The sequence below is a fragment of the Vipera ursinii genome (genome assembly GCF_947247035.1).
Source record: "Vipera ursinii genome assembly, chromosome: 6".
Lineage (NCBI taxonomy): Eukaryota > Metazoa > Chordata > Lepidosauria > Squamata > Viperidae > Vipera > Vipera ursinii.
This window is the reverse complement of record NC_139515.1, coordinates 19079926-19224104: the sequence shown is the minus strand read 5'-3', so window position 1 is coordinate 19224104 and position 144179 is coordinate 19079926. Positions and strand designations below refer to the sequence as shown.

The 144179-nt window shown below is 38.8% G+C and overlaps 5 protein-coding genes across 8 annotated transcripts; 3 read left to right on the top strand and 2 right to left on the bottom strand.

Annotated features, from left to right (window-relative positions):
- Nucleotides 1-7306: 7306 nt before the first annotated feature.
- On the top strand, nt 7307-17715 carry LOC310642472 (phospholipase A2 inhibitor and Ly6/PLAUR domain-containing protein-like; the record flags this gene model as incomplete). Its single annotated transcript, XM_083366195.1, has 5 exons — nt 7307-7355; nt 9063-9179; nt 11550-11705; nt 13228-13368; nt 17507-17715. The coding sequence occupies 5 exons, from the start codon at nt 7307-7309 to the stop codon at nt 17713-17715; spliced, it is 672 nt and encodes a 223-aa protein (XP_083222321.1).
- A 6033-nt stretch (nt 17716-23748) lies between these two features.
- On the top strand, nt 23749-52385 carry HDAC10 (histone deacetylase 10). Of its 2 annotated transcripts, XM_083365436.1 has the most exons (22): nt 23749-23849; nt 24387-24536; nt 25547-25761; nt 29084-29218; nt 31274-31370; nt 32363-32460; nt 32542-32646; nt 32723-32791; nt 33374-33500; nt 34058-34123; nt 35452-35511; nt 35613-35702; nt 38881-38987; nt 40171-40238; nt 41296-41575; nt 42525-42612; nt 45339-45424; nt 47252-47305; nt 47964-48045; nt 49111-49296; nt 50566-50725; nt 50881-52385. In XM_083365436.1, exons 3-22 carry the CDS (start codon nt 25697-25699, stop codon nt 50904-50906), a joined length of 2049 nt encoding a protein of 682 aa, XP_083221562.1. In that variant the 5' UTR covers nt 23749-23849; nt 24387-24536; nt 25547-25696; the 3' UTR covers nt 50907-52385. The 2 variants fall into 2 exon arrangements, with proteins under 2 accessions (XP_083221562.1, XP_083221563.1); XM_083365437.1 differs by lacking the exons at nt 50566-50725; nt 50881-52385 and having other exon boundaries at nt 47964-48049.
- A 2593-nt stretch (nt 52386-54978) lies between these two features.
- Nucleotides 54979-85973, top strand: TUBGCP6 (tubulin gamma complex component 6). Of its 2 annotated transcripts, none has more exons than XM_083365435.1 (26): nt 54979-55002; nt 58997-59826; nt 60425-60588; nt 61591-61801; nt 63296-63469; nt 65387-65508; nt 66949-67024; nt 67425-67534; nt 67908-67999; nt 68355-68494; nt 69883-70032; nt 70198-70279; nt 70366-70454; nt 70632-70747; nt 71969-72107; nt 72195-72311; nt 73164-74409; nt 75126-75178; nt 76125-76317; nt 77603-77771; nt 78329-78470; nt 78710-78904; nt 79089-79221; nt 79469-79682; nt 81078-81277; nt 82653-85973. In XM_083365435.1, the coding sequence occupies exons 2-26, from the start codon at nt 59077-59079 to the stop codon at nt 82742-82744; spliced, it is 5169 nt and encodes a 1722-aa protein (XP_083221561.1). In that variant the 5' UTR covers nt 54979-55002; nt 58997-59076; the 3' UTR covers nt 82745-85973. The 2 variants fall into 2 exon arrangements, with proteins under 2 accessions (XP_083221561.1, XP_083221560.1); XM_083365434.1 differs by lacking the exon at nt 54979-55002 and adding an exon at nt 58603-58701.
- A 208-nt stretch (nt 85974-86181) lies between these two features.
- Nucleotides 86182-96945, bottom strand: SELENOO (selenoprotein O). The gene is made up of 9 exons (XM_083365446.1): nt 96370-96945; nt 94698-94901; nt 93974-94154; nt 93212-93342; nt 91587-91867; nt 91240-91390; nt 90139-90324; nt 89663-89819; nt 86182-89374 (listed from the first exon to the last, which is right to left on the bottom strand). The coding sequence occupies exons 1-9, from the start codon at nt 96906-96908 to the stop codon at nt 89177-89179; spliced, it is 2028 nt and encodes a 675-aa protein (XP_083221572.1). The 5' UTR covers nt 96909-96945; the 3' UTR covers nt 86182-89176.
- Nucleotides 96946-102279: 5334 nt separating this feature from the next.
- Nucleotides 102280-130981, bottom strand: TRABD (TraB domain containing). Of its 2 annotated transcripts, none has more exons than XM_083365556.1 (10): nt 130819-130981; nt 125149-125210; nt 123707-123785; nt 121754-121920; nt 121050-121190; nt 116427-116537; nt 114288-114427; nt 109580-109752; nt 108186-108312; nt 102280-105466 (listed from the first exon to the last, which is right to left on the bottom strand). In XM_083365556.1, exons 2-9 carry the CDS (start codon nt 125170-125172, stop codon nt 108197-108199), a joined length of 951 nt encoding a protein of 316 aa, XP_083221682.1. In that variant the 5' UTR covers nt 125173-125210; nt 130819-130981; the 3' UTR covers nt 102280-105466; nt 108186-108196. The 2 variants fall into 2 exon arrangements, with proteins under 2 accessions (XP_083221682.1, XP_083221681.1); XM_083365555.1 differs by having other exon boundaries at nt 108201-108312.
- Nucleotides 130982-144179: the final 13198 nt, after the last annotated feature.

Here is a 144179-nt window from a genome sequence, read left to right as displayed (position 1 = left end):
AAGGGCTATTAGTCTTGCTCTGGGATTTAGTCACACACAAATTAAGGCAAATATACATTTCCGGGATAATGTTGCAGGATCCAGTCTGAGTTAGTCACCCAGACTAAAGATGTAGCCTTTCAAACTTTTGGACTCATCCTGGAGCCCATCCTCAGGGAACTTCTCTCTCTCCAGAATGTGTGCACAGGGCTGACATTAACACCCCAATTAACAACTAAAAGCCACACCCAATATGCATAGAATAGCCCAGTTCACACATTCTAGAGAGAGAAAGAAGTTCCTGAAGGATGGGCTCCAGCACAATTCCAAAAGCTTGGAAGATTAAACCTCTAGTCCCGGTGACCGATTCAGATTACGGTAGATCATTTAGTCAAGACACTCCAACTCCAGTCCCTTTCAAGTATTTTATTACTGTTCTAAAAATAGAAAAGATTAATCAATTAGGATGTTTCTTTTAGATATCAACAGAGGGGGAAAAATATGTCTACTCCCATCAATTGCCGAGGGCAAAAGTATCATGCATTTTGAAAAGAATGCAAAAACATGGTGTAAAATTGCCTTCCCAGGTGTAATAAAATATATAAAATTCTATTTCTGCAGTTCACAATATAAAATGCAAATATTTTCCTGAGACACTTTAGCAATGTTTGACTATAAAAATGTGTTATTTCTTTAGCACATCAGAAATTACTACTGTATTCTGTGATATATTTTATATATATTATTTTATATTTATATATATTTTATATTAAACTTTCTTAAAAGATTTAGAAAACTTATACAGGGCCTTCTTTAGGCTTAGATAACTAGGTAGATGTATGTTGGAATGATAGGCAAGCATTCTAATATTTATGTAGAAACAAAAAGGCACCCGTAACATGATTTCTAGGAGTTACTTTTGTATAACCTTTCCTTCTCATGTCATTGTGTAAACCCTTTGGGGAATTATAGGATACAAATGTTTTAAATAAACAAAAAATTACTTGATCTTGAATATTTAAATGAAGGAAAGCTACACATATTTCTATCCTATTTGGTGTATAATTTCCCATGCAGTTATGGCTATATGAGCCATGGGGGAAGGGCATTTTAAAAAAAATCAAGATACTGATTGCAACCATTCAATGAAAGCTTGGCCCCTTTGTAACATGCATTAAATGAAAAATGTATTTTGAAAAAAGATTTTTTTTTCTCCCTTGGTCATATCGACCATCTTGATTCCAAAGACTCTTACAAGACAATATACTGTATCTTAAACCAACCGATTTCTGATAATCTTAGCAATTCTAGAACATATTAATGTTTAAAATGATCTTTTTTGTTCTTTTTGATCAAGTAGCTTTGCATTTTGTTTTGTTTTGTTTTTATTTTAAATCTTGAAACTTTGCTCTACTTAGTTTAATTCTTGAGCTTTCATATAACAGAATACATTTTTACAAAATAAACAGATGAATGAATACTTTTCATAGTGCCATGGGAAGATGATCATGGAAAACTGAAAGTAGGAGGATGAATGAACTGAAACAAAGTATCACATTTTGTACATATATATATATATATATATATGTATATATTTTATGGGGCAGGACCCACCTGCATTTTCTAGACCAGGGCTTTTCCACCTTTTCACCCATTGTACCGCAATATCCAAGTGCCACCAGTAACCTAGCAAGGTGTCAAAAACTTGATGACCAAAAACAAAAAGAAAAAAAAGTGATTAAGTACAGGTAATCCTCAACTTATAAAAGTTTGCTTGTTGTTGTTGTTAGTTGCGAAGTCGTGTCCGACCCATCGCGACCCTATGGACAACGTTCCTCCAGGCCTTCCTGTCCTCTACCATCTTCTGGAGTCCATTTAAGCTCACGCTTAAGGCTTCAGTGACTCCATCCAGCCACCTCATTCTCTGTCGTCCCCTTCTTCTATTGCCCTCAATCTTTCCCGGCATTAGGCTCTTCTCCAGTGAGTCCTTCCTTCTCATTAGGTGGCCAAAGTATTTTGCTTAGTGACTCTTTGCTTAGTGACTGTTTAAAGTTACAACGGCACTGAAAAAAGTGACATCACCATTTTTTCACACTTATGACCGTTTCAGCACTCCCAAGGTCATGTGATTTACATTCGGATGCTTGGCAACTGATTCATATTGATGATGGCTGCAGTGTCTCAAGGTCATGTGATCCCCTTGCAACCTTTTGACAAGCAAAGTCAATGAGGAAAGCAGATTCATGTAAGAACCTTTTATATCAGGGACGTTAAACTCAATTTCATTGATGGCCACATTAGCATTGTGATTACTGTCGGGGGGGGGGAATTTTCCTTCCTTCCTTTTTCCCTCTTTCCCTGCCTCCCTCCTTCTCATTCCCATCTCCTTCCTTCCTTCCTCCCTCCCTCCCTCCCTCCCTCCCTCCCCTCCCCTCCTTCTTTCCTTCCTTCTCATTCCCATCTCCTTCCTTCCTTTTTCCCTCCCTCCCTGCCTCCCTCGTCATTCCCATCACCTTCCTTCCTTCCTTCCTTCCTTCCTTCCTTCCTTCCTTCCTTCCTTCCTTCCTTCCTTCCTTCCCTGATCCTGGCACTTTTGCTGAGCCCTGACAGCTGATTGGTGCTTCTGCAGGGCTGTTAGGGCTCAGCAGAAGCGCCAGGAGCTGATCAGTGTTTCTTCAGGGCTCAGCAGAAGTGCCAGGATCAGTGCTGTGCTCCAGCTGATTGGCGCTTCTGGGAGGCTCAGCAGAAGTACCAGGATCAGCGCTGGGCTCCAGCTGATCGGCGCTTCTGCAGGGCTCAGCAGAAGGACCAGGATCAGTGCTGGGTTCCAGCTGATCAGCGATTCTGCGGGGCTCAGCAGAAATGCCAGGATCAGCACTGGGCTCCAGCTGATCGGTGTTTCTGTTGAGCCCAGACAATCCTGCAGCTCCAGCCATCTCTCACTCAGGATTGTGCGGTAATGTCACTGCTCCAAACAGATTTGGTGCACAATCTAGGTGTCCAGAAAAGGTGGCAGCTGTGATTAGGCAGATGTGGGTGGTGTGCCAATTGCACCCATACCTGGATCAGGAGCCCCTGCTCACAGTAACTCATACCATTGTTACCTCCAGATCAAACTACTGTAACACACTCTACATGGGACACTCCTTGAAGACCATTCAGAAACTCCAACTGGTGCAGAATGTGGTCTCATAGAGAGTAAATGGTGCCAGATATACAGCACACATAGCCTCACTTCTGCATGAGCTGCATTGGTTACTGGGATGTTTTCAGATGCAGTTCAAGATGTTGGAGGTTACTTATAAAGCTCTACATGGCTTGGGACCAGGGTACCTAAGAGAATGTCTTTTTTCAAGAGTGTCTACCTGTCCAATTATGTCAAGCAGAATGGGCATGCTGCAGATCCTGTCAGCCAAAGAATGTCGGCTGGTAGGGGGCAAAAAATGAACTACTTCTGCAGTGGCCCCTGCTCTATGGAACATCCTCCCTTCAGAAATCAAAATGGCTCCAACCCTGTTAGCTTTTCGTAAGGCCTTAAAAACCTGGCTATGTTCCTGAGCCTGGGTTGCTGAATGTGCCAAAGGCCCCATTTCCAGGCTATTTTGCTAATGGGCCAAATATCTTGCTTTTGTGTATTTTGAATTGGATGTTGTTGTTTTTAAATAAATTACTGGTTTTACTGTTTTTATTGTTTTAAAATGTTTTTTTTAAAAATTTTGTAATATTTTCTGAATAGTAAGTTGTCCAGAGTCATTGACTGAAATGGGCAGCCATAGCAATTGAACAAATAAATAATAATTATTTTCATTTAATTGAGTCTTGTATAGAAAAAAATAAAACACAAATTTAATTTATGAACAATAAACAAATGCTACAAAGAGATGCTGCCACCCTGAGGTTTAGGCAAGTCTGCAATGAATGGGAAAGTTGTTCATTTTCATTTAGTTGGATGCATATTGGAATTGGCTTACAGTTTCTTAAGAGCAGATGAAAAAGGGAAACGGAAAAAATACTTTAAAAAAAGATGACAGATTTATATGAACAATAAAAATATTGCTTTAATACTGCTTGCAAACAGGAAACATTACATGCCAGGCAAGCAAATTACCGAATATCTCTGTGTAATTCTGTTAAAGCAATTTGTGTCTTCACATTTACTTTGAAACTGATTGCCCAAGTACTAGGTTTAGATGGGAATGTAATTCTCACACTCTCAAATGCACCTAATTTTAAAAACTAAACTCTAGATCAGGGGTGTCAAACCCGCAGGCTGGATGAATCACGCCAAAACCTCACCCACCCCATTGTCGGCAATGGGGAAAAAGTCGTGATATGTCACGACACGTCACGTGACGCTGCGAGTTTGACACCCGTGCTCTAGAGAGACAAAAGCAAACCCAACCAAGTGCTACAATAGTAAAGTTGAGCCAGCTGTGCTTTACAGCTGGAAAAAATCACAGAGATAGCTATCTGTGGAGCAGTGTTGATTAATAACTAATGTTATTAGTAATTCTCATATTCTTGTTGGATATTTACTGCCAGATTGCAGGAGATTTTGCTTGTGATATTTTTTTTTTACTTCCAATGCCAGAATAATTTAGATGGCTTTTGGTGCATCACATCAAGCAGTACTATAACATTGCTTGGTCTGGCCCTGGCCATTGGTTTTGAGAAATATATTAAAATAAGTAAACAAAACCTTCATTTTGAAAGTTCCAGACAGGCAGCCAAACACAGTAACATGAAAAAGGTGTGGTCCAACCCTGATGAAAGACCATAGAGAGTGTTTAATTGAGAGGCTCACTTGCCTGAAAGGCCTGAATTCTTGACCATGGGCAAAGGAAGTGAAGAAAATGCCATCACTGGAGGAAAGACACGTTATGGTTTCAGAGGAAAGGCCCAGCTGGAATGTTGGGTGATGACAAGATTTCCTACTGAGGGAAAGAGGTGATATGTGGGTGGCAGTGATGACGTACGCTTGGAAAAATTGTTTTCATGTTCGTGTCAGTTTGAAAGGAAGTCAAAGTGACTCATTGTTCTTTACACCCAGATTTTCACATTTGCACTGAAATGCCTATGGCAAGATGACCACAATACCAATATTAAAGAACAGAGTCCTTATACAAATAGACCTCACTTTATGACTGCTCTGTTTAGCAATCATTACAAGTTATAGTGGTACTCAAAAATAACTTTACAACCAATCCTCACATTTATGACCTTTACAGTGTCCCCATGGTTATGAGATTGAGATTCAGGCACTTTGCAACCAGTATGACTTTACCACCATCACAGGGATCACCATTTGCATGCTTCACAACTGACTTCCAACAAGCAAAGTGAAGCGCAGGGGTGTCAAATTGGCAGCCCGTGGGCCGGATGTGTCACACACAGGCCATGCCCACCCCAGCTCCACAAAGGGGAAAAAATGTTGTGATACGTCACAATACGTCATGTGTCACAATCAAGTTTGGCACCCGTAGTGAAGGGAGAAGCCAGCAGTCAAATTGCAAGTTTGCTCATGTGATGTCTTGCTTAACAAAGACAGGTGATTCACTTAATGACTAGTGGAAGTGAGGCAAGTCTGTCATGTTCATGTGTCTTGCTTAATGACTATCACTTAGCAACAGAATTGCTGGTCCCAGTTGGCAAGGACTGCCTGTACTCATACGTAAGTAAAAAAAAAAGGAGTGATGTTTTGACCATATAATCAACGTTTTTACTTTATTTGATGTTAATCCCCAATGGAAATCCTTGCAGCAGCTCTTCATATTTAGGTATTTCTTTTGCAGACAATTGCACTTGATATTTGGCTATTGGAAAACAAAACTGGAATGAGTTTTATGTTAAGAAACATGCTTTTTTTACTTCTATTTCAGGCTAATTGTGGTTGAGCTTTATGTCTAAATCCAGACAAACTGACTATGGCCTTGACTATGGTTATCTTTAATTTAACCTAGGGTTTATGAATCTGATTTGTTTCAATAAAAGGCAGTAAATAACAGCTATAATGGTAGGATACAAATGTGACGCCACACTGCAATTGACAAAACAATAAGAAATTTGTAGGTCTTTTATTTCTTGAAACTCAGTTAGGATCATTACAGTATCAATAATTTATCATTACTTGTTATGCTAAATCCAAACATTGCTTTAATTATTGCTGGTACTACAAAATTTTGCTAGCATTAGGCTAAGACAAAAGGATACATCAGGGCAATGTACTAAACCAATCCAAACAGTATTTTAAACTGCTTTTGAATCCTGCAGTGTTGTTTTCTAAACAATGATACATAGCTTAGTGTGCTGTGTAATCACAGCCCAATGTAATTTATCCTACAAACCGTGGATCAGTACAGTGTGAAAACTAGAACTTGGTGTCCTTGCAGTTTGTTTTATGAAACACTATAGGCTTCCTCTGAAGAAAGACTGGTGAATCTGGAACTAGATATTCAAAGCATGGCGTTACGTGAGAACAAGCTCTAAGTGCCCCTGTTAAGTCATGTTACGTGATGTCTGGCTACCTGGAAGGCTTCTTGGGTGGACCTGCAGGAAGGGCACCCCTTTGCACAGGTTAAAATGTGACTAATTCATCTTTCCTTCCTTCCTCTCTCTTATTTTTCATTACTCTTCTATGGCTGCAAGCACACATCTTAAAACAGTAAAACCATAAAGACACATCCTAACTCTAATTAAGAACATAATAGGATTTAAACAGCATCCTGCCAAACAGATGGCAGGAAAAGCAGAGATATTAACAGCATGTTCCAGCAGCTTTCTGGAAGATGATTGCTGTATAATAGAGGCCAAATGGATTTTTTTTTGGCGGGGGGGGATGTTATTCTAGAGATGCAGTGGGGGAGGAGAAGACCTGCTTCCAAGATCCCAGCTCCTAAATTGAAAGTACTCAGCAGGATGTTACAAATGATAGGTTGAAAAAAGTCAGGATGGTGGGTGCAACAATGCAGTTGTGGTTATCAAATTGTCTCTTTTGCCTTCTTTGTACCTGCAGTACCCTCTTTTGAGTAGAATTCACAGTTCAAACAGAATTGAGGAAAAAGCTATCCCCATACTTTTGAGTCCTTCTCCTCTTGGACTTTAAAACCAGCACCTTAAACCTATCAGAAGCCAAAGCAGCTTTTGCAGTGTAGGTGATCTGGCTTGCATTGGTCAAGAGGTATGTCATTATTATGTAATTTCCTCTCCACTGTGACTTGAGGAGAAAGGATGCTTTGGGACACTCCTTCATTTGTAGTAATTGAAGGTATCCTTCCTAGCTAAAAAGCTGTCCACATAAGAAGTTTAGCCCAGTTCTAACCTAACAACAATGCAGGCTTTCCTCAGTTTTGGCCTCCTTTCAGCACTGATAGCCAGTGGTGAGTAGCTCCTTCTTTGGTGATGGTGGTATAAAATGGTGTGGGAAGAACAGGTGTAGTATCTTTCTATTGTCCCTTATAAAAGTACACAGCACAGATGCTTGAAAAGATTGACACAAAACAAGTTATTTCTTTCTTTTTCTATGGAGATCTGACTTTTTGGATTGGACAAGAGAATACCCAGCTGGTTTTATGTTCCTTGGTTTAGAATAAAGTGAAACCTCAAGTTAATGGACTAATTGGGTGGCGGGAATGTTCCTTATTCCTTAAAACCTAGTAAACTGAAAGGTGCATCATTGTAACAGTGCAAACGATGCAATTGAAGTAATTTAAACAATCTGGGAAATGACAGCATTACATAGATAATGTAAATAAATTTAAATCACTTTATTTGGGCCACTTATATAAGAATTTTATTGTGCAAATGAACAGAAGTTCTGGTCAATATCCGATTAATCAGTTTTTCACAATGGCAAATCATTTCTGAAAACCTTGTTAAGAAAATGCACAGGGACTTGTCCAGACAGTCTTCGAGAATCAAACAAGACTGAACAGGAAAAAAAATTACATGACATGTAAGTGTACAATTCTGCTGTTACGGTATTTGCTGGCTCTCAAAAATCGTCCTTTTTGGTCAGGCATTCTTTTTATTGAATGGCTAGGTTTTGACCTAATGCCTTGTTTTATCTGCTCTACCCTTTTCAGATTTTATTATTTCAGATATGATTTCTTACCGTTTGTAATTCATACTTGTTTTCAATCATCAAGCTGCCTTCAAGGAGTACATTAATATTAAAAAGCTCAGATTGGCATTTCTGTAGCTTCATCATTAACAAATAATTGTAAGTTTTTCATTTTCAAATCTCCTTCTGGCATCTCACTGAATAGCAGATTTATTTGTGCAAATTTGTCTGATCTATATAAGGTTCTGGGGATTTCACTTTCAAATTTGTTTGTATTATTTTTAGGAAAGAGTATGTATTGTGAAATGGCATAAGCATACAGATAATTCTTTGATGTAAACCAGAGAAATGTTTAACTAATGAGGCCAAGCTGGTTTATGAACAGGTTTATGAACAGGTTATGCATCCTGGCAGTCATGTGCTTCCATTTATCCCAGATTTCTGGCAAAAATCCAGAGTAGCATTGTAGAATAATTAGTTCATCTGTATGAAGTATGTGGGCTCATCTAATATTGCCCCAAATACAAACTTATGCATTCTACTTTTTTCACATGTCATATAAACAAATGGTTATCTTCATAGCTCGTTTTAGTTGTTGTTAGTTGCGAAGCTGTGTCTGACCCATCGTGACCTCATGGACAACGTTCCTCCAGGCCTTCCTGTCCTCTACCATCTTCTGGAGTCCATTTAAGCTCACACCTACTGTTTCAGTGACTCCATCCAGCCACCTCATTCTCTGTCGTCCCCTTCTTCTCTTGCCTTCAATCTTTCCCATCATTTGGTTAGAACCCTAAGGGGACATTTCAGACTTCAGAACTAACTAAATTTAATAATTTCTCTTCCAAAAATTATATATATATATATATATATATATATATATATATATATATATATATATATATATATATATAAAAGCCTTGACAAATACTTAAACATATATATATATATATATATATACACACACACACACACACACACACACACACACACACAAATGTCAATTTTTTCCAATTCTATTCTCCAGGTTTTGCTCTGAAATGTGAAGTTTGCATCAGTCAAGGTCACAACTGTTCCAGTAACATAGAATTATGTCCTCCAGAACATGATTCTTGTGGTATTATTGCATTTGAAAGTGTATTGGGTAAGTAACATTGGAAAGTAGGAATTATATGTTGATTTCAGAATATACATACCTTTTGTGTTCTTGAAAATTGATGAATAAACTTAAAAAGAGAACTTTCATGAAGAATTGCGTGTGGCTGCCTAATTTGGCACAACAAATGCCCATTGCCTGTTAGAAAAATGAATCCTATGAACAATAAAAGTTGTTTGCAAATGGAACCATCTTGAAAATGAAAAAACAGAGAAGCTGTGGGTATCCTTTCAAACAGAAGCCACACACCACTTGCCAGGGGATACATTCCTGCATGGAGAAGGGGGTTGGACTCAGTGATGGACCAGAATCAAACTGCAAAAGTTCAGCTGGCCAGCAGGCAAAACTTTAGCCATTTTCTTACCCTCTGGAGATAGTAGCCCTGTCCTACTGCATAACCCCTTCCCACCCTGATGCTATGAAACTACAAAGGGATGGGTATCCAGGAGGGTAAAGGTTTCCTTTTAAAGGTCTATAGTACTTTATTTGTCCTCTCATTTCACTTGTTTAAATAATTATTAAATTTATATGCCACATGACTCTGGACAATTTTGCATGCTTCAGTTATTCTGCAATTTACTTTATCAGTCAACTTGGCTGGAAAGTGAAGAATAGCAATAGAAATCATTTATAATAGTGTTTTAATATTTGTTTATTTATTAAACAAATTTATATAGCCACCCAGCTCTCTCTCTCTCTCTCTCACACACACACACACACACACTGACACTGGGCAGAAAACAATATTAAAAATCCACAACTTAAAATTCACAGTTTAAAGCCTTACCCCACAACCACTTGATTGGCTCCAAATGGGATTCCCAAGCCTCCTGATGAAATCGTGTCTCCAGGCCTTGCAGAAAAGCAGGGTGGGGGCCAATCTTATCTTTGGGAAATGATATTCCAAAATGGAGAGCCCCACAGAAGATGCCCTTTTCCTGGGTCCCACTAGGTGTACTTTATTAACAGTTGGGATCCACAACGTATCCTGCCTTCCTGCTCTGATGGGCCAGGTAAATGTAGTTGGGAAGAAGTAATCCATCAAAGTACCTGACCTAAAGTTTAAATTGTTGATACCGTCCAGCAGTGAGAAATCCTACAGGAGGGGAGTAATGTGTTGTGGGAACTCAAATGGAGGCCTTTTAATCTAGCTAACTATCACTAGGAGACTAGATGCAGCTTTAAACAGATCCCGCTCATAAATCAGATTAGACTAATTGAATCCCCTTTTATATGTGCATTATGGGGGTAGTCACAAGCATTTACAAAAGGGGTGAAGCTTGTGGCAACAATGCCAAAATATTGCTTTTAATCAGTGCTTTTTTTGTAAAAAAAAAAAAGTGCCAGAACTCACGCACAGCTCTGGCTCCAGTCGAAAACCGTTTACTGAGTGGGGGGGAACCGCTTTAGGGAGCTTTTGAGGTGCAGATTACGTGAGCAGTATCAGCTGATGGACGCCATTGCCGTGGCTTTTGAGAGGGCGCTTGTTCGGAGCCGGTATGTCTTCTGCCACCTCTGATGACACAGAGGCTTCCTCTGGAGCCAGAGTTACCAAGGCAGTGGTGGCACTGCTGCTTTGGGAGCACACCTGGTCCCTTGAAGAGATTTGCTCCAGGAGTCAGTCCTGTCCCTGGTGGCCAACACGGGGGTGAAGACAGGCAGCGGAGGTGGGGGGAGCCCCATGAATCAAGGCAGAGAAGAGGTTCTGCTTTCAGGGCCGTGGAAGTGTTTCTGGGTTGACCTTCGATGCCCCCAATTTCTCCGGGCAGCTTCCTTTCACCGAGTCAGAGCTTTATTAGTGCTGGCAGCTTAGAAGGAGTTGGTTCTTCCCTTCAAAAAAAGGTGCCAGAAGGCTGTTCCGTGCATTCTGTGACAAAAAAGCACTGCTTTTAATGAAAGTAGTAGGCTTCTGTGGATGCTCATGTCTTTAGTTCTCCAAGAAAAAATCCTGAGGAGAAAGAATGGCTAAAAATATAAGGGGCTGCTTATAAAACACACATTCCAAACCTGGGATGGCTACAGTGACCAGGCTTTGCCCACTGCTGCATCTCTGCCTGTATGGCCAATGGCAAACAGGCTACAAATATTATGAAACTGTGTCACGTTTGGTGTAATGATTCATGGGTGGAGGAGATTCTATCTCCAAATTATGACCACTGAACTAGTTAATGGTTGTGTGATGTACCAGTCACCAGTAAAGATCTCTTTCCTGGTTAGTGATTTTCAGGGTCAAATATGTTATCTGAACAGGGTGCTACTCTTTGTGTTTACTGTAATTTTAAATAGGTTTTGCCACTTTTAGTGTCAGCATATTCTCATTATCTGCTAGAAATGTTGAAATTATTTTCCGCCCTGCAGAAGAACTTCAGGCTCAGGGGATTATTAAAAGCTGTGTTCCATCAAGTGTCTGTGAAGATGGTTCTGCTCACATTAATCTGGGTAAAAAAGGAAGATCAAGGACCAGTGTTTTTTGCTGTAAGCACGATGCCTGCAATACAGATTTTCCAGTCAAATGTAGGTATCTATTCTGAGCTTTATTCCCTTGTGCTTTTGTACAAATGATTTCACTCAAGGAGCATTTAATAAAAGCAGAATGGCCAGGATTTTATATATATCCAGATAGCCTAATAAGAAGGAAAAAGTCAGCAATGAAGATTTAGACCTCCCACACTCTAGAAAGAATGGTCCTGATTCAAATTTGATTAAATATTTTTTTTAAAAAAAATGGGGAAATATATCATTTCCATATTATTCATTTTAAGCCCAAGTGATCAGCAGAGCCAGACACATGTTGTTGGCTTATACTTATAAACTTAAACTTAATTGTACACTTTGGGAAGGATCATTGCACAATCTTAAATCTGTAAGGTAAAGGTAAAGGTTCCCCCACACATGCGTGCTAGTCGTTTCCGACTCTAGGGGCCAGTGCTCATCTCTGTTTCAAAGCCGAAGAGCCAGCGCTTGTCTGAGGACGTCTCCGGGGTCATGTGGCCAGCATGACTAGATGCCAAAGGCGCACGGAATGCTATTACCTTCCCACCGTAGTGGTCCCTATTTTTCTACTTGCATTTTTATGTGCTTTTGAACTGCTAGGTTGGGAGAAGCTGGGACAAGTAACAGGAGTTCAATCTGTTACACGGCACTCGGGATTCGACCCGCCAAACTGCCAACCTTCTGATCGACAAGCTCAGCATCGTAACCCACTGAGCCACCGCGTCCCTATCTTAAATCTGTACTTAATTTAAAAAGTAAACTTTTTTCTCTCAAGGTGCCATGTCTTTCCCTTTCCATATTAGCAGATGGAGCAGAGGTATGAGATGTAAAATGTTTTAATCTGGAAATGGCTATTCCAACCTCTTTGGAAGAGTTCTGACAACATTGTTTTGAGTTGGAAACCCCTCTTCAGGGCTCCTGCCTTCCTAGCAAAGTTGGAACAAGGGAAGAGGAATATCAAAAGTGAAGTAAACAAAAGAGGGAAGAATTCCAAGGCCATTAAAAAGTTTCAGAAAATGCATTTCTTTTTCAAGAACATACTGAAAGCAGAGACAGCATAAAAAGGACATTAAAAATGACTCACAAGATATATATATAACAATACATAAATGGGTAATTTGCCTTGTGCACATTTATAACAATTCAGTGAACAGTCTAAAATGAAATAGCCTAAAGTTATCCATGTAAGCAGTCAAACAAATCCTTTATAAGAAGCATTCTTTCATTCACTGAGCTCAGTTCTTAGGGACAAGAAAATTGCTATAATAAACATAAGAATTATGATTGATGAGGAACATGAATATTAAAATGTTTAGTATGTTTACTGCTATTGTGAGTGGGGAAAAAGAGATCTTGAAAAGATAGAACAAGGTACAAAATTGTTTAATCTTCTGTAATATCCCATCAACTAACTAATAGAAACATGCATCCTGAGCCCAAAAAAGGAATCCCCCCCCAAAAAAATATTTAACCCATAGAGATGTCATTGTCTTATTTAATTATGCTGTTTGATATAGTTTCCACAATTTTTCTATTTATTCAGTGCCAGAATTAGATACCAAGGTCAATGGTCTTCAGTGTCCAGCCTGCTACGCTTCATTTCCTGATTCTTGTAAGGATGACACTGTTGATTGTGTTGGATCCGAGTCTCAGTGCATTGATTTGGCTGGATACATACATTTTGGTAATTCATTCAGCATTTTATATGGGTTCTTATGGGGTTTGATATTAGGCTGCATCTTAGAAAACCATTTAAATAAAATGTATACAGGATGGAGAACCTTATAGAAGGCATGGAAGATAGGAAAATAATAATTGATGTGTCTAATGAAACTCATCCAAATATTTATCATATGGCGATTTTATGCAGAAAGTTTTCAATTAAAGAGTTTATTGAATTTTACTAACTTTCCTCTGGCTATCTTTCCTATGTCAGTTAGCCACTATGGTCAACAGTATTAAAAGTCACCAAGAGATTTTGTTATTTTGTCTCTCTCTTAATGGAGAGTATCTATCAGGGCAACAATGCTGTCTCTGAGCAAAATCCATGTCTGAACCCAGATTGGTAATTATCTAGAAAAAATTTTCCAATAAGAATTCTTAAGGTTGCAGCAGCAACAGTCAGCTTCACTATTCATGTGATAATAAATATGAATTAATCTTTGTCAAACTCATCAGATGCAAAGGGATGTTGTGAAACTGGAAACTCTGATTGCCACAGTGTTAATCTCAGGAATCATTTGGCAGGACATAGTCCTTGAAGGTCCTTATATGCCAAGCCAAGGACAGGCCCAACAAGCCAATAATGGCATGGACTGATTCAGGTATTGTCAATTTCCTTGAAAGATTAGCAGTAAAACGTATTTGGAGACATATAATTAGAAGATGTATGAAACACCTTGGATGTTTTTTAAGTATATTGCCAAAAGGGACGTGAAATCCAACGTGAATCTAGGAAAGTTAGAAGTGAAGAACCACATCAGTAGCTCATGACATTGTGCAGGCATCTGCAATTTTAAGTTGGAATGCAGTCTTTAAGCCAGTGTTTCTCAACCCTGGCACTTGGAGATATATGGACTTTAGCTCCCAAAAGTCTCTGGCAAGTATGCTTTAAGTTTAAGCTGTTTACCTGGTATTTGGAATCTGAACTATGAACTATGCAAGATACTCATAGGAACACAGCAAGCAGAAACGAATGTTGTGCTCATCAGAGATACAGATGCATTGAGAACTTGTGCATTATGTGTGTTGTGAGGGAGGGGGCACATGGCTTTTTCTTGCATTAAGATCCAATAACATGAGCAAAGGAATGTTGCTGCCAGTCAAGTAAAATAGATGAGAAAGCTTTCAGCAGGTATGGAATGTACATTTATAAAGAAGAGGTCTTAGGTTTTTAAACAGTTGGGGCATTTCTTTCTTTCTATTTTTAAGTATTTTATATCTTTGAACTCTTGTCTTCTCAATATCTCAGTTTTTTCAGAGAGAAACTCGGCAGCATTTAGCTAACTTTGGCTTGTCTTGACAAGCTGAGCAGGATCACACATGGGTAGTACCTAGATTCAGAATATCCCAGGGTTATAAAATATATGGGAGAAGGATCAAACAATCTCAGAAGGCTATGGCAAACTGTTTCCATGATGTTGCCAGGAAAACTACATAAGACATTCCCCTGAAGTCAAACTTGAAAGAAACTTTCATTTGGACCTGTTGCAGTAGATGGCACTTTCATTTAACATGCCAGGGCTGCATTTCAAATATAGGGCAGGGAGTCAGTTTTTTAGAGTAGCTAAGTGTAGACATTGGCATGATGGATTAGAATGATAAGAGACCTTAATTTATATTTCTACTCAGTCTTAAAATTCACTGGTTTATTTTAACCAAAGACCATGTCTCAGCCTAACTTACCTGGGAAAATAAGATGGGAAAGGGAAAAATATTGACTCTACTTAAGACCCTGGGGAAAAGGCAAGATAAACTATGTTAGACGAATTGCCCGGCCTGTTTTGAGCTCTCCTGACCTGGCACTCTGCAATACCATGACACTCTAAACAATGTCAAGACTAAGCAATGCCAATTCTGAAGGAGGTGGCAGGCCTGATCTCGGAACCTTTAAACCATATTTTTTCAAAGATGCTGAAGCATTGGGAAACTACCAGAAATCTGGAAAGGAGTTGATGTAATTCCTATCTTCAAAAAAGGGGGAAAAATGAATCCAGAAAACTACAGACCAATCAGACTGACCTCAATACCTGGGAAGATTCTGGAAAAGATAATCAAACAACAAATCAGTGAACACCTAGAGGCAAACAAAGTCATTACTAAAAGCCAACATGGGTTTGTCAAAAACAGATTATGCCAGACAAATCTTATTGCATTCTTTGAACAAATGACAAAATTAGTGGACCAGAAGAATGCTGTGGATATAATTTACTTGGACTTCAATAAGTTTGATAAATTAGACCACAACCTACTACTTGCTAAGATAGAAAAATGTGGGTTACATACATCACCACCAGATGGATTCATAACTGGCTGACCAGGGCTTTTTTTGTCATAGAACGCCCAGAATGGAGTTCCGGCACGTTTTTTGGATGGAACCTTGTAGGGTAGGCAAGGTGGGTTGTATGACATGTGTGAGTTCCGGCACCCTTTTATTTTACAAAAAAATCACTGTGGCTGACCAACCACACGTAATGTGTACTTCTTCATGGAACTGTATCTATATGGAGGGAAGTATGCAATGGAGTATACAAGGCTCTGTCTTCGGCCCAGTACTCTTCAATATTTTCAACAACGATTTAAACAAGGAGATTAGAAGTGGGATTCATCAAATTTGCAGACAATATTAAATTGGCAGTGACAGCCAACACTCCTGAAGATAAGCTCAAGATACAGAAGAACCTTGACAGACTTGAATAGGGGGCCCTATCTAACAAAATGAAAATCAATGCTGGGAAAAGTAAGCTTCTACATTTAAGCAAGAAAAACCGAAAGCACAGGTATACAATAGGTTGTATCTGGCTCAATAGTAGTAACTATGAGAAGGGATCTTGGAGTCCTAGTGGACAATAACTTAAATATGAGCCAGCAGAGTGTTGCAGCTGTTCAAAAAGCAATCACAGTCCTAGGCTGCATTAACAGAGAGATAGAATCAAGATTACATGTAATGTTAATACCACTTTATAATGCCTTGGTAAGACCACACTTGTAATATTGCATCCAGTTTTGGTCGCCACCATATAAAAAAGATGTGGAGACACTAGACAGAGTGCAGAGAATAGCAACAAAGATGATTAGAGGACTGGAGGCTAAAACATATAAAGAATGGTTGCTGGAATTGGGTATGTCTAGTTTAATGAAAAGAAGGACTAGGAGTGATAGCATAGCAGTGTTCCAATACCTACCACAAGGAAGAGTGGGTCAGCCAGTTTTACAAAGCACTTGAAAGCAGAACAAGGAGCAAAGGATGGAAACCAATCAAGGAGAGAACCAACTTAGAAATGAAGGAGAAATTTCCTGGCAGTTAGAACCATCAGTGGAACAGCTTGCCTCCAGAAATTGTGGGTGCTCCAACACTAGAGTTTTTAAAGAAGAGATTGGACAATTGGTCTAAAATGGTATGAGGTTTTCTGCTTGAGCAGTGGGTTGAACTAGAAGACCTCCAAAGTCCCTTTCAAATCTGTTATTTTGTTAAACATCTTCTGATCATCCATTTCTGAGAGCACTTCAGATCAGTATTAGATGTGGAAGAAAAACCCATTTTTCTGCAACTATTCTGAACAGCCTGGCTATTTACTCCAAAATATGTCAGTGCCCGTCATAAGAGGTCCAAAATCTATGGGAGCAAAAGAGTTCCAACATTTTTTTTACTCTTTAGGCAAATGGCTGGCAAGTTTACAAATATGTTTTAGGCTCACTACTTCATTCAGCTAATTTATGGGAAATGTTATGAGTTTACAGAAGCAAAATGAATTAGCTGAGGCAATATAGTTGATACTGAGTGCTGACTCTGTTGTCTAAAAGGTTTTGTGCTATTGTCCTTCTTTATTACACTGCTTTCTGTTTATTAGGTTGCACAGGATTTGACTGTTGACTATCTTTAATTTAAAAGAAAGGATATGAATCATCCTATGAAAATACAAATTACAAATGCAGCAAATTGGTTTCTTCTGAAAAGGAAGGCCATCTACCTTAAGAGGAGTGGGTGTAGAGTACTGTATTATTATTATTTTTTTGGCCTTGAGGAAATTGATTGATGTGTATCTTTTGCCCCCTTGTGGTTAAATATGAAATTTATAATTTTTTGTCTTTCTAAACACCAGAAAACACATCTACAAAAGTTGCCATGAAGGGCTGCACTACCCATGCTGTCTGTGATGCTACCATTGGAGGTGCGGCAACATTTAGCCAGGCCAGTTCAACAATCACCAGCCTTGAATGCACGCCAGCCGTTAGCATGGCCAGCAGCTTTCCTGGACCAGTGAGACTCTGCTTTTTAGTCATGATGGGCTTCCTAAGGCTGCAGCTCTGATCCTAACAGGGCCAACTGTGTTTATGAGCAAATGATGCAGAGGCTAAACCAAAGATGTTAATCTTTGGGTCTCTGGTATCACTGCTGGAAAAATTCTGGACAAGCTGAGCATTAGCTTTTTGATGCATTAAGGCCTAATCCATTATCATGATGGTTGTTTACAGCTTATAGCATCTATTACGGAAAGCGGTTATTTAACCACCAGTTCTGATTTGAATTGTTATCATAGTCACAGCAGTTGGTGTAATACTGACGTATTGATGTGTTGGTCAAAGACTGAACTCATAGATCATCTCAAATTTGATATAGCATTTTTAGCCTTCTCATTCAATTTGATGGGAATGGAAAGGTCATGTTAAAAAACGATTGCCTATTTTTTCAAGCAAGGTTGAAAAATTGGAATCCTTGATCTTAATTCCCAAGCAGTTGAGAGAGCCCCATTCTGTACTGTACAATGATCTCCCAGGCAGTATGCAGTTTCCTAGCCCTCAGTAAAATCCCAAGAGAAAATGTAATATAACGAGTGAAGTCTCCAAAGCCTTTCTCAGCTCTGGACAAAGCAGGGACACTTAAAGGAATTTCATCTTGCTGTGATGAAATGGTTGAAGATTCTTCTACTGTAAGGTCCTTTCCCCTCTGACACTGACCCCATGTTATTTTACTGCTGCTGTACCTCCGTGATATTTCATAAACATCCTCATGGCTGCACCCTAGAATTGTAATGGATGACGGGAGAGACGTGTGAAAGGACCGTCTGACTGATGCAAGGAAATTGGCACTCCAGCTTCTTCCCTCCCACCCCTTTTGCTCCTTCCACCATATGTGTGTGTGTGGGAAGATACTAACCTTCTGGGTGCTCCTGAGTTACTCAGGGCAGGAGGAATATAAACCAAGGAACCTGAGGACTTTGACTTCAGATGGCAGTGGAACAATTCAAGAAAAGTGAGATGAGGCGAAGCAGAGGCTCTCCAAAGAAAATTTCCCTTCTTTGCTACTGTCCTTTTGAAGTATTTTGAGTAGAGCAGGAGCTGAGCTGAAAGTTAAGCTTTGCAAAGCTTTTGATGTTATAAGAACGGGTGGGGGCACTGATCTGAAGTCAATGGTGGTCCACATGTGGAAAGAACTGGGTGGGGGGAAGCTGAGAATGTTGTAGAAAAATAGATGCCTTTTTTCGACAGAAGAACAGATTTCAGTTCAGAATGAGTATAAAGTTTTCCCCTTTCAGACCAATGTTAGAATCTTTTCTGCGGCAAATGGGAATTTTGGAGAAAATTGAGTTGCTAGACGCTGAGGTGGTCTTATGGCTGTTGATACTAAGCCACAAACCCGCCTCTCCTCTATGTTCCCCTACTTATTGTAATAAATTAATATATATAGTAATTGTCATTAAACTAGGACAACCATTTGATTAAATGTTTGATTGAATTTGGCTTCTTTTTTATTCATTAAAGAATAAAATCAATGAAAAAAACAAAATACAAGAGATTGATTTATTTGTTTCTTAAGGTTAGAGGAAGATTTTATTTATTCTGCATGTACTTTACCATCTCTTTTTAAACCTTTGATCAATGCTTAGCTTCAAAGATGGGAATATTAATGATTTTCATTCTGTTTCACGTATATTACCTCTTCTTTGGTAACATTCAGGCAAAAGCTTTAACCTGAATGTCATGGGCTTTAGATACAGAATAGTTATAATTGGCATTTAGAAAACAAACACAAGGGATCTGATCCCAAAGTCTTGATGGGTCTTGATGTAAAATGTGTGACTGTTTTCAGTGGAATCATCAGAATTCATGCTTTTACTTGAAATGAAGGTAAAATGAACTCCAGGGCTGATTTAATTCCACATTGCAAAACCTCTGTCAGGACAAGGGCAGTATTCCTGCAATATAGATCTGGATCTATTTTCCGGATCCACCTAATTCAATTATCCAATTGTCTATCGATTAGAGATTACTATAGTTTCATTCATTTTAGCATTGGAATCATGGGTGCATCTAGAATCAAGATAGTGATCGTGATGGTGCAATCAAAACTCTGCGATCTAAAAAAAATGGCTGAAGTTTCAAGCACACCATTGTAGCTATCATCTTGATGTTTTTTTGCCATACACTCTGAGTGTACCCCACTTCTCAATAGTTAGAATTTTGTGAGTCACCAGTATTTAATCAATGTTGGTTTCCATAGAAGTAAGTCACTAAAACTTATGAAACAGGCTTTATTTATGCATGTACACAGTCTGGGAAAATGATATGGGTTCTATTGGATATACATATTCCACCAATGGGTCAGATACAGGTGAAAAACACTATCAAACTCTGTTTTCCATGACAGCCAACCAGTTGCCAATGAACTAGAGCAGGGATCCTCAAATTTGGCCCTTTTATGACTTCTGGACCTCAGCTCCCAGAATTCCTCAGCCAGGCAAGCTGGCTAAGTAATTCTGGGAGTTGAAGTCCACAAGTCATAAAAGGGCCAAGTTTGAAGACCCCTGAGCTAGAGAGAGAAACAAAAACAGAGACAGAAACCCATATGACTATTTTAACTTCTAAGTCTATATTTTTATTTTGTTAGTCCCAATAGTACATAAGCTTGAATAACGGTATTCTTGTAGAGATCCTTTTCTGAAGTCTTTCTCATATATTAATAATTTTATATTTTTATTCTTTAAAAACATTTCCAACTTAGATGTTTCTTGTTCTTTATACATTCTTGACCTACAAGCGCTACAATCACAATTGGGACCAGAATTTCCGTTGTTAAGTAAGGCAGTTAAGTGACTTTCAGCCATAAAGCTAACCTTTTTTGCAGGATTGTTGCACAGTTAAAATGGAGCCAGAGGTTTTTATCCCTTGGTCTAGGGCAGGGGTCTGCAAACTTGACAACTTGTAGACTTCAGCTCCCAAAATTCCTCAGACAGCATAGCTTGTAAATCAAGGATTACCAGATACTTGCTTCTTGTGAAGGGTGGTTCAGAGATAACTGATGTTCCAAGGCTTAAATGTTGAATGAATGAATGAACCTTTATTGTCAAAATACAACCTGTATACATAGAGATTGGCTGAGCCTCCCTTCATGCCCCCACCACCACAACTCACAGAGACAACAAACCCATCTTGTTACACCATGTGAGCTAATTGCACAACACACCGGCCTTGCAAATCAATCATGCATAAAGTTATTTCCCGTTCAACAGCCTGACAGCCCATGGATAGAAGCTGTTCTTCAGCCTGTTGGTATGGCTGGCTATACTCCTGTATCTCCTACCTGATTTTAGGAGAGTAAAGAGCTACCGACCAGGGTGTGAGTCGTCCCTGAGAATTTTCCTCATTCTTCCAAGGCAGCGAGCCCTGACGAGGTCATCCAGTGGTATCAGGGGACAGCCCACGATGTTTTGTGCTCTGCTCACCACTCTCTGTAATATCTTCCTATCCGCGGCTGTCAGACCAGCATACCAAACCACAATACAGTGCGAGAGGATGCTCTCTATAGTAGACCAGTAAAAGAAGGTCATTAGCTGTTGTTCTACCCTGTTCTTCTGCAAGACCCTGAGGAAGTGGAGTCTCTGTTGGGCCTTTCTGGCCACCTGGGTTGTATTGACTTTCTAGGTAAAATCTTCACAGAGGTAGACTCCCAGGAATTTAAAGGAGGAAACTCTCTCCACACAGCCCCCCTCCATGTAAAGTGGGGCAGGTTCCTCTCTTTTCCTCCGGACGTCTAGCACCATCTCTTTTGTCTTGCCGATGTTCAGGTGCAAGTTGTTGTTGAAACACCATAGGGATAGTTTTTGTACCTCCCCCCCTGTATGCTGTTTCATCTCCACCTGTAATAAGACCTACTATGGTGGTATCATCTGCGAACTTAATGATCACAGAGGATGGGTCAGACGGTACACAATCGTATGTGTACAGTGAGTACAGGTAGGGGCTAAGCACAATGAATCTTACCTGCAAAGGAGGGTGGAATGTTGGTGCATCTATTTTTACTGCAAAGGAACTTACTTTAAATGGAGCTCACATCCTGGTGACTACTTGGACATGTCCATGTAGGTTTCTTGGCTACAATTCCCCAGTGCTTTGTCAGCAGCTTCTAGCCATGTGGTTTTGGTATTCCAGATTAGCCTTCAGTTCCAGAATTTCTTGGTTACTCACCCTGGACTTGACAACACTAAGCTTTTTTTTTTAGCGAGAAAATTTTTGGATAAGTGCTACTATGCACGTATAAAGAACAAGAAACATCTAAGTTGGAAATGTTTTTAAAGAATGAAAATATAAATAAAATTATTAATCTACGAGAAAGACTTCAGAAATGGATCTCTGCAAAAATGCCGTTATTCACTGAAAGCTTATGCACTATTGTACATAGCTGGCTAAGGAATTCTGAGAGTTGAAGTCCATGAGTCATAAAAGAGCCAAGGTTGCTTACCCCTGGTCTAGGGCAGGGGTAGGCAACCTCGGCTCTTTTATGACTCATGGACTTCAACTCCCAGAATTCCTGAGCCAGCATGGCTGGCTGAGGAATTCTGGGAGTTGAAGTCCATGAGTCATAAAAGAGCCGAGGTTGCCCACCCCTGGTCTAGGGCATCCTTGTGGCTTCTTCTCCATACACATGTTGGTCTGCATAAGGACGCTCAGGGTGGCAGTACTCATACCGGACACTGTACGGCTGAAATATATCAGTCTCTTGAAAAGCAGCGTTCTCATGAGAACATGCTTAAATGATGCTAAATTATTGGGGGGTGATTAACTGAGAATAGGCACATATTTTAGATGGTGTTTTGAAATAAACAGCAACGTCCGAAGGAAACACAGGGGGCGTGATTTTTGAAACGCAATAGAAGATGACAGGAGCTGAGAAGGAACATAGCCGCCCGCTAGGCTTTATTGAAAACCGAGTCAGCGAAGAATGGGCTATATAGAAAACCCGGAATGGATTCTACAGGAAATTGGAATGCGCCTAAGACAGGGGTAGGCAACCTCGGCTCTTTTATGACTCGTGGACTTCAACTCCCAGAATTCCTGAGTCAGCATAGCTATGCTGACTCAGGAATTCTGGGAGTTGAAGTCCACAAGTCATAAAAGAGCCGAGGTTGCCTCGGCTATGCTGACTCAGGAATTCTGGGAGTTGAAGTCCACAAGTCATAAAAGAGCCGAGGTTGCCTACCCCTGGCCTAAGAAAAGAAAAGAAAATGGCTTAAGTATTTTTTTAAAAAAATTGTATTATTCGCAATGACTTTTTATCTATCTATCTATCTATCTATCTATCTATCTATCTATCTATCTATCTATCTATCTATCTATCTATCTATCTACCTACCTACCTACCTACCTACCTACCTATCTATCTATCTATCTATTTATTTATTTGGACTTATATGCCGCCCTATCTCCCGAAGGACTCAGGGCAATAAAATACAATAATACAAAAGTTAAAAAGAAATTAGATTAATAGCCCCAGTAGAATAAATTAAAATTAAGTTAAAAATTAAAAACATGATTAAAATCCCTGTCAGTCTAGGCCAGCCTGATGATGTTATTTAGTAATGAATCATATGCCATGCAACATTACTCTTGAGCCCACTTCCGCCCATGGAGCGAGCTAGCAGACTAAAGAATATTATGTGGCAGCACGCGCTTGTTTCCAGATTCGGTCCACGAGGCAGCCCAAACCTTATTTCAGGGGGTCTTCAAACTCAGCCCTTTTATGACTCATGGACTTCAACTCCCAGAATTCCTCAGCCACCATGCCTGGCTGAGGAATTCTGGGAGTTGAAGTCCATGAGTCATAAAAGGGCCGAGTTTGAAGACCCCTGCGCTTATTTCGATTGGAGTTAAAATGTATTTCCCATCCTTTCCCCCAATCTCTTCTGTGTACTACTATTGGCAAAAGAGTAGTCGGGTGGTCCAATCAGGGAGGGAAACGCTTAGAAAAGGGCGGGCATTTGTGTTTGTGGGTTGATATTCCCCGCCTTCTTTGCACGGCTTTTTCCCCCCCGATTGGTCCGGCTAAACATTCTGTGTACATATTCAAGCCAATAAGACGTTGCAAGACTGTCCTTCTCCTTCCTCCAAGCGCTTTGATTTTCCTCTCCCCGCGCGGAGTGGTGGAGTTTAGCGGAGGCTGCATTTCGGGTAGGAAAGTTTTTATTTAAATACCGTCCGAACATTTTTCCTGTAATATGTGGCTGGGTGGCTGCTACAGAAGTGAGGCTGCTAGGAGGTTAAAATTAAATTTGGAATAATATTGCAAAGAAGAGATTCTTTTGAGATCTTACTTGCTGACTCCGATCGCCCGATTTCAGACGTTTGGGAGTGACCGATTGTGTTTTCTTTGGGGAATTGAGAGAAATTGCTTTTTGCACGGGGTCAGAGGAATAGATTTTTTTTTAAAAAAATGGCTTTTGCACATTCTGAGCTTAAATCTTACTGGAGACATAGATCTCCCCCCTCCTCCTTTTTTTAATGTCACATTTTACACTTTTTTGAGGATAGTACACAAAATTTGCAACATTTTTCATTTTAGTGTTATTTAGACCAGTATTTTTCAACTCTCTGACAACTCTTTAAAAAAATTCCCCAGCCAGCTAGAGAATGGCATTTAAATGTCTTACAGCTGGATAGGAACATTCTCAGATTCAGTGTTTTGTTTTTTCCCCTCAAACTTGGCAGCTTCGAGATGGTCTATGCTGCCTGGGGGAATTCTGGGAGTTGAAGACCACAGCATGCTCAGAGTTTTATCTTACTCTTGCTAGATCCTTCAACACTGGGCTTTGATCCCGAAATTATTTTCCGCAGCAGGATTTTCTGGATTGCACCTAGGTAAGAGAGTCCTGAGTGTGATTAAGAGTGATGTTAAGAGCAGCATTGGGTGGTATTTCAAGAGACGGAGAAAATTGTTCTTCTGTGCTCATTCAAGTCTACAGAATTTGAGGATTAATGAATCTGAAATTAAGATCTTCCATTATTAAAGTGTGCTCACAGATTGCTGTAGCTTCAGGTGTCCGTGGATGAGTTCTGACTGTTTGCCATAGGACAGTCAATATGTAGAGAAGTAATTAATTCTAATTGTTGAGACCCAGATTCTGGACTCTGATCCCAGAAGGCATGTAGTGATTGCACCTTGGGCCGACCTTTTTCTCTTAGCTCAGTGTTTCTCAGCTTCAGCAACTTTTAAGATGTGTGGACTTCAACTCTCAGAATTCCACATTCAGTGTGAGAATAACTTCTAAATGTCTTCCAGCTGGATAGAAACATGCTCAAATTCAGTGTTTTTTCCAGCTTGGCAGTTTCAAGATGATCATACTAGCTGAGGAATTCTGAGAGTTGAAGTTCACACATCCTGAAGTTAGCACTCAGCAACTTTATTTAGTTACTTCCAGTTCAGAAACTTATGCAGTTATAGGGAAATATGGTTGTTTTAACCATGAACTATAGCAAAACAAACTAGAGCTGGAAACAGTGGTTTGATTTTGTCTTACTTTGGTAAACCATAGTTGAAACCATTTATCCTTGTCAAACTAACAATTATGAGTAGTTTGTATTTGAAAGAAGATGCTTTTAGTTTCCTCTTCTGGAATGGTCTTGAAGACTGGAAGAAGTTGTGCTCTGTCTGAAGCTTGAACAGGCTTGTTCACATTGTACTAAACTAAAGTTTAATGTTAAACTAAACCAGGAGGATGATTGCTCTGTTAAATTTGTGGGCTGTAGCATCACTTCAGACTTTTCTAAGCAAAAAAATAACAATTGATGTCTTGATTCTGCTGGTTCCCTTCCTGATTCATGTTTTGTTTCTTTAATAAACCACATACACTCTGCTTTTTTTGTAAAAGAAAAAGGTGCCGGAACTCACACATGTCATACATCCCGCCTTGCCTACCCTACAAGGTTCCATCCAAAAAAGGTGCCGGAACTCTGTTCTGAGCGTTCTATGACAAAAAAAGCCCTGCGCATACATCTGCATTGTGCCTTCAAACAAAGTCATGGCAGCTGGAACAGCCTTGGTTTATGATGGTGAAATGATCAATCATAAGCTACTATGGAAAGAGTAAGTACAGCTTGTTGTTGTTGTTTCAGTTAAGAAGAGAATTACAGATACAGATTGTCCTTGAGTTAAAACGGTAATTTGGACCAGGATTGCCTGGGGGGGGGGAAGCCCTGGCACAGGCTGTGCAGGAGTTGGGGAAAGAGGGTGCAGTGGATGCAGGTGTGTGTGTGAATGCAGCAAGGCCCAGGGAAGGAAGGCATAACACAGTGTGCCAGAAGAAGGGGAGGAGGTAGAAGGATTCCAACTTTATACTAATAATAATAATAATAAGTTGGAAGGGACCTTGGAGGTCATCTAGTCCAACCTCCTGCTAAGGCAGGAAACCCTATACCATTTCAGACAAGTGGCTGGCCAGTCTCTTCTTAAAAACTTCCAGTGTTGGAGCATTCACCACTTCTGGAGGCAGGTTGTTCCACTGGTTAGTTGTTCTAACTGTCAGGAAGTTTCTCCTTAGTTCTAGGTTGCTTCTCTCCTTGACTAGTTTCCATCCGTTGCTTCTTGTCCTGCTTTCAGGTGCTTTGGAGAATAGCTTGGCTCCCTCTTCTTTGTGGCAGCCTGTTAGATATAAATTGAAAATGATTTGGCAGACATTGGAGATTCTGTTATAATATCCTAACCACATTAAGATACATTCCAAGATTTCTAGCAATTTCTGTTTCCTGATTTTGACAGACTAACACAATCTTGGAAACCTGTCAGAGACCTTCTCTACTTCAGTTTATACCAATTAATATGAAATTGTTTTGTGTTTCTCAGACTTTCCACTTTCCCAACATTTATGTATTTGCTGCAGTTAAAAGGTAAAGGTAAAGGTTCCCCCACACATGCGTGCTAGTCGTTTCCGACTCTAGGGGCTGGTGCTCATCTCCATTTCAAAGCCGAAGAGCCAGCGCTTGTCCAAGGACGTATTCATGGTCATGTGGCCGGCATGACTAGACGCCAAAGGTGCACGGAACGCTGTTACCTTCCCACCGTAGTGGTCCCTATTTTTCTACTTGCATTTTTACGTGCTTTCGAACTGCTAGGTTGGCAGAAGCTGGGACGAGTAACAGGTGCTCACTCTGTTACGTGGCACTCGGGATTCGACCCACCAAACTGCCGATCTTCTGATCGACAAGCTCAGCGTCCTAACCCACTGAGCCACCGCGTCCCTTATTTGCTGCAGTTACATGAACATAAAAGAAAAGAATGGAACCTTTTGCATTCTTTTAAAGCATTTGAGACAAAATAATGGGAGAAAGTGGAATTTATGCTATTTTTGTTGGTTAAGTGTATGTGGTGATTTGAACACAGCCTATTTCCTCTGCATTTAAATAAGAGGCCCTGAGAAGCATTGACTGCCTGTCCTTGAAAAAAATAATAATAAAAAAATTCCTTAACTTGGGCTACAAGGACCCAGTCATGGTTTTACTTGGCAGGAATGCAGAAGGGACTTGTCACTGCCTCCTCCTGAGTTCTTTTTTTGACATCTCAGCTTAGCTTACGATTTCCTGGTGTTTGTCCTATCCAAATACAAACTAGATCATGTTTTTTTTCCTTAGCCTTGTAAATATCACTTTCTGAAGTAACATGGATAGGGGAAGTGAAGAATACCTAAGCTGAGGTCCTGCCACTCAGGTTTCTTCTGGGCGAGGGACACAATGATGCCTTTTCTGCTGTTAGACAAAGAATAATGTTTGATTCTGTTGGACAGAACTTAGACAGTTCTGAGACTTTTTCTCCAATAATAATTTTTAGGCACATTGATCAGTTAGCTATCAATTCCAGAGTTCCAGATTATTAGTGCATCTCACTGTGGTCCCCTCAGCTGTGTTCCAGGAAAGATGTAATAATGTACCTGTGGTTCTGAGGAAATGGAGACTTTCTCACCAGTGGTGGGATTCAAATATGTGAACAGCCGGTTCTCTGTGTGGATGCTGCTTCCGGAAGTCCATTCTGGGCCTGGGCAACAAAAAATTAGCTACCAGTTCTGCGGAACTGGTGCGAACTGCCTGAATCCCACCACTGCTTTCTAACATTTTTTTCTTTATCTATGCCAGGATCTAAAGACTGAAATTCTTTTTATAAATAGACTCGGTAAATCAGATCTCTCTTTCTTGATTTTTCTGCTAGCTAATAAAGATTCTATGCTGCAGCCTATAAGATTAGATCAAAGGGCAATATGGGAACATTATTGATTATAATCTGCTCTTGTTTTTTTGCTGATTGGTGTGGTTTCATGATTTATGTTTATTGCACCATCATAAAATTTTATTTGTTCAGCAACTATTGATAAGATTTTCTTGTGCTCTGTTTATGATGCATGTTATTGATGTACACACTCCTACTAAATATGCTTGTTCATTTTATGCTGTTTTTTGCTTCTCATCAACATTAACAAAGGAATTCTTAATTCCAACCAGATCTGACCCTGCTTAGCTTTCTTCAAGGTCAATTAGGTGCTGCCACCTAGTGTGATATCCTGTTGTTACAAGGACATTTGATCCTTATACAGTATGATGTTGACTTCCTTCCCTACAACCTGGAATTTTCTGCTCACCCAAATAAGTACTGGTACCTTGCTCCCTGCTTAGCTTTTTTTTTCTTTTTTTTGAGATCAGCCAGGCTGTCTAGATGATGCTAATATGCTGTGATGCAAGTACAGATTTTTTACATGCATGAAATGTACTAATGAGCAATAACGCTGTTTTCATTTATTCAATTTCTATAACTGCCCATATTAGTCAGTGGAGCATCATGATCAGAAACCTGCATCTTTTGCATGCTTGTGCATTGTTGCTGCATGTGCAAAAGGAGAGAGGCTTTGATGTTGATACATACAGCCTTGCTGTGGATATTACCGCATGCTTCAAAAAAGAAAATCTGGTCTTGATCTTGCCTTAGTCCATTGCAACCTCGGCTTTAAGATGTGTTGATATCATGGCTGGGGAATTCTGGGAGTTGAAGTCCACACATCTTCAGCTTGACAGGATTGAGGAACACTGGTCCATTGTTATCACAGAATCAGAGTTGGAAGGGACCTTGGAGGTCATTTAGTCCAATCCCCTGTCTAAGGAAGGAGTATCACGACAGATTTAATTGCCTTGCTCTTAACCAAAATAGAACTCTTAATGGGGGGCTCTTTTGCATCATTCAAACCCCCAGTTTTAAAGGGTTTTAGTTAATATCTGAGGTATTTCATTATCAGTACTGCAGTAAAGAACACATTCCTTCCTTTGCCAGTTTTTTTCTTTCTGGTAATGAAAAAAAAAATATCTTTCTTAGCTGCAACATAGATTTGTAATAATTTCATTGGGAACTTAAATCTTGGTCTCATTTTTAGCCCAAACTGTGATGTGGAGGTTCCTGAACGGCTTTCTTCCTGCTATGGCCGCCTTCAGCACTATAACCTGATTGAAAGATGCATTTCTGTCTCTGCCAGAGAAGGAACTGAGAGTGAAATCATGCTGATTCACAGGTACGCTCCTAGGGCAGCATCCCTCCACCTCAGCCAGTGTTGGAGAAATTATGAGGGGAAAATTCAGCGCCATGTTTCTTTTACACTTAACGGATATAATTTGTTTTCATAAAGTTCAAGACAAGTCCTAAACCCCCTAGAAAATAAATGGTCATTTGCACTGAAAAATACCCCAAATGTTCCACCCCAAATCTGGTAACAAAATAGCCTATGTTAAATGATACAGTTTTTAGTGCCCATGGCATCGTGTATATACAGGTAGTCAGGTACTGCCATAATGGAGCCTGCCCAATTTACAGCCCTTTTTGCCGCAGTCTTTAAGTAAACCAATGGTTCGCTATATGAGGGGTTTTGCCAAAAAGCAGAAGTGCTGGGCTTTGGCAAAAAGCTTGAAAAACTGCTCACGTGACTTTGAGATGCTGCAATCAACTGTGAATGCAGCCATGTTGCCAGGCACCCAAAAATTGTTCACATAAACTTTGAATTCAGATTGTAAGTCTCCTTTTTTCAAATTGGTCATCACTTTAAATGATTGCTAAGTGACTGGTTTAGCAGTTCACTGGATGGCCAAGAGATAAAATGACAAATGGGCTATTGGCTCAAATGTTGCCTGTAAAAACATTGCAAAGAGTTTTTTGCAGTCTTTCCGCCGGAGCTCCGGTTTCTCATTGGAAAAAAACTCCTTGGAAGAGGGAAAACATAAATAACTTATTTCTTTATCTCTCAGCATCTTCATTGCCAGCGTGCATAATTACTACAGAAAGCAACAATATCACAATTGAACCACGGTTTAAACACCGTGTGCATCTGTGTTGAGTTGGACCTTATGTACTAAGACTAAGAATTCGTCATATGGGTCACTGAGCTCATTATTCTGATAACTAGAAAAGTTCATTTGCTGGGCAAGCTGCAAAGAGATAACTTCCATTCAGAAGTAGATTCTGCTGAGATCCTAGAAGGAGTGCAGAATAGACCAACACAATGATATCAGGTCTGGAGGCTAAACCATATGATGAACAATTGAGGGAACTAGATATGTCTGGTCTAACAATGATATGATAGCAGTATTCCAGTACTTGAGGGGCTGTCAAAGAGGGAGTCAATTTATTCTCCAAAGTACCCGAGGTCAGGAAATTCATTAAAGAGAAATCCAACCAAGAACTAAGGCAAAATTTCCTTGACAGTGAAAACAATCAGTGGCACAGCTTGCCTCTGGAGGTTGTGGGTGCTCCATCATTGGAGTTTTCAAGAAGAGACTGGACACTATTTGTCTAGAATGATATGGGATCTCCTGCCATGGGCAAGGGGTTGAACTAGATACTAGAAGACTTCCAAGGTCCCTTCCAACCCTGTTATTCTAAGTTCTTCAGCTAACCTTGATTTCTGAATATTTAAATTACCCTTCCAATGAGTTTTCTCTTGGCTTTTAGGATCTCTCCCTGTTTCCCTTAGCGATGGCACCAGGCCATCTTCCCATCTCTAACTGCTCCCAACTTTTCCACTTTCCACAGTTTCTTAGCATCAGCACTGATGTAAATATAATTACACACTCAGATTAATCCACAAAAAATGGAAAAAGGGAATATTTGTTATAATAGAAAGGGGGATGGGTTCAAGGCTGGCATTCATTCTCTGTCTCTTAATCTTGAGAGATTTATTGTTGCCCTGAACTGAGCCATAGTAAGAAATGAAGCACCAGTAAGAAATGTTCTTTTGGATTACTAAGTTCAATGCCTCCTAGACTTAGTGTTCTAAACTTTAAAAAATCCATCCCAATGGTTTTGCATTTTACATGGCTGTTCCTGAAAAGAAAAATGGTCCCAATATAGTTTTGGCCTAGGGGCAAAATCAATAATCAGCCCAGTTTATATACATATTGGTTTAGCATTTTGTCTGAGATCTCAGTTGGCTTTCCATAGATGGCTGTCCTGTCACTTTATCTGCAACCAGATTCCTGATTACCAGAGTAATAGAGACAGCAGCATTTGAAACTGGCTCACACCCTATGTTGTCTCAATGGGTGACAGTGTGTTTCTTTTTCTTTTTCTTTTCCAGTATGGATTATGTGGAAATTGTGAAGAACACTGAGAAAATGGAAGAAGAAGCGCTCCAAAAAGTCTCTGCTGAATATGATGCTGTTTACTTTCATCCAGTATGGAGCGTAATCAGGAATTCTTCCTAGATACAATATTCCGTAACGATAAACCTTTTTCTCCAAATCCTGCTGTCCACTCAGTGTTGTGGGGCTGCTGTTCTTCAAAATTAAAGCATATTGTTCTTAACTCATGAATATTTCTAAAGGATCCAAGGACACCTTGCAGGGGATGGATCTCGCAAGGATCACATGGTTGCAGCTTTTGTTTTGACTTTTTAGTCTCCCTATGGAAGGCCTGAAAAGGATCTATTGCTTTTGCTACCGCCACTAAACCCTTTCCTGATTTAGAGATGCTTTTCTTTTTTCTCTATTTCTTAAAACCTCTACCCAAAATTATGTAACTAGAATAAGATCTTAACACCACAGTCATTTTGTTAATGTTGGAAGAAGGAACCAAATTTAGCCCTGTTAAATAACTTAAAATGGGTTTCCAATGGCCACCCTTAACTTTAAAATGTTTCTACAGGCTCACAGCTCTTACCTTCCCTGGAACTAAATATATGTTCATAAACCTATCCCTCTGACAGGTGGAGGTTTTCTTATGGCTAAGATTCTAAGCTTCCTCTAGACCAGGGGTAGACAACCTTGGCTCTTTTGTGACTCGTGGACTTCAACTCCCAGAATTCCTGAGCCAGCACGGCTCAGCTTGGAAACCTCTCCCTTTCCCCTCAGCATGGCTGGCTCAGGAATTCTGGGAGTTGAAGTCCACGAGTCATAAAAGAGCCAAGGTTGCCTACCCCTGCTCTAGAGCTATCCTTCCACCTCCCCAAATTCTTGTTTTCTTAGTTCTCCTATTGCTGGGAATATAAAGTGGGAGGTGGTGACTGCTGAGTGCTTCTTTGGATTACAGTTGTAATACCCAATGCCTGAATGAGTGGGGAAATTCAGTGTTGTAGAGTGCCAAGCTGTTCCCATCTCTCCAGCCTTCATTCATTCTTCTTGGAAAATGCAGTAGAGTCTTTGAATCATGAACTTGTTCTGTTCTTCAGACAACATATCGTTGTGCCAAACTGGCTGTGGGAGCAACACTGCAACTGGTAGATGCTGTGATGTCGGGAAAGACCCGTAATGGCTTGGCTCTAGTAAGGTAACCAAATTGAAATATTCTCTAGGTAAATGTTCTTTGGTACAATTTATGGTTAATTGACTCAATCATGCTTGTTTGCAGGCCTCCAGGTCATCATAGTCAAAAAAGTGCAGCCAATGGATTTTGTATCTTCAATAATGTTGCTATTGCAGCAAAATATGCTCAAAGAAAATACGGCCTGCAAAGGTGGAGTATATCTATTTAAAGTCACAAATTCTTGAAGATCTTACCTTTTAATGAACGTTGTGGTTGGTTCATGCAGAATCCTCATTGTTGACTGGGATGTGCATCATGGACAAGGAATTCAATACGCATTTGATGATGACCCAAGGTTTGTCAATCGCTTGTTCTTAGAGATGTTGCAACAAACTCAAAAACTGCATGAGTTTCAAAATGTTTACCAATGAACTTCAGTAGCAAACAGCAGGCCTTAAGATATTTTGATAGCTTGCACTACACAATTATGTCCTGTTGTTTTGGTTTTTAGGCAAATTGAATTAATTTTGCTATAACCTATCTTTTATTGTCTGTTTTTATAACATGGCTGTAAAACTCCCTTCGGTGTTGAACTAAAGTGATAGATGAGGTCTAATCCAAAGATAAATAAAGATGAAAACAACTGATTAAAAGTATACTTACCATTGTCAGGTACATTTACAAATTGGTTGGCACTCATACCAACACCCACATTTTTGCGGGAAGCTTAAGTTCAGCAGCATCTTAAAAACTATAACTACAAAATTAAGCTCTTTGAGAACACCCTGTATTTAGATCAGTTTACAGAAAACTAGATAGTAAAAATTCATAGATTTCAGGCTTAATTCAGCTGTTCTCTCCTGAAATAAGCACTGCTGCTTCTTTGCTTGTTCGGTGTTAGCAGCAACTTCATTAAATAGTACTTTGTTCTTGTTAGTATTCTCTATTTTTCCTGGCATCGGTTCGAACACCAGAAATTTTGGCCTTGGCTCAGTGAATCTAATTATGATGCGGTTGGTCAGGGGAAGGGAAGAGGATTCACCATAAATGTTCCTTGGAATCAGGTAAATATTGTTTAATAGCACCATAATACAAATAGATGTTAAGCTCTAGCAATCATGCATTTGATGCATTTTGTTTTTAATTCCCTACACATACCTTGCGTACATATTTGCGTCAGCTGAGAACTCATTTTGTAATTAGAATAGATTTGTATTCTTGTATACAGCAGAGGAATTATGCACAAGGAAGCATGATTTCTGATGGAGTACTGTAATTTTTATTTGTAGCAAGGACTTTTAAGAAAAATAACAAAGTTTTATCATTTTGGAAATATTAATGAGGGTTGCATTTGGGGCAAAAAAAAGTAAAATGCAGACTTTATATTGTCAACTGGAACCTAGCACAAATTTTAAAATGTCCATATAATTTTCCTTCCTGGGGATTTAGAAAACTGTTTGCTAAATACAATTTAGAATTTGTTGGAGAAGCACAATGCTCTCCAGAGATGATTTCCACTAAGATATTTGTGGCCTAACAGGCCTATATATAATGGCAGTTTGGGGTTCTTTGTTTTCTGTTTTAAAAGAATTGATATTTTATATTATGCTTGGCTTTGCAGGTTGGAATGGGAAATTCAGATTATTTGGCTGCATTTCTTCATGTTTTGCTTCCAATAGCTTTTGAGGTAACTTTTGAATTCTGGACCCTTCCCCCCCCCCAATTGCAGATGCTATTTAAAAGTAGAGTACAATAGTAAAATACTTTTGTGTACTATCAGAAATAATCTTCAGCTATTTAAAAGCAACAGTTTCTTTTTTAAAAAAATATGCTTAGGATTATCTACAGGAAGAAGGATCCAAAACCAAGACAGCAGCTGTACCACACTCCTGATTTTTTTGCTTCTGTTGGGAGCTCCCCAGTTTGTTGTTTTGCTGCAATTATCTCTGCATAACATGAGCTGCTAGTTGTTTGGATATTTTTTTTAGAAAAAAGAGACTATGAGCCCCTTCACAAATGAATGTTGTTGTACAATTGTGTGACAGAGCCAATTCTCTGACATCTCTGTAATGGTGTGAAAGGAATAGCTCCAGAGATACTACAGACAGTCGTTGACTTACAATCACAACCTTTAAGGAAGGAGGTTGTTCAGTGAGTTACACCTCATTTTTTATGTCCTGTTTTGCAAGGGCTGTTAAGTGAATCACATAATTGTTAAGCAAATACTGCTTCCCCATCGACTTCGCTTGTCAGTGGCAGGCTGAGCGCATTGAAAAAAGCGATCACATGACCCCAGGATACTGCAACTGTTGTAAATGCATGCTGGTTGCCAAATTTTGATCACATGACCATGGGGATGCTGCAATGGTCGTAGGGACATAAATTACAGTGAAAATTTTTCACTGTAACTTCAGTCACTAAATGAATGGTTGTAACTCAAGGATTGCCTGTAATGAGGATGCCCTTGATCTGTACTTTTCCCTCTCTTTTTGAGATCCATGGTTTTAAAATGAATGGAAAACCTATCAGCTCAAACTGATTGGATTGGGACTGAATTGGGAAAGAAACAAATGAGTAAGGGATTAAGAATGACAATGTGAGGTCTGAAAGACAGTTTTGGTTCTCCATATCCTACATTGGTCAACTGGAAGGAGTATCAGCATGCAAGTTCTTCCTAGCAAAAAAGCAGCAATGCAGGGAATCCTTGTTGGTTGCTTTTAGTCACCGTTTTTCAACTGTCTGGGGAATTCTGGGAATTCTGCAAATTTTAACGTAGCTGAGGTTGAGGAGCACTGCTCAAAGATTTTATGAAAAGTTGGAAAGGGAACAGTAGATCAAAGATCAAATCTTGGATTAATTTAAGAAAGTAGGTGGCTGGACGTGCCCTGAAAGGCTTGTTGGAGAATTGGAGAACCTGTGACCTTCCAGGTCTTGATGGACTATAACTCACAGCATCTTTATACTGTACACATTATTCTGCAGTATAAACTCTGTTGATTTTTTTTCCTACTGTAGTTTGATCCAGAACTTGTTTTGATTTCTGCTGGATATGATTCTGGAATAGGTGATCCAGAGGTAAGCTCTTTTCTAGATACTGTTTTTCCTTTCTCTTTTTTCATGAAAACAGGCAATGTTTTTTTTAAAAAAATCTTTATTTCTCTTTGTTTTGTTTTTAGGGGCAGATGAAAGCAACTCCAGAATGCTTTTCCCATCTTACTCATTTTCTAATGAATTTAGCTAAAGGAAAGTTGTGTGCAGTTTTAGAGGTATGGATTTTATTAAAATTTGATTTTCAGTTTAATAAATACTATCAACTTCTTGAGGTAATTACTGTTCAGATTTTTCTAGGATTATGAATATTCACATATTGACACAAATCTCAGATGCCCACTGGTCTATAAATACAGGTAGTCCTTGACTTATGACATATTGCTTAGCAACCATTCAAAGTTCCAATGGACCTACCTGAGGGGTACTTATAACCTGAAGTTGAAGTTCCAATGGCCTCCCTTCCCACTCGTCAGGTGACCTCACTTTGGGTACTTGTCAACCAGGCCATACAGGCCATTCCAGAGATCACAAAAACGTGTGAGGTTTTGAAATATTGAGATAATGCTATTATATCTTGCAGTTAAATCTTTCTTTATGAAATGAGTTTTTCTTATTTTGGGGTACTTTTTTCCTAATATTTTTTATTTATCTCCAAAGTTAGAATACAAAATCAGAAAAAGGGAAAAACAACAACAATAAAGACAAACAGTGCATCAAACAGAATATCAAACATACGTATAAAATATCCTCTCTCACTGAATACTGATAAATATGCTTCAGCAATAAAATTATTCACCCTCCCCCTTGGAAAGCAATTTATAACTTTATATTTGCAAAATTAGTATACAGTATAACTTTAAAAATATTACAAGTATAGAAATTATTAATCAACCAATTTATTTATTTTATATATTTTATTTTTATTCTTTACACACATATGTTAATTTTCCAAACAACATGCGAACTGTGTTCATGATTCATTAATACATATACAAATTTCACTCTTTGGTTCTTTTTTCCAACCATTTCTATCTATTATATATAAGAAAGCAATTAACAAGTAATTCTGACACAAAACTAAACTTTAAAGCTCTCTGTTAACAATCTGTTGTTGTTTTTAACTCACAGAAAGTCCACAAGCATCTTCTAATCTCCCATAAATGCATGCAACCATTGTCTCTGAACCTTCTAGGATCAAATACCATAGATTGATTTTTAATAGGAAAACAATTCCTTCCAGTTTATCATCTTTACCCGGGACACTGCAAACAAATACTTCATTCAATTTTGGTCATCATGATGTAGAAAAGATGTTGAGATTCTAGAAAGAATACAGAGAAGAGCAACAAAGATGATTAGGACTGGAAGCTAAAACATATAAGGAACGGTTGCTGGAATTGGGTATGTCTAGTTTAATGAAGAGAAGGATTAGGGGTGACATGATAACAGTCTTCCAATATCTCAGGGGCTTCCCCAAAGAAGAGGAAGTCAAGCTATTTTCCAAAGCGCCCAAAGGCAGGACAAGAAGCAATGGATGGAAACTAACCAAAAGAGAGAAGCAACCTAGAACTAAGGAGAAATTTCCTGACAGAACAATTAACCAGTGGAACAACCTGCCTCCAGAAGCTGTGAATGCTCCAACACTGGAAGTTTTTAAGAAGAGACTGGACAGCCATTTGTCTGAAATGATACAGGGTTTCCTGCCTGAGCAGGGGGTTGGACTAGGTGACCTCCAAGGTCCCTTCCAACTTTTTATTATTATTATTATTATTATTATTATTATTATTATTATTATTATTATTGTTATTATTGTTATTATTGTTATTATTGTTATTATTTACTTTTCTTTAAAATTATAAATGGGACCTGTCCAAACAATTGCTTCTCACGCCTCAAAAATGTAGGTCTTTATTGAAAATATTTCCATAACACTTGTTGTTCAGTAAATTTTCCAACAAATTGGAATGCAATGTCTCTTGGAAGCTGTCTTCTGTTGCATGTAGTAATAGGTAACATTCAAAATCCTTATTGTTATTTTGATTTTAATGTAGTCCAGATCTCCGTTATAGTCAAGCTTTCACAGCAGGGTGCAAAGTTTCTTTCTCAGGACAAAGAAAGTAAATGTTCCAGAGCAAAATAACCATAGAAGAAGCCTAAATAAGAATTCCCACAGCAGAGAATAAATGAAAAAGAAATAAAGGGGGAAAGTTCCCATCTTTTTAAGATTAAAAAATCCAAGGACATATCCAAAAATAAAATGTTCTTTTAAAAAAAGCTAGTAAAATACAATATCTGATGTAAGTCAAATCAAGTCACTTTTACTATGAAGAGGAAAACCCTCATAGTATAATGAAGAAAGTTCACGTTTGTAAACCAACAAGGGAGTGTAAGGCACATCAGCATTCAGCCAGGCTATTAACAATTATACTTCAAAGCTTCAAAAAGTGATACTAAAAACAGGTACATCTAAAAAAATACAGTGACAGGAAAACATGGAGACCCTATCCTCTGGCTGCTCTTAACTGGACTGGAATTTCTGTCGATAAGCAATGGCAATCATAAAACAAGTTGTCACATGACTCTGTTGCTTAGCAATTGCAGTTCTGGCACTTCTGGTTGCCATTGTTAAACAAATCCTGCGCCATTCTTAAGCCCAATGTTATGTGGTTGCCATTTGCCAACCTGCTGCCAGCTTCCCCATTGACTTTGTTTGTAGAAAGCCAGCAGTGAAGATTGCAAATTGTGATCATATAACTGCAGGAGGCTGTGCCGATCCCTAATTTCCTGAATCATGACCATGTGACTGCATGTCTCAAAGGTACTTTTTCAAGAGGCAACTAACTGGACTTTCCTGTTTTTCTTTGAAGACATTTTGCTTCTCATCCAAGAAGCTTCTTCAGCTCTGACTGGACGGTGAGGAATGGAAGGATTTATATTTTATAAATCCTTCCATTCCCCACCATCCAGTCAGAGCTGAAGAAGCTTCCTGGATGAGAAGCAAAAGTCCTCAAAGAAAATGAAGGAAGTCCAGTTGTCTCTTGAAAAAGCCCCTTTGGGACAACCATGACCTGGATGACTGAGAATCTCCATAGACATGTGACTGCATGAATGCTATGACAGCTGGAACATTGAACACTGGTTGTAAGTATCATTTGTTGAGTGCCATCATTAATTTGAACCATCACTGAACAAGTGGTCCTTAAGTGAAGGCCACCAGTATTTCCAATAGGTGATTGCACAGGTGCTTGGAGACCAGCATACGCTGGTGCCTTATGTATACCACTTGTTTTATTTTCTAATAATTCAACATTTGGATGTTGTTGTTTGCTTAATCTTTGCTTGGTATTTCATATGCTCCTTTATATTTTAAAACCATTTGTTGTTTTTATTTAGGGTGGATATCACTTAAGGTCACTCTCTGAATCAGTCTGCATGACTCTAAAAGCTTTGTTTGGAGATCCTTTACCTCCTTTGTCTGGTGAAATGATGCCATGTTTAAGGTACATACATGACTATGTCCATGTGTAATAATAACCATATAATAATCAGAAAGATAGATCTGTATTGACAAGTCATTATAAGGACAAAAGGCCAGTTCTAAACAAGACTGGGTGGGACAGTCTTACACTATTATTTCCAGTAAGGGGTTAGCAAAAAAGCCAAAATGGTGGTCATGCAATTGAAACCACTATCTGAACTTTTTTTTATTCCTTTTAGGCATGTCTGTACAAAGGATTCATCTATTTAGATCTTTTGAGTCAGGCAACAGTGCAAACACGAGCATGTACCTAGGTCCCAACCAGCACGCTTTAAACTTTCAGTGACAAAGACAGAAGCTTATATAAAACCCAAGTGTTACCCTAAAGAACGGGAACGTCTAGTGACCTTCACACTCTCTCTTGATAAATGGCCAAAAACGTAGGCAGTATTTGATGAGACCTCTGAAACTGGTGCAGGAGGCATCGATCCACAAGGGATTTAATTTTGCAGTGGATTACACCTCACTGTTTGGAGGTTTACTTAAAAAAGTAAAGGTTTCCCTGTCCAGTCGTGTCCGACTCTAGGGTGCAGTGCTGATCTCTGCTTCTTGGCTAAGGGAGCCAATGTTGTCCAAAGACATTTTCCATGGTCATGTGGCTAGCACGGCTATACTCCAAAAGCGCACAGTACACTGTTACCTTCTGCTGTTACCTGATAGTCGCATTTCCATGCTTTTGAACTGCTAGTTGGGCAGAAGGTGGGGCAGGAATTAAACCAAAAGTGTAGAATTACCATTCTTCTATGCCAATACTTCGAGTGCCTCTGTAGGTTTGCTTAATTGCCTACAGATATGCCAGTCTGTACATCCAAAAGAATCCCCAGTGCTTATATGAAACAAAGAATTTTTTCAACAATATAGGTAGATTTGAGCTTTTTTTTAAAAAAAAAGTCTAAATATTAGAAAAACACGGGAATTACAAAGAATGGTAGAAAAATTCCATATACTGCCAGATGGGATATTGAATATTGATATACCTAGGTTATTATGCTTTAATAATTTTATTTCATACAAGTTTATTTTATATACCCTGGCCTCGGGTTTTTTTGTGGCATATAACACACGCACAGATTCTTAGTATTGACAAATATATAGATTAAAACATATTTTTAAAGAGGATGTGTATCCCGTTTGATCTTTTTCAGTGCAAGGGAATCAATTCAGAATGTGAGAGCTGCACATAAGCCATATTGGAAGTGTTTGATATACGAAGGTAATGGCAGAAATCACCTTTTTTTCTGATATACTGATGCAGATCATGGAAAAAGTATTAAAATATTTCTGGATCTAGTTTACTGTCTGTCTTTTTCATAATTCACAGAAATCTTATCAAGTTTAAATATTCCAAAGCAAATCCTAAATAGGTTATCAAATTCCTATGCCATTTTAGAAGCAGTGTTAGAAACTTTGGCTAGATTTTAGCATCACTAGGTGATAAAAGTCATATAAATTGGCAATATATTGACTTAATTTATTCTCAAATTGTTAATTTAGTCAGTATAAATTAACAACTTGTCCTCAGTTATTTTTTCTTCTTTTTGAATTGTCAAATGAAAGAGTGAAGATATAAAGGATGTCAATGGCAAATTTACAATGGATAATTACGACAATATACTTGGTTGAAATAACTGGAGTTAAATTAATTTAAAAGAATATGAACTTAAGACTGTGTGCACTTAAAAATATCAACTAAAAGAAGTTTTTTGGGATGTGGGAGCATAAGCACAATGAGTTGCAATAAGGACATGATGCTTTAATAAGTCGATTCATTAATGGACCTACATCTTTTACCTTCTTGTAGCAGTTGGGAAAATCACAGCTGCTTTAATTATGTACTGTGCTCCCTCAACTCTGATACATTTTTTCCAACTCATTTTTAAAGTAGGCACAACCCATTTATCTGACTTGCAGATAACAGTATATAGCTCCAACAATAAGAGGATTGTTAAATGTTATACACTAGGCAACAACAATATCAAACTATCTATTTTTTATTGTTTTCTACTAAAAACAATAATGTTCAGATTTTGAACTAAATGAACCATTTCTGAGCTAAACGCTTCCCCCCCCCAAAAAAATCTGGTCAGAGATTTGAAAAGTGGCAATACCCAGACCCCAAGTATAACTAGCATAAACAACTTTCCGTAACTTTGCTAGAATTTGGAGAGTTGTAATCTGGAGAGTTGAGATCTGGAGGCTGCTGGCTTGAGGAAAACAAGCATAATTTGTCTTCACTATAAAGACAGGCTGTGTTCTGTTGTTGTTCCCAGATGTAAATCCAGTGCAAGATCTCAGTACCTGTCAAGCAGAGGAAGCTGAGCTTACACAGACCAATGTGGAACTCCTAAGTTCTCAAGAAGTCGGAAAGGGTGATATCAATGAAGTCATCAAAACAGATAGGTTTTTGGAGATGCATATGAAAAGTATTTTGTTTTTGAAACCCCTTATTAAAACAGCAGCAGCTATTGATGAGAGTGATACACATCTGCTCCCACCAACTGTTCACATTCCAAAAGGACTGGATGTGAAAGAGTTCAAAGCAACTCTCAGGTTAGCTATATTGGTCACCAGCTCAAAATAATGTGTATCATGGTACAACCAATATTTAGTATTCAGCTTTCAATGAAAAAGAATGCCCAGCCTCTCCAGTTCAAAGGATTGGTAGCCAAAGCGTGTCTGTGTAAAATACAGGTAGTCCCCAACTTACAAAAGTTCATTGAGTTACTGTTCAAAGTTACAGTGACACTGAAAAAAGTGACTTATGACCATTTTTCACACGTGAGACATTTGTAGCATCCTCATGGTCATGGGTTCAAAATTCGGATGCATGCAACTGGTTCATATTTATGACGGTCAGAGTGTCCAGGGGTTGTGTGATCAGCTTTTGACTCCTTCTGACAAGCAAAGTCAATGGGGAAGCCAGATTCACTTAACAACGTTATTAAGTTAACAAGTGCAATGATTCACTTAACAACTGTGGCAAGAAAGATCATAAAAAGAGGCAAAACTCCCTTAACAAATGTTTCACTTAGCAACATACATTTTGGGCTCAATTGTGGTCATACGTCGAGGACTACCTGTAGAAGTTCAAGTAGAAGTGGCCTGTGATTATTTGTTTATTTTGCAAAATTATATATCTGCCCAACTCACACTGAGGTGTTTCCGGGCGTCTTATAACATTTAAAAATCCCCCATATAAAAAAAAACCTCACCCTGCCTCACAGTAATACTCTGTTTATCCCAGAATTCCAAAGTCCTTCTTTATATCTTGCAAGAAGGAATTGCTATGGGATAATTAATGTTGCAATTAACAGAAAATCCTTCTGAATAATAGGGACATCATTTTTAGTGTACAGTACACAGAGTTATTTATAATCTGGGTGACTTTTATATATCCACTAAAAAGTCATAAATTCAAACCTCCGTATGTTGTTCAAGCAGTACAATTGTTCCAAATGTTCCATGGTATAACCATCATTCAAATATATGTATTTCACAGTGCATTTGATGTGAAATATATGAAAGAAGAGGCTCTGAGCTCACTCTTGAACATGCTGGCTGTCCTTAACAAAATCATTAAAAAGGAGGTAATGTCATTTGGCAAAACTGAGTTGATTTGATATGACATATTTTCTTCCAGTTGGTTTTGAGGAGAACTAAACATACTTTAGGGACGCGGTGGCTCAGTGGGTTAGGACGCTGAGCCTGTTGATCAGAAGGTTGGCAGTTTGGCGGGTCGAATCCCGAGTGCCGCGTAACAGAGTGAGCACCTGTTACTCATCCCAGCTTCTGCCAACCTAGCAGTTCGAAAGCACGTAAAAATGCAAGTAGAAAAATAGGGACCACTACGGTGGGAAGGTAACAGCGTTCCGTGCGCCTTTGGCGTCTAGTCATGCCAGCCAAATGACCACGGAGACGTCCTCGGACAAGCGCTAGCTCTTTGGCTTTGAAACGGAGATGAGTACCGGCCCCTAGAGTTGGAAACAACTAGCATGCGTGTGTAGGGGAACCTTTACCTTTACCTTTAAACATACTTTAAAATCCCACAGCCATCCCTACAAGGAAGTTGTACTTAAATCGAAGCTATGCCCTTTCTTTTTTGTCTATGAAGATTCTCAGGTATCCAGGATAGGTCCAGGTCATAGTATCAAGTGTGTTTTTTTGTTTTTGAAAAAAAAAAGCAACAGGACTGATTTTTTTTGAGGAAAAACAAGACATTTTGCTTCCTATCCTGGAAGCTTCATCATCTTGTATTGGATGCTCTAGGACAGGGGTAGGCAACCTTGGCTCTTTTATGACTCATGGACTTCAATTCCCAGAATTCCAGAGTCAGCATAGCTGATTCAGGAATTCTGGGAGTTGAAGTCCATGAGTCATAAAAGAGCCGAGGTTGCCTCCCCCTGCTCTAGGAGATGGAAGGATTAGCATATATTACCACCTTGGGCATCCTTCTGCAATGTAAATGCTAATGCTAATAACAAAAACACATTCCAATTAACTCAGTAAAGCTGATAACTGCGCGGAAAGAAGACTAACCTGGGTTACAGATATGTGAATATTTTTTTCTGAAAGCAGTAAATCACATCTTATGAATAAAGGTTAAACATTTTTGCTGGAACTGAAAAAGTTTCCTTGATGTCAAGCCAAACTGTGTGCATATATGTCCTCAAGTAACCACAGTCACAAAGAAGCAGGGTTGAGCAGGGGTTGGACTAGAAGACCTCCAAGGTCCCTTCCAACTCTTGTTATTTCATTCTAAACAACAGTGCAGATCTTGGCTTTTGTACTTAAGTTCCAAGATGGCATATAAATTCCAGAGCCAGCTGGGTGACTTTAGGTCAGTCACTCTCTCTCAGCCCAATTCACCTCACAGGTTGGAAAAAAATGTTGTTGGAAAATAAGAGGTGAAAGGAGTATTAAGTGTGTTCACTGCCTTGAGTTATTTTATAAAAACTATAAAGGCAGGATAAAATATCTAAAATTGTGGCATCATGATATGCATGTCATTATTTGTCTCCATCCTCCATATATACCTGTGGCTGTATGACTTGTGTACATGCCTGTACAAAATCATGTAAGAGTTTGAAGAGGCCCAGATAGGATGCAGTCCTTCTCTATGCCAAAGCAGACCATTTATTCATGCACAATCTTTGCTAGGATAAAAAATTACTGAGTAGAAAGCAACTTCTAGCCACCGTAAGTCAATCCTAATACTTTTGTAAATTAAATGACAATATTTCCCTCTTTGCACAGTTAATATGCTCAAATGAATAGTAGAGGGGTGCTCCCAAATTATTAGTATGTTTAACTAATTAGTTAATCAATTTTCTTTGTGCTAGCAACATGCTTTTTAGAATTGGAGTCCTTCTGTTTATACCTGGGGAAGCCTAAGCTTCTTTCTATTTGTCCCATATCAAAATGTTTTCTTAATACTGGTTGACTGAAAAAAGAATACAAATGTATCATGTAAATAGACTATGTACTGTACATTCCTATTTGGTGCATCGTTAAGATTTAACTGACTTTAATGAGGACCCAGATTGTTGGGGGCAATAAGCTGACTTTGTAATAATGCCGCTGGGGGGGGGGCCCTAATAAGCAGGCATATACATAGAATGAAGGCTATTGCTAAGCACATTGTGCTTTAGATTGTAAGCCGCCCTGAGTCTTCGGAGAAGGGTGGGATATAAATGGGATTAAAATAAAATAAATAAAATAAATTTAGGGGAAATATGTCATCCAGACACTGGTATTTGCTGGTAGCCCCTCAAATACAGATCCTTCACTGATTTTCTGATCTGGATTATTTACATCATTGGCATCCTTCAGTCTCGAGAGACTGTGGTATCGTGCTATGGAAAGAGGACCTAAAGCAGCATTTGGTGTGGCTAAAAAGGCCAATTTGAGAGTGGCAGTCCCTTCCACGCTGAGGACAGGTATAATCTGTCCCCTGTCCAGCCCCCAGATTTCGCTGGTTCTGGGACTGCCTCTTTGCCTCATCCTGCTGCACAAGTGTCTCTTCGAATTGGATTTACGTACTTACAACTGGATGTAATAATAGCCAAGTTATTCCTTTTGTGGCAGAACAGGAACATATCCAGATTTGAAAATATATGTGCTTTTAAATATCGAAGTATTTTGTTTGGATATAAATTTGACAATATTTGCAGAGACTTTATTTGTTCTTATAACTATACCAATCTAGACATTCATATATGATGAATTTATACATATAAGGCAATACATGTATAATCTTGACTGTAAGTAATATTACATAAAATAGTAACATTTTCATTATTATCATGTTATTTAGGTGATCAATGGGCTTGCAGTTTCATCTACACCTTCACTTTCTTCTGCCATTGCAGTAGCACATTGTAGGAACCTGAAGGTACAAAAGTAGGTACAAGATTGTTGTGCCTAATACTTTCTTGCACAGTTGTGTATTTAAAGGACAACGTAATAAATTACTATTCAAAAATGATTCAGAGATACTTTGAATGCCACTAAAGACAACACCTGTCTACTATTCATTAAAATAGGTAAAGGTAAAGGTTCCCCCGCACATGCGTGCTAGTCGTTTCCGACTCTAGGGGCCGGTGCTCATCTCCGTTTCAAAGCCGAAGAGCCAGCGCTTGTCCGAGGACGTCTCCGTGGTCATGTGGCCGGCATGACAAGATGCCCAAGGCGCACGGAACGCTGTTACCTTCCCACTGTAGTGGTCCCTATTTTTCTACTTGTATTTTTACGTGCTTTCGAACTGCTAGGTTGGCAGAAGCTGGGACGAGTAACAGGCGCTCACTCTGTTACGCAGCACTCGGGATTCGACCCGCCAAACTGCCGACCTTCTGATTGACAAGCTCAGCGTCCTAACCCACTGAGCCACCGCGTCCCTTTCATTAAAATAGTTGACTTTTTTTAGCCCTATGCATGAGCCTAAAAATTTTTTTTAGGAGTCATACTAACTTTAATTAGCCATCTTGTGCAAACCAAGCACATTTTTTTCAATGTAGTCCTTGGTGTTCTATGAACATTGTGGCTTTCTTGCAGACTTTTCTTTACCAAATAGATGTTAACTAGTTTGGCAGTGAAAAGTCTGCAAGAAAACCACCAAACTCAGAGAGCACCAAGGACCCCACAGAACTACAAATATTCTTTTATCAACACCTTTTCAAAGCACGCACAACTCTATATATTGTGCCTTTTCTGCATATGTGGTCCATACGCAGAGTGAGCAGTACTCATTTCTATATGAATAAACTCGCATTTAACATGGTGGAATTTATTTCTGATACAAAATTGCACTTTGTACTGCAAAAATTTGATCCATTTTAAAAATACTGTGAATGTATATGATAACGAAGATGCAACAGACTACAGAGTTGTGGAGGTAGAAAGGGACTAAATAGGTATACCTAGGGCAGGGGTCGGCAACCTCGGCTCTTTTATGACTCGCGGACTTCAACTCCCAGAATTCCTGAGCCAGCATAGCTGGCTCAGGAATTCTGGGAGTTGAAGTCCGCGAGTCATAAAAGAGCCGAGGTTGCCGACCCCTGACCTAGGGGATGGATGGGATATGGTAAAAAGCAGAGGTTTGCTGCTACTGAATGAATACAGAATATATTACTTTGATAGAAATAAATTAGATGGTATGTCCGTTGTTCATGATCCATAATATTATTTTATAGATTAGGAATTTTTTGCCATAGATGCTATAATCTTTAAATTGTCTTTTGTAGCTAGGATATTGTCAGAATTATACAGATAGATTTATAAAAGAGCTCTTTAATTTAGAGGTTTAGATTAGCAGTTCCTTAACCGAATTTTCAGGGTTTGTTAGTTATACTGCACATACATGGTTAATTTTGTTAAGACTGTCAGCTATGCCAGTTTGTTATGTAGTCCATTATCAGATTATCTTATATAGACTAAGGTACTTATCATAAAGTTTGCTCTAGTGATTAAGGCACCAGGCTAGTTCTAGTCACGCCTTAGGCCAGCCCCTCTCTCAGCCCAACATACCTCACAGGATTATTATTATAAGAAAAAGAAAGATGTATTTGGTAAATTTGCCACCTTGTTATTTATAAAAAATATTAAAGTAGGATATAAAATATATATATATATATATATATATATATATATATATATATATATATATATATATATATATATATATATATATATGCATAACAGATTGTAAATCTGAAATATTTTGTTTTGCAGAGTCCTGTGTGTATTTGTTGGTGACATGGACATGAAAATTGAGTTGGATAATGGGTAAGTCTCAGTATTACAACCAGTTTATTTAAATGTGCACAGCTGATTCTGAAAATGAAATTCTGTCAAGGTTAGTGGAGCTTCGTAATAAAAATATGAAACTTTGAATCTGGTTTTTTATCAGAATAATTTTACATCTAAAACACATATTTGATTATAGCAGTTCTTTACAGTTTGTATATAATGCTTTTTTCCCCAGATATGTGTACAGGTAGACCTTGACTTATGGCCACAATTTAGCCCAAAATTTCTGTTGTTAAGTGAAACATTTGTTAAATGAGTTTTGACCCATTTTATGACCTTTCTTGCCACAGTTGTTAAGTGAATCACTGCAGTTGTTAAGTTAGTAATACAGTTCTTAAGTGAATCTGGCTTTCCCATTGATTTTGCCTGTCCCAGGAGACTGCAACCATCATGGATATGAGACAGCTGCCAAGCATCTGAATTTTGATCACATGATCATGGGGCTGCTACACAGGTCATAAGTGTGAAAAATGATCATGTCACTTTTTTCAATGCCATTGTAACTTTGAACAGTGACTAAATGAATTGTTGTAGTCAAGGACTACATGTATTTGCTTTATTTTATTATTACCAGAGTGGCAACTATTTTATAGAGATAATATTTATAGAACCTATTTTATTTAATAATTTACAGCAACGTCCTCTTGATCAACATTTGTGCTAAACATTCTGAACAAGTTAACACCAAACACAATATCACTCTCAACTGGAAAGAAGTAGGTGTGGTATTTTATGGTCTTTTCTTATCACCCAAGTATAATTTAGTGAGAATGCAAGGACATAAATTTTGAACTGAATTATATATTCAACAGTTGTCACTGATTTTAGAGTGTGGATGACATACAAATATTTGAATATTGTGATCCCACTGAGAATTCTGCCTGCTGGAAATGTACAGTTTGCTACCTGGAGTCATGCTAGAGTTGGGTGGGCTATAAATTTAAAAAACAATCAATGTCTTGTAAAAAAAATACTATTAATATATTTGGGATAAACTGAAGAACTGCTACAGTGGAAGAAATTGGCACAACATTTTTAGAAACTTTGACATTTTTGCACCATCTTTAACCCTTCTCTTCCCGGCATGAATAGAAAATGACAAGGAAAAAAGCACAACTGTAAAATACAAAGATGGTTTTTCCCACCACCGACTTTTTATGGACATCTGAGTCAAGAAAGTCTGATTCTGTTAATCATAGGGGGAGAAGAGTTACTGGTTTGATCACTCTGGGTTCCAGGAACAACAAAAGTTTGTTCACGCAGACCAGAGGTGGCAACCCAACATCCAAGATTTTACTAATGAAGTTCAGCAGCAAAATGGCCAAATTTCAGCAGCATAATTTGGCTTTTTTTTATAAACGTTTGGGGCAATTTTGACAGTATGAATGCAAATAATTTGAACGTAGGAAGCCTCCAAAGTTTAAATTCCAGCAGGAAGCTAAACATGCTCCCCCTCCCCCCCAAATCCAAAATACCTCTTCTGGTGAAGTCACAGTCAGCAGAAGGTGAACAGCTTCCTACCCCTACCTAACCCCATGTAAATGAAAGTAAACATCAAGCTTCTAGCATTCACATACTTGATTATTAGGCTGGAAACAACTGCATGTTATTCCTATGGCCCCATAGATATGTCCGTTTTTTAAATCCCTTTACCCAAGTAATATATAAATACAGTTTCTATATTGAGAAATTAAGAAATTTAGTTTTGGGCTATTTTAATTTGCTGTCATTTATTACTAAATAAAACTAAAATATTTTAATTTTTCGTTTATTTTGGGAAGGATCCTAAAACAAACAACTTCTTCTCTGCTACCTTTGGATTTATTCTTCCAGTTGCGTACAGCTATCAGCCTAATTTAACCATTATAATTGTTGGACCAAACCAGAACCTTGGCAAAAATAGAATTTCCTTGCTTATTAATTTACTGCAAGGATTAGCAAACTCTCAGATACTCGCTGTAATCCAGGTAAGTGGTTTTACAATAAAAGAGCTTATCCTTTAGAATAAAGGATCCAGGGGAAATGTGTGATTAATTCCTTCTAAAACTCTATGGTTTCAGATTCACTTGTTTTCCTAAAGCAAATACACAAGGAATCTAATAAGCCGCTGTAGCATTTCAATTTCGCTTCTAAAAGGGAGTGAAGGGCAATTGTGAAAATTCAAAGAAAAGATGTGTTGTCTTTAAAGTGGTTTAGACAGATATTTCATGTCTGTGTGCCAAATCACATTTTTTTTGAGATTCAGCCTCAATAATTGCACAGCTTTGCTTCTCTGTTTGTCTACGTTCCTATGCCTCAATCCTGGGAAAATCTAAATAAGTCAAACAAACCAAGCACGCATAACAATTATTGCAGGGGTTCTTTAATTCTGCAGTATCATGACATCTCCAAAATGATAAATAAACATGTGAAACAACACCCTTCCCAAATACAACGAATGATTTCATTGTGGTTAGAGTTTAGCAAGAAAGAAATACGAAGTTCCTGTTAATAACTCAGTTTTAATTTATTTATCACAAGGGCTTCTCAAACTTTGTAACATCACAACTTACCATTGTGTCTCCCAACGGAGGCAGGCAAAGCAAGAAACAAAACTCAAAGCAAATTTTGACAGCACTTGCCCAGACAAAGGAAGGGGGGGGGGAAGCTGAGTGCTTCTGTTTCATGGCTTTAGGAGACTGCATACAAACAGTTTGCTTCTCATCTAGGAAGCTTCTTCAGAAGACTTGAAGAAGCTTCTTGGATGACAAAACAAATGTTTTCTAGGAAAAAAACCCAGGAAACTCCACCTGCCTTTTAGAAAAAGCACCTTTGGGACAATACAGGCACCTCACAAATTGCTGGGAGACTTCTTGGAGTTCCACCTCACAGCTGTGAAAGCCTGATTTAGAAAAAAAGATACAGTATTAAAGATAACTGACCCCTTAATGGATATGTTCCCACATTGGACTAAGTATGGTATGTTTCATTGCGTCTTACTAATTAAATCCAATTTGTTTCTGTTTGCAGAATACTTCAAGCTATAAACCAAAGTTTACAAACCACAGGGTCTAGTTATACAATTCACTAAACCAAAACCAAGCAAGCCGTATTATGGCTTAGTCCAGGGTATCAACACAGCCTTTCAATAGAGTACAAATTCTATTACATTGCAAGCAATAAAATGCTATGTTTCTTTTCTTTTTGTTTTTGGAGACCAGTACACATTTATGCAATGTTTTATTTTCTTTTTAAAGGATACTGAAGAAAAAATAATGCAAAATATAACCAACATCTTGACAGGTGATTTTATAACCAACTTTGGAACCTTTGCACCAGATTTAAAGGAGAATGTGGAAATGGTAAAAGAATTAAGAGAGCAATTTCAACAGGAATGGAAATTGCTTCAGTGTTCAGGTAAGCAATCAGAGGTGAATGAAAACAAAATGTAAATCTTCATTAAATATCTTACTGCAGAGCTTTTAAGTACCTGAGGTTAGAGCTTCTCAAGAGGAAAAAGATCCATGTTTTTGTTACAAAATTTGACTATTTTTTCATTTTGTTTTGTGTAGCAAAGAACTTCAAAGATGAAAAGTAATCTTTATTTCAACAATCTCTTCTCGCACATGAAAACAAAACAAATGATCAGAACAAGATAAGAACTGATTGTTCCTGAACGGATTTTTATATAATTGAGAATTATCTCCCAGCCTGTTAACTTCAGAAATGTTATTGGCTTTGCTGTAACGACTTTTAAAATTTTTATACAGTACATATATAAATATTTATATATATACTGTATAAATGTATGAATATTGCATGAATACTGTATGAATAGAAAGGGAATTCATCAGATTTGCAGATGACACTAAACTGGCAGCGATAGCCGACACTCCAGAAGATAGGCTCAAGATACAGATGGATCTCGACAGACTTGAACACTGGCCACTATCTAACAAAATGAAATTCAATGTAGAGTAAAGTAAGGTTTTACACTTAAGCAAGAAAAATCAAATGTACACGGACAGATTAGGTAAAACCTTGCTCAGTAGCAGTAACCGTTGAGAGGGATCTTGGCGTCCTTAAATATGAGCCAGCAGTGTGCTACAGCAGCCACAAAAGCCAACACAATCCTTGGTTGCATTAACAGATAGAATCGAGATCATGTGAAATATTAATACCACTGTATAAAACTTTAGTAAGACCATACTTAGAATACTGCATCCAGTTTTGGTCACCCTATTATAAAAAAGATGTAGAGACTCTGGAAAGAGTACAGAAAAGAACAACAAAGATGATTAGGGAGCTGGAGGCTAAAACATATGAAGAATAGTTGCACTAATTGGGTTTGTCTAGTCTAGTGAAAAGAAGGACAAGGGATGCATGATAGCAGTGTTCCAATATTTGAGGGGCTCCACAAAGATGAGGGGGTCAACGTATTTTCCAAAGTACCAGAAGGCAAGATAAGAAACAATGGATCAAACAATTCAGTGGAACGGCTTGCCTTCAGAAGTTGTGGATGCTCCATTACTGGAGGCTTTTAAGAAGAGACTGGACAGCCGCTTGTCTGGAATAGAGGCTCCAGCTTGAGCAAGGGGGTTAGACTAGAAGACCTCCAAGGTCCCTTCCAACTCTGTTATTCTGTTATTTGGTTTGTTAGCTGTTGGCCTTTACAAACTGTTGTAGTAAAAAAGGACTTGTGATATCTAGGCTTTGTGTGGCCCTGCTCTAATTGGGCAGACACATGGGGGCAGCCAACTAGCACTGTACAGCTCCAAGGGGAAAAAAAGTTATAGTGGTCACAAATGGGATTGCATTTCTGTAGTAACTTCCCACTGGAGTGTATGAATCTGAATCATTTTTCAATTGCCAATGGGCAAAACCTATTTCTCATGTATAATTTTCACAATGTTAAATAAACTTAATTACATTATTAACTCTAATGAGATTATCTTCTATGTGTATGAAATAACTTTAATGCTTGATCAATAAGGCTACTAATATCCTTGGGATGTTAGTGAAGTTTTAAATATTTCAATTCTGACCAGTAATTTAGACAAGAAGCCATAAGTGTGTGTCTGTGTGTGTGGCGGGGGAATCTGTTTATATATTACTCAGCAGGTCATGGCATCTGGCTGATGTAGTCTGCAATTGAATGTTAAATAGGTTTGGTGCTGGTTGTACTTGGAAAAGCTGCAGGTTGGACAGGAAAGTCCAAATCCCCAGAGAAAGCTTCTACACTACACTGTTTCCAAGAACACTACATGTTATGTGTTCATGCAATTACTGTACATGGATTCACACAACTTTGTAAAAAAAATTCTATAAAGATTTAGTAGATGTGCTGAGAACTGAATAAAAGTGGATTTGATTCTCAGGGGCCCTCAGCTGATTGTAATGAGTGTGATTTGTACATGAAATTATACTGAATTAACCCAGGATTATCTACTATGCTGCACTAAACTACAGGCTGTACTCATGTAATCCCAACCTGAGCCAACATACAGATGAACTGAAAATTCTAGATTTGCACGAATGCTTGAAAGATCAGTTAACCACAGATACCAGCCAATAATTCCCAATCTATTACCAAGGACTGCCCATCATTATATCAAAAAAGCCAGGTCCCATCTTGAGGAATCCAAACCCCCTTTCTTCTCCACAGGTGCTTCACTGTTGTCTTTGTTAGTTAAGTTTGAAAATCTTAAGCCTCTTGCCTGCATTTCTCCCCCTCCCCCACAATATCAGAGACCCACTCTTGGAGCACATTAATGTCAATTGCTACAGCCAAGGTGTCTTGGGAGTTGTTGGATGGGGGATGGTATTGTCAGAAACATACACAACCCATTTAACTCAGGGCCAGGAAAGAAATCCAAGCGGTCCCTAGGCAGGTGATCCTCAACTTACAACGGTTCATTTAGCGACCATTCAAAGTTACAAGGGGGCTGAAAAAGCAACTTATGGCTGTTTTTTTCACATGACCGTTACAGCATGGTCACCTAATCAAAATTCAGACACTCAGCAACTGACTAGCATTTATGATGGTTGCAGTGTCCTGGGGCCAAGCGATCCCCTTTTGAGGCCTTCCAAAGAGCAGTCAATGGAAAAGCCAAATTCATTTAACCTGTTGCTAACTTAACAACGAAGGGGACGTGGTGGCTCAGTGGGTTAGGACGCTGAGCTTGTCGATCAGAAGGTCAGCAGTTTGGCGGGTCGAATCCCGAGTGCCGCGTAGCAGAGTGAGCGCCTGTTACTCATCCCAGCTTCTGCCAACCTAGCAGTTCGAAAGCATGTAAAAATGCAAGTAGAAAAATAGGGACCACTACGGTGGGAAGGTAACAGCGTTCTGTGCGCCTTTGGCGTCTAGTCATGCCGGCCACATGACCACGGAGACGTCCTCGGACAAGCGCTGGCTCTTCGGCTTTGAAACGGAGATGAGTACCGGCCCCTAGAGTCGGAAACGACTAGCATGCGTGTGCGGGGGAACCTTTACCTTTTACCTTTACATATAAAGATATACAAAGATACGCTTGTGTGTGTGTAGATAAAACTAGCAAAGATAATATATATAATTAAAGAGTTTAAATCATTTTTACTTTGAAAAACTAGTGATATAATCTCTGCTATGCAAAATTTTTAGAAGAATTGAAACTGTAGTTCTATATCAGATTATAGACCAGGGGTCAGCAACCTGAAACAGTGAAAGAGCCACTCGGAACCGGTTCCCTCACAAAAGGAAAAACTGGGAGCCGCAAAAAAATGTGTGTGCATGCGCATACATGGGCGCATGCGCAGAACAGGGTTTGACTGAAGAGTGGAGCCAAGGCGAGATATGCACCTACCCTGCATATTTGAATTGATTGGTTGAACTTTTTTAGTCCCACTTTTTTTTTTTGGACTGCACACAGCAGAGGACTGGGAGCCGCATGGAACTCCGGAGCCTCGGGTTGCAGACCTGTGTTATAGACAGAGAGACAGAAATAACATCAGTTCTGAAAGAATCATAAAATGAAGAGTCAAGGTTTTTTTAACAACCCCACAACAATTATTATACTTCATTAATCTAGAGCAGGGGTCGGCAACCTCGGCTCTTTTATGACTCGTGGACTTCAACTCCCAGAATTCCTGAGCCAGCTATGCTGGCTCAGGAATTCTGGGAGTTGAAGTCCACGAGTCATAAAAGAGCCGAGGTTGCCGACCCCTGATCTAGAGTAATTAATCAAACACACCATACAAACACACACACACACACACACACACACAGAGGAGGGGGGAACCTTTACCTTAACAACTGCAGTGATTCAGAAAAGCCATCAAATGAGGCAAAACTCCCTTAACAAGTGTCTCCCTCGGCAACAAAAACGTTGGGCTCCACTGCGGTCGTAAGTCGAGGACTACCTGTACAACGTTAGAGGAGCGCCCAATAAGGACAGCGCGAGTCGCCGGCGCGTCTCGCATTCCAAGCCGAAAAGCTCCACGGAGCCTCGTCTGAGCCCGCCAAGCCCCGCCCTTCGCCCTTTACGGAGCCCGATCCACGCCCTCGCTGTCAGGGTGAGACGATTGATCCAGCCACCCGCCTATCACATGCCTCCATTCCTACCAGGTGTGGCACTTTTGCCATTCTGCGCCGGCCCGGCTCCTCCCTCCTTGCGGTAGCTCCGCCTCAATCTTGCTGTTTTACTTCGTGCCCCGCGGTAAGTCAACCTTTCATTGAATTACAGGCGTTGGAGGCGGCCGGGTCTCGCTTCCTAGACCGGCGACGGGGGGGGGAGGAGGAGGAGGAGGAGGAGGGGGGGGGAAGGGGAGGTTTATTTGTTATTATTTGGGAGAGGAAGCGAAATGGCGCCTTCTCGACTCGGCTACTCCAGGCTCGTCGAGCGCGGACTCCCCAGTATGGGTTTGCCCCGCTGGGAGCTCCAGCTTTCTTGCCTACCTTGATGTTTTTTCGGTCGCCACGGGCGACCGGCGCAGTTGGTTAATCTGCCAAGAAGCGGCGCGAGAGCCGGACGACCAGGCATCCCGGAAGCTTGGAGCTGGGCCTGGTCTGCCGACGACGACTTTCCTTTCCCGCCGGCGTCGTATCACCCTCCGCCTTTTTTGAGATTTTTTGTCCCGGCTTTTCCAAATCTCCGGCCGACAATTGGGCGTGTCGATGGCGGAGAGGAGGCATTGCTGTACATCCCTACTTAACCTAGGGCAGGGGTAGGCAACCTCGGCTCCTTTATGACTCATGGACTTCAACTCCCAGAATTCCTGAGCCAGCCAAGCTGGCTCAGGAATTCTGGGAGTTGAAGTCCATGAGTCATAAAAGAGCCGAGGTTGCCTACCCCTGACCTAGGGAATCCTACCCGTCGCTGCCCTTCAGTGGTCCTTTTCTGCAGGGAAAGGATGACTTGCTACAATGACGAAGTGAAAGAAACTGTGGAAAAGAAATAGAATTGTAGCAAAAAAATGAAATACTCTGTATTAGGGTCTACACCAGGGGTAGGCAACCTCGGCTCTTTTATGACTCATGGACTTCAACTCCCAGAATTCCTGAGTCACCTATGCTGGCTCAGGAATTCTGGGAGTTGAAGTCCATGAGTCATAAAAGAGCCGAGGTTGCCTACCCCTGACCTAGGGAATCCTACCCGTCGCCGCCCTTCAGTGGTCCTTTTCTGCAGGGAAAGGATGACTTGCTACAATGACGAAGTGAAAGAAACTGGAAAAGAAATAGAATTGTAGCAAAAAAATGAAATACTCTGTATTAGGGTCTACACCAGGGGTAGGCAACCTCGGCTCTTTTATGACTCATGGACTTCAACTCCCAGAATTCCTGAGTCACCTATGCTGGCTCAGGAATTCTGGGAGTTGAAGTCCATGAGTCATAAAAGAGCCGAGGTTGCCTACCCCTGCCCTAGGGAATCCTATCCGTCGCTGCCCTTCAGTGGTCCTTTTCTGCAGGGAAAGGATGACTTGCTACAATGACGAAGTGAAAGAAACTGTGGAAAAGAAATAGAATTGTAGCAAAAAAATGAAATACTCTGTATTAGGGTCTACACCAGGGGTAGGCAACCTCGGCTCTTTTATGACTCATGGACTTCAACTCCCAGAATTCCTGAGTCAGCTGGAGTTGAAGTCCAAGAGTCATAAAAGAGCCGAGGTTGCCTACCCCTGGTCTACACTGAACACTCCAAAGAATGTAGTCCAGGGGTCTTCAAACTTGGCCCTTTTATGACTTGTGGACTTCAACTCCCAGAATTCCTAAGCCAGGCACGCTGGCTGAGGAATTCTGGGAGTTGAAGTCCACAAGTCATAAAAGGGCCAAGTTTGAAGACCCCTGATGTAGTCAGACAAGGAATGTTAGAATAAAAGCTGCAGAAGCTTTAATTTTGGCTGAAAATTGAAGGTGTTTTGTAAATGGATGGCGCAGCCTAAATCCCGAGCCTCCATCAGCATCAAAGGAATTAAAAGCAAAAGATGACAAAATGTTTTTTTAATGAAACTATAACAGAGGGAAGCTGGAGGTAGCCGTTGTTATCAGTTCAATAAAACAATCCCCTCTTCTGAACGTCAGGGCACAACCTTTCCATTTCTGATGATTCTTAACAGTGTTTATAACTTCCCTTTTCGTTGTTTTGGAGACTTAATTTTTTAGCATTGGTTTCAGTATCATTCTTAGATGTATCATCCCATGCGAATGTCTGAAATGCTCCTGATAATTAATTCCCTCTGTTATAGTTTCATTAAAAAACATTTTGTCATCTTTTGCTTTTAATTGCGTTGATGCTGATGGAGGCTCGGGATTTAGGCTGCGCCATCTATTTACAAAACACCTTTAATTTTCAGCAAAAATTAAAGCTTCTGCAGCTTTTATTCTAACATTCCTTGTCTGACTACATTCTTTGGAGTGTTCAGTGTAGACCAGGGGTAGGCAACCTCTGCTCTTTTACTGTATGACTCATGGACTTTAACTCCCAGAATTCCTGACTCAGGAATTCTGGGAGTTGAAGTCCATGAGTCATAAAAGAGCTGAGGTTGCCTACCCCTGGTGTAGACCCTAATGCAGAGTATTTCATTTTTTTTGCTACAATTCTATTTTTCACAGTTTCTTTCACTTCGTCATTGTAGCAAGTCATCTAATTTACATTTCTGCTGGGCTGTTAAACTGGCATCTAATACTTTTTATTACTGTGGATTTATTTTCACTCTAGTTTTGTTCACTTCATCTTCCATGTCCATTTTCCCCTAAGATTAATTTTTGGCAGCATCAAGTACCAGTCTGTATCATATTCAGAACCTGTTATCAATTTGGTATCCATTTGTTCTAACAGCTTTCATCATACTCTGTACAATTAAATAATTATTTTAGGTTTATAGTTAATTCCTCTGCCAAGTTATAGATTTTTTTAAAAAAAATCTATTAAAATTCAAAAATGAGCATTAAAATGCAAACTAATATAAAAGAAAAATGGGAAGAGAATAACAGGTCAAGTTAAAAAGTGACAAAAATACATTAAACAAATACATAACAGATGTGACCAACTTTTGTCATTACAGAGATAATACAATACAACATCTTTAGGTTTAAATGAATAATAACCAATGCCAAGTCATAGAACTGATTTGTGCTTTAGCCATATATTTGACACAAACAGACCTTTATATAAAGTGAAATTTCATCTTTCTCACTCATTCTTGAGACTCAGAGATGACCTAACCTCTTTTTCGATATCCCTTTGCCTTTTTCCCACCCATCCAATCCTATAGTTTAATTTAAAAAATTCTCCTAGAATGCATTTATTCATAATGTTGCACAAATCTCTGATTCTTCCATACAATGTAACAGGCAACTTATCACCATGGCTTTCTACTTTCATAGATGCCATTGGTTCATGCCTTCAGAAAGACATGTCTGTCATGCATTTTTGCCTTATGATTCATAATTATCTATTGATAGCTCCTTTGTTTGCGTGCCAGGCTTCCAGGAATTCTCTGACTCTTCTGTTTGCATGGTCAATCATTTCTTTGCTTTTCCAATTGAATTTGTAGCCTGGATAGTTTTTGAGTACTTCCCATTTTGGTTCTACATTGCAGTTAGGTATACTTCAGTTTTTTGCTGTAGTTGGCACCCCATCTGCCCTAGGTAGTGTTGGTTGTAAGCCTGACAGTTGTTTCTATACAAAGTGTGTTCTTTCTTGGGAGGTTATGCATTTATTTAGTTTACACAGGATTCTTGAGCATCATACTCAGCCCTTTTTATCTTGCATTGTTTTTATAGCTAATGTTGTGCCAAGAAATATAAAGTAAATAAGTGGCAGCTCGAAAGAAATTACAAAAAATAGTGTCATAGCCTGATTAAAATAAGCAGAGACTACTCCAGGCTTCACAAGGAGTGAAAAACTGACCCAAAGGTATGCACAAGTAGTCTCCCCCCCCAAAAAAAAATGTGATTAAGGTCTTCTGAAAAAAGAATAGCAAGTTTTGATTAAAGATTTGTGTATTAATTAGACCAACAGATTTAAAACATTATTATTCTAAAATAGCCTTCATAGTTACTTGAGCTGCTATGCAACATTTTTGCTACTTGCTTTCTAGTAGTAGGACATTGCCAGAGTCTTGACTGTTAATTTGATAATGATTGCAGAGAAAATCAATAGATAGCATGAATTATTATGTTAATAATTTTGCTTTCTTTCACTTTTTCAGGAACACAAATGAATGCTTGCTTGACTTTTAGTGCTGGATTCAAACTGAGTTGATTGTGGATATCCATAACTGATGAGACCATGGAGAGCATTACAAAACTATTTGGTGACTTGTGTGAGGCTCACATAGTATCTGTGTCAACAAAGGTCCATTTGAGCAAAGGAAAGAGCAGCAAAAAAATTTCAAGCAAAAGTCTCAAAAAGATTGCATATAATACTCTGTTTGCTAATCTTTTCCTGGATGAAACTCGCAAAATTTCTCAATCACATTTTTCTAGACTCCCCGTGAAAAACAAAATGTTAATGCTGTCTTTCAATTTGAGAGTTGCTGGACTTAGCTTAGAAGCAGACAGGCTGGAGCAACTTGTAGAGGAATTAGAACAGTCTACTTGCTTACCATTTACTGAAATTACTTCTATTTTGGATTTTCTGGTACAGCTTGCAGGAACTGGGCCTCCTCATTGTTCACCCCTAAAAAAGGATTATTTCGTGAATAACAAATATGTAGGAAGAAACCCTAAATATCAAGGTTATGATTATTATGATGTTAGCATATTTGAAGCAAACATGCAGGCTTTTATTGCAAATGAAGAACTTCAATGTAATGATACAATTCAAAAGACCTTGCAAGTTCTGGAGGCAGCACCTGGTACAGGTCTTCCTATGATAGAACTGTTTTCACAGAATTGTTCAATGGGGGACAGATATGAGAGAGAAACTCGGGTCTCGCTCTTTGGTGCTCTCATTCACAGTCGTACATATGATATGGACATCAGGTTGGATTTGCCACCGGTGCCTGACAATGCAGATCTGTCTGGACTTGCAATCAAGGTATAGGATTGTTTTGTCTATGTCAATATTTGTCTTAATGAAGTCATAGATATTTATACTTCCTTCATAGAATACACATACGGTATATTGGCTAAGAAGCACTACTATCTCCATTCACCCTACCTGTGCAGTTCCACAATTATTAGCTCATTGGAAGCCTAAGCAAAAGACAAAAATGGAAATTTTCACCTTCATGTATCCCTCTGTTCTGATGCTGTATGTTTCCGTCATGGAGTACAATGTGATTCCTATAAATATACTCAAGAAGATCAGTATGCCTTATCTCTGTCTCAACATTTCAAAATATTTCTTGACCAGTAATATGCTTGTGACACATCAGCCAATATTTCACAACAGCTTAGGGTTCTAAAATGTTTTATTGCTTTTATTTATTGATGTTTTTTTTTCTGTTTGGATGTTATAGTATAGAAATATTGTCTCGTATGAGATATTTTTATAGAAAGTTGGATACAGAGCGAGTCTTAAGTATTAATTTAAACAATTTGCTATAAGCACTACTTTTATTAGAACAATCCTAAAGCAGAATTATAAAAAGTGATAATATAGGAACAGGGATGATGTATGTTTATATTTGCAGGTTCCCCAAAGTATTGATCCTTCTGAAGATGAAGGATTCCAGTCAGCATCCAATCTCACTCCAGATTCTCAATCAGAACCCAGCATGACACCAGATCTTGATCTCTGGGAGGCAGCACTTACTTATGGACCTAGTAAACGAAGGTGCTGGGAAAGAATTGGATTGTAAGTATTTGGCATTATATTTTTAAAAAGTGTTAGTTGTAATGAGCTATATTTGAGCTGGAGGGTGCCATGATCAAATACAACACTGCTCCAAGTCTTTTCTTTAGATTTCATACTATAGTTCTATTTCCAGAATTACCTTGCTGATACACAACTAAAATCCATTTGTTTGCAATGAATGGAAAAATAGACAGTGGCAGTCTTTGAATCCAAAATATCACATTCATATCCAAATTGTTCAGTTCTGTTTACTTACTCTTTACATTTTGGTAGGGCATAAGAGACAGGAAATGTGTGGAGTTGTACATCAAATAGTGTGAAGGCTATAGTAGTAAAGGAAAACTGATAATGTGGACATTTGCTTTCCTTTGGATGATGCATAATTGTTGATGAAAAGGAATGCATAGTAACAGGATTCAGTATACAGTGTCTCTTATCTGGCATTTTCTAAAAGTCTAGCTTTAAAAATGTAAAAAAAAATTGTTAAACTAACCACCAAGTTTTTGATTATCATATTTACTAGTGCAGTTCTAAAGAACATTGTCCAAAACTTTATAAATGTACAGAACATTTGAATCCAAATCCTTTAAAAGTTATTTTATATAAATAGCAGAGGTAAACTGACATACAAATAAAATAAGACTAATTTGCCAAAAGAAATTAAAATTAGTTTATTTGTCCTTTTTTGTTTGACTATATTTAATGCAACAGGTATTAAATAATATTTAATAAAAAGGACTTTACTTAAAAGGAATTGTGGGCCATAATGCTTAGATGCCAGCTAGTTGAAAACAGCTTCTAATCCACATCTCTTTATAACATGGTGGATACTTTTGCATGATTCATAGCTTAGCTATGCTGAAGATCAAACAGAAAAGAAAAATCATAATATGTTATACATGATTTTGTCAATAATATTTTTCTTGAGGCAAAGTGAATCGCGGTTCAAAGGTAGTTCAGACTTCTAGTTTTCACATTTTTGTGGGGTTTTTTTCCTGACAGTCCACCTGGGAAAAAAGAGGAGCCATATCTTTCAGAAGCTGGAAGAGAAGCCTTTGACAAATTTTGCAGACTTCGAGAACAAGAGCTGCAACTTTTCAGCAGTACTAAATTTCAGTTTCCACAGCGTGTATTAGTAAAAGAAGCAGAAATTGTTAAAGATGTATTGAATGTTCTTATTGGGGTTGTATCTACTTCTTTCTCATTTAATCAGGTATAACATTTGTATACAGTATATATAATAGTTTTATTTTTAATAGAAAAACCTAGATATGCATTTTTGCATTTTATTATGCTGGACAAATTAGCCTAAGAAAAGTGTACATTTCTCAATTTTGCAAAATATGTCAATGATATTGTTTAATGCCACTGATTTAGGAACAGCACCACATTGTGAGCAGAGAGACTGGTTCACAAAATGGACCTTTTATTATTTTCCCCCTCTCTTTTGCATTACCTAATGTCCTTCCCCCTCCACCCCCCACAAAAAAAATGTCTCGTAAGACAGGGGTGTCAAACTGCCGGCCCCTGGGCCGGTGCATCATATGGAGGCCACGCTCACCCCAGTTCCGGCAATGCAAAAAAAGTCACAGTACGTCGCAACACGTCATGTGACGTGGCGAGTTTGACACCAGTGCTCTAAGGTATCTCAATAGAGTCCTTTGCCCCACTGAAATGTTGATTGTTGCTGGTAAGGAGGTATAGTGGAAGGAAAATGGTTCTTCTCAAGCAAGGGGTTTCCATAAATGGCAATGGGCGTTGGATTGCTCCTCCATTTTTTTATACACTTGAAGACATGATTGTAAAAAACCACTTAAGTGAAGTAATTGAATTCATGTAAGAATCCAATCTTATACTGTGGAAAAAATACATTTGCTGCCAATTTTAAATGCCTGTGTTAAGTTAATTTGTTGCTACTTAATATTTTAAAAGGGACGCGGTGGCTCAGTGGGTTAGGATGCTAAGCTTGTTGATCAGAAGGTTGGCAGTTTGGCGGGTCGAATCCCGAGTGCCGCATAACAGAGTGAGCGCCTGTTACTCGTCCCAGCTTCTGCCAACCTAGCAGTTCGAAAGCACATAAAAAATGCAAGTAGAAAAATAGGGACCACTCCGGTGGGAAGGTAACAGCGTTCTGTGCACCTTTGGCGTCTAGTCATGCCGGCCACATGACCAAGGAGACGTCCTCGGACAAGCGCTGGCTCTTCGGCTTTGAAAGGGAGATGAGCACCGGCCCCTAGAATTGGAAACGACTAGCACGCATGTGCAGGGGAACCTTTACCTTTACCTTTACTTAATATTTTAAAGTATGCTATTTTTTAAACTATTGTAAGTAATTTCATCAACTGTCCAGATCTTTTATTTTTGAATGGATTAAAAATATATTACCAAATATTAATGGCCATAATTTTGATTTAACTTTAAGATTTGAACAGCATATTCAGTAAAATTAACTTTTTGTTGCTGCAAAAGAGCATTTGCCATATATTTACTGATTAATTATCAATACCTTAGAATAGATAGTAACATTTCCTGTTAAATTAAAATACAGATTGAAATTACTTAAAATGTTAATTTTATTAGAAGCTTATATATTTTTACAATGTCAAATTAGTATTTAGCATTGAGGTAATATTTATGAGGACATGCAATTGTTTAGTAAATATATTCTGTGCTGTGCATTTCAATAATTTCCTGTTATTGTTTATAGGCAATTCAGATATTTGTAGTGAAACAAGGCATTTATGTATCTGGGACTTCACCTGAAAGTATGAACTGTCTATTGTCAGAAGTGGCTAAATATGGAACTTATTACACACGGCTAAGCCGTTTCTCTCTTCAACCAGTCCTTGACTCGTCATATAAAAAAGGGCTTGTGTTTCAGGTAATGCACTTGTAGTTTTTATTACTAATTTGATTGAATATTCAATTATGCCCTTGTGTTTACCTGATATCTATTGGTAAAGTCTGGTGTGTTTTTGGAAGAAAAAAAAAGCCTTTTCTGTCCCTTATGCTGTTCAATTAAATCCCAGTGGTACAAAACTTTTTTTCACAATGTGCAGAGAGGAGGTACTGAGGGCAAGCAGAACCTTGTTCGTGCATCACCAGTTCCAACCTAAATGTTACATTTCACTTGGGATTCAACCTGGTTATGAGACCAAAGATGTGTCGGTCTCTCTTAGAGATAACGTGCGTCAGAAGTTGGATTGCAGTGGTGCAGACCTTTTAGCCTTGTTAGATTTTTCATTAGTGTTTGATACCATCAATCATAACATTCTCCTGGACACTTGTGATGTTGCAGACAGAAGGGGCTATTTTGTAATTTGTCTCCATTCTGAGCAGATGATTCCAGTCAATAGTTTTAAGCAGTCAAGCTCTTTGTCTCTCCAGGATGGGTGCTACCTGATTCCCTTCTCTCCCAATACTAGTGAGGCACATCATTTGTTGATTCTGGATGAAGTGTAATTAGTTTGCTGATGACATTCACTTACATCATTCTGATCTGATTTTTTTAGAGTCTCTGGAGATCATAAGGCAGTGGATGGGACAAAGCAAGTTTCAATTGTGTCCCAGAGGATAGCGCTGATCCCTGACAAGGCCTAGACTAGCTCTTCTTGGGGGCTGGGTTTTTCACTTTCCTGAAGAAACAGGTTGATAATTTGGGAGTTCTTCTGGATTCTTACCTTCCTGCTTGATAATCAGGCAGAGTACATGGCTAGGAGAAGACTTTGCCAAGCTTTGAGGCACTTTTTGAATAGGAGGCACTGACAACAGTATCTCATTCCTTTATTAACTTATTATCCTCATTAACAAGGTAGCATTGTCTCTGCATACAGAAATACATGCAGATTCATGTCTTAGACCGGGGGTGTTAAACTGCCGGTCTGTGGGCCGGATGCGTCATCTGGAAGCTGCGCCTACCCCATTGCCGGCAATGGCAAAACACATGACGTCGCGAGTTTGACATGTCTGTCTTAGACCAAATACCTAATTGACACAAATATTCCTTATACATAAAGACATGAAATAGCCTCACATATATTTGCCTTATTCTCTGCTCAGCATTGTGCTATTTGTTATGCATTCCATTTATTCTCACAAATACCTTCTGTTATAAACTCTTCTTGATTTATTCAGAAGCCAACATTCAGATTCATATTTGTGCCAAAATTTTATAATGTAACCTCAAGTACCACTCAATTCTGGCACATTTTGGTTGATATATCGCAAGGAATACAAAAGTCCAGTTACATTCTATATGTGTTTATGCTATTGTATACATTCAGCGGTCTCCAAAGCTATTGCTTGCCTTACAAGTCAACATACTGTTGTCCACATCCCACAAAGCAATATGTATATGTAGTGTGCTGGCACAGAATATATTGTTGACTATGTTGGGTAAAAATCTTTCTGATTGCCCCTCACTATATATTTGGAAGGGGATATATATTAAACCAAGATGGATTAGCTGTCATTATTTGGTTTTGACTCAGCATATTTGTAGCCCTCATGGTTTGTACCATAGTAATTGGCAATAATTGTGTTTCATTTATCAACAGTGATTAAATAAGCCATAACTTAATATGATATACAAATAGGTTTGCTCGTGCAGTGTACATGTGCCAACAATGATTTTATGTTTCAAAAGGTCAGTGTCCAGGTAACTGTAATGTGTGAAAGGACCCTTATCCTCTGAAAAAGATTAATGTATCCTATCTCCATTTTCCAGTTTAGTATAACTATTGAGATATGTTGGATTTAGTATTTTTTAATTTAAAAGAACTTTTCTTTTTGCTGTTAGGCATTCACAAGTGGACTGAGGAAATATTTACAGTACTACCGAGCATGTGTTTTGTCTACTCCCCTGACTTTAACTCTTCTAACGATCAGCGTTCTCTTCCGAAAACTAGGACGACAGCTAAGGTAACATTGTAGGATTAATGTAATAGGACAAAAATGGAATATTGAACACTTATCAACAGTGTCCCAAAGATAGGACAGTGAAAGATGCTGCCTTTATTTTAACACAAGGGTCCCCAACCCACGGGCTGTGTCTCACTACTGGGCCGCGAGCCATTTGGAATTGGGCCATGGTAGCGGCGGGCAAACAAGTGCACACACGTCCCCACTTGCGCAAGCGGCAGGCAAGCATGCATGCTCCATTGGTGAGAGTGGTGGGTGCGCGTGCCTGCTCACACAAATGGAGCTGTGTGTTTGTGCTTGCCGGTCACTCGCATGAAACCATCCCCTCCAGTCTGTAAAGCCGGAAAGGTTGGGGAACTCTGTGTTTAACAGCTCACTGTAATTTAGTTGAAGCTGCAAAAATAAGTCTAGAAAGCTAGATTAAGAAGTCCTTTAGATCTGTAACTAAAATAAACTACTGACTGAAAGCTGAATTACCTGACCTTATTTCATGGTTGTGTCACAGAATATTTATACCTCCTGTTCATAGAAGCTAGCAGACATAATTTTTAATGAGTTACCTGTGGTGCTGCGTTTCTGAATTAAACGTACAATTTCTTACGACTAAGAAAATGTTTTTTGTGAAAGAATCTATAGACTTTAAGGCTAGAAGACCATTAGGGAATAAAAAAATGTAGACCTTACCCCCTTGTTTCTAATAAATCTCTATAAAAAAGCTGCTGCCTCTGTGTCATACACATACTTTATGTATGAAAGTAATGTCACATTGGTGGGACATCTGGATGTTGTTTTCATGAGACCAAGTAGAAATGATTGGCTGGTGGCTTGTTCTGAGATATCTTTTCAAAGTCCCTGACTAACTTAGGACCACAGGATTCCTTGTGATCTCCCATTCAAGAACTAATGAAATCTGGCTCTGCTTAGCTTTTCAGGCTCAAACCTAGGGTAGGCAAGATAATCTTGTCACACCTAGCTGTTATTTATGGACTATCTAAAGAATTGAAATATATTTTATTATTATACAGTAATACAGTACATCAATATAGCATATAATTAACTTAGATATAATTTGCTATGAACTGTTTTTATTGATTGTGATATTTTGAAATGTGCGGTACGTTAAAATATTTAATTATATGAATTAAGTTAAAATGTTAATTTAAATTGGATTTAAAGACCTGTAATAAAAGATATTTGGTTTTTTTTCCCCTGAAAGTTTAGTTACACATAACATATATTGTTTGAGATTCTAGAAGGCAAGATCACTCATCGTTTTTTTCCTGAATAACTATAAAAACTCCATTTAAGGGTGCAAGGCTACGATCATCATCTGCTGAGCCAACCATCAGGGCTCACAGCTTATCTTGTCTATCCGCTACCTTGGACAGTTTTAATACTCTGCAAACGATTACGCATGTGTAACTGGTTTCTTTTGTTAAGGTATTTAGCTGAACTCTGTGGCTTAGGAGCGACTGCAGTGGGATTTGGTGGAGGTACCAGTGCTTCCTTTCCAACTGTGAGTAGTGCCTGGTTTGTTTCTCTTTCTAAGTCACAACAAAAAAATTGTATATTTTTATTTATGGCTTGGTTGCGATAAACAGTTTGGCTCGATATACTTTGAGGCAATGCATTTTAACTGCTTTGACCTAAGTGACTTCTATACTATTCAACGTGTATATTTTTATTCATTAGTATTTGAAATAGAATAACTGAACATAAAATATTCTGTACTTCCCCACCTATTCAGAGCTTGAATAAGTAGCTACTAAAACAGCCTTCCTTGAGGAAGCAAGCAGCTGTCAAAAGTAGCTTTATCCAACAGAATTCTTGACTAAGGCTAGGCAAATGAGTCTGAACTGTAAAAAAAATTTATGAGTTTCATCCTTTTTACATAAACTGGCTTGTGTGTATTTCAGGGAGTTAAACTTCTTTCATATCTCTACCAAGAGACTCTTAATAACTGCAGCAGTGAGCATTATCCAGTTCTCCTGTCGCTACTGAAAACAAGCTGTGAACCGTACACAAGGTAGGAGCCATGCATTGTCACAGTGATCTGGCAAAATCAGGGGTAGGCAACCTTGGCTCTTTTATGACTTGTGGACTTCAACTCCCAGAATTCCTCAGCCAGCTGTGCTGGCTGAGGAATTCTGGGAGTTGAAGTGCACAAGTCATAAAAGAGCCAAGGTTGCCTACCCCTGGGCAAAATGATGTAATGAATTTCTTAGAGTTCTCAGTTTAGGCATCAGTTTGAGGGGCATATGTGAAAGTGAGGCACACAGATTTTCCCAGTTACTACAACTAAACCATTTTAGTAATCTGATGAAATACATTAATCTTGCATACAACAGCCATTCTAGAATATCTTTTTAAAAAAGGACATTCAATGTTTCATGCTTTAGGTTTATCCATGACTGGGTGTATAGTGGTGTATTCAGAGATGTGTATGGTGAATTCATGATTCAGGTTAATGAAGATTATCTTGGCTTTAGAGGTAAGCTTTCTTTGAAATATTATTTATTAGATTTATATCCCACTTCAGGGCAAAACAAGTAAGGCGCTGTCTACTCATTTTTATCAAAAACAACAATTATTTCTATACGATACGTTGGACTGAGAGAGATAGGGAACCTAATAAGTGTAACAGGTGTGAAAAATATTTGCAACACACATGCCATTCAAAGGAAGTTGCTTGGTTTGTGAAGAACAAATCAATAATATTTGGATATTCATTTTATTTTATTTTATTTTATTTTATTTTATTATTTTATTTTATTTTATTGCTTTAAAACTGTGCCAAAGTGATACATTTCAGAAATGTTGATGTGTTGTACTTTTTTGATACTTAGACAAGCATTATTGGACCCATGGATATGTTTTGATTTCTAAAGAAGTAGAAGATTGTGTTCCTGTATTTTTGAAACATATTGCTAATGATGTATATATTTGTGGGAAAACCATAAACTTACTGAAGCTGTGTTGTCCCAGGGTAAGTATTAGAAGATCATTGATTACTTTGTTTAGAACAGAGGTCCCCAACCTATGGGTCGCTGCTCACTACCAGGTCATGGCCACAGGGCTGCCTGAGTGGCTGGCCAGTGCACACACGCAAGTGCGCACGCTTACCCCCCTTCTGCCCATGCTAGCCTCGCCGCAGCATTAGCAACCCCATTTGCAGAGCAGCATGCTTGCAGCTCCGTTCGTGTGTACGCGGCACAGCCACATATGCGCGTGTGCGCATGCACGCATAAAGGTGCCTGCCCCTCCCTTTCCCACCTGGCCGTCAACCCAGAAAGGTTGGGGACCCCTGGTTTAGAAGTATATTTGAAATCCTAATTCTAGAGCACTTATTTTTAGGTAGATTTTGCAATACTGCCAATTTATTGATCCTGATTTCTGAACAGGTTTAATATTTTAATATATTTACAACTCCTCTTCCCTGCTTTGTATTGCTTCTGTTCCTTTGGAATAAATAGTGTAATTCACTTGCTGTGTTGCAGACGTAGTCATTTCACTCAGCCTCTGTTGTACGTTCCATATTCTGTACTGAGAGCTCAAGCTCATGTTTATTTCTATACTCCAAACATTAGTATTAAGATTGAAGGGCATGAACCTGATGAACTAATGTTTCTCAGTTTTCTTTGAGTGGCTTAAGAAGCAGAATCTCTGCATTACAGAAATCTCTTTCTGTGGTCTTCAGCATTTTTCTTTCTGCTTTGCAGAGGATTTGAAGCCTTTTGAACCTTGCCACTTTGTCAGAACATTTTTACCAATCCTTGTTAGGTGCCAACAACCAGTCATGTTCAACATTGCTGGAGGTTCTGCCTGTTTTTTGCGGTATTATTTTCCCCCATGTATATCAGAAAGAGGTTATAATTGGCATTGGACTTGATAAGTTTGGAAGTTGTTCTGTCCGGTCCTTTATCTTTGCTGCTGGTGGTTCAGGAACTTCAGGCTGTTATAGTAAAGAATTACCAGCTTCTGCGGCTATTCTCTTTGTCTTCCTACAAAGTCCAGTTGCATCCTCTATGTCAGGGGTCTCCAAACTTGGCAATTTTAAAATTTGTGGACCTCAGCTCCCAGAATTCTTCACCCAGAATTCCTGGAGTTGAAGTCCACAAGTCTTAAAATTGCCAAGTTTGGAGATCTCTATTCTATGTGCTTTAGGGATTTCCTATCCTGTCTCCTTTTCTGCTGTGTCTCGTGATTTCCATGAAACCCTGGAGCTCATTTCATTTGCAGGTTCCTAAAAACTATTTTTTTATCTTCTACATTGCCTACTTTAGATTATTTCTCTTAGCTCCTTTGTAATAGAAGCACTATTGCTAAAAGTCTAAGGTTGCAGGAGGAATAAAGCCCATTTTAATATTTTTGCAGCACTACATATGCTGGTCTGATATTCCTGTCCCTCGGATTTCTGTAACGTTCTCTCTCGATGAGTTAAAAGAGATTGAGAAAGACTGTGCAGTCTACGTAGGTCGAATGGAAAGAATTGCTCGCTATAGTACCATCAGCAAGGAAGAAAAGGTAAATATATTTAACAGAATAATTTCAGAATGGAGTATTCCTAGACAAGATTTTTGTTTGAGTGATAACATTTTGAATTTCAAATGTTTTAATTTATTTAATGTGTATATCCTTTTATGGTATAATATTTGGAAATAACAATAAATTATGTGGATTTTCTCCTAGGTTTTGCGCATGGAAATTGAGAAACAGGAGTTAATTGTTCACGCTCGAGAAACAGCTAGCAAAGCTCTCAAAGCCATTACTGGTAATTTATAATTGTCTTTACATTCTAGTTGAGTTTCTTCTGTGTTTTTTCTTGTATAAAAATAGGCGTTTTAACTTTGTTTTTAGATCAACAGATATCAGAAAAAATGGCACTGGATGTAAAAAAACGTGAGCAATTTCAGAAGTTGAAAGAACAATTTTTAAAAGATCAAGAGGTATGTTTTTATTCATATGAAATGTACATTTTCAGTAGTAGCAAAGTGTGTGTGTGTGCGCGCGTGTGTGTGTGTGTGTCTGTCTGTATGTATGTTGAATTTGCCTGAAAAAAATATTCAGCTCAGTTTTAAGGTCTTGGGAAATTATTCTGAAAATCTTTCTGAATATTTTGGTAGCATCGACGTGCTTTAAAACAGGAAGAAATTGATGATGATTTTAGTTATGCTCGGGAGCTCAGAGAGAGGGAGAAGAGACTGAAAGCTTTAGAAGAAGATTTAGAGAAAAGAGCAAGGTAAGCCAATCATAGTATTTCATGTTCAAATTTTTCAGTTGATCACGAGCAGATTTAGTTTAGTATTGATAAGAATGTTTATGCTAATACTAAAAATTTCTAAATCATGTATGTAAGAAAAAAAGAAAAAAGAGGTAGTTTGAAATATGTAGAAATACAAATGCAGCCCCTCTCTGCAGCTCATTAAATGGAAACAGAAGCAGATGCCTTAATGAGTTGCTAGAGAGAAACTGCATTCCTGTGGCCACCTGTTCTGAGACACCTCTTCCAAATCAAATCTGAAGCATTGCATGGTCTAGTATGCAATATTTTTGTCTGTTGAGTTGTCAAACGCAGTGATGAATTCAGCTAATCTAATGGATCATGCACCACTAATCGGAGCAAATAGTTAAAAGAACACAATGTACTTACCACACGCACACTCAAAAGTACTAACTGAAGTGTATTTTTACTTATAGTATAGATAGAACTATGATAAGAGAATATTAATCTTGCCATGTGTGTAGGAGAGAGTATTGTTCCTTCTGAAGACACAGCAACACATGGCATTTATTTTTTAATTTTTTTTTTATTCCATTTATATCCCGCCCTTCTCTGAAGACTCAGGGCGGCTTACAAGCTTTAGCAGTAGCCTTCATTCTATGTATATGCCTGCTTATTAGGGCTTTCACACACACCCCAAGCAACATTATTACAAAGTCAGCTTATTACCCCCAACAATCTGGGTCCTCATTTTACCTACCTCGGAAGGATGGAAGGCTGAGTCAACCTTGAGCCTGGTGGGATGCGAACCTGCACTAATTGCAGGCAGCTGGTGTTACTTAAGGAGGCATTAGCCCACTGCTCCACCAAGGCTCTTAATGTTTTTTATTTTGTAAATTGGCTTATAGTTAGGGTAGATTTTCTGGGTAATTAATTGTACGTTTTGATCACATTATATTACAGGAAACTTCATTACATTGAATTCCATGAACATCTACCTTGCTCATTGATTTTGATCTTTTCGGCTGTATTTATTTTGGAAGTAATGCAATTTGTATTAATCAACTTCGTTAGTTTTGCTGTGCTTTGATAGTATCTTTGATCTAAGATACCAGTGTTGTTTATTTCTCTCTCTCTCTCTCTCTTTCTTTCTTTCTTTCTTTCTTTCTTTCTTTCTTTCTTTCTTTCTTTCTTTCTTTCTTTCTTTCTTTCTTTCTTTCTTTCTTTCTTTCCATTCAGACAAGAGTTAATTGACCATTATACTAAGCTGTCTGAAGATGCAGCTCGTAGAGAAAAAAAAGCTTTATGGAAAATTCAAAGGCATAAACTGGAAACAGCCCGTCTCAATTTTTTGTTAGAAGATCAAAAAAATATTGAGGTACTGATCTTTTTCTTTCTTTTTTTAAAAAAAACAACACATTGAACCTACTTATTACAAACATTAATATTTCTATTTTATATTTAGGACATGCTTGAAAAACTTCCTGGTGGAAAGTACAGGAAAAAAGTAAATATAATTCCAGAACACCAAAGTCAACAGGTTATGCTGGCAGGAGGGCAAGGGAAAGAGGCTAATCTTCAGGTTTGTACTTCTTACATATATGGCTTGGGGCCAGAGTTTGAAGGCTAGTAAAACGTCTAGTAAAAAGAGACATTTTATCGTAGACCCGGTACTTGATAACAAAATAGCCATCTTTACAATTATAAAAAACATTTTATTAAAAAGCAGTTATAACTTTTCCTGTTCAAAAGAGTAAAAATGGGATAACATTTCAATACTACAAAAGTTAAGATTAGTTTGGTACAGAAAACAATGCTTTCAGGATGTACTTTGTTATACTGGTACATATTGCAGTGTAGCCCTATTTGCTCCAGAATAGCGTGTAATAGTATGTAATGTATATCTACACCACTTCCTGGAATTCAAGAAAGTCATGTTTTTGTTTTTGTTTTTTTAGGATGTTGGCCAATCATGATTAGGTGCAATTTTAAAAAAAAAATAAAGGGAATTATCTTACTTCAGATCTTTTCTCCTTCTAGTCGTGATTATTCTATTCAGATTTGAAGTAGCAGTTGTGACTGCTGTTTTAAGTTGCAGTGGTTAGTAAGGAATCTGGGACTTTCTTCATACATGAAGCCTACCATTAAGTCGGTTATTGGTTTAAAGGTGAATGTACCCTTTGGTTAGGGCTTATAGGTTTGTGGTAAGCCAGATGATTTCCATGGCAAATGAAACATTTTTGAGGCCTTTGATAAATGAATGAAGACAATAAGATGAGCTAGTAAATGAAATGATAAAATAAAATTGTATACAAGTAATTTCAGAAACTGCAGGTAAAACAAAAGGATTGAACATGTCAGCTATGTAACTTAATTACATATACATTGTAATTATTTTCCATTTTTGTAATTATTTTCCATTTTTGCACTTCAGGTAACTACTTTAGAGTCTGACGATCAAAAGATTATGGACGTGGGGAGAGATGCAAAATCTGAACTGACAGATTACATTTCAAATGATCAGTCATTCGAATTAACACAGCCCCTAAACGTGCGGCCTGCAGACTGGCCTGAATCTGAAGAAGCAGAAGTTGCTTCTCATACGGCCTGCGGTGATCAGATGGCAACTCTTTCAAAGGGTATGTCTGAACTTGGTCTGAATTTTGAAGATTTTTTGCCAAAACCTCAGGAAGAAATACTCCAAACAACACAGCAGACAAACCTGTTGGATGAAGCTTTGGAAAGTATCAATTCAGACCTTTCCTTCAGTGATCAAAGAAAGGAAAGTAATTCTCTGCCAAAAGAGGCTACAGAAGGAGAAATAGCCTTGCATGCTTCTCTGCAGAATGAATATGATTTTAACACAGTTCTCAGGCCTTCGGTTTCACAAAGCCACATTCAGGTTGGTGAAAATGTTTTCAATGTTGAAAGCAGGAGACCTCGGTGGAACATTCATGGTCACATATCTGATGCAAGTATTAAAATAGGGGGCTACATTCCTCATATTGAACTCTCCCAACCACATTCAAATCCACATGGGCATTCCTCAGACGCACACATCAAGGTTGGAGACTATGCTTCTGAAGAACAGCCTCGCCGGCCTCGCTGGAACATCCATGGGCATGTTTCCATAGCTCATATTCCTGTTGGAGAATATGCCTCTGAGGTAGAGCTTTCGAGACCCAGGTGGAATATTCATGGTCATGCTTCAGATGCTAATATAAAGATTGGTGAATATGTGCCAAAGGTAGAAGCCACGAGAACTCGATGGAACACTGGGGGGCATATTTTGGATGCCAATATCTGTACTGGGGAAAACGTTTCCAAAGGTCTATCTTCTCGTCCTCAGTGGAATGTCCATGGGCATGCCTCTGAGTCACATTTTAAAGTTGGAGAGCTGGTTGCTGATTCTGAGAGCTCAAAGCCTCGATGGAGCATCTTTGGTCATGTATCACAGTCAAGTATTCAACTGGGGGAATGGACTCCTTCAACTGACAGTGATCCAATACCTCATCTAAAAGCAGGTTTTGGTCCTGCATCAAGTTGTACAGTACAGACCTTTCTATACAATGGGAGATTCTCTGATGAGAAAGCAGAAGAACAAGAAGCAACGCCACCTGGCCTTGACTTGGCAAACTTGGATAAAAAGCATGAAGAAAGCTTCGGGGAAGAAGAGCAGGGTAAGTGACATACACCAATATATATAACGATATATAGCTATTAAAGAAATCTGTTGAATTCAGGTAAGTCAAATAGATGAGTGGAAATTGAGTTTTCTAATTCACTGCCCTTATCCCTCTTGTTTCTTTTTAATATGCTGGGCTACAATCCCCATCCCTTTTTGTAATTGGAGCAGTCAGGAGGTCACTTGTTTGGGGAGGTTATATAGCAAAATTAAAGATTTGTCAGGTACATTAAAATAATTACAACTGGCCTGTATTGATACTTAAACAAATCTTAAGAATGTCCCCATTAAATAAAAATAAATGAAAGATGAATGGCACCTCATAGCAAAAAGCTGTTTATGGGAAAAAAACCCAATATTTTTATTTATTTTTATTTTGTTTGTCAAATTTTTATGCTGGCCATCTCCCCTTTAAGGTGACTCTGGGCGGCTTACAGGTTATAAAACAACTAAAAAATGTTAAAATAATAAAACACAGAATTACAATATTATTGAGAACTATACTAAAATTGAACTAAAGGACATGGCTCCAAAAATATATTATCTTGACTTTTCTTACCTTTGATTATTAGGAGAGGTGAAGTTATATATGGCTAAAATATAAAATACTTATATAAAACATAAAAACTGAATACAAAAAGAGACATTTGATTTATGTATATGAATTTTATGTATTTCTTCCTTTCCCCCCACATAATTATTTTTTTATAGGTGGGGATGTAGTGGTCATCCAAGATGATATCGAAGATCTGCAGCCTTTCCCGGTGAGAAGAATCATACATCTTTTTGTACTGTTTCAAAATGCAAAGTGCTGTTGACTTCCCAATCACCACTTTGGCAAAGGCTTTCAAGGTTAAGCCAGCAAGGAAACAATTATATAGAATGCTACTACTACTATTCTGATTATTGTTGCTTGGCATGCTTTACTTCACTGAGCTGATTTTGCTTAGCAATGCCAGCTTCAGTGTGGAGTAATGGAGTCTGATGTCTCCATAAGGAGCAGTTGACCAACAAAGAAAGGGAGGGAGGATATTAATTATCTTCCACTGTCTCTTTTAGCATTAAAAATTGGATTTTCTTCTTTTACAATTAGCTAGCTAGGGGGTTAGGAATGATTCAGAGGCCAAAGGTAAAGGTAAAGGTTCCTCTGCACATGCGTGCTAGTCGTTTCCGACTCTAGGGGCCAGTGCTCATCTCCGTTTCAAAGCCAAAGAGCCAGCATTTGTCCGAGGACATCTCCGTGGTCATGTGGCCGGCATGACTAGACACCAAAGGCGCACGGAATGCTGTTACCTTCCCACTGTAGTGATCCCTATTTTTCTACTTGCATTTTTACGTGCTTTCGAACTGCTAGGTTGGCAGAAGCTGGGACGAGTAACAGGCGCTCACTCTGTTACGCGGCACTCGGGATTCGACCCGCCAAACTGCCAACCTTCTGATTGACAAGCTCAGCGTCCTAACCCACTGAGCCACCGCATCCCTGCATCAGATGCCATATGAGGATGTTAATATTAATATGTTTAATTGAAATTGTTGGTTTATATAGGAACAAACTAACTTTTTTGCATTATGGAAACGGGAAATTTCTGCTTTTATTCCACTATATTTTTATGTAGATTTGAACATTTCAGAATTTAGAAAAAATGAATGATACTACAGAAATATAACAATTGAAGGAACATTATAATGCCAACAGTTCTTTTTCATCAGGTAGAAGAACCTGAAAAATCAACCTCACTGAGTGTTGTGACTCAGCAAACCTCTGTCTCTGAGGTCATTGTGTCTGAAAACCAGGAAGGAGGTAGCACCAGTGTTGCTGTATGGAAGAAAGAAGATGATTACCTGCAAGCCTTATCTAATCAATATTGCCTGGAAAAATATCAGGATCAGTATGAATTTATGTGTGAGTAGTCTCAAAGCAAGATCCATTAAGACAATGTAACTGCTTGAATCAGCCTTTGTTGCTAACTTAAAACTCAAGAGTGGGGAGTTTATGATTTTTAGATCATGGGTGTCCAATCTTTTGGCTTGCCTGAGCTGCATTGAGTGAAGAGTGAATTTGCCTTGAGCTGTATATAATCTAGCATCGCTAAAAAAATAATCACAATGTTAAAAGTTTACAATCTTATGGGACCACATTACTAGCTGTTTGGGACTGCATGCTGTCCGTGGGCTGGTCACGTTTGCTGTAGATACTTTACATCAGTGACCACTACCTATTTAGCCTGGGGAGGGTGAGTTTTTTAAAATACTTTTAAAAATTCTTTTAATTTAATTAATTCTAAAGGCTGCAAGAAAAGAGACTCAATAATAAGTTAAGGTTTAACACGCTTCTTTTTTCATTGTACTGCCACTACAGTACATAAAACTTTGGTGCATGATCTCTAAGTATTTTAGGGCCTGCAAAAATGTACAACTCTCTTAATATCTGACTAAGGTTGTGCAGAGCTGAATGTTATGAGAAATGTGTCTATGCTGGATATTTTCCTGGAAGTTAATGCTCCGAACATAATCCACCCCAAATTTTGTCTGGAACATTATAAACTGTTTCTGGTTTAGGTTTATATTCTGGGGAATGATCCATAAGAGAAAAGGGACAATCCTTGAAAATTTGACTTGCCCTGTCTGACTTTTATTAGGACCACCTCATACTAATATATTCAGTAACATGTGGAAGGTCACAAGTTGTCACCTTTACTGTAAAACGTTGGGGATTTCATTATTTTTCTCGCTAATTTTGAACTCTAAATAAAAATACTTCTGTTGTGTAGAAATGGCGGTTCTCCATTCTTGTAGCTTCATTGGGTCACTTGAGTTTCATAATTCAGGCACTAGAAATTGTTATCCAGAATTCTTGGGCAAAGGTATAGATGTACTAAGGCAATATTTTTTATTGGTGGTTAAAGCATAAATTATGTTTACGTGCAGCTTTTTCCTCCCATGATTAATAATCTAATCATCTTTCTACTCTTTGGCATTTAGTGATTCCATTTAGTTTTTAACTTTTTGGACAGCATTTTACAAATACTTCCATTGCTTTATGGTTGTTATCTATATACTAAGTAGATGGAGAGTGCAAACTACAGGTTGTTACATATTGGTTATTTGATTCATTGCATTTTACCCTATGATAATATTTTAAAATAGTAACGTTTAGCCTTTCAAAATATATTCTACCTGTAATACAGCCGAGCTTCCAGTTTCCCATCTGTTACATCACATGATCCCCAGATCCTACACTTTCCCTGTGGATCCCTCAATACAATCGGCAACAGATGAAACGGCTGTACAACTCAGTGAGCTCTTATCGCTTCCAGTACTGATGAAACGGTCAATCACTACCCCCTTAGTTTCTCAGTAAGTAGTAATGGAAATGTTAAGTCGATATGTAAGAGTACTTTGTTCTGCTATTCACATTGTTTTGTTAAAGACAAACAAATTATCATCTCCCCTCCTTTTATTGAGTCACCAGTATAGGCAGTTTAGTGATTACTGCAGAAACATATGAATGTCGTATCAAATATCATAATAACTTGTATTAGATCTATAAATGTCATAGCATATTTCCTCTTCAGTCTTATCAGGCCAAAGGAATTACATACAAATATGATGAAGAGTTAGGGTGAAAAACCAGATTTATTTGAAAGGATTTTTTTATTTTCAACACACATGCATCCTTATTTGAAAAGCCACCAAAGGATGTTGAACTATAGTAAGTTATTTTGTACAAACTAATTATTAATTCTGTATGCAGCATCAAGTATATATTTAATATACTTCACAGCTTAATTTATGATTCAGTTCATTTTACCTTAGGGTAGCTTATCATGAATTTGTTTCCTCCATTTTACAATGAGCAGAGAATTTAATTATTCTACATTTTAAAATTTGGATCATCTATTTCTTTTTTTTAGTGTTTCCCTTGTGAACAAAGCCATTGTGGATTATTATTTTGTGGAACTGAATGTTGAGAAACATTTTGAAGCATTGAGGCATTTTTTGTTAATGGAAGATGGAGAATTTGCTCAATCCCTTAGCGATTTGCTTTTTGAAAAGGTATTGAACTATATCTATTTGCCAAAATGTAAACCAGTGATAGGTCAGAAAATAGCCATTTCATTGATCATGTTTCCAATGATGGTCAAGAGAAAACAGCCACTCTTGGAACTTTGCATTATAGGAAACTCTGGCACAAGGAGATTTTCTGGTAATAAACAACGTGCTTAACTTCTGCTTACAAGAGATATCCTGCTCAGTGAACTCTCAGTCTCTAATACGCTATTTTCTAATTCAAGCTGGGATCAGGACAGACACCTGGTGAACTTCTGAATCCATTAGTCCTCAATTCCATCTTGAATAAGGCACTTCAGTATAGTCTTCATGGAGACAGTCACTTGGCTTCTAACCTCTCTTTTGCACTGAAATACCTCCCAGACATGTTCAAACCCAATGCTCCTGATGCCCTAACCTGCTTGGACCTACGATACAAGGTGAGATGCCCACGGAACTTTTTGACTCATTTTCTAAAACCATGATTGATTTATTAGAACAGTTGATCCTGAATATTTTCTGATATTATTTATAAATGCACCTTTGTGTTGTTTTTAAACTTGTCTCAAAAGGTTGCAAAATGTAGATTCATATGCAGTGAGAATTATTTTCTTTTTCTTTTAGGTTGACTGGCCTTTAAATATTGTAATTACTGAGAACTGTATGAATAAATATAACAAGATATTCTCCTTCCTGCTTCAGCTGAAACATATGGTATGGACTCTTAAAGATGTCTGGTTCCACTTAAAGCGAACTGGTAAGACTGATTTGCGTACTTCTGCCAAATATTTTTTTCCATTTACCGGTATCTATTTTATTGATCGTGTAATATTTTATTGAACATTATTACATTTAGCAATAATTTGTAAACCTTACATTATATTTATCTTTTTTTTCCTTTTAAATTTGGCTTCTGAAATATTCTCATTTTTAAATAATAACCATGTGTTTTCAGACCCTGTGATTGATTATTGATTGATTGATTAAATATATTTGTTTTGCAGCATTAGTAAAACATGCATCGAACTCAGTCCAGTTTCGACAACTCCAGCTTTATAAGCATGAAATGCAGCATTTTGTTAAAGTTATTCAAGGGTATATTGCCAATCAGATTTTGCATGTCACCTGGTGTGAATTTGGAAATAAATTGTCTTCTGTGGGGAATTTGGAAGAAATTTACAGAACCCATGCAGAATATCTCAACAAAGCAATCTTCCGGTAAGGAAGCTGTATATAACTCAGTGGTCCCCAACCTTTGCAGCTTGGAGGCACGACTTGCACAAGTTAAGCTGCAGCGCGTATGCACGTGTACAAGCCCGCCGCTCATACAAATCAAGCTGCAGGCATGCAGGTCCGCCACTCGCACTGCCCAGTTCCAAATAGACCACTGCCTAGTAGTGGCCTGGGGATTGGGGACCCCTGGTATAACTTACTTGTCTGCGTGTGTTGATCAATAGTTTTCATATAATAAAAGGCTGGATAAACATGGGTTTCCATTATACTGACTTGGTTTAGGTTTATTGCTACTATAATGCAGCAGAACAAATGTATTGTGCATTGATGGACCACAGAAATAGTTGCTTGCATTGAGTTGCAGGAATGAAGAGAAGTTTAGATAGTACTTCAGCTACCAGAAAAATTCCTTTAAAATTGTTAAACAGTCAGTCTATGTACAGTGTGTCCTGAGGAGCAATCTGAACTGTAGCCACCCTAGTGCAGAACCACTTGTGGTTCTCTTGGAAGTTTTGTAAATAGTGTACATTACTCTGTTTTAAGAAAAGGAAATTGACCACTAGTTTAATATTATTACTTTGTTTAAATCCTAGAGCCTGTCAGACGATTGATTGATTACAATAATTTGTATCCTTTTAGGATAATAGGTCTCCCCAAATGGCTTATAGTAAAAGATAAATAAAAATCAAATAAATATAGTTAGGATCCTTTGCACAAGTGGTTTCTTTCCCCAATCCTCTTTGTATTTGGTTCCTTATGGTAATGATGACTCTATGCAGAGCAGGGAAGAGTTGAGATTTATGTCAACCCTTCAAGCTAATCCAGGGTCAGAACAGACTGGAACTATAGTTTATTAAGAAAGGTTATAGCAGAGTCCTAGGATCGCTGGGGATCACCCAGGCCTTCTCTGGTTCTCAAAAGCCAAACTGTTTTCGAGTTGTTGAAGATATTTGCCAAATGTAAATCAATTACACTCTTACTATTTTTTATTTGTTAAAATTTTGGGGGGTTTCATGAACAATGGGTTAGTATCTAATGGGGTTAGTATGCCTTTTTACATGATTCAATAATAAATACTCTGTGAATCAATCCATTTTAACTCTGAATATGGTAAATGATAAATATATACAAAAGCTTATTTTGAGTTCTCTAATTTTTAAAAGTGGGAAAGGGTTCTGAAAGCAAGATGTTTAAGAAACAATGAACTAGTCTGACTTCCTTTTTAATATTTTCTTTGTTTCCAGACTTAAGGCATATTTTTATAACTGCTGATGCATAGTTTTAAAATCTATTGCAAAATTAGAGGGATTGCATTGCTGCCTGTCAGTTAATTTCACATTGGTATCTGTTTAAAATATATCTTTGCTTTTTCCTTGGCAGGGGATTATTGACTGAAAAGGCAGCCCCTGTTATGAATATAATTCACAGCATCTTTAGCCTCATTTTAAAGTTCCGTAACCAGTTAATCTCTCAGTCATGGAATTTTGATAGCAGCAAACAAGTGGCTGTTCACCCTAACTTTGGATTAATGCAGCAGTCCTATAACACATTCAAATATTACTCTCATTTTCTGTTCAACGGTAAGACTTGCCATGCAATTTTTCTCTGTTAGTCTGAAAATCAAAATGAAACTCAAGCACAGCATAGTTAACTAATCTTAAGATTACATTACGATCCCTTTGAAATTAAGGCTAATTAATGTATCTGTTTTCTTAGAGCAAACCTTCAGGGAAATGATAATTAACATTCTGTATTTTAAGGCAGGGGTGCCCAACCTGTGGGCCACGGCCCACTACCAGGCCGTGGCATATTGGCCACTGGGCCACATGAGTGGCTGGTTCGCGCTCGGCTCGATGAGGATTGTGGGTGTTCATGGCCCCACTCATGCGAGGGCATTCACATGCATTTACCCCTCCCACAAAATCATCCCTTCTTTTCCCCCTCCTCCACTCCAGGACACCAACCCTGAAAGAAGCGGGGCCACGAATGCCCATGACGCTCTTGATGGTGCTTGTGCGAGTGGAGCCACAAACGCCTACGATGTTTGTGATGCTCACGCGAGTGGGCTCCAAACACCCACAACGCAACGACACTTGCGCAAGTGTGGCTGCGTGCATGCGCAACCACCGACCAGCCACTCACACGGCCCAGTGGCCAATAGGCCACAGCCCAGTAGTTGGCCACGGCCCACAAGTTGGGGATTCCCGATGTAGAAGAAAAACTTTGGTCTACACTTGCACTTCATTTCATATCATTTAGTATCAAGATGGTGAAACCGTGAAATCAGGTGCAGCTTCAGCTGTGCTTCTGCAGTCTGCACTTTAGTTTGCTACGTAAACCCCTCAGGTTGAAGCAGTTTGCATAAAGGAAGGCAGATGTCAATAACACTGTCTCTCTTTCTGCAATCCTCTTTGTAATTGTTTGGTTCCTTACAGTAAATACGCATCAGGTTCACCCTGCCATCACCCCCAACTTAAGGATCCTCTTTTTGCAGAGCATGTATTTTTTTCCTTCAGGCCTACTTTCACCCCCTAATTTTGAGCCTTATGTCCTTTCCCTTTCCCTTTTTATTCAGAATTTAAGTCCCACTGTTTACAGTTGTTATAAGGAAAGCCAGCTGATGACTGCTATGGTTACCCATGCACTTGGTAGCATCACTACAGGATATCTAAAACATTCTTAGCGGGGCAGGATGCTGGACAAGGTTCTCCGCAACTAAATGAAACTTTGCTGGGAGAAATAATAGTTTAGGATTTGATGTGGCTCATCCAGTTAATGCACACTGTTGCAAGGATTCATTCAAGGGCCACTTTGCTTTTCCCAGTAAGAACATTTGGAAGACTCAGTAACATTTCTCTTGCCATAAGCTGTTTCAGACCGACTGTGAAGATGCAGATTCAATTGATAAGGTTGACTTTTCTAAGTTTTCCCTCTTTTCCTTCCCTTTCCTTGCAGTAGTAACAAAGCTTGTCAACAGAGGGTACCAGCCTCACCTGGAAGATTTCTTACTACGAATTAACTTTAACAACTATTACAAAGATAATTGAGCTTTTGGAATAGACTACTGCTCTTCTGCTACAAGGAACCTAGGGCCATTTGAAAGCTGCTGACCTCAGAAGCTTTGAAGAGTTTGCACTGAATGATCCCACTGATACAGCAAGATGCTCCATTTTCCTCACATAGCATGGCACTGGTTCATACTGTCTTCTCAGTTCACAGAAGCATGTTTCTCTTGTTGGTTTGATATATCAAAGTGTGCATAGATGTAAATTTGTTAATGTGTAAATTCTTCCTTTAGCATTGTCAAAGCTTCTCATGTAAATGTGTAATAAAGAGCAAAGCATAAATTTATTATTTTGTAATAAATATGCAGATGTTCAGAGTAAAAAAAAAAGTGCACTCCTGACAATTACCTCTGTGTGGATAAATTTAATATGTACACAATCCAGAATCTGTTTATTTAATTATGCTGTAATGGCCTATAATTATAGATGCTGTGAAGATTTTTTAATAGACCTATTTAATCATTTTCCCAATACATCTACATACCCTTCATTTCCCTCAGTGTTCTTATTGTACCCTTTATTATTTTTTAATTGGCATCAAGGCACACCAGAAGACATCCAATCATTGGGATTTGGGCAAGCACATAGATTTTGCTATTGATTGCTTTGCAGTGGGAGGTAGGGAGGAAGGAAATAAATGTGAGGGAATAGAAGAGAGATGGCAGAGTGGTGCTGGATGTGAAAGTATGTTATATTGCTTTAGTCCATGACTAGCATATCACCAAAGCTTTTAAGTTTACCTTATTCTATTGCACTTTGTAGGCTCAAGTATGTAGGTTCTGTGTTGCATTCAGATTCTTTGCAATCTTACTTTGTGGTGGTGTAGGACATTTCTGAATGTGCTGATGGGCATCAAGAATGTAGAAATGCTTGTTTAAGCATTGTGAAGGTTCTTTGTGTTCCAAAGACAACTTTTGTCTTTTTCCAAAAATTCTTGCGCTAGTTGAGATGTGGTGTTATTTCACTGTAGTTGCGCCTTCTCTAGTTGCTTCCAAGCTCCAGGCAAAGCATATTTCTATTTCTATTTTTAATCCCATTTATATCCCGCCCTTCTCCGAAGACTCGGGGCGGCTTACAATCTAAGAAGCACAAATCAATGCTGCTCACCAAGTGCTTTTATCTGCTTATAATAGCTACCAATCTCTGGTTTCTTTATCACCTTTCCTCCTATATCCCTCACCCCTTTGTCTTAGCATTTGCTTTGTAAGCTGAGGGCCTGGGTGAGGCTGCTTCTGGACTACTAAACGTCCTTGAAAAAGCTCAAGGTGCGATTCATCACAGCTGCATCACCATCTTGGATGCTTTTTTTTTTTTTTAATTCCATTTATATCCCGTCCTTCTCCAAAGACTCAGGGCGGCTTACAAGCTTAGCAGTAGCCTTCATTCTATGTATATGCCTGCTTATTAGGGCTTTTACACACACACCAAGCGGCATTATTACAAAGTCAGCTTAATTGCCCCCAACAATCTGGGTTCTCATTTTACCTACCTCGGAAGGATGGAAGGCTGAGTCAACCTTGAGCCTGGTGGGATGCGATATGAATAAGTGTATGAATGTATAAGGGAATGTATAATGTATAAGGGAAGTGAGCGGAGCTGGGAAGCATTTCTGCCTAAAAGCAGCTGCTTTTCCAAAGTATGGACAGCAATTCCATCTTTACTCCCTCGCGAGTATGTCTTTAAGTCAAAGATATCTCAGTTCCTAGGACAGCACTTAAAAAGAAAAATCTCCCAAACTCTGTTTTAACATAATGTGCTAACCATAACGATACAAGTTTGAATTTTATGAATGTGCACAATTAATGCAACATCCAAACAAGAATAAACAACTGATTCTGTGTTCCCTGATTACTAGACATAATCTTGCAAACTTTTTAGGGTTGGAGAGTTGGAGTTAGGATATAATAACATAAAATATAGTATCTGTTTTACCCATATGACTAGATCGTTATTGTTTATTTTAGCACTAAACAGCCCAAAATCAGCCAGACTAATGCAATAAATTAATGTACTTTAGCAGCTGTTTAATATATTGAACTATACCAGACATGTCAAACTCACAACATCACATGACGTCGCGTGACATATCAGAACTTTTTCCCCATTGCCAGCAAAGGGGTGGGCGTGGTTTCCTTGTGACACGTCTGGCCCACAGGCCAGCAGTTTGACACCCCTGGACTACACTAAATCTAGTTCTTCCTTGTTTTCAGTGGACATGATGACTAGAATTGTAACGCCTAATAAATTGTACATATAGAATTGTAATGAAATGTTCTAATTAAGTCTGTTAACAGCAAACCCAATTTTACATTTCTCAGAACATTTTTACATTATAATCAATCATAATTTATAAACTTTGGATCTAAGGCTTATAGTAATAGAGTAAAATGCATTGTGCAAAATCTAATGGAAGCCTGATAGATTGTAAGTGGCATCTCAGCTCTTCTGAGATTGTCCCATTTATGGTTGGTATTTTCATGAACAAATTATATTATGTAGTAATAGACCATGAGAGTGTTTGTAGTAATAAATTATTTGGGTGGAGGATCAGCTTGGCAACATGAATTTGCATTATTGCCCAGATGAAAACGGACAGATTGAAAATACAAACTGAGGAAATGGCAGCATTTGGCTGACCTTAACACTAAGCAGAATCAGCCCTGATTAATACTTGGAAGATGGGTCAAACCTGTCTTCAGGCCTACAGACCAGAATGGAAAATCAAAAGCCAAAACAAAAGCAGAGGAAAACAATGATAAATCACTTCTGTATTGTTACCAAGAGGCTTCTTGGATGTGTTGGTAAAACAAATTGACGTTGACTGCCCAACCTTGAGAAATTTGAGATTTTGTACACTATTATGGGACTTAATAATCAAAATAGTCAACAGAAAACTTATAGTACTGCAGTACCTTGTTTCTAAACTACGTGTTCTTCCCTCATCTTTTAAATCTTTCTCCTTGTTCTCTCTTCTGTGGAGTAATGGGTAAATAAAGGAAGGTGACTAGGTTATTGATGATGTTCTACAGGGCAGTACTTTTCAATTTCAACAAATTTTAAAGATGTGCAGATTTCATCTCAGAATTCTCTAGCCATTATTCCCAGTCCTGCTCAGAGCAATGGACCTCCTATAACCAGTAAAACCCATCATTTAGCAGGTTTCCCAAATCGTGATCTGCAACATTCCACATTTACTGCCATATTTACACAAGTAGTCTTCAAAGAGTGCAATCCTAACAGCAACTGTTTCTCTTGGGACATAAGATGAATTCCATCCATTCAGGCCCCTCAACATGGGATCAATTTACTTCAGTGCCATTCCAAAAACTAGAAATTAGTTGCATACAATAATTTAAAACATTTATTTCATCTCCTAATTTCCTTACCCTAAAAAATAAAGAGACAATATTTGCTATAAACATGATCAAATTCATTTATTTTCAATTAATACAGCTCATGGTGACAGCGTGTAGATTTTATGCACTATGATGAAAATCATAACACTCATTTAAAATAAAATCATGGTAACAACAGTCACATGGTATATTTTATTGCCAAAAACCCTGAAATCCAGGCCCAATAAAATTATTTAATTTTATTCACATCATTTGTCCTGTTATGTTTTATTTAAACAAGTACCAAAAAGACTTGGTACTAAAAACATAAGACCTTTTAATAGTATGACTTAATGACTTATTAATAGTCATAGTATGACTTAAAGTCTTATTAGTTCTTTAATACAGATGGTCCTCAGCGTAGACCAGTTGGTTAGTGACCAATTCAAAGTTAAGACGGACCCACAAAAGGAGATGTACAACTTTGATCTGAAGTTCTGATGGTTGCCCCAAACTTGCTGTCATATGACCTCACTTTGAGCACTCAACACTGGTGCACTTACAGCTGCTTGCAACGCCCTGCAATCACTTGACTGCATTTTATGACAATTTTGCCAAAAACTGGAAATTTTGGTTTTCAGCAAAACCATCCCATAGTGAACAATGGGTTTGCTTAACAACCACAGCATTTGCTTATCAAATGTGTTTGCTTAATGACTGCAGCAGAAAAATAGTAAAATCAGGTTGGTCCTGTGACTGACCCATTTTACAACCATCAAAACTTACAACCATAATAGATTCCATTATGGTTGTAACACAACTCAACTCAACTACCTGTACTCTGGATTTTTATTTTTCAGAATTTCTCTCCTATCTACTGTATGTCAACTTATCAACAAAAGCAAGAATTCATTATTAATGCAAAAAGAGCATATCTTTTATGTTTATCACATTCCAGCACAATCAATAAAAAAAGAAAAAATGTATTCTAACTGTAGCCATTGCCACCCACCCATTGAGACACATATTCTTCAGAAAGAGAAGATATGTTTTTATCCAGTTATTTTGTTGAATGATCTTCAACTGAAATATATGAAATATATATTCTGAATGCTATAGTTAAACGTAATAAAAAAAACCTGGGCAATAAACCCCACATAGCCAAAAATGGAAGACTCTCCCCTGAGGTAGCAAATTTGAAACACAAAAATACACAACCTATACAAAATGTAACATTGGAAGACAGAAGGCTTGTTCAAAATCTGTCATTTATATTTTCACCTAGTACAGCAATATCGTTTAAAGATGTCACTCTGAGGCTATACTTCTTAAGTTAGGGGGTTAATGAATCATCCCTTAAGAACAGGAGTAGCAAAGCTAAATTCAGTTTGTTCATCTATTCAACAAGTAATTGGTGCCATTAATTTTTAAGATTTATTTTGGGGGAGTAAAGTGTTAAATATTCCTCATTCAGTGAACTGCATGTAAAGACCCAGAAAGCAGGATACAGCCTTGAACCAAAAAGAAAAAATAAATTTGCTGTATGCTTCCTAATTCACAAGGAGGTGGAGACAGTGAGTCAAGTTTCTGGATGCATATCCATGTAAGGTAGTTGTTGAAAATATTTGTCTGAATTGTTTGCTTTTTTATAGTGTACAGCAGGGGTGTCAAACTGCTGTCCCGCGGGCCGGACGCGTCATCTGGAAGCTGTGCCCACCCCATTGCTGGCAATGGCAAAACCATCCCGATACATTGCGCAACATCACGTGACGTCGCGAATTGGACATGTCTGGTGTATTGCTATTTCCCTAAAGCCCAGTGGTGATATTTTCATGACTGAGTCATAGAGGTACAATACATGAACAATCTGCTTAAGTGAAACACATCTTCAAAATAAAAGCAACTCACTACCCAGTGAGAGGCAATCTGGGGGTGCAGATAACTAACAATCTGAATTGGTCTCTCCACACGTCACTCTTAGTGAAGCGTGCAAACCAGCATCTGCATTTCCTGCATCAGATGAGAAGAGCACATATTTCTCCTTCTGTCCTGGCCACTTTTTACAGAGGCACAATTGAGAGCATTTTAACAAACTGCATCACTGTCTGGTTTGGTGGCAGCAGTATCTCAGACGGAAGGTCCAAACAGAGAGCGGTAAGGACAGCCGAGAAGATCATAGGAAGCTCGCTCCGTTATTCAGGATGCTGCTTATAATCGCTGTGTGCTTAGAGCTCAAAGCATTGTCAGCGACCCCACACACCCCCTTTACGGTCTGTTTCTGTTGCTCCCCTCTGGGAGGAGGTTTCGAAGTATTTCTAGCAGGACTACCCGATTCTGTAATAGCTTTGTTCCCTATGCCATCCATCTGGTAAACTCGCAAGATTCGTGTTTCTCGTCATGCACATGTATACATAACCCAAACTAGACTGTTGTTTCTCTGTGTCATATAATATATGTAGGTATATGCATAACTCTGTATTTATTTATTTTTGTCTTATCTATGTAGTATATATCGGAGGTGGTGACCGTTTGAGAGCTGAATGCAATGAAATTTCATTTTAATGTATGCCGATTAGTATAATTCAAAAATAAAGTTATTATTCTATTCTATTCTATTCTATTCTATTCTATTCTATTCTATTCTATTCTATTCTATTCTATTCATTCTAATTCTATTCTAAAATATCCCTGCAAAAGTAAAAATTAAAAACATAGCTCTGAAGTACTAGTAGCTCATTTTCAGACAAAAATACATCCAGCATTTGGTTTCATATTTTTGTCTTCAAAAACACAGATTCATTTGGATGTTCACCAGCAAGTATGCATAAAAATATAACAGCGCTTCCTGCTCAAGAGAGAAGATAAACGTCAACCTACCGAGTCTCCTAGCATATGAAGTAGGTGCCCAAACAATTGATTGTCACATCTGATAAAATAAACGTGGCTCAGGTGAGAACAAGAAAACATCCAAATGGTCTGTTCAGACTTAATAGCACTTCTACAGCACCTTGCTACCCTTTCCACTCCTGGGAGCTTCATAACCAATTTGTGGAAAGTTTTAGCAAGGCAGTTACGAAGATCATGTCACACAGAGCTCAGATGCCCAAAGTGGAGGCTTACTGCTATATGGAATTCTTTCCGGGGTTCCTGAACTGCAGGTAGCAACAGCAGAAGCAGCTGCCGTCACACTTTCTTCCTCCTCCCTCTCCTCAGATAGCTCTAGGAAGCATTCTGAATCTTCATATGGCCTTTCTAGGAGTTTCAAGACTCTTCTCACCTGTAGAGAAAGGAAAGGACACAAGACAGCAATACGGGAATGTTCTTAATAGTGTCCTTTGGATTTGGAGGCCCCACCCCATTCCTGCACATCTCACAAGAATTTGATTGGTTGGTTTTTGTGGCAAATCTAGAATGATTTTTCTTGACCCTGGACTTGGGTGTCAGAGATTGTTCAATTTTATTGTTGCTCCAGTTTTATCTACTGATACGTCACCAGAATTCCTGCTATGAGATGGGTGGGCAAAAATAAAATAACATAACATAAATGTGAGAAAAAACTGTTTACCTCTAGAAAGTCATCATTTTCTGCTGCTTCAATAGCCTTTTGAGCAATATAGTTCCTCAATATATATTTTGGATTGCTGGCATTCATAATTTTCAGACGCTCATCATTCCATGTGTCAGTATTACTAATGTGTTCCATTTCTTTTTCTAGTCTATCTCTGGAAGCAGATAAAAGCAAGTGCTTAGATCAACACAGTTGGTTAAACATCTGAAATGATTCATTCAAAAGAGACTTTTAAATAAAAGACATTAATCTGAATGTGTTCTAAAAGTATGTACTTCAGAATAAATCTCATAGTGCTAACTAAGAATATAACATTAACAAATGAACAATTAGAAGTTATATAACAGCATTAGACACAAATATTCATCTGCATTTCACAAGGCAATGACTAAATTTTTATTAGCTGATTTATAAATATATCTCAACAAAAGTGGGGGGAGGCCACTAAACAAAGGGAATGTAAATAAACTCACCTGTAATTCTGCAACCAGTTTTTCCAGTTTTTTTTATTTCTATTGACTAAATCGGAGGTTGTTAATTGCTGCAGCTTAGAGAACTGTTCTATTCGTTCCAATTCCTTATTGATATTTGACTTTGTTCCAATCAAGGCAAAGAGTTGTGGGTTAGACTGTGCTAACATTAACATCATGGAAAGTTGTCTAAAAAAAGCACATCAATTCCATATGATAACCTATCATTAGGCATTATACTTGTCAAGAGTTCTTTTTTATCCTTCTAAAGCAGTGCTTCTCAAACTTGATAACTTAAGACATGTGAACTTAAATCCCAGAGTTCCCCAGACAGAATGAAGTCCATATGTCTTAAAAGTCAACAAGCTTGAAAAACACTGTTTTAAAAGTATGTTTAAATAAAAGTGGGCAGACTTGGCTTTTCATATATTACCTGTGCTTTCAATTCTGTAACATAACAGGCTGTGTCATTTCATGCTTTCCTTCCAAAGTTCCTTAAAATTCAACAGGCAGTTTCCACCATGAATGGAATGACAAAGCAGGTTTTGCTTGCTCATCCTTGTATTGATTATTCTATTGTATTTCAACTCATAATTGCTTCTAGCACCTAATAGCTTAAAATCTTTGTTGTTGTTGTTAGCTGCAAAGTCGTGTCCAACCCATCGCGACCCCATGGACAACGTTCCTCCAGGCCTTCCTGTCCTCTACCATCTTCTGGAGTCAATTTAAGCTCACGCCTACTGCTTCAGTGACTCCATCCAGCCACCTCATTCTCTGTCATCCCCTTCTTCTATTGCCCTCAATCTTTCCCAGCATTAGGCTCTTCTCCAGTGAGTCCTTCCTTCTCATTAGGTGGCCAAAGTATTTGAGTTTCAATTTAAATCTTTAGTTTAATTTAAATATAGAAACAAATGTTATTTCAGCTGCCTGGCCAGAGGTATAAGAACATTATAACAGCAACGTTGAACTTTAGCAGTCAGTTTACATATTTATCTATTTCATAGCTATATTTTGATATATAAAATTACTCAGCAATTATTATTCTCTTACAAAAACTGACACAGCATTGGTGCTCTCACAGCACGGACTTATGACTCAATATACCTAGGATCCATCTGAGGCTTATAAGCAACTTTCAGTTCCTCCAAAGACGCACATTGCTTTGAGATCTGATCCAGAAACTCTTCTAGGTTTAAAGGATCAAAATCCACAGGGAATGAGTTCAGCAAGCGGAAAGTATTTGTAAAGTCTGCACCTACAGAGCAGATTAGACAAGAATGGTAATTTCAGCCATATAAGAAAGTTTCCACTTTTTATTTCAACTTTCTATAACTGAGTTCCAAGTGTTTTTACAATTGTAATATTTTTAATGTATCATAATTATCCAAATGTATGTGGTCAAGTTGATTTTGTTTTTTAGTATTCTTAAAATGAGTATACTTCATAGTCACCTGTGATGTGCATAGTCTCCAAGAGATCAAGGACCAGCTTATTATCTTCTTCTAGCTGCAGCTGAATTAAACCTAGTTTCCTTCTCATCATTTGCAAATAATGCTTTTCAAATTCTGCATCATATTCCTCTTCCAGAATGGGAATGCTGATTTCCAGTGGAAGTTCTGGGACTAAGGCTTCAGCAAATTTGGTTAGATTCCACTTACAAATCTCTGGTTGCTTATTATAAGCATATCGTCCCATGTTATCAGATCCATTGCAAATATGTTCAGGATCATATCTAGAAAAAAATACAAAAGATAAAATGATACAAGGCAATATTTAACTGATATGGATATATGGCACAGAATCATCAAATACTCCAGGAAGCACTTAGATATTTGAAGACAAGCATGCATCACTTTCTAAGATGAGTTAATCAAATCTAAGACAGGTGCAAACACAAAGTTACAAACAACAGGTAAAGATGGGGGAAAAAATCAGAGTATATAAACTGCCATCACATTCATTTTAAACACTGTATCATCATATTCATGCAGATAGCATTGCTATTTGAAATAACCATTTCAGCAATGCTTATGTGCCATATAGTCTTTCAGTATGGTCTATCATTAGAGACAAGATCTTTTTGCAGCTCATCTCTCTCCATCTTGAACTGTGTCTAGGACAACCCGCCGTGGGCCAACTCACCACAGCAAACTCGCCACAGACAATTCACCGCGGGACAACTTGCCATGGCCAACTCGCTGCAGGACAATCTGCCGCAGGACAAGAGTTACACTAATATCGAAGAAATGGTGGGGTAGAATCATTTTTAAAAAACGGATGCTAAAGGAGGGACGAATGAACAGTGAATGACAAAAATTAAATTATTTTTAAATTATTTTAAATAATTGAACTGTTGAATTGTCCTGTAGGAAGTTGTTCTGCAATGAGTTGGCCATGGTGAGTTGGCCACAGTGAGTTGGCTGTGGCAATTTGTCCCATTCCGCTCGTAGGAAGGTAGTCTCATCTCTCCATCTTTTCTGAATGGGGCTTCTACATGCAAAATTAATGATTTTGTACTAACTCTACAAATACTTAAAACATACTGTAATGGCAAGACAATTTATCTGAGATAATAATTCAATGTGCTTCAGTTTTTTCCACTGTCTCCACTAAATATTACTATTAAAGAAAAAGTACTGGAATTAAATTATTGACCAAAATTGCAAGATAGTATCAATACATTAAGAGGGACGCGGTGGCTCAGTGGGTTAGGACGCTGAGCTTGTTGATCAGATGGCCGGCAGTTTGGCGGGTCGAATCCCGAGTGCTGCGTAACAGAGTGAGCGCCTGTTACTCATCCCAGCTTCTGCCAACCTAGCAGTTCGAAAGCATGTAAAAATGCAAGTAGAAAAAAAGGGACCACTACGGTGGGACGGTAACAGCGTTCCGTGCGCCTTTGGCATCTAGTCATGCCGGCCACATGACCACAGAGATGTCCTCGGACAAGCGCTGGCTCTTCGGCTTTGAAACGGAGATGAACACTGGCCCCTAGAGTTGGAAACGACTAGCATGCATGTGCGGGGGAACCTTTACCTTTACCTTATCAATACATTGTAAGAACCTGAGCTACACTAACCTGTCCATAAATCCAAAAGGTCCATAGTCAATTGTAAGTCCAAGTACACTCATATTATCTGTGTTGAGCACACCATGACAAAATCCAACACACTGCCATTCAGCAACCATCCTGGCTGTCCGTCTCGATACCTTAAAACATATACCAATTAGTTGTCAAGCTCTTTTCATCTACAAATTATATTTTAGAAGAGCTGTGTTGTAATAACATGGTAAACAAATGTGTATGTTGAAAGTTTTCTATTCTAGCATTCATAGAGTTTTAGATTTCAATATCTAAAACAGCTTTTAATTTGGAAGATATTCTTCACATAAGCATCAGGGTAGAATTTGGGATCTTAATTTTTTCTACACATGGAAGTTTAAATTCACTAGCCCTAAATAATTTTTTATTCTTTTTGCAGATTAGCAAGTACTTCAAAAGTACTTCAGAAAGTCTGAAATTATACAATTAGAACAAAATAGACTTAGAATAAATGTGAGTCTCAGGAATCTTCTGTAACAAAAGAAAATACAATAAACTGATATTTTCATAAAATAACACAATACATAAATTTAGAGATTGAGAGATTGCATGAAGCTATTTACACAAGCTTGCGAATGTGAATTTTCCATTAAAATTCCTACTCAGTGATAAGCAAATGAGACAAATTAGCCTGTTAACTATGGCATTAATAATTGAATGTTAAAAAGCCATCCTGAATGCCTCTGGAGGAGAAGTGTAGATTAACTTAATACTATAAATTCTCAGCTCTCACCTTACCTCTCGAAAGAAAGCAGCATTCCTCTGGATATTATTGTCAGGGTGTGTTTGCAGAATATCTGGATAGAAAGTGCTGATCACATAATCAAGCATTTGAACTCTAATATCATTTCTATTAACACTGGGACCTTTACGTCCTGTAAATTCATCAGCAGATTTAAAAATTTCAAATGACCCAAACCTGTTTAAAACAGAAATTGCCAATTACTCCCATCCATTCGTAAGGTATTTCAACATTTCAGTAAGATCTTTTTCTCTGTAACTATTTTTTTAAAAAGCACATTTAACCATCAAATGAAAATAAAACTGATTTCTGATATAATTATTATTAATAAATTAATATTGCCTTTTCCAGGACCTTGGAAAGGACTTGATAGGTAGATAAAATGCCAAATCCAGTCTATATATCTGGCTGACTGTGTGACCAAGTATATTCATCTCTAAATCTGCAGCCATACATATATAAATATAGCTAAATAATTCATAAATGAAACTAGTCATTAAGTTGCAAAAATGCATCTTTCAGATAGTCTAACAAACAAAAGCTAGTCATCCTAGCTTTGTGATCCCAGAAAACACTGAAGCTGAACATTTACAATATATCATGGCAATATGCAAAAATCTTCTGGACCTGACTAACTGCTGTCCTACTGTAATAAGAGTTTATCCACATTCTGTTATAAAGAACACCACTTTTAATATTACATCCAACCAGAACAATTACCTAATAAATGTTGGTGCTATTCTTAGTACAATTGTACACTTTTCTTTTTTGGGATTTCCATCATAAAATATATCCCGAATAACTTCTGAATCCGATGTTACACATGTCCCTGCTCTGGTGGTTGGTATTCCTAGGTGAAACATAGCTTCACTGCAGAGGAATTCTCTTATGCTTGATCTCAGAACTTTACGACCATCTGCTTGTCTGAAAATAACGAAATAAAATGTGTAAATATGATGTAACTTCAAAACTCAAAATTAAATGTAGCACAAAGGGCCAGAAATCATCTTATATGTTAAAGAATCTTTTAAGGCTCAAATAACCAAAATGAATTTCTTACTTTAAATATTTTCCAGCTCAAGTATTTCCAACCTAATAAGCCTGACTGAATGAATGGCTTTAGTAATGCCAGCTTGAAACAACAGTAGAGTACAGCTTTAACGTGATCATTTCTGACATTTTAGAAACACCACTGAAAATAGAAATTGGGAGAAAAAGGAGCGAGCCTTAGGAAGGAGGCAATGGCCAGCCATTCCCAAAATCTTGTCAAGAAAACAAACAGGGACTTGCAATGGGGGTGGGGTGGGGGGAAGGGAGAACGAAGGAAAACAAATGCATGCCAATTAGATTTTGCCCTCTTTGGGAAAAGAATTGTTAAGTTTGAATGTGAACAAAGATCACAAACCTGCTGGGGAATTGGGCATAAATCCAGAAGTCGATCTACCTCCATTAGAGACACATAGCCATCTAAGTCCAGACTTTTGTTCAGTAATCTGAATTAAAATAGCCCTGAGCAGGGCTTTTTTTTTCATAGAACGCTCAGAACGGAGTTCCGGCACCTTTTTTTGGATGGAACCTTGTATGGTAGGCAAGGAGGGTTGTATGACATGTGTGAGTTCTGGCACCTTTTTCTGTTACAAAAAAAAGCACTGGCCCTGAGAGATAATTCCTTCAGCCCATAATCATCTTCCATGCCTTTTTATTCAGAGTCCAAATAACTGAACTAATATGGAGCCTTGGTGGAGCAGTGGGCTAATGCCTCCTTAAGTAACACAATTAGTGCAGGTTAGCATCCCACCAGGCTCAAGGTTGACTCAGCCTTCCATCCTTCCGAGGTAGGTAAAATGAGGACCCAGATTGTTGGGGGCAATAAGCTGACTTTGTAATAATGCCGCTTGGGAGGGGGGTGTATGAAAGCCCTAATAAGCAGGCATATACATAGAATGAAGGCTACTGCTAAGCTTGTAAGCCGCCCTGAGTCTTCGGAGAAGGGTGGGATATAAATGGAATTAAAATAAAATAAATAAATAAAACTGTACACGACAAAGGGCCTGGCTGAGAAAAGGAACCAAGTCCCCCCCCCCCCAGGGGTAGGCAACCTTGGTCTCTTTTATGTCTCGTGGACTTCAACTCCCAGAATTCCTGAGCCAGCACAGCTGGCTCAGGAATTCTGGGAGTTGAAGTCCACGAGACATAAAAGAGACCAAGGATGCCCAACGCTGTATCGTAGAGCTGGAAGAGATCTCAGAGGCCATCAAGCCCAACCCCCTGAATGGTGCACGCGTCGCTGCCACTCTTCCAACCCCCGGGAGCTTATCGCACTCAGCAGCTGGCAAGTCCGGCTCCCCGTCTCCCCTCCCTCCCGCCCAGCAGCTCCTCCGCTTCCCTTTACCTGGAGAAAGGGGTGAGCCCGGCGCCCTTGAGCTGGATCTCCCAGCGCTCCCCACGCGGGTTCAGCACCTCCCCCAGGTAGATGGCCGCGCCGTCGCCCAGCTGCCCGGCAAAGTTGCCGAACTGGTGGCCGCAGTAGCAGTGGGCGGCCGGCTCGGCTCCCGGCAGCAGCTGGTTCCCGCTGAAGCAGAGCGCCGCCTCCTCTTCCTCCTCCGCCGTCTGCGGTTCCCGCAGGCCCAGCAGAGCCAGCGCCGGCGCGGAGAAAGCCACCAGCCGCGGGGACTGCACTGGCGTGGGCCGCACCCGAGAGAAGCAGGCACCCGGCACGGACCGAGGGACGTTCTCCTCGCTCGGATCCAGCGGCAGAGCCCGCAGAGCCCGGTTGTCGAAGCGCAAAGCGCCGAACCACGGCCGAGCCCCGGACGAGGCGGCCGCCTCCATGCCGACAAGGGGGCTCGCCGTCGTGGCGGACACGAACCAGCCGGCCGATGAGCCCAAGCGACCGAAGCAGCGACGTTTACAGCGCAGAGCGGCGGCCATCCATCGTTTTTTCCCGTCTCGGCTACCGTCCGACAGATCGCCCTGTCACGCAGCTCTTAATCCCGCCCGCAGCTTCTCCGTGCAGCCTATCCAAATGCCTTCAGCGAAACACGCCTCCGGCGTTCGCCCTATGACGGCACGGAAAGGCGTAGCCAATCTGAGGACGTGGAGAGGGACAACATACAAAACGTGCCCGTCCTGTCGGTTTAGGAGTTTTCCGGGTCCTCCGTTTCCGAGTCCTGCCATCAACCCGCCAGGCTACGCCAAGATGCCAGTAAGGCAGAGAGGCTTGGTAGCCCTGCAGCAGTGGTAACCCAGTGTTTGTCAATCTTGGCAACTTTAAGATGTGTGGACTTAAACTCCTAAAATTCCTCAGTCAACATACTGGGGTAAAATATGGGCTCCTGGTCACAAATTAATAAGAATAGAGTAGAATAGAATAATCTTTTTTGTCATTGTGTATCCCACAACAAAATTAAGTGCTGTCCATAGTGCACACTAAAGGTAAAGGTTCCCCTGCACATGCGTGCTAGTCGTTTCCAACTCTAGGGGCTGGTGCTCATCTCCGTTTCAAAGCCGAAGAGCCAGCGCTTGTCCGAGGATGACTCCGTGGTCATGTGGCCGACATGACTAGACGCCAAAGGTGCATGGAACGCTGTTACCTTCCCACCGTAGTGGTCCCTATTTTTCTACTTGCATTTTTTACATGCTTTCAAACTGCTAGGTTGGCAGAAGCTGGGACGAGTAACAGGCGCTCACTCTGTTACGTGGCACTTGGGATTCGACCCGCCAAACTGCTGACCTTCTGATCGACAAGCTCAGCGTCCTGAGCCACCGCGCACTACACACAAGTAAAAACACAAGTAAAAAACATACATTATATACACATACCCTTCACATTCTATTCACCATTGCACTCCCCCTAATATTTTTTATTGAAAAGTTTTAAAATACATTTTTAGAACATATATCCCATTTCCCCCACCCCCTCCCCTTGTCTCCTTTCCCAAACACCCCCCCCCGACTTTCCAGAGCTGAATATAGGGTATTACATCATACAATCTTACTCTAAAATATTCTAATTACTATAATTACTCTTTAAATCAGGGACGCGGTGGCTCAGTGGGTTAGGACGCTGAGTTTGTCGATCAGAAGGTCGGCAGTTTGGCGGGTCAAATCCCGAGTGCCGTGTAACAGAGTGAGCGCCTGTTACTCGTCCCAGCTTCTGCCAACCTAGCAGTTCGAAAGCACATCAAAATGCAAGTAGAAAAATAGGGACCACTATGGTGGGACGGTAACAGTGTTCCGTGCGCCTTTGGCATCTAGTCATGCCGGCCACATGACCACGGAGACGTCCTCGGACAAGCGCTGGCTCTTCGGCTTTGAAATGGAGATGAGCACCGGCCCCTAGAGTTGGAAACGACTAGCACGCATGTGCGGGGGAACCTTTACCTTTACTTTTAAATCCTATCGCACTTTAACTCTCCTTAGCCAGTTAAAGTGCACTCCCCCTAATATTGTACTTCAACATTGCACTAGTATTTAATATGGTTACAGCCCTGGGATAAAAGCTATTTTTCACCCTATTTGTCTTTGTTTTTATTATTCTGTGCTGTCTGCCAGATGGTAATAGTTCAAAAAAAGAATGGGATGAGATGAGTCTTTAAGAATGTTTTGAGCTTTCCTAAGACAGTGCGAACTGTACAGTTCATTGTGGTGGGTGGGAGGAGAAGGCAGCGAATAATCCTCTGGGCGATGGTATTGACCCTCTGAAACACTTTCCTATCTGCTACTGTGCAGTTGGCAAACCACACACAAATGCAATAGGTTAGAATGCTCTCTATGGAGCAACTGTAGAAGGTCACCAATTTTTCATTAAGTTGTTGTTTCCTGAAAAGTCTCAAGAAATCTAATCTCTGGTGGGCCTTCTTAACCAATGCTATAACATGAGCACTCCAGGTCAGGTCTCCTTTATGGTAACGCCCAGAAACCTAAAGCTGGCCACCCACTCCACATGGTCTCCGCTGATGATCAGGGACTGAATGTCTGATCTATTCCTCCTATGATCTGCTATAAGCTCCTTGGTCTCAGTGGTGTTGAGATCCAAATTATTGTCTCTGTACAAGAGCAACTGCTCCACCTCATCCCGGTAGGCAGACTCATCCGCCTTGGAGATAAGCCCCACCACTGTTGTATCATCCACAAATAATATTGCTGGGATGACTGGGGATGCAGTCATAGGTGTAAAGGGTGTAAAGTAGGGGGCTCAACACAAGTGAGTTTTGCCCAATTTTACGACTTTTCTTGCTACATTTGTTAAGTGAATCACTGCAGTTCTTAAATTAGTAACACAATTGTTAAGTAAATTTGGTTTTCACATTGACTTTGCTTGTCAGAAAGTCGCAAAAGGGGATCACATGACCCCAGAACACTGCAACTGTCAAAAATGTGAGTCAGTTGTCAAGCATCCAAATGTAAATCACATGACCATGATGCTGCAATGATCATAAGTGTGAAAAATGGTCATAAGTCAATTTTTTCAGTGCTGTTGTAACTTCAAGCGGTCATTAAATGAACTGTTGTTAAGTCGAGGACTACCTATATTGGATCCCTTTACCAGCCTTATTACTGAATCCAGAAAGAACTTGCCTGTCACACTTACCTATCATCTATCTATCTATCTATCTATCTATCATCTATCTATCTATCTATCTATCTATCTATCTATCTATCTATCTATCTATCTATCATCTCCTACTGACTTTATAATTTTTAGAAATAAGGAGGCAGATGTATCCAACACAACTTCCTTCTCTTATTTTTCCCACAACAATCCTGTGAGGTTAATTTGGGCTGAGAGAAAGACTGGGTCAAGGTCACCAGCTGGTTTTCATGACTAAGGTAGGATTAGAACTGTTTCCCACTTTCTAGCTTGATGCTTTAACCCTGCTGGCATACTTTTCCCTTTGATGCATGTACTGATGAGATAGCATTTCAATGTCACCGTCCAGTTGTGCCTTTATCAACCATTACTTAAGTTGTGGTTTAAGAGCAACCCACAGAAGCTATTGCAAAGATAGACAGTGAGGTACCCTCATGACTTTTCAGTTTCAGCTCTCCTCATCCCCCATCACATTAGCATCATTGCTTGTCAGCAATAAGAAAGCATGGAATGATAGTTCAAAATATCAAAAGGCAACTGCATTCCACAAAGATCTGCAGGTGGGGATCAAATATATAAGTCTAATAAAGATAAAGATAAATGACTGCAGAATTGCACTGTCAGACCCTTTTGTGGGTATCATGACATTGCATGCATGTAGGAAAGAGGCAGAGCTTATTCACAATGGTGCAACACTGTTTTTGTCATTTTCATAGAAGAATTGGATCCTGTGGAAACTGCTGCTGCTGCTTGGTTTTGCGTTAGAATAATCTGTTCCCACTGTTTTCTTTCTAAGCCAGCCTTTATCTTCCTACAGTAACAGTACCATTTTTCTCCTCTTTCTATTTTCTCTGAATTTTAACAGAGATACTGCTATCATAAAAGCAGATCAAAATTCACAGTGGCTGTTATGCAAATAACTAAGAGGATCTGCAAAAGTCAATAAAATTTCTTGATACCTTAAGAATGTACTGAGCTTTCTTGTTTTTTGTACAAGTTTAATCCAACATCTTAACTAGATCTAACTAGAAACAACCTCTCACTAATTGTAATCTAAGTTACAATAGGTCTATTGCTTATTTAGAATTACCCATATTAGTGATTGCTAACCTAATCCAACCATCAGCAGGGTTATATAAAACCTATTCACATTTGTGATATCACATGCTATAGTCACTGGTATGGATGATCTCTGTAGTCTATTGTGTTTTACAATATGACTGTGACTCAGTTCTGAAATATACCTAAAGGATAATAAGAATCTCCAGAATCTCTGTTCCAGCAGTCCGGCCTGGCCTGATAGCTCTAATTGGGGTCCCAGTTTGTTTTGACTATTGTTTTTCAGTATTGTTTCAATCTGTATACCTACCTTACTCTGTACACCGCCCCGAGTCCCTCGGGAGAAGGGCGGTTTATAAAAACAAATAAATAAATAAATAAATAAATAAATAAATAAAATCAGTCCATTGAAAAGGGTTAATTTTCATACTGAGCTGCAAGAATTCCAGACTACTAGCAAGCTTGTTCCTACTGATCTCTATTCTAGTAAATGCCGTTTCCCTGAAAATAAGACCTATCCCCAAAATAAGCCCTAATTTTGGGGTGAGGTACATTTTGGGGTGGGGGGGGTGGAGCTTTCCCACACACCCAACTGCTTACCTGTGCAGCCAGGCCTCCCTTGCCCCGACACCTGCCTCACCCTTCTGGCCTACTTCTGTGGCTGCTCGCATTGCTCATGTGCTTCACTCCCAGCCTCCATTTCGCTGTCAGCGGCTTTTAGGAAATGCCTCTGCAGCTGAGAATGGAGCTCCGGCATGACGCCTGCATCGCCCCCTGGCTTCCAGGGGGCGCTGCGTGCATCAATTCAGAGCTCATTTCTCGGCTGCATTCCTGAAAGCCTGACGGTGAAATGGAAGCTGGGGGTGATGCACATGAGCGGCTGCAAAAGTGGGCTGTCCGAGCGGGGCTGTCAGTGCCATCGCTGTGAGGTGAGACTGTGCAAAAGACATTCCCCCCAAAAGAAGACCTGGTGCCTCTTTTGGAGGCAAAAAAAGAAGGAAGTCCGGACCTTATTTTGTGGGGAACACAGGTACCAGCAAAAGGAGAAGCTGTTGTGAGTGCCTAAGAATAATTACTCTCTCCAGTAATTATGCAGTTGTGGAAGCTACACTCTCAAATTCAGAATAGACATTTTAATGTTTTGTGGGATGCCGAAATCATTAAAGCCAACTCTGAAAGGTGGTTTTTTGGGGAAAAACACTTTTGATTCCATGCAGACACAGAAAATCTGTTGCTTCCAAAACTTATGTAACAGCAATTTTGTCCAAAGGGAGTATTAAATGCTGCGACACAAAGCTGAAGAACCCTGACTTAATGACTTATGGTGTCACTCTCTTTTTTAACATTTGTTCACACAGTGATAAACTGGAAAAATATATTGCTTTTATATATTAGTTATTTCCCCACTGCCTTATTTTGTTACATATTTCTTTTACATTATTTTACAATGTACAGAACCAACATTTCTATAAATTTCATACATAAGATACATAAGATATATTTAACCAATACTGAAACAGCCAGGGATGAATGAGGCATTCAAGATAAAGACTATCCCACTATATCTATTCATGCATGCAGTAGAATTCTGGGATATACATCAACAAATAGGCAATACATTTTTTAAATAAAACACATACAATTTATTGGTAAAGGTAAGATACCTGCATAGAGGTACTTTTTATTTATTTTTGGCAAGTGGAAATACATACAGCACAGTGTGCCTCAAATCCATCATTAAGCTTTAATCCATTCAAGTTAAGGCTTGTGTTTGCCATGTATCTTTTTAAAATCTTATGTAATAATTATCCAATTACAAATACTTCAAAGGAACTTATTTAATTTACCAGATGAAGAAAACACAGATTAAAAGTCCTATCCATGTTTATTGTGAACTAATTCCCACTAAATTCAGTGGGTTATTTTCTAGTACAGAACTGTGCCTGAAAACTGAAAATACCATAAACTGTTCAATGAACTAAGATGTAAATGTAATACTCTATAGTTCCTCCATTCAGTTTTCTAATTCCCCCCAAAATAGAATAATTTTCACATAATTTCCTTGTAAACATTTCATTCAACTTTAAAAATTAAAGGAAACTGTAAGAATTAACAATCACTGTACTCTAGTTTATTAAACACTGCTTCTACATGATACCTTTAAGTGGAATTTCTTTCTAGTCGTGATCAAAAAGCAGTATGAAGAATAGTGGCACAATCTTTGCACGCATGTTGATTTGTACCTTTAAAAACAAATCCCCCATCATTTCATCTATCAGACTCTATGCTTATTCTGACAAGTTTATCTTGAGGGGAATATATAGTTACGGCTGTTTCTCCCCCCCTCCACCAGTGTACAACTACTTTGATTTTTGAATGGAGATCCCATATTATAGATCCATATTCTTCAACCTTATTGGCTGGGAATGTAAAGAGTAGAAATCTCAAATCTCTCATATTTACTAGTTCAGAAAACTGATTACAACCAATTGGCACAATCTTAGAACAAATTGTTTCTAATGTAATTAACTAGCAAGATCAGGTTGTTGTTTTTGCAGATATAATAGCAATGCACAGTGCCATTAAAATAAATAAACTTCAATCAGCAGTATTTGTTCCCCCTGCTGCTGGGGAACACAGCCCATTAGACTGTGTTGGTGTACCACTCCTATTGATTTCAAGCTGTCTTGAAATCCATCCTGCCCTATGATGATATTTCTCTACTTCACGTTCAGCTGTAAGAAAACTAAGGCCATTACCCCCAAGGCAAGCATTAAGCGTAGACCTGCCGCTTATAGTCAACAGTGCTTAAGTCTTAGTCTTTTAGTGGGACCTAAGCATACTTCTCTGTTCCAGATTAGGCTAAGGAAATAGACATGGGCCCAAGAATCTTTCAAAAGCAGGTTTCCAATAGCCCTCAATTGAAGGTTTTGATTCCCATGTTTGCTGTGCTAAATAGGCAATTAAAAGCATGGATGTTACAGGTAGTCCTTCTTTAGCAACCACAATTGGGACTAGCAACTTGGTTGTTAAGGAAAACAGATGCTAAGTGAAACTACAGCTGTGCTTTGATCTTACTTCAGCAATTTACGGTCATAAATGCAAGAGTAAGGACTTTTGCATCACCACTGTAATTACTATCAATAAACAAGGCAATCACTAAATGAGATCCACTTGTTAATTCAGTCACTAATTGTGCACTTTTATCCACCTTCCCAAAAAAACGACAAGAGGAGAGACAAGGTTATCTTTTTTTTTGCCAATTCAACAAAGTTGTAATCCTAACAATATGTTTCCAGTGGGCTGATTATTACCTTATTATGATCTGTAGGAAGGACAGAAATACAGAGTCCTAATTCTAATGGCATATAAATTATACATGACAGGTTTTTTTAAAAAAAACATGTGATGTTAAAAAGTTCAATTAGTTGAAAAGTACCCATAATGTAATGTTAGCAAAATCCAAACAATTTAAAAACATTAGTATCTGTTAAAATAACATTCCATTTAGTCTTTTAATCAGCATTTTATTACATTCACATGGAATTGTGATAATAGCTCACATGGTATTCAAGAAATGAAGGATAAATTCTACATACACAGCTGTTCCAGATTTTTCCCCCCAAAAAAGGAGGAATGAAAGGAATGAAAAAGTCTACAGTATAAATGTATAATTTTCTCAGTAATTTTGAAACACTGACATTCACACCAACAGGAACTGAGAATCTTATAAACATAGGTTTTCTAACAGAAACTGAAATAAAGGAGACCAAAAAAAAGCAGACTGCAGCTGAACTTTTCATTTAAGGGAAAAAAAGAAAGATCGTTGTAGAGGCCTAAAAGCAAAAGCCTGATCCAACCAAGGTTCTGCACTCCTCCTGCTTTATACAATTTGAATGTTAAAGTGCTTAATTTTGGCTGGATCACGTCTGCTTAGTAATGCTAAAGGCAACTTTTAAATCGAATAAGGCTTTCAAAAGATAATGATTCATCAACAATAGCCAGCATATTTGTGATATTCCAAAAGTTTTGTTCAGGTTTCTTTTTTTCCTTTTAAAAAACCCAGTATGTATAAAAGATTTCTATTAAGAAGGGATCCTTCTAAAAGATTGAATTGCTTGGCTCTAGGAAATATAACTCAATATTATTGATCATGAAAACACACACACCATATGGGCCACTGTGCTTTCTAATTAGAACACAATTCACATAATTGTTTTTCTGTTCCTTTGACAGACAAATCAAAGGTCACAGCATTTTTTTTCCTGTGCAAGCTACAGTGATGAGAAGAACTGTACAGGCTCTTGCAAAACTTTCTTTCATGTTTAGGGCGCTTGTTGGTAGTTACCAGTGGATCGTACTGGGCTTGTTGTCTTATTTCATCATTACAAATATGCTACATACACATATTAATATAATATATGTGTACATATTCTAAGTACCTTATATTGGCATATATGTTTATGCCACACAATTTATTAGATTGATAGGAAAACATTTAATTATACAGATCACAGCTGGTGTAGCACTTAATGTCAATCCAATGATTATGCAGTAACTCAGCATCAGAACAGACTTTGGGACAAAAGCTCTCTTGCCTTGTTTTCCAGTTTTATGTGCAATTCCATTTTGTCCCAACCAGATGCAGAGTCTCCCAAATCAATGCTGAGATTTTATGTCTATCAGTTTCTGAAGATACTTCTGTGCAATGGGCACAGAAAGAATAAACCGAACTGTCCTGTGTCCCATCCGATAGCAGCCGTAGCCCACCAATCCAAATACTGTAACCTTTGTAACAAACTTTAGGATTTTACTGGACGTGGATGGAGGAGGCACACTGAAACAAAGAGACAGGGAGAAATCAGAAAAAATCACCAATCATTATTTACACCAAATATTATCATAGCTGCCATTAATTTCATACCTCAGGCATTCATCTATTGAATCGTCCACGTCAGTGGTTCTCAGCCTTTTCTTCAGCACAGAACCCTTTAAACACCTTTTGTGGCCACGGACTCCCAAGACAACTCAAAATTAAATCATAACATTTTTTCAAGCCTTCATGGACCCCCTGTGCCGAGTTCGCAGCCCCCCCAACCAGGCCGCAGAACCAATGCTCTGTGTATTGCCTTTTTAATTCAGTCAATAGATATGCCATTATCTCAAAGCTACCGACCAAACAGCTAGTCAGATTACAGCAGAAAAGGTTATTTTGCCTGTTTTTAAAATATTCTCGATAGCAGCAGATAAAATGAACTTCAAACTCTTCCATGTATCTCTATTAAAAAGTTCCCTTGAGTTTAAGATAATTTGCAGCCTGAGTTACTGGTGAAAATCATCCTGTTACAGATTAGACTGTGAACAATGGTGTTCAACATCCGCCCAATAAAAAAACAATAAAAACCATGCAGGCATCAACTTGCATCAATCTGAGTCCAATGCCTAGTAACAAGGGAAAAATAAGGATAGTAATCCAGTATCTGTAGCTTATTTGCAGTGGTTTGATTCTGATGCCATTTTCAGCTTTCCAATGATTCTTCAAGTTTAAAGGAACAATAAGTACACTTTCAGTTGAATTTTAATTTTATTAAGGATTTTTTCCACTTTGTCCTTTTCTATCACAGCAAACTTGAAATTGTGGAGGGAGGAAAAAAGAGAAACCCACAGCTGTCTGAAGTTCAGAGCAGAAGGCCACATTATACATTCTTTTTGTGGATTCCCTTAATCTACTCCCATTGATTCCAGTGGGGAGGAATTAATCTATTACAGTGCCAAAACTGACACAGATCATCAAAAGTATTTCAAATCTCCAGCTGGTGCAAAGTCCAGTGGCGTTTATGTGTGCTCTTAGGAGGGTCATATTACACCTCTGCTTTGCAACTGTTCCCAGGTTCAAAGCAGTTCAAGGTGTTTGATTTTAAACTTTAAATCCCTGCACAGCATGTGGCTGGGGCATTTGAGGGACCACCTCTCCTCACTTATATCAGCCTGGCCCATGAGATCTGGCAGAGAGAGCATGCTGCAGAGACCATGTGCCAGGGATTAACATTTGGCAGATCCCAGGAGATCAGTCTTCTCTACTGTGCCTTTGGGTCTAGGACAATTAGGTGCTGACACTTCTCTATGCACATTTCACTTCCAGCCACTCGCTGTTGCTGAACCACACTGGGCTTTCCTCCTCTGCTGGCCCTCTGCCGACGATTGTCCACTGACAATGGCCCCTCGGCCCTCCACCTCCAGCCCCTTATCCTGTTCTATTTCTTGAGGCACAGTTTTACCATGAAATGGGTGCAGAGAAATGTTAGCGCCTAATCATCCCGTTCCAGTGCCATGTGCCTTATTGAACATCACCTCCAACAAAATGTATGGTTTAGTGTTCCAGAAGTCCCTAAAGAGCTGGTTATGCTATCTCTCTCTCTCTCTCTCTCTCTCTCTCTCTCTCTCTCTCTCTCTCTCTCTCCCCCCCCCCCCCATGGGTCCTTCTGACAAATTCAGAGAATCTTTCTTAGGAATTCTGGGACCTCAGCTTAACTTTTCACAAAATCATTGAATTGTCTCTTGATTTGGTCATATTATATATATAGCCTGGTGAACATCACTTAAACATGGTGACTAGCCTGCTAAACATGAGTTAAGTTTCTATGGGTTCCACTCTAATTCAATGGGGGATCACACTGCAAGTAGTCAACATTTATGACCACAACAGAGACTAGCAAAGCAGTCACTAAGTGAAACTGCACCTAGGCTTATGATCTTATTTCAGCTTCTTTTGCTATTCCTACAAAGATCATAAATTTGAAGAAGGGTTGCAAAGATACTTTTTAATCGCCATAGTAATTGTGGATGGGGTTATAGACAGACCTCAAATTACGACCACAAGTGAGCCTCAAATTTTCACTACTTAAGAGACAGTTAAGTGAGTTTTGCCTCATTTTCTGACATTCCTTGTCACACTTGTAAAATAAATCACAGCAGTTGTTACTGTAAGTTAATAACAAGGTTGTGAAGTGAAACTGGCTTCCCCATTGACATTGCTTGTCATAAGGTTGCAAACGGCCCTGGGACAGTGCAACCGCCATAAATACAAGCCAGCTGTCAAACACCCAAATTCTGATCATGTGACCACAGGGATGCTGCAACAGTTGTATGAAAAATGTTCATGTCATTTTTTTTCAATGCCGTTGCAACTCTGAAAGGTCACTTAACAAATGGTTGTAAGTCAAGGACTATTTGAATATATTTACATATCAATATCTACAGGTCACATACATATTTGCCACTGAGGAGCTTTTTTGTTTCAATGCTGATGTCTCATTTCTATTGCTGTTTGCACCATTTGTTTCAGGTAGGAAATTACTTAATCGGCAGTCTACCAAATACTGATTTTTGAGATATTTTCTATCTAATCAAAGCCATTTTAGCACAATGTAGGTTGATTACTGTATATATAATATTATAGTTTGCACCTATGTCTATTCCTCTACTTTTTTATTTTTTATTCTTGCCTCAAAGTAACTGCAGCCATTGTAACTTATAAGAAAAATAACTAAACCTACCCGAGAGAGAATTACCTCATTATTTCCTGGATATTCAAATCGGTGTTCCAGTTTTTTTCAATCCCCGGTACATGACCCATGCCGACCACCCCAACTACAACAGAAGGGACGCATCTTCTAGGTTCAGCTAGGATGGAGAGCAAAAGAAACAATAATTGACAATATCAATGTTAATTAATTACAGTATTATTTTAGGGATTCAAACGAATGTGTTATTTAGCACAAGTCAACAGGACCAATAGCAAAGGATCTTGCGAGTTGTAATTAAGCATCAGGAGAGCCAGAGGTTTTTCATCCTTAGTTTACAGAAAATGAAAGCAAAATGATACTAGATCATCTGCCTCCAAAACACAAGCTATAGCATTCAGCTTCTACTCTTTTCTTCTGTCTAGGATAGATGTCACAGGATAAACATGAGCTGTGGAGATGCAGTTTGGCAGTTTGAGTATCATTGGCTTAAGGATGACTCAGCCTTCCATCCTTCTGAGGTCAGAAAATGAGGACCCAGATTGTTGGGGGCCAATATGCTGACTCTGTAAACTGCTTAGAGAGAGCTGTAAAAGCACTGTGAAGCAGTATATAAGAATAAGTGATATTGCTATAAAAATTCCAAAATAGAAGGAAAAAAGAGGAGGAAGAGGAGATGGAGTAATATGGTTGTCACCCATTAATGCATCTGATTATGATATTGCTTAAAGAGGTAAGCTAGGAACTGGGTAGCAAATATTTGGATCACTGGGCTAATTTACTGTCCTAAGTCATGGTTTGTTCAATCAAGGTGTCTTAAATAAGCTAGATATATAAAACATTACACTCAAACATGATATGAAGACTATAACTGGGTTGATTCACTAGACTAAGCTAGAATGTGCATTATTCATACGTAGTACTATGTATGAATCCAGCCACGGGAAACATATTCATGACACATGGTTTGAAAATCATAGTTTAGCATGATGCACAAAACCATTAATTGGCACATCCATGAAAAGAAATGCAGCCTTCAGTTTCCTAAGTCATAGACATGGGTATGCTCTCAGAATTGCTTCAAATCTGACTGTCCAATTATGATTCTTAACATAAGTTATTAAATACATGAATAATCATATAATTATTTTGAATTTAAACTTAAGCTAATTGCTTCTTGGCCTTTTGGCTAATATCAAGAATGTAAACTTAAGTTACATTTTGATTTAATCAACTTTCACAATCTTGACAAAGACCAAAATTGCTAGCTAAGAAAGTTTATTAAGCACTCCATAATTTAACCTCTTTGGTTAAGCTGACTCAACTGTTATCAATGCAGATTGGTTAGATTTCCTGAGAAACAACACATGATAAGAGCTACTACCCCTGTATGCATAATGTATATTTTTGGCTCATGAACTTCATACCTTCAGAAGCACGAGGTAGTTCTGTTCTTTTTGCAGCTTGCTTCAGCATGTAGGTCAAATAAATATCTCTTTCTGAAACAATTGTTCGGTGAAGATCTGGAAATTCTCCAATCATTTCTGCCATCATTTGCTCTAGTAAATCCTTTTGTTTGCATTTCTCTACATCATCTTTACTGAAACAAAAATGTCTCAATGTCTTCATTATGTTCTCAGAGGAAAAAAAGATAATAGAAACTGAAAACTAAAACATTTAGAATGAAATGCTAGCTAATTGAGAAATTAATGACAAGTGCACAAGTAGGAATCAATCACAGAAATCAAAATATGTAGAAATAATGTAGTAGTCTTTCCTTTTTAACAGATTGCTGGTACACTGCAAATTCACTTTCCTTAAACAATAGGAGATATTTGTTTAATAAGCAATAATTAACCACCTGGAGTAGAACACACAACAGTGTATTCCCTTTACTACAAAGCAGTTGTGTTTTTTTAAAAAAAATCTGCATAACTAATGTTAAAAAGAAATGAGTAAGTGCTTTGGATGTTACCCAGAGAGAAAGAGACTTCTGTGGGGAAAAACCCTATGGATTATAACTTATATCAAATGAAAAATTACTGATGAACATATTTGAGGTCAGAAATATGACATTTTTGCTTATTAATCATTAAAAATTAGTTCACTTCCTACTTATAAAATATTAATTACAAAGTACTGTTTTGTAAAGTATTGAGGAAAAGGTCTGTTGTTCTGTTTTATAAAATATTGGGGAAAAGATCTGGTGTTCTAACTATAGTTAGTACAATATCAATTTGAATCCCAAAATATTCCAACTGTACACTTTTTTAAAGGACTCATCATCTACCACAGGATGCAAAAGGTAACAAATGACTTCTGTAACACTCAACTCAGGCATAATTGTAAACTGCCCAGTCACTTATGCGAAATGGATGGTGTAGAAATTTGATAGGTAGATCAAAACTATTAGCACTTAAGACTTTTGTACCACTCCACAGTGCTTTAGAGCATTCTGAGTGATTTACAAATGTGAACATATTGCCCTCAACTATCTGACTCATTTTACTGACTTTGGAAAGATTGCTATAAATTATGTATATAGTTTTTCTACACAGCCCACTTTTAAACGTTCTCCTTATTTGGGAATTGTGGATTTATGTTGTTTATTTTTCTGGTGATACTTGTTAAGAGCATTACTTTTTTTAAAAAAGAAGGATTTAGAAATGTCAAATGCCTTTTAAAAAAGTGATCTATCACATTAAGAACAGGTAATCCTCAACTTACAACCGCAACTGAGCCCCAAATCTGTTGCTAGACAAGATAGTTGGGTGAGTTCTGCCCCATTTTACAACGTTTCTTGCCACAGTTGCTAAGTGAAGCACTGCAGCTTTTAAAGTTAGCAACATGGTTGTAAAGTGAATCTGGCTTCCCTATTGACTTTGCTTCTGAGAAGATTGCAAAAGGTGATCACGTGACCCCGAGACACTGCAGCTGTCATAAATATGAACCATCTGTCATAAATATGAACCAGTTGTCAACCATCCAAATTTTAAGCAAGTGACCAAGGGCATGCTGAAATTGTTGTAAGTGTGAAAAAATGGATCTTACATCACTTTTGTTGTAACTTTGGAATGGTCATAAACGAATGGTTGTAAGCGCAGGATTACTTGTAGTAATTAAGGGCAATGCAAGGATGAGATTATGAAAGAAATATTGAACATTTTGTCATTTGCTTTGGAAGGCTTGATCTTGCAAGACTCCTCTTTCAACTAGCGTCCAATACAATCTGGACATCACAACTGTAGAAAAAGGTTCTTTTAACTATGGCGGTAGTAAATATAACCTAAATTTATGTAATACGTTCTTTGTGTGTATCCAGTGTATGCAGTGGAAATCTGGCTCAGGACCAAGAACTGTTGGCAACAACATATTTGTAAACAAACTTAGTAGGCATTTCTATTGCCAAGAACGGGTAACAGAAAATTAACAAAACAGCTGTTACCTTACTACGCTCACAGTGAGTGGGAGGTGTGGATGACTAAAAGTACTCAAAACACATTCTAATTATAAGATGTCATTTCTTTGGAGAGATCTTTAGCCTTGCTTGGCTGTTACATTTATGTTGCATGTGATACAACAGAAGATTTGGTACAGCTGAGATACCAAAAAGCCCACTAGGCACAACTCCTCAGTCATTAGACTTTGTTTCACATTATTCTCATATCACCACGGCCAAGATAGTATCCAAATGGGTCTGGTTTGCGGTTTATGCTAAATGTGACAGAAGAATTTCATTACTATCTGATTCAGAGTTATAAAGTCAGAGGCATTTACAGAGCAGTAATAGAAAAAACATGTGCGGTGAGTTAAATACTGCAATTTAGAGAATTGCATCAGATGTCAGCACACAAGTATGCAAGGGTGTCCCTGTTATCTTTTTGAGTTCGCTGCAATTGGCTGCTCAGATAGCCTTCAAAGCAGTTTTTAGACTCCTCTGAATCATCATGTCAAATCTTACCTCAACTCTGTATCCAGATTAAAACATTTGATTCTGGTTGCTTTACTCAAAGAGCAATAAGGAGATATTGCTCAATGAGCATGACTGGTTTACCCTTTTTTAATTTCATCATTTAACACCATTTCCTTTTTAACATGGCTGATATTGTCCACAGATAATTACTATTATTGTAATGGCATTATTGGTTAAAAGGCATGAGCCTCAACCCTTAACCAAGGTACTAGTTATGGTATTTAAAGCCCTACATGGCAGGGGTCCGGAGTACCTTAACACCTGCTGCCGGCGTCAACTTCCCTCCACCCTGTGCGTTCCCACAGAGAGGGACTCCTCAGGGTGCCACCGGTCAGAGAATGTAGATTGGTGGCCCCCAGGGGGAGATCTTTCTCTGTGGGCGCCCCGGAGCTATGGAACCAGTTACCGGTTGAGCTCCGGATGGCGCCCGATCTTCGCTCCTTTCGCCGCGATCTGAAAACATACCTGTTCGAACAAGCTGGCCTGGCCTGAGGGGGGATTGGTGGGGTTTTTTATTATCATTTTATTGGGGTTTTATTAATGTATTTATTGTTTATATGGGCATGTATTTAATTACTTTTTAATTTTTGTAACTTTGTGTTTTATTCTTGCCCTGTACACCGCCCTGAGTCCTTCGGGAGAAGGGCGGTATAGAAATATTAATAAATTAAATTAAATTAAATTAAACCCAAACCATTCTGGTGTTTTGGAATGGACTGATAATACAGTAGTTCAGATTTAAAATAGCCCAATGCCCTATCCAACTAAATAGACAAAAGCATATAAAAATTTGGGAGATATTTTCATCCATAAACTACAGTCCCTTTCATATACTAAAAAGTAATTGACTGAAGTTGAATTATTCATGAGGTGCCAATGTCTATTATCTTTTATAAAACTGAGCAATTAAGCCAAAACTTGCCATTTTTTCTACTCTGCCTTGACCAAGCTGGCTATATGGAAGCTCTGGAGTATCCCAGTTCATACAATGTCTCATCCATCTCAGGTATGTTCTGGACTTTTTCCTTCATACTGCTTGAGATGCCAGCAAAAAAAATAGGAATTGGGGTTCAGTTTTAATGTGTGCAACCCTTTACCATCTGGTACTTATAACTAGATCAAACAGCTTAGATAACACTTGCACAAGCAGCTAATAAGACATAAATACAAAAACAGACCACTGGTTGCAAAAATTAAAAGCAAATATATTTTTAAAAGCACTAGAATTCCATGAAAGTGCCTTGTTCACAGGGAAGTAAAACTCCATCTAGTCAATGACATGGTAGTTGTTATTCTGAAAAGATCTGAAGACTACCAGTAACAATTTTTCTGAGACCCTAATTTTAATTTAATTTCCATGTATTGCATGCCCCTCATAAAAGGAATAAAATAAACTGTTCTAAGTCTGAAATTTTGGCTGAAATTACTGGCTTTCAAAAATATATTTTATATAATTAGATCACACAAAGTGGCTATTTGTGCCTTTTAATGCAGAATATTTTTAAATGCTTAAATATATTGTACTGCTTTAAGTTAAATTTTAAATGCAGATTTTTTTTCCTGGAAGTAAAAACAAGAAAGCCAACTTGTTAATCTCTATAATGTTCTCCACAATTAAAAGATAATTCAGACATACAGTAGTTTCCATTTGTCTAGCAGCATTCTACTACTTCAATTTTCCTTAAAATTGTGGTGAAACAGTAATTTTCAGACACTCTCTCTCTTAATTTTTTTTTCTGAATACAACATTCTCTCACATGCTGATTTCTTAACAATGCTATCATCCACCATACTAATTCTGTATATTTATACTCTGAAGTTCTGCTTACTGGGTGAACTTTGCCATTCATGTTGGAATAAAGATTTTGTTATATGTCCTTTTTCATGCAGTGTATGTTCTACCCTCTGAATGGTTATATTTTTCCTGTAAGTTGTTATATAAATACTGTACTCTAAACTACAGATTTATATCCTACTAAGAAGATGTTAGCAAACCTTACCCTGCCTATCTCAACACTTGCCCTGATTTTGCCACAGAACTGGCACTAAAGACGTGCTATCCTCAGCCACTCTTTTCACTGTGTTTACAAATGTTTGCACAAGCATCTAGTATCCCTTGAGAACCACACAATCTGTTTACTAATTGCCACACTTATGCCTACCTGATCGGGTCAGACAGGAAACAGAGGCCCCAAGCAAGCTTTATTTTTTGCCAGAGAGAAAGTGCAGCAATGGCTCTCTTGAATGTGACTGGAATAGGTCTATCTCCAAGGTGAAACTTGCAGAAAGGCACTTTACTCGCCTAAAACAGGAGTTAGATTAACACTGCGTTAAGTTTCTTACAGCAAAGATATACAATAATACTGACATGAATGTCTTTGTTCACCTTTATCTTCATTTATCAGTAAAGACAAGCCACCCATTGGAAGATATTGTCATGGTTCTAATAATAATAATAATAATAATAATAATAATAATAATAATAATAATAATAATAATGATGATGATGATGATGATGATGATGTTTGTACTTTTGTTTCTACAGAATACCCAAGCTAACCACAACCCACGTTCAAGAGAAAGCTTTTGATATGTGTGGCTTCCTGGCAGTAAAAATAATAACCAGATTTTGTGTGATATAAATGAAAATAAACTTCTAGGGGTTTAAGCCCCAGGGCAAATGAAAAGACTGAACGGTCTTGTGGGGAACAAGGGGAGGGGGGAGGGGGAGGTTGCAATTAAAAATTCCTTTTTGCAAGTAAAATCATTTCTGACTTTTCAAATTGCTAAAGTTTTAGATTTGAGTCAGCAGAAGGTGACTAAATGTTTTTGTATCACACAACCTGAAAGGGCAACTAAGACTGGGAACTTAAATATATGGGATCAACTACACTGGGAGGATTCAGTTTATCAATCCAGGGAATCTAAAACACTCTTTAGATTCTGGATGCCAATATAATTCCTGAGAATATAGTAAGGCAACACCACTGCTCAAATTAAACAAACTGAATGTTGCTTATCATCCATCAGATAGGTTCAAGGGTTTAATTTTCACCAATATTTTAGATAAATTCCTGCTAAGCTTAAATGTTTGAGAAAGGCTTAATCACCAAATACACTGAAGTAATACTAACATGAAGAGAAATGTGTTCGGAGCAAACAAGATGATAGCTTTGGGCCCAGTTGTAATCTAACAGTGCTTCCCAATCTCAGCAACTTTAAGATGGACAGATAGTTCTCAATTTACAACCATTTGTTTAATGATGGTTCAAATTATAAAAAAGTAACTTATGATCCATCTTCAAAGTTATGACCATTGCACCACTTAAAGGTCAATGTGTGACCGATGTTAGGGTGCTTGTAACTGGAGCACATTTACAGTATCTGCAGCATTTTGGGGTTATGTGCTTGTGATTTGTGACTTTCCAAGTTGGCTTTTGACAAGCAAAATCAACTGGGGAAGCCTAATTCATTTAATGACTGATTCACTTAACAACTGCAGTGTTTTGCTTAATGACTCTGTTAAAAATGGTCAAAAAATTAGGTCCAAAATGTGACGATTCATTTTGCTACCCCATCGATTTATCATGGAAGTTCCAATCCCAATTTTGGTTGTAAATCGAGGACTATATATAGGGATTTCAATTCCCAGAATTCCCCAAAAAGCCATGCTGGCTGGGGAATTCTGGCACTTGAAGTCCTACATCTAGAGACAGGGCTTTGTTAACACTGAGAAATACTGAGCATCACAGTTACATGCTAATATATGCCAGAATATTTTGAAATCTCTTTCAAATTCCTTGGCTATATACCAAACCACAATCCTTCCAGATACTTAGCACTGAGATTGAAACCTATAGTAGAGAAGTACAGACTCTGATGGGGGTCTAGGACAGCTCGCTACAGCCAACTCACCACAGCACAACTGGCTGCAGGATTATGCAACACTGTATTAATCATTTCATTCACTTACTTTTATCATTGGTAACCATAATAAATTGAAATTATTGTAACTCCTGTATTTCTGGATTGACTTTATTTTATTACTGGGAACAGTTCGATTGAAATTAACTTTTGTATTTGTTGAATTGTCCTGTGGTGAGTTGTTCCACAGTGAGTTGTGGTGAGTTGTCCCATTCTGTTCAATGGATACTTAAAAAAAAAGTTTTTTTTTTAGAATTTCTTTGGCCCAGGAGAATCTGATGAAATAAATGGATATCTCCATTTTTTTCTTAGCTGCCAGTCTTTTGCAATTTATAATATTGCCTCAAGGAAAAAAAGTATTGTTATTTTAAATTCACCTCTTTGAAAGCTTCCCTGAATTCACCTCCGGGAGCCATTCCTAATTGTTCCGTGATATGTGCAGAGACTTTCAGCAGCAGCATTTGCATCAATCCAGACATGAGCCCATTCTAACATGAGGGAGGAAGAGACATCATTAAAATAAATATGTTAATCTTGAATTGAATAGAAAAAAAACAAATATAATTCCATTAACAGTCTTGTGAAAGGAGAAAAACAGTTATTCTACCACTTGGAGCTGGCTTAGCACCAAATTTCCTACAAACTATATAAAGTCTGGTGTGCGTGCGTGTGTGTGCGTGTGTGTGTGTGTGCGCACAGAGCCACTGCAGTGGTGATGATGGTGAGCGAGGAGTACAGTGACAGGTTCTAGGCCTCCCTTAGGTATAGAAGTTGTCTCTTTCAGCTCTTAACAGAAGTCAAAAACCATCTATCTGCCAGCCTGCATCAAGTAAACTGTTACTGTGCACGGTCATACAAGCAGGAAATGGGACCTTTAACACAGGACTGGCACTGGGCTGCAGCATGCTAGAAACCAGGCCGCGCAAACAAGCAAAGCCTCATCCACGGGACGCAGGAAGCACACCAAAGACACACCTCCTCCGGTCCACAGAAAAACCTCTCTCCACAGAACCAGTCCCTGGTGCCCAAAAGGTTAAGGGCCGCTGCCTTAACACATACAGGGCCTAGGCCCATGCACACAACCAAATCTTCATGGTCTTACAAAAGGGCAGCAGGATCAGGGTCATCCTGATATCTGAAGGGAGAATATTCTAGAGGAGAGGGGCCATGGCAAAGAATGCAAGTTTCCAGGTTCTTGCTACCTAACATTCCTTTGCTAACAGGACCTGTAACACGTCCAACCTACCTGACTGAATTGGATGGGTAGAAACAACTGGGAAGAGACGGTCCCTAAGATAACTCAGCCCCAAGCCATGAAGGCTTTCAAAGTGACTAGACCAGGGGAAGGCAACCTCGGCTCTTTTATGACTCATGGACTTCAACTCCCAGAATTCCTGAGTCAGCTGACTCAGGAATTCTGGGAGTTGAAGTCCATGAGTCATAAAAGACCCGAGGTTGCCTATCCCTGGAATAGACAATCCGCGCCCTATGGGAGTCATCATTTCAGAAATATGTCTTTAGCCAAACAGAATGACCATGGGTGGGGAAAAAAGCATAGCAACTTCTAACTTCCTGCCAGCTTCCCCACTGACTTTGCTTGTGGAACTCAAGCATAAACCTTCCTTCCTTCCCCTTTCCTTCACAGCAGGCAGGGGCTGAGAGACTGGCTGAGAAACTGTCATGAAACATTGAAAATGAAGACTATGACTGCAGCAACAATGTAGCATCATCCAGTAGTACTGAAACAATTTCCCCAAATTTCATTCTCTTGAAAGTCCTGGGTCATGGATTTTGGACACATTCTGTAAGTTAGAAATGAATCTTTATTGTCAAAGTACAACCATGTATACACTGAGATTGGCTGAGCCTCCCTTCGTGCCCCCACCCCCAACTTACAGTGACACAAACCCTCCATCTTATTACACCATGTGAGCTAATTGCACAACACACCAGCCTCGCAAGTCAATCATGCATAAAGTTTATAAAATTATATCCCATTCAAAAGCCTAATAGCCCATGGATAAAAGCTGTTCTTCAGCCTGTTGGTACGGCTGGCTATACTCTTATATCTCCTACCCGATGGTAGGAGAGTAAAGAGATACCGTCCAGGGTGTGAGTCATCCCTGAGAATTTTTCTCACTCTTCCAAGGCAGTGAGCCCTGGCGATGTCATCCAGTGGTGTCAGGAGACAGCCCACAATGTCTTGTGCTGTGCTCACCACCCTCTGTAATGCTTTCCTATCCGCGGCTGTCAGACCAGCATAACCAAACCACAATACAGTACGAGAGGACACTCTCTATAGTAGACCGGTAAAAGAGGGTCATTAGCCGTTGTTCTAGTCTATTTGAGGTATCTTGACTAAAACGTTGTTGCCCTATGATGCACCATTTCACCCAGTTAAAGGTCATGACAACGATATTGTTAGTAATATATAGATAATAGCACCCTGAATTGCATCTGAAAACACACTGGTAACTATTGCAGCTCATGAAGCAATTGTGTTACAGTGTGTCAAATATCCAATACCCTTTACTTCCTACTTCCTGTGTACCTTCTGAATGTTCTTCATGGGCAGCCCCATGTACAGCACATTGCAGTAGTCAATACAAGAGCTAACGAGACCATGAATGACTATGAACAAAGCCTACCAAACCAAGAAAGCTTCAACTGACATATCACTCTATTGTGTGCAAACGCCCTCCTGTATATGATCCACAACTTTCAGCGAAGAGGTCTGCATCCTTGAGTGGATTTATTCATAATTAGTGATAATTATGTACATATAATCCAAAAGTAACTAAAAACTCTGTAGTCATCTGTTAATCTCCTTCCTGGAGAATCAAAAGGGAAGAAAATGGTTCTAAAATTATCTGACTCATTCTAGCATAGCAATGTTTATTGTTTCAACCTTCTTGTCAAAGAACAGTAAAAATAATTCCCCAAATAAGTCAGTAATTAAAAGGTCCAACACAACATACAGCTTATTTTCTTGCTACTTAAAACAAAGGGGTTTGTTTTTTTTAAAAAAATCTGATTTTCTACTTTAAAAACAATTATATAGCATTCTCCTCCTTTGCTAATGATGTTGTAGTCTTAGTTGATATCCTTTGCCATCAGACTGTACTTTTGCTTTAAGACAGAATTTATAAATGTCATTGGTGCATATTGTGGTGGTGGTGGTGGTGGTTAATCTTCAATTTGATTCATAATCTGGGACTGGTAAAAATTTAACAGTTCAAGTTGTTGTCGTTAGCATATGGCATTGTTACAAGAGCCAGGTGATCACAAGGCAATTGCCAAGTAATAGTTTGGCTTGCCTGGATACCAGCACTGTTGGAAGATCCACTTGCATGCTTCCCAAGATGCATCACAGGACAGCAAGCTGGCTTCGCACCAGAGAGAAAGATGAGTGGCTCTTCCTACAGCATCACCCAAGGCCCCCTCCCTTCCCAGAGAACCTGCCTGGCAAATGGACACCATAACCAGGAAGGTTCAGAGCTGTCATCTGACTGCCTGCACAGAGCACCAACTCATCGCCCCACCAAAGTGGTACCTATCTATCTACTTGCACAGAACATGCTTTCAGACTGTAGATGGACAAACCCTGAAGCAAGTGACAGGAGCTTACCCTGCCACACAGCGCTAGGCTTGAAATGCCAGAGCTGAGACCATTTCCAGCATCATTAAGTCACTGAGCCACCTCCCATTTCCTGTTTCCAAATGCAGATTAGAAAATCATTCTGCTTTAGGTACATCATTTTGTTGTAACTTCTAAATGTCGCAATATTGACAATTGCAACGGGAAACAGAAACTATTTCTTTAGGGTGAGTCACAGATTACTGACCACCCATCTCTGCCCATACTTAAATCAGGAACAAATACAAATATTCAGAATATTAAGACCAGTCCTCCAAGAATATTATCTAAACCTTATTACATGTCTTGGTTCTCTAGCTGCGCATTGTTAGAAGTTGCACCGTATAATCACATTTCAAAATGTTGATTTATTAGATTGTCCTGCCAAGAAGATTTGACATAACTGAAATTATCATTTTTGAAATCTTCTTGAGTTGCATTTGGGGCTCTCTTCCTCAAACTATTTAGGCTACGTATTTTAAGGCTATGTAAACTGTTCGAAGAGTCAAAGGTGTTTCGGAAGGTTTGAGGGTACGAGCATAGTTCCTGTGTGCAGCAGCATTTTTTCTCCCAGGATCAAATGGCTGCTGAGCAATTCTGGAGGAGCCTTGTTTATACCCCTGCATACTTTGCAGAATATCTCCCTTCTCCACCAATAAAAACTGGTCTTTCCTCTTCTCTCTGCTTGGTTTATTTCCAACGTACATGCAATGGATCATTTAAACTTTAAGCAATAAAAAATGGATACAATGTCCACAGCATGGCTGAGCAGAGGAAAAGGGACCAAGTCATATTAGCTCTTCACACCACACTGCAATTCACCTCCATACACCCTCTGAAAAGCAGTGAACAAGAAGTGATTATTATACGATAGCTCTTTTGTTGACCCCAGACTTAAGGCTAGAAACACCTAGGTCAGGGGTATACAACCTTGGCAACTTTTAAGATCTGTGGACTTCAACTCCCACAATATGGGAGTTGAAATCCACAAGTCTTAAAGTTGCCACGGTTGGACAGCCCTGACCTCGATAAAAGAAGTAGTTCTGACTCAGAGTGTGAAAAAGCAATGGAAGCTCAAGCAATCCTTTTCTGTAGGAATTTCAGAAAAAGTTGGAAAATTTAAACTTGTACAAGTTTATGCTGTTATTCACAGCTGCGTGCCAATGCTGTGCATACTTATTTCAAAAGGCACCTCTTGAAGAAGCTACGAAAAGAATTCTACAGTTGATTTCATGCTGTAGACTTAACACCAGCCTCAGTTGCAGCCGATTATAAAAGCAGAAAAGGTATGGTTTGAATCTCTTCATGATGAATTATCTCATACAACCAAAACAAGTGGACTTTATCATAGAGGAACACACACCTGCTTTATAGCTTGCTGAAGCTTCTCCAGATTGATTTCTTTGGCTTCCTTTAGCAAAGTTCTTTCATCCATTTTTAACATAGAAACTCTATATTGGCACAGCTCAACCACGACCACATCAGGCTGAACCTCCTGTATTGTCTGCAAGAGATGGATTCAGGCTCAAACCTACAGACAAAATTAAAAAGAACCAACCTGCAACGTTCTATACTAGCGTGCTGAATAGCCTCATCAGAGACATCTTTAAAAATGCAATGAAGTATAAATGCTTGTGTTCTGTTTTCAAAATTTTACAAGTTTAAAATAATTACATTAATAAAGTGATTTAAATAATTTAAATAATCTTTTTTTAAAAAGAACTTTTTAAAAAATACTAGTTTTTTCTAGTATTCTTATAGAAGTCATCAAAAGAAATAGATGACAACACTTCTTTTTACGTAAAGAAAAGAATTCTATTTTTTTTCTCATCAGGATTTTTGTCCTAAGAAGGTTGTCACACACTCCATTCTTCCTTTAAACCTTCAAAGTTGTATTAAATCCACAAAGAGATCTTCAAACTATATACTCATAGATTATGTATTTACATTACAAAATGGTTTGATAGAAACTTGAAACAAAGGTACATTCAATCATTTTACAAAGATCTTCAAGATTTCATAGAAGATGCTCTATTAAAAAACCCCACTGCCAATTTCAATAATTACCTTTACCACATCTTTTTTGCTGCTATCGCTGAAGTGGGCAGTGCCAACGACATAAACTTTGGAGCCCTCTTCAGTTGCAAATTCCGTCACAGTGCTTGGAAGGCTGGGCTTCTTCTGTCTCTTCTTCATCTTCATCTCCAGAAGTATTTTTAATGCATCTGCATCAGCTTTGCGTATGAAAACAGTGACATTCATTTCAAAATTCAAATATTCAACGGCGACCTTTCACATCCTATCATCTATGCAATGGAAGTGACTAGGCTAGGCTAAGTTTACTAGACTAAGTTTACTAGTCCAACCTCCATTTTGGGTTGTGAACTTTAGGGACAAAATCAGCAAGGCTTCAGAATGTATACCTAAAACCTCTTCACACCATTCACTCTTTTTGAGCCCCAGTTTGGATCTGTTTGAAAAAGCCTTAGGATCCTCTCCCCTGTTGCTTCAGTGCCATTGGGGGAAAAAAGAACTGTGTTAAGGGATTCCAGCTGATTCTTTGAAGGCATAAACAGTTCACAGATGTAATAGTTCTTTGCAATCCAATTTTTTTGCATGTCAACAATAAAAAGTCGTACCAAAGACAAAATGATTCAGATTTGTCATACTCTATTCCAAATCACTAAATTGGAGAGAGTTGTTTTTTTGCACAGGCAATTTTTCATAGAACACTCACAATTTAAATATCATCAAACAAGCTAAGCAGCTTGCCCACAAGAATTAGCATGTTTTACTCCTCTAGCCATTAAATCAGAAAGAAGAATACCATGGTTATCTGTAATATAAGATCTCTGTTTAGGAGGACATTATAAATATAAAAGTCCTATTTACATCAGCTTTCCTCTAAATGCAAAAACTTTGCAAATAATTGCTAGCCTATCATCCTATGAGCTAACCGGCTCTTAAATACTTAAAATTAGCAATGCTCTATTGCTAATTCTAACACAATTTTGGAATTCTTACAGCTGCTACTGTACTAAAGTAGCCAATTTAAGAATTCATTGTTGATAAAAACTGTCTTGTCATTTAGGGTATTTTTAGATACAAATATTCAATTTCATCAAAATAGATCCAAAAACCAGATTACTGAAAGCAACAGCTTCAAAGACAAAGCAAAACTAATGGGAACTACTGTCCATTAAATTCTATTTTTCTAATAGCTTCCTCCTAACACATTATTCTAAGTGTCTCTACCATTAAGTTATTTTAAGCAAATAATATATTACAAAGGTCTCAGCCAATCCTGCAGTAACACGTTTTGGGTTTTTTTTTAACGAAAGGAAGTTATAAAAATGGTGAATATCTGTAGCTCCGGCATAGGATAAGTGTGAAGGTTTGTTCTCCGAGCTTGTGGGTTGGTTTCTGAATGTTTCATAACCAGGCTAGGTAACATCTTGCAGGGGTAGGCAACCTTGGCTCTTTTATGACTCGTGGACTTCAACTCCCAGAATTCCTGAGCCAGCGTAGCTGGCTCAGGAATTCTGGGAGTTGAAGTCCACGAGTCATAAAAGAGCTAAGGTTGCCTACCCCTGGTTAAGGGGATGTCAGTGTTCTTCTGTCTGAAGAACAATGATGTTCCGTAAACTCTGCTGAAGATGTTACCTAGCCTGGTTACAAAACATTCAGAAACCAACCCACAAGCTCGGAGAATGAACCTTCACCCTCAGTTATAAAAATAGAAATATGTTGTGCACATGGAAGCCTCTAGAACACATAGCTCTACAAGAAGAAAATGAGGTGGCTCATTCTACCTTGGCCAATATGCCATCTATTCTGATACATGTGTAGGTTAATCCAAAGTGGGAGTCTTTCTAACGCATCAAGCTCTGACTCTTTAGGCTACAGCAGTTGCAAACAAGACTTAACTTTCTCTGAGAAGCCCTAACTCTAATCAAAACTGCTAACAGCTTTGAAACAAAACTATGAAGCAAACTGGCTTTCCAATAGGATAAAACATACAAATATTTGATGCAATATCTGAAGCATCTTCTGGTCCATCGCCTTCTGCATTAGGTAAGGGTTCTGGTTCTGCAGCAGCCTGTACGGAATGAAAACAAAGAATGCAGGCTTTTTTTAATTATTATTTTTTACATTCTAGTTTACACCACTCAAATTCATTCGCTATTGTTATTGGTTGTAAGTTAAGAAACAAGTTAACTTACGACTTCAATTATTCTACTGCTTGGAAACAGGCTGTAGTTGAAAAACACAGGCAATTCCAAGTGTATATGGATAGTTACAATGACCTTACAAATTACAATGAAGTGACCTCGAATTATGGTTGTGGTGATCATTAAGGGATCATTGCGTGACTGCGCCCGATTTTACAAGCAATCTTTTTTCCTCATGGTTGTTAAATGAACACAGTGATTGTTACATGAACCCATTGTGTGCAGTGGATATTTTTTTGCCAGAAACCAGAAGTAAAGCCAATTTCTGGCAAGAAATGACGTAAATCGTGATCATGTGGCCACAGGACTCTGCCAACGGCTATAAATATGGCTTGATGGCCATGTAACATAAATGCGATCACATGACTATGGTGGTGGTGGGCAGTCATTGGATCTTTGAAAATAACCCATAAATCGCATGGAGGAGGTTAGGTGAAAATCTGAATAGTCCTAAGTGACTGGTCATAAGTGGAGGACTACCTGTAGAGCACCTATCTCAAAGCAACAATACTGTAACATATTAATAATTAGCCATAAATGTATTGGCAATGGAGGCAAGTGAGCTTTTTCTTCCTTTTAGAGATGAATGGTTTTAAAGGGATGGTTGTCAATCTTTCATGTAAATGCATTTTGGGCTATTTGCCACAAAAGATTTGCTGGATGGAGCTCAAGCACACCCTGCCCTCTCCATGTAAAACAACAGGCAAGGATATAATCCTATTTCCTTAAGGCAAGTCAATGATAAATAAAGTAGCTGTATTAAGGGTGTTCTGTTAAAAAAATAAGATTTATACCCATCTTTTTATTCAAACGAATGCTCAAGGTTTAATAACAAATCCAGAGTGGCAGTATATAATCCTACAGCTCTCAGGGTGGAAGGAAGATCTATTGGGGGTTTCGCTGTCACAATGTTACTTTGGTAATTTATAGTGCATTGCAGGGCAAGTATACACAAGAGTGTAGCCTCTGATACCAGATTTTCAAGGCCTAGTAGATGGATAACCTTATCTTTAGATCTGTCAATCAGTCTAACCTAGCCTTCCCCAGGTTAGTGCCTTTGACTCTGCCTGCTGGGAGTTGTGAAAGTTTAAATTCAACACATCTGCAGCTTATCAGCTTAGCTTCCATCTTCTGCTTGCTTGTACACTGCACACACCACAAATATCTGCTAAACATACCAGCAGAAGTACTTCTCCCAGCTACATACCATATTGTAATTTGCAAATTTACCTCTTGCTGTTGATCCCCCTCCATCGCTGGAATGTCCCTTATTCTTACCAATCAAATAAGATCTACAGAAAAGACAAGACAAGCTCTCAGGACGCTGTACTGACAAAGTTTAAAGTGTCTAATCAAAAAGTACCAGTTCAAGTCACTAATTAGGGCTAATCATAAATGTCTGCTTAAACCAAGAGTATATAAATCCTGCCCAAAAGATATTCAAGAAGTATGAAAGACTGCCTGTGACACTGGCTTGATTTCTCTCATAGATATTGGGGTGGGGGTTGAATCAGTGTTGATTCCAGGCAACCTCTTGGACAGATCTCTTCAGTTTTCTAAGCAAGATTTCAGAAGTGGTTTGCCATTGCCTGCTTGCTAGGACTGAGAGAGTGCCTGGCCCAAGATCACTCAGCTGGCCATGTGTCTAAGAGGTGACTAGAACTCACTGTCTCCCAGCTTCTAGCCCAGTGCCTTAACCACTGCACCAGACTAGATCTCAATAAGGACAATGTTTATTAGTTTATGCAAAATGTGAAGGAAAACAAAACGTAAAAAAGGCAGCCTGAGGTTGAATATTTACCTAGCAAGGTACAGTATATTAAGCTTAGTCAGATGTACACAAACCAGTCTGCAATTATTCTCCTCACCCATGTAGAGATTAAAGTTGATGAATGTGATGGACACGTGCAGAAACTGTTGCCTATTCAGAGAAGACTGAAACATTTTTTAAGTCCTGAACAACCTGATAATGTTTGGAAGTCTCTCAAGCATCACCTCCCTAACTCACAAGTATAAGGAAAGGAGGTACAGAGCAGAGTTGCATGATTCTGCTATTATGCCAATCTCTTACAGGTAGACTTGACTTATGACTGTCTTACAATTATAAAGGTCTCAGAGAAGTCCACAAAGCCCATAAAGTCATTGCCATAAAGCACTTCCAGTCATTGCCAAAATGTTACACCATCATCCCAGTCACATGATCATAATCGGGGTGTTTGGTAACCTGTTCACACTTACAGTCGGCTGCCAGGTGCCCCCATGTGATTGCCATTATTTCTGCCAGCTTCCCCAGAGGGTCAATGGGGAAGCCACCAGGGAAGGTTACAAACTGCTGCCACCTATTAAGAGGTCTCCCATTCATCTCTGGGGGCTGGCTGAAAGATCTGCCTGACAAGGGGACTGAACCTCTTTGATGGGATGCAGAAATGTGAAGATTTCAGCTCTGCTCTAGTACTTTGCCAAAGCTGAATTCCTTCGGCAGGCAGTTCTTTCAGCCAGCTCCCAGAGTTAAGAGGGACCCAAAATCCAAGCAGAAAGCAGAGGGGCAGCACATTAAGGTAAAGAGCACAGGGTGTCTCAACCATGTAGGGGAGGCTCAGCACAGACCACGAATAAGTTTTTCTTCACTCAGCGGCTGAAAATCCTGTTTGGATTTCCGCAGGGAAGATTTTCAGCTCCTGAATAGAAAGCAGCATGGTAAGGAGCGCAAGGTGCTTAGAGGAGAGAAACCCCTGGGAAACCTGGTAAAGGTTGCACATTAGTGTCTTTTCACTCTTCACTCAGAAAATCTGCCTGGATTTTGGCAGGGAAGATTTTCAGCTCCTGATCAGAGCCTCTCAGGATTCCCATCCCCCCACCCGCCCAAGGCTCCTTATATGGAATTCGACAAGCTCAGTGTCCTAACCCACTGAGCCACCGCGTCCCTTACTCACATTTATACTCATACTTAAATCAGAAATGTTACTGAATGGCCCTGTGCTGAAAGGCATAACATTATGAATAATACTATTTTTAGATCTGCTCTATTCCAAATGCTAATTTCCAATGTCCCGGAACTTACTGAATAAATCTGTACAGACACCCAATAATTCTAAAATTGTAAATAATAAATTGCAAATAATAATGTGCAAATGGGCGTTAAGTGTGACTAGGAGCCCGCAAAGGGAGAAGCCTAAATTTTCACTATAGATTTGTCTAATTTCAGCCCTCTGAATTTCACTTTATGCATATTTGGGCACACCCACTCTTTTCTTTATTTGGCCTTTATGGAACTAAAAAGTAGTATTTAATAAGTACTTGATGGAAGAAGTTAAGTTATTAACTGTGGCCTGCAAATCTTACAGACTGAAGTATAATTTTAGCTAAACAATTCACACTTATACTGTGCCTTTACAGCAACAGAGAATCAGTCAATATGTGATCATCCACCACTGGCTTTCTAAGGCTGGACACCTTTGAAAGTAGCAATCTGCTATTCTGTTTATTTATAAATATACTCCAATTCCCTAACTGTACATGGTCTATAATAAACTGTATCATAAAAATCAAACTTAACTCATGCCTCTTCAATAACATTTTTTTACAACTCATTAAATCATATTGCTAAAAAGCAGAAAACTACTGCAAAATTCAGTTTATCAATTTCCATGACTTCATCCTATCATTTGCTTATATGCCATTCTAATACGTTATTTTTATTTTAACACTACAATTCCACCTGATCTAATTGTCTATCTGCAAATTTGGCTTTAGCATCATTTCTCTTTGCATAAAACATCCATGCTACAGTTACCGTATATTTCGTTATGAAATTGGACTCTTTCCAATTGTTATTTCCCAGTATTTCTGTCAGCAAATTGTTTTATACTGACATTGTCAACAATAAGCAGAATACTCCTCATTCATCTTATTTATAATTTTAATGTCTGACCAAGTTCTGAATCACTTTCTATTTTTTTTAATATACTGAACCAGAGAAAATCTCATTTTCCTTTGTCTCCAGAGAAATATCTGAATCTACTTAAAGTTACTTTAATTGATTCACATTTGAATTTTCTTTTACACCAATCTATACAAACTCCTTTTATTATTACTTTTTCAGATTCTGGCCTAGTCTATTGCAGCTAATTTGTTTTAACGTATTTCAGTTGAGTTTGAAAGTTTTTAGTATCTTTTTTTTCTAAGTCACTAGACTGAGTCATCTAGAAAAGGATTATTTTGTTTTAAATTTTCAATTGTTAAAATGTAATTGCCTTAAGAAATGGTCTGGTATAGGGGTAAAGGCATTGGCTAGGAACATAGTCAAATTCACCCTCAGACACTGAAACTCACTTTGGGACAATCACACTCACTTATTGTTGGGGGGGGGGAGGAAGAAGATAGTATTTGCAGACTGTTTTGAGCTCCAGGAGGAAATATTTGTCTAACAAATGAATGGGTAAATAAATGCTATCCCCAGTGATAAAAAGTGATAATAATTGGCATATTTCTGTAAAGATCTCATATTCCCAATCAATTTGAAATCAGTTTGGTACTTGAGATTCTACTTGCTCTCTTTTACCACCCATGAAATAGATGACTGTACTCCAAGGGTTTTCAAAACAAATGAAGTAAAATATTCTTCCAGATAATTATTTTTAAAATAAACTTAGTAGTCCACTATTCTCAGCTTTTCCAGAAAAATAATTATCACGGTGCTTTGGAATTGATCAAGTTAAATCAAATAAGAGAAAACAGAAACTGCTGGTATTTTTGATCAATGAAAACAATAATGGTATACTCTTTTGTTATTATAGACTGCAAAATACTAACCTGCTTTGACTTTCTTTTATTTTACTATATAGCCAATGGATAGATCTTAGTGCACATTCCACTTTAGTGACAGGAACATTTAGCTTTTAAATCAATTTTCTGAGGCATTAAGTCATCCCAAAACATAAAAACACCTGACTGTTCCACCATTCATTCTGGAGTCAAGACAGTGAACAATCAAGAGCCCAAAGTTCACTTCCAGGACCAAGAAATAATTAGATGCTGGAATTTGTACCCAGTCAAACTAGCTCATCTTTCAGGAGTTTATGCAATCATTTGATGTGTTGTTCAGTCACCATGAAACCTGTTAGACTACAATTCAACTTAAGTAACTTCTAAGTTACTTAAGGAAAGAATTGTTACTTCAAAAATACAAATATAGTAAGCTCACCAGATGTACAAGAGGGAACTAAATGCTTCATTTTGATAATGCATAGTCACAAGAGTCAACTCTGGTTCCTTAAATGCAGGGGAGAAACATGTATATCTGATGTGTTAAAACCATCCTCCCCAACTTGGTGATGACTACTGGTCAGGAATGATGGGAGTTGTAGTTCTCACAAATCTGGAGAGCACAAGATTCGAGAAAAAGGATTGCAACGTACCCACTATACAACATACATGAATTTCCAGGAGGTGATAATAAACTAAAAAAATAAACACCCCTTTTCCCCAATTCTTAAGCCAAAGAGTTTTGTACCTCTTTTATAAATCTGAAAACTTTTCCAAAAGTTCATATACTATTTGATTAAACAGGCCAACCTGCAAACTACCTAGTTCCAAGTAAATTTCCAGTGGTTACAGTTGACTCACATCCCTGCAATGAGGGGATAAATGTGTTTTCGGTCTTTTAAGTGAGACCATAGCTAGATCAGATTTACTGGAACTGGCACAGGATATCAAATACATATCAAACATCTTAGTGCAGAAATGTGCAATATATAAGTTTTGGGCATAACAAAGGAAAGTCAAAACTCAAAATGAGATTCACATGGGAATGCTTGACGTGTCCTGCTGACGTGTATCTAACCTTGTTTTAAGCTACTGGATTTTAGTTTTAGTATAACTTTCATGAAATAGAACATGGGCATATAGACAATTTGATACACACAAACACATATACACACACCGGCTATATACACACATATAATTAAAATGCCACATTAAAATATTTTATATACTATCACGCCACTGCATCAATTATTCAAATAATTCCAAAACAAGCCTCTGTTATTAGAATAGAAAAGTTATTTCAGTAAGGGAATCAATCCTTGTATTTTTTGGAACATATTAATAGCAATATGAATTTAAATGCATATTCTCTTAAAATCTGAATTTTGCTCCAATTCAATTTCTGGCTGAATGGTGTCTTTCTTCATTAAAAATGCTATTACTACAGGGCAAAAGTAATTACACACATCATTCCACCAACGAAAACTACAAAAGTGTGCTGCAGCCTATTATTAGCAAGCAATCTAAAATTGCTTTTCCAGTTTCTACAAAATAACACCTATTTGGCAAGAGCTAAGAATAGACAGATAAAGTCCCTTTACACCGTCACACATTATAATATTGTCATTTTCTCTCTTTGCGGGGAACAACAGAAAAGTTTTATTCGATCCCCAGCACCATATGCCACTTGCTGGGTTCCTTTGCACAACTTTCCAATTAGGCTGCCTCGTGGGAAAACCCCTGAAGAGACTTTTGCCTAGATACGTTGGGAGATGCTAGGAAGGAGGGGGAAAAAAAGTTTAAAGGTACAACAAAGCAGACATCCCATTAAAACTAATACACAATATAAAGCAAGCCCACTTGTTCACAAACTTCCACCAGAATTTTTTTTTAAAAAAATAATAATAATTTCACACCTTCCGCTCTTCTCTCCCCCCACCCCCCAACTTGGCATTTGGCCATTTTGGAGAAAGGACGGTGGGGAGGGTGCCTGAAAATTAAACCGACATTGTCCCTACTGCAGTCAAAACCTTGCCAACGACAAGCCGGAGACACACCAGGAGAGACTCGGCCAACTCCGTACTGCTCCAAGCAAAAATTAAGCAGGAAATACTAACTACCTCGCCCCTTACTTACTTTCCAAGCTATGCCGCTCCCCGACAAGGGAGAAACCTTGTGCGTACGAACCACCAGCTGAAACTCAAAGCGGTTCCGGGACCAAACTTAGAAAAGAAAAAGTCCCCAAAGGGAAAAACGAGTCCTCCGGGGACTCGCGGCAGATTAGCCTGACAACACGTTGTATTAGTCATTCATATGGGAGGTGGAGGGAGGGGGGGGAAAGAAAGTGCGCCGCTTTGCATTCTGGTAGCTGTAGTTCAGCCTCGCTTCCTGCTCCTCTCCTCTGCACGGCAAAGGGCGGGGTTTGGAACGGCCAACTACAACTCCCGAGGTGCAGAGCAAGGCGCATGTGCGCTGACTCTAGGTGCGGAGAGTGGTCCGCTTTCGTGTTGGGAGTTTCTCCGTGGGAGGGTCTCTGCACGGGTGGCGATGCGTTCTGCGAGCTGCAACTTTATTTATTGAATTCAATCTGTAGAGCCGCCCATCTCTGGTTTTAGGAGCTTTTCTCGGCTATTCAACGTCTGTAGAGGATTGTTGGGAAAAGTAGTGTTTTCTAAGCTTAGCGAGTTTTAAGATATACGGATTTCAACTTCCACAATTCCCCAGCAAGTCTTCTGGCTGAAGTGTTCTGGGAGCTGAAGTCCACACATCTTAAAGTTGCTAAGGTTGAGTAACACTGGGGTAAAACCATGGGATACTTCTGCTCCTTGGTCTCCCTAGATTCTGTTAAATCAGTGGAATTTGCTTGTTCTGCAAAACTGGACAACCGCTGGATAGAAGCAGGAGGCTATAACTTTCTTTATCTCTTTGCTGCTTTTTAGCACTCTTGGATTTTTGCATGTCAGATCTGGAAGTGATAGGTTTGGGTGGTTTTTTTTAAAGAAGACGGGTAAGATTATATGTGTCCAACAGGAAATGTAAGATGTAATCCTAGGCTCAGATTCCATTGAGCTAAAACTTTCTAAGCCATTTTGGATATTAAAAACCCAAAATGGAGACGAGAGTCTCCATTCAAGACTAAGACATACATGGTGATAGATGACTTCCACTTATCACTAAACTCCTGAGAAGAGAGTTTTGTATGTCCTTCGGGAGGAAGAGGGAGTGACATCAACAGGCCAGACAGAAATGGGATGTGAGAGATGGAATGCAGCTGCTTAGGTTCCTGTAAGACATTTTCCCCATCCTCCCCCCCCCACACACTTTCTAAATATGGTGGTGCTATAATTTTAGGTGCATTTGTTGTTTTCTCCTTCCAAGTAAGAACCCGGGTTAGAACAGGGTTTCCCTGCTTTGGGAAGTTACTGGTCCATTTGCAGTTTTGAGAGAACTCTTGGCAAACAATTGTCTTGATGGCCAATCCACCCACACTGGAAGCCAAAGAACTGAGCTGCAGTCACCCACCATTGTAGTTTCCAAAGTTTCTGAGTTTTATGTGGCACTTACAAGGATTGTTGGAAAGCTTGGTGTTGATGCTTTACAGCATGCTTTGTCTCATGGTCATTTTTGGGTTTGGGTTTTTAATTAAAAGGCTTTTAAAAGCTCATGTTAGGTAAGTTTCTGGGGAGGTGACAAGAAATGCCATATCAAAGACAGTGTCCTTTCCAGGTATCAAGTGGAATGATCTGGTCTCATGAAATAAAAATACAAATATCCCATTTTAACTCGTATCATTCCAGTGTTTTCCTGCAGCATAAAATCAGTGTTTTGTTTTGTTTTTAATAACAAGGACAGGCTAAAGAACTCACAGCATAGCAAATGCAAATGAAGATCTCTGCAGTTCAGAACAGATGCTGGCTGCAGAGAATAGTAAGATGGGAAGAAATGTGAGGAATGATAAAGCAAAAAGGGATGTGAGTTAACTGCTCAAACAGTTCTAATGTCTGGCAATCCTATCTTAGGAGACTCCCTCCATCTGCCCCACCTGCAAGGAATTCTGGGATTTCTGGGTTTTAAGGTAGGACAGTCGATTCTAGGCAGGGGAGGATAGATACAAAGCTAGAACAACATGCAGAATAACAGAAGACATTTGGGGCAGAATAGGAACCAAGGATTAAGAATGCTGGGTTACCGTAAGGCATGGATTGTTGATGGTAGAGAAAAACAAGAAGAGGAACAAGAGTTATTAGAGCTACTGTGTGTCAAACTGGTAGAATGAAATGCCTCTTGTCCTAATCCCTGGGAGATCTTTTTAGGGATCTGTAAACATGCTGAGCGTCTATATCAGACTTGTCAAACACAAGGCCCGGGGGCCGGATCCGGCCCGCGAAGTGGTTTCATGTGGCCCACGAAGCCATCCTGGAAACAGTGAGGGAACGGCCCCCACTGCCTTGGCCCTGGCCCAGAGACCCTCCTTCTGCCAGAGACCCTCAGATCTGTCCCACTCCTGCCCAGGCCCCCATAGGCACCCTTGATGCAAACAATGTAGAGCTGGCCATGCCCACCCAGTAGGCCACGCCCACCCTGGCCATACCCACCCGGCCCCCTGAGGGCAACCGCAATGCTGATGCGGCCCTCAATGAAATTGAGTTTGACACCCCTGGTCTATATGGAAAGAGAGATATACTGTTCAATAGTCTCTAAAATTACAGTATAATAAAAAAGGACCTCAAGACCTGATTCTGCCAGACGTCTTGGGGCCCCAAGAGGAGAGCATCATACTGGAGGCGGTTGATGAATTAAGAGGCAATCCCCTCTCCCCACTTTCTGTGCATCCTGCCCCCCCCTCTTTTTACTATTCTTTTTTTATTATAATTTCCATTACTAAGTTTTTATAGTTACAAATCTTTAGTGCTTAAAAAACAAGGTGTTGTCTGGGTCCACATATTTAACATTAATTGTAATACAACTTCCATTCCTACTCTCTCTTCCGTCTTCCTAGCCATTTGTAAAAAATTATCCTATGTTTGAAAATATTCTGCATCTTTCCCTTTCATTTGCAATGTAAGCCTATCCATTTTCGCACTGTCCAAATTTTTTCTAATTATGTCTACTTCCATTGGTATTTCTTCATTTTTCCAATACTGTGCAAATGTAATTCTCGCTGCTGTTAGTTAATACATGTAATATTAAATATATACATTTTTGTCATAGTTCTCTGTAATTATACCTAGAAGTAGTAGTTCTGGCTTAAGATTTACATGTTTTTTAACATTTTCTCTAACGACATGTGTATTTTTGACCAAATTCTTTTAGCTTTAGGGCATATCCACCAGAGGTGATAGTATGTGCCTGGCTTTTGCCTACATTTCCAACAATTACTAGACACGTTTTTAAACATTTTTGCTAATCTTGCAGATGGTAAATGCCCTCTATAAAACATTTTATATACATTTTCTTTATAGGTAGCTGCCCTTGTTTTATAGTTTCTTTCCCACAAGTTTTGCCATTTTTCTAATTCTACGTTATGCCCAAAGTTTTTTGCCCAAGTTATCATTGTTTCTTTGACTTGTTCATCTTCCATCTTTAAGGTTAACAAAAATTTATAGAGTTTCTTAATCAGTTTTTCATCTGATGACAATAATATCTGGTCAAACTGTTTGATCTTTATAAAAAACATATGTTTTAGTATCTTTTTCGTATCTCATTTGCATTTGCAAGTGTGGCCACCATGATAGCTCAATGCCCTGTTCTTCCAATTCTTGTTTAGTTGGTAATTTCCCTTCAGTATTCAAAATGTCTCTTTATGTCACAAGTTTCTCATAGTTGATTAAATTTGGGTCCACAAACGTTTCCATTGTCGAAATCCATTCTGGTATTTTCATTTTTATCTTTTCCCATGTCAAAAGCAAGGCATTTCTTATATAGTGATTTTGAAAGTATTTATGGATTTTATTCTTCCCATATCATAGAAAAACATGCCATCCAAGTTATAAGTCATATCCTTTCAGTATAGTAATCTTTTGTGTCTAAGGGTTATCTACTCTTTTAACCATGTTAAAATAGCTGCTTGATAATATTCCATTTTCTTTCGCTTCTTGTAACAATTTCAATCTTATTCTGGCTTTTCCCTTGCCAGATAAATTTCAAAATCAATGCATTTAACTCATCAAAAAAAATTCTCTAATTTTATAGGTATTATTTGAAATAAAAAAGTTGTTTTGGTAAAATATTCATTTTCACCGTCACTATTCTTCCCAACATTGATAATTGTAGACTTTTCCATCTTTCCAAATCTAATTTTATTTGTTTTAATAGTTTAAAATAATTATCTTTTTTTAATTGTCACATAACTTGCTGTTAGCTATATCTCCAGGTATTTAACTTTCTTAACTATCTGGAGAGCTGTTTTTTCTGACAATTCATTTCTTTGTTTATCTGTAAAGTTTTTGACTATCACTTTAGTCTTGTCTCTGTTTATTTTCAATCCTGCTACTTCTCCAAATTCTTCAATCTTTGTCAGTAATTTAGGGCTTGTCTCTTAAGGATCTTCTAATATAAATACCAAATCCTCGCTAAATGCTTGTAATTTATATTTTTCATCTTTTATCTCCATACCTTTAATTTCTGTGTCCTGTCTAATGTTTCTATTCAGCACTTCCAGAGTTAAAATAATAATGGAAATAGTCGACACCCTTGTCTTGTGCCTTTTTTAATATTAAAATTCTCTGTAAAATCTCCGTATACAATTACAAATAATTTTTATTGTTTTAGAAATATTTATCTTTTATTATTTTAATGCTTTTAATGCTGTATCAGACATGTCAAACTCGCAATGTCACGTGATGCCACGCAACGTATTGGGACGGTTTTGCCATTGACGGCAATGGGGTGGGTGCGGCTTCTGGATGATGCATCCTCCCCGCAGGCCGGCAGTTTGACACCCCTGCTGTAAGTTGCCCAGTATCTTTTTGAAACAAGATGGGAGGCAAATAAATTTAATAAAGAAAGAAATAAAAGTGGGTCCTTTACTAATTACACATTTCACGGGGCTATGTTGGTATTAAAAATATAAACTATGTGTAACTTAAGGTTGAATTGTGGAGTCGCTGGCGCTCTCTTACCTTGGTTGTTTGCAAGCCAAGCTGAGAATATCAAGGACTCCAAACACAAATTAAAAATCCTACTAATGTTGTTTGAACCTAGAAGGGACATTATCTCTGCCTTAGTACATTTATAAAAGAGCTACAGTTCTCATGACCGATCTCTTAGCGATCATTCAAAGTTATGACACATCCCCAAAAAAGTACTTAAACCTGGTTTCAGAGGAAGTTTCTCCTTAGTTCTAGGTTGCCTCTCTCTTTGATTAGTTTCTATCCATTGCTTCTTGTCCTGCCTTCAGGTGCTTTGGAGAATAGCTTAACTCCCTCTTTCTTGTGGCAGCCCCTGAGATATTGGAACACTGCTATCATGTCCCCTCCCCCCATCCTTCTCTTCATTAAACAAGACATGCCCAATTCCAGCAACCGTTCTTTATATCTTTTAGCCTCCAGTCCTCTTATGATGTTTTTGCTTGAAACTAGCTAGTTTCTGGCCAAAATCCCTGCCCATTGTGGATAATGGGTTCACTTAGTGACCACAGTGATTCACTTAACTACCACCACAAAAAAGTCATACATTCAAATGAGTCACATGATGACCCTCTTAACGACTGGTATGACTTGCAGTCTTAAATCCAGGCTTAATTACAGTTGTCAGTCAAGGGCTACGTATATTTGAAACTAATAATAAAAATACTTAACAATGTGCTAGTCATATGATGTATACTATGTAAGAAGCACATTAATTTGTCAACAAGGGAAGGACTGGTTCCACATAAGGCAAGTCTGTTGATCTGTTATGTATCTGTATACTTTTCTTAGCCAAGGACAAATTCCTAGTTATATTTTCACAAATGTAAAGTATTCGTGTCTAGCTCCATATAATGTTTTTGATAGAAACATTTAGTATCTGGACCAGGAGAAGGAGGACATGTTCTGATAGAGTGATCCAATACAGCCAGAGTTTAGGTCTTTATTTGCTTACACACAATACACAGAATCTTACCAGACTAAGCACTTAAAAAGGTAAAGGTTCCCCCACACATGCGTGCTAGTCGTTTCCAACTCTAGGGTCCAGTGCTCATCTCTGTTTCAAAGCCAAAGAGCCAGCGCTTGTCCGAGGACGTCTCCATGGTCATGTGGCCGGCATGACTAGACGCCAAAGGTGCATGGAACGCTGTTACCTTCCCACCGTAGTGGTCCCTATTTTTCTACTTGCATTTTTACGTGCTTTCGAACTGCTAGGTTGGCAGAAGCTGGGACGAGTAACAGGCGCTCACTCTGTTACGCGGCACTTGGGATTCGACCCGCCAAACTGCCAACCTTCTGATCGACAAGCTCAGCATCCTAACCCACTGAGCCACCACGTCCCTAGACTAAACACTTACTACTACCCTAATAGATAGTCCCTGGGTGATTCTGGAGGGTGGCTATCCTAACTCTCTTCCACCGTCTTCTATCCAGCTCCAGGCCGTGCTGTCTCTTGTTTTCAATCAAGATACGTCAAATGGGCTAGCTTACAGAACACATCCAATATCCAGGACCCCTTTTGTGGATTTGCAATTTATAAAATTTTATGAAATATTTTTATGACAAAATTATGATAAAGCATTTTATGACATAAAACAAAATGTCATAAAACATTTCCTGTGGTCAAGTCTTGATTTTTGACTGTGCCGTGCAGTTCAACATGGGCTACTTTCAAGGCAGATACATTTCTGAATATTTCTTCGAATTTTCAAGAATTCCAGTTTTTCCAGTACATTAGAAGCTGTGCCATTGTTAAAGACACTGAGGAATCTGGTAAAAAAAACATCTATGAAAGAATGACCCAACAAAAGGGTTGCTTAGTATAAATTAATGATGTTACATTGGTATAGTATAGGTAATCTGGGACTACCAGATTATGAAACACTAGTGAAGAAATGGCCTCAAACTCTTCCATAGGATCCAGGTATTACATGATGCCATAATATCAGTTGCTTGCTTTTTGCTTCATGCTTTTCTGATCCCAGTTATTGAGGCTTATTTCACAAATCATGACTTAAAGCAAGAGTCCCACCTCTTTCTTCCACTCACTTCCTCATCCACCCATCTGCTCATCCATTCTTTCCACTTTTCCAATCCCCAGCTTTGCTTGAGCAAGAACAAATGAATTGGTGAAATATTGTGATCAATGGCTGTTGCAAAGGGAAACTGAGAGGGAGACAGTAACGAAGGAGGAATGGTTCCATAACTTTTCTCAGATGTGACAAATACCAAGCAATTGAAAGGGAAATTACAACTGGCTTTTTGCTGAGAACCAGGGTCATCAAAGAAAGAACAATGCTAATATTTCTTCTACTCAGTCTCGAACTAAGACTTTTTCTGAGTTTCTGGAATACCCATAAGTGAGAGTCCTAGAGACCCAATCCTTTTACCACTAAATCATCTAAGAGCAATGTTCTCAAATTATCTTTTTTCATGTAGGAGAATTTTACTCATTTTTATTTACTAAGATTTTATTTTATACCCCTTCATGGATTACTGCCTTGTCAGGGCGAAGAGGCTTGCGCAATTCAATGAAGCTATGAGCTATGCCGTGCAGGGCTACCCAACATGGACCTAACTCTGCTATGGCAGAGAGTTCTGACAAAATGTGATCCACTGGAGACGGAAATGGCAACCCACTCCAGTATCTTTGCCATGAAAACCCTATGGACAGTACCAAAAGGCAAAACGATATGACGCTGGAAGATGATCCCTTCAGGTCAGAAGGTGTCCAATATGCTACTGGGGAAGAGCAGAGGGCTAGTACTAGTAGCGCCAGAAAGAATGAAGCGACTGGGCCAAAGCCGAAAGGACACTCAGCTGTGGATATGTCTGGTGGTGAAAGGAAAGTCCGATGCTGTAAAGATTTTTTCTCCATAGGAACCTGGAATGTAAGATCCATGAATCAAGGAAAGCTGGACGTGGTCAAACAAGAGATGACAAGACTGAACATCGACATCTTAGGAATCAGTGAACTAAAATGGACAGTAATGGGTGAATTTAATTCAGATGACCATCAGGTATACCACTGTGGGCAAGAATCCCTCAGAAGAAATGGAGTAGCCTTCATAGTCAATAAAAGAGTAGGAAAAGCAATACTGGGACACAATCCCCAAAATGACAGAATGATCTCAGTTCGAATCCAGGGCAAACCGTTCAATATCACAGTAGTCCAAGTCTATGCCCCAGCCACTGGTGCTGAAGAGGATGAAATTGACCGGTTCTCTTCGGCTTTGAAACGGAGATTAGCACCGGCCCCTAGAGTCGGAAACGACTAGCACGCATGTGCGGGGGAACCTTTACCTTTACCTTTTTATGAAGCCCTACTGCACCTTATAGAACTAACACCAAAAAATGACGTCCTTATCATCATGGGGGATTGGAATGCTAAAGTAGGAATCCAAAAGATAACTGGAATAACAGGCAAGTTTGGTCTTGGAGTACAAAATGAAGCAGGGCACAGGCTGATAGAATTTTGTCAAGAGAATACAATGGTGATAACAAACACTCTTTTCCAACAACCCCAGAGACGGCTCTTCACATGGACATCACCAGATGGTCAACACAGAAATCAGATTGACTATGTGCTCTGCAGCCAAAGATGGAGAAGCTCTATACAGTCAGAGCCTCGTGTTGTGGGTGAAGAAGGAGAGTGCAAAAGTTGGGTTGAAACTTAACATTAAGAAAACCAAGATCATGGCATCCGGCCCTCTCAATTCCTGGCAAATAGATGGGGAAGAAATGAAGGTAGTGACAGATTTTATGTTCCTGGGCTCCAAGATCACTGCAGATGGGGACTGTAGCCAAGAAATTAAAAGACGCTTGCTCCTTGGGAGGAAAGCCATGGCAAATCTAGACAGCACACTAAAAAGCAGAGACATCACCCTGTCAACAAAAGTGCATATAGTCAAGGCTATGGTCTTTCCAGTTGCAATGTATGGCAGTGAAAGTTGGACCATAAGAAAGGCTGAGCGCCAAAGAATTGAGGCCTTTGAACTATGGTGCCGGAGAAGACTCCTGCGAGTCCCTTGGACTGCAAGGCGATCAAACCGGTCAGTCCTAGAGGAGATCAATCCTGACTGCTCTTTAGAAGGCCAGATCCTGAAGCTAAAACTCAAATACTTTGGCCACCTAATGAGAAGGAAGGACTCACTGGAGAAGAGCCTAATGCTGGGAAAGATCGAGGGCAATAGAAGAAGGGGACGACAGAGAATGAGGTGGCTGGATGGAGTCACTGAAGCAGTAGGCGTGAGCTTAAATGGACTCCAGAAGATGGTAGAGGACAGGAAGGCCTGGAGGAACGTTGTCCATAGGGTCGCGATGGGTCGGACACGACTTCGCAGCTAACAACAACAAATACAGTCAGTAAAAACAAGACCAGGAGCTGACTGTGGCTCAGACCATGAGCTTCTCTGTTGCAAAGTTTAGGCTTAAAATGAAGAAAGTAGGGAAAAGCACTAGGCTTTTAAATCGTATCCCTGTTGAATATACAGTAGAGGTGACAAATAGATTTAAGGAATTAGATCTGATAGACAGAGTGCCTGAAGAACTATGGACAGAGGTTCGTAACATTGTTCAAGAGGTAGCAACTAAAACCATCCCAAAGAAAAACAAATGCAAGAAAGCAAAATGGCTGTCTGAGGAAGCTTTGCAAACGACTTCGCAGCTAACAACAACAAGATTTTATTTGTAAATCAGGAGTCATCACACTGTTCAGCTCATTGATTCCCTCCATAAAGTTTCAGCTTGTTCATTGATTCCAAATTTATTCAAAAATAATTTAGATTGCAGTATTGTAAGTCAGGGCTTTTCAACCAGTGGTACGGGTACCACCTGTGGTACATTGGCAGGTGGTACACGACCATCCTAGAAAAGTGGTAGCGGGGGAGGAGAATGGCAGCACCGCACAAGCCTGAGCGAGAGATGGCTGGAGCTGCAGGGCTGTCAGGGCTCAGCAGAAGCACCAGGATCAGTGCCAGGCTCCAGCTGGAGCTTGCCACTGATCCTGGCGCTTTTTTCAGTGGCATTGTAACTTCAAACAGTCACTAAGCAAACTCTTATAGGTCGAGGACTACCTGTACTTCATCACTTTTTTCCTTTTTTTTTGATCATCAAGTTTTTGACACCTTGCTAGGTGACTGGTGGTACTCAGATGTTGCCATATCCTAAAAGTGGTACAATGGGTGAAAAGGTTGAAAAGCCCTGTTGTAAGTAACAGTACTAAAAATAATAATTGAGTCAACTCAAGGCCAGTCTCACTGGTGGATTACAATCCAACCCTGAGCAACACAATCTCACTGGTAGCCATCTCATTTTCAGGACTAGCATGGAGCTCTGCAGAACCCCAAAAGATTAATAGACCCCAATTGGCCTTCCATCATTTATCAACCACCTATTCACTGCCAAACATTTACTGACCCTGTTTTGATCCCCACCCATGGATCATCCATTATGATAGTCTCTTGGACTCTTGGGGGTTGACATTGACCACTTTGGTAACCCTGTGCTAAATATTTCATAAAAAAATATTTGGTACACAGCTTGACACTCTAGATCAAAACAAAGCAGAAATTGTATTTCTTTAGTTTTATGGAGAAACTAAACTAAGAGGAGTGTGGTGCAATTCAGATCCAAAAGATAGGTGATTCGGAATGGGTGTGGGCTTGCGTGTCACCTCAAATGTTCTTAACCACACTTGTCCCTTTAAATCTGGATTGCAGCATAGCCCTAGAAATGAATACAATTGGCTTTCAAAAGTATAGTAAATGCTTTGTAATAGATTAGCCGCTAGAAGGAGCTCACATATTCTTTTTTTAATGTTTCACAAATATAGACAACTGATACATTTCAGTCTGGGGCTGGACAGCATATATGACATCTTCATACAGTAATTTAAAAAACAGAAATTGCAATATAAATCATCTTCAGTAAGTTTTTATTAGAAGAGTATAAAATCAGCGATTGCAACTGATTTAATTGAGGTAAATAATTCAAGAGGGGTACATAAAAAGCTTTCTTAATTTACAGAATAGTTTTGGATTGTCATTCTGGTGTCCATATCTAAAAGAAGTTAGTACTTCTATATTTTGGGCAGGAAGGGTAGTTCATCATTGTATGACCTTCTCTGTAATTAAAAATCCTCATTTTCCGTCCTGATCTAGAGGTCTGTTATACATCATGCCATGAAGAGGTCTGCCTGGTGGAAAGTCAATCAGCTAGTCTCACTCCAAACCACATAAATTGGATACCAATGGATCTAAGTAATTCCAGTTAATAAAATAAGGTCTCTTTCAAGTCACCTTTAACTCCTGGTATAAATATGTGATATATTTGGATGATTTATATCAACTTAGCAAGTTAATTCTTAGTGAAATTGTTTTATTTTCTAGAAATTGTTTTGGTATTTAATTCTTTTGATATATTATTATATTACTGTAAATTACTTATTTTAATTTGTTTCTGTATATTTTTTCAAAATTACATTTTTTTTTAAAGTTTGACACTTGATGACTACATGAATATATAGTTGCAGTTTCATGACCACATTCAAGAAATATTGCTGGTTCTAATTGCTTTCCAAGAATTGCCATACACAGAACATATGCTACAATAGAGTTATCAAACTGAATTATTACTTAATTTTTCTTCATCTATGTAGTATATTGATAGATTTTATAGGGTCTAGTGTATTTTTTTATTGTAAAGAGGTTATTTGGTATTCTGCTTTCTGTTACAGGCAGAGCTGCCTTTTAATATATGACTATTTTGTGTTTTTGTATATTTAAATTCAATTAGTATTTATTCTGCATTTAGTTTTCAAGTGCATTAGAAATAATGCAATATTAGTTGTCAACATCTGTGATCAGGTGTGTTTTCCTCAGAGATGGATGCTGTCCATTGCTACAAGATCAAACCTGATCTTGATTAGGATGTTTAGGGCTGCAGAAGTCAGGATAATAACTGGAAGGGGAAGGCAGGAAATACAAACAGTGGGGGAAAAAAATCTCTTTCCTTCCATCCAGTGGTCATCTGGATTTTTGTGACTGTAAACATCCTGAACTCCAAACAACCCTGCTCTCAACATCTCTGGAAACTTAACTCTTCTCTCAGGCTTTGGAGTAACATGGTTGTTGAATCCCTATTGTTTTTTCTATAGAGATTAAAAACTATTTTTTCATAGACGTACATTTTTAAAATTATTCATTGTAAGCTGCCCAAGGCTATCTAGAGTGAGGCAGCCTCCAAATTTAACAAATACATAAATAAAGAAACAAACCCAAATAACTATGGTTTATTCAAGAAATTGTAGTTATAAACAAACTGTGACTTAACTTACCTGCTTACTCAGGTGTTATTTCCATTATTTTATTTATTTATTTATTTTATTACATTTATATACCGCCCTTTCCCGAAGGACTCAGGGCGATTTACAGGGTAATTAAAAACCAAGATACAAAAGTTAAAAACAAGTTTAAAAGAAATTATATTTGTCCCTGTATAAATAAAACCCCAGTTAAAATAAGATTAATCCTCAGCCTGGGCCAGAGAGCTCGAAGAGCCAGGTCTTCAGGCCCCGGCGGAATGAACGGAGGTCGGGGGCAGTCCTCAGCTCCACTGGCAGCTGGTTCCAAAGGGCAGGCGCCCCCACTGAGAAGGCCCTATCCCTGGGTGTTACCCGCCGGCAATCTCTTACCGGTGGCACCCTGAGAAGACCCTCCCTGTGGGAGCGCACTGGACGAAGGGAACTTGATGCCGGCAGCAGGTGTTCCCTCAGATATCCCGGACCCAAGCCATTTAGGGCTTTATTATTATTATTATTATTATTATTATTATTATTATTATTATTATTATTATTATTATTATGTTTCATTAGGCCTATTCCATAAGTGAGTGGGTACTATTTCAGCCTTCATTTTGTGTAATAAAAGTAACCTCATTAGCAGAGGAAACAATGACAAATTAAAAATGCAAATCTATTGAAAAACAACCCAAGTGCTCCAGTAACAACTAAACCTTCCACAAGAAGAGCTGTGTAAGAATGGTATTCAGGTGAGCACAAACTGTAACAACCTGGGATTTCAGATAAAGGAAACAGACCACCTATACAACATCTTCCAACAAAATAGATACCCAGGCAACTTTATCAAAAAGTGCCTGACCACTCAATCCACTATAGACAACCAGCACAAGCTATGAAAAGGACAACATTAGCATATATCAGACAAAATCTCAGAAACAACCCACAAACGATTACAATCACATGGCATCACCGTAGCACACAAATCAACTAACGTCTACCAAAACATCTTAAGCCACCCAAAAGACCATAACCCCAGAAGAAAAAGACAGAAGTCATCGACAACAAACAGT

What these genes read in the sequence shown, in the direction of transcription:
- HDAC10 (XM_083365436.1), top strand. Translation starts at nt 25,697, where the DNA reads ATGGCAGCTGGAACAGCCTTGGTTTATGATGGTGAAATGATCAATCAT. An exon ending in ATGCTGTTTACTTTCATCCA is followed by an intron (nt 31,371 to 32,362) that starts GTATGGAGCGTA and finishes TCTGTTCTTCAG; the next exon opens with ACAACATATCGTTGTGCCAA. An exon ending in GCATTTGATGATGACCCAAG is followed by an intron (nt 32,792 to 33,373) that starts GTTTGTCAATCG and finishes TGTTCTTGTTAG; the next exon opens with TATTCTCTATTTTTCCTGGC.
- TUBGCP6 (XM_083365435.1), top strand. Translation starts at nt 59,077, where the DNA reads ATGGAGAGCATTACAAAACTATTTGGTGACTTGTGTGAGGCTCACATA. An exon ending in TGTCTGGACTTGCAATCAAG is followed by an intron (nt 59,827 to 60,424) that starts GTATAGGATTGT and finishes TTATATTTGCAG; the next exon opens with GTTCCCCAAAGTATTGATCC. An exon ending in GTTCCACTTAAAGCGAACTG is followed by an intron (nt 79,222 to 79,468) that starts GTAAGACTGATT and finishes TTTGTTTTGCAG; the next exon opens with CATTAGTAAAACATGCATCG.
- SELENOO (XM_083365446.1), bottom strand. Translation starts at nt 96,908, where the DNA reads ATGGCCGCCGCTCTGCGCTGTAAACGTCGCTGCTTCGGTCGCTTGGGC. An exon ending in ATAGCACCAACATTTATTAG is followed by an intron (nt 94,155 to 94,697) that starts GTAATTGTTCTG and finishes TGTTTTAAACAG; the next exon opens with GTTTGGGTCATTTGAAATTT. An exon ending in GGAGACTATGCACATCACAG is followed by an intron (nt 91,391 to 91,586) that starts GTGACTATGAAG and finishes TCTGCTCTGTAG; the next exon opens with GTGCAGACTTTACAAATACT.
- TRABD (XM_083365555.1), bottom strand. Translation starts at nt 125,172, where the DNA reads ATGGAGGGGGATCAACAGCAAGAG. An exon ending in TTCCTGTCTGACCCGATCAG is followed by an intron (nt 109,753 to 114,287) that starts GTAGGCATAAGT and finishes TTTTTGTTTCAG; the next exon opens with TAAAGATGATGTAGAGAAAT. An exon ending in AATATCCAGGAAATAATGAG is followed by an intron (nt 105,467 to 108,200) that starts GTAATTCTCTCT and finishes TCTTTGTTTCAG; the next exon opens with TGTGCCTCCTCCATCCACGT.